Source organism: Camellia sinensis, chromosome 3 (assembly GCF_055761805.1).
Source record: "Camellia sinensis isolate YWXY chromosome 3, ASM5576180v1, whole genome shotgun sequence".
In the NCBI taxonomy this organism is placed as follows: Eukaryota; Viridiplantae; Streptophyta; class Magnoliopsida; order Ericales; family Theaceae; genus Camellia; species Camellia sinensis.
In genome coordinates this window covers 95,186,430-95,295,450 of record NC_138963.1, presented here as the reverse complement: position 1 = coordinate 95,295,450, position 109,021 = coordinate 95,186,430, and the positions used below count along the sequence as shown (strand labels likewise).

Below are 109,021 nucleotides of genomic sequence, written 5' to 3'. Positions count from 1 at the left end.
GTTATATACTTCTTTTGAGTGTCTCATTTATAGTTGAACAAAGGTACCAGATAGGGTATATTTTTTTTTTTACTTTTCTATTATTATTTTTTTATTTTATAATTTAAATACTTGATCTTAACTTAAGTGCCCTTTTCTTTTCTTTCCTTCTTTTTTTTTTTCTTCCGTTGCTGCTGGCTTTTGCAGAAGATTATGTTATTTTGTTCATCCATTTTTTCTTTTCTTAACTTTGCAAAATCTATAACCTTTTAATGGCTTCTGTTTTATGTAATAGCACTTCGGAATTACTTTTCACGTTTAAACATGCAGTTTAATGTCTGTCTTTGTCTAGATTTTGACATTTAAAATTGAAGCTCTTGGTAGTTGGCTTCGTATCTCTTCTTTGCAGGTTGCACATGATGCCTTTGGTGTCACAGACAACAAACTATTTTCTACTGCCAGGTTTTGTGAACAAGTTTTTGGAGTTTGTCTCAAACAGAAATTACAATTTTTCATGATCGGTTTGTTTCGGCAGAAAATGTTTTTTGGAAAATATTTTCCACATTTTCTAGCATTTGATACAGCATGAAAAATGAGTTGATTTAAAAAAAATAAAAAAATAAAATCCATTTTTGACTTCTTAAAGGCATAAAATGTTTTCTAAACTAGAGTGGAAATGCCATTTGGCCTATCACCACACAACCACTGCCTCCATCACTGGTGCCACCACCACCACCACCCGGTTACCACTACTGCCACCCCACCACCACAACCACACCAACACTACCACTAAGGCATAAAATGTTTTCTAAACTAGAGTGGAAATGCCATTTGGCCTATCACCACACAACCACTGCCTCCATCACTGATGCCACCACCACCACCACCACCACCACCCGGTTACCACTACTGCCACCCCACCACCACAACCACACCAACACTACCACTACCACAAACCACTAGCACATCATTTTTGAGTTCGCAACCAACACAAGAAATTATTTTCCATGGAAACAAAAAGAGCGAAAAACATTAATACCATCAAGTTTGCTCCAATTTTTTTCCACGATGAATATAATGAACCTTCCGTGTAACATAGTCAACAGATACCTAAGGATGTGTACGTAATTTGTCTACTTGGATGTTCAATTCTATCGTTTTGTCTGAACAATTCACAAGGTGAAATCAATTAATGCTTGCAAGAAGTTTATAGCTTTAAAAGCGATATGCACATAGGGCATTACACCGTACATTATAGATTGAATATGCAAATATAAGTAAAGTGCTATTCAAATTCTTTACATAAATACTCGTAAGCTGCTGTGATCTACCTAACTTGTTCCTTTTTAAGATGTTGCTTAGCAGTTGTATAGAGCGGAAGAGAGTCGTGGGGTGAGGAGGACCTCCACTGGAGTTGCTTTTGGAGCACTCAGCCCGGACTTTCAGTCATATTAACCTCCAAATCTGAGACCGTTCCCAATTCGAAGCCATGAAGTAGCCTAGCCAATGTTAAGTGCAAGACCTGAAGTGCGAATGTGATCCCAGGGCATATCCTCCTGCCAGATCCAAATGGTATAAATTCAAAATGGTGACCCTTAACATCCAAATCTATCTGATCCACAAGAAACCTCTCGGGTTGAAAATCTAAGGGGTTGGACCAAATGTTTGGGTCACGGTGCAGCTTCCAGAGGTTAACTAACAGGCGTGTGCCAGCGGGGATGTGGAAGCCAGCCACGGTGCAGTCTTCCATGGCTTCACGTGGCGCTGACAATGGCAGGGCAGGGTATAGCCGCAATGTTTCCTTAACAATGGCTTGTAAGTATGCAAGATTTTTTATATCAGATTCATCCACTTGGCGGTTCTTGCCCACGTGGATGTCCAACTCATCTTGGGCTTTCTTTAATACGTGACGGTTGTTCAGTAGTAAGGAGATCGCCCACGTCAAAGAGACTCCTGTCGTTTCATTGCCGCCTAAAATCATACTCTACAAACAAGCATCAAATAAATTCTTGGTGATGATTTTGTTAGTATGCACATAATGTACTAGCAGTGTTCATGTAGTTATAAGAACTAGTACCAGCAGTTGTTATATTGATCATCCTCTTGTCACAACTTTTAATCAATGATGGACCTAGAGGGCGGCGAGATGGGGTGATGCATGTGGATCAAAGTATAGAGTTTAACAATTTGGAAAAAAATATAAGAAAAAAAAGAAGTTTCTCACAACTAGTGTCGATAGAATATTTTACAATTGTTATCTTTTGTAACTCAACATAAATATAAGAAAACATGTTTGTTTATATATGTTTATGTTATTTTTCACATTTTATGTTGGTAGAAATTGATGTTGTAGTCTATACATATAAATATATTTTAAAATTTTTGTTAGTATATATATGTTCGGCCCCATATGCTAGAATCTGGTTCCATCCTTGCTTGTAATCACCTACATATTGTGACTGAAACCAACACAATTTATAGAATTTTGCTGATAAACTTCATTCACTGATAACTTTTCGGTTACTTTTTCAGGCCTTCAACTTTTTTCAAAACTGTTGGTGAGTTCATGTTATTCAATCAACAGGGAATTCTAGGGACATACCAAGCAAGTGGCCTTGATGACAGTATCGGTGTCATGGCCATGGGAAAGCTGACTCTCCTCCATGGCAGACATCAGGACATCGATGAAGTCTTGCTCCCCCTCATCGATGCTTCCAGCAACTCTCTTTCGCTGGTGTTCCTCCACCCAGCTTCCAAGCACATCATCCACCTCTCTTGCAGATCTCTTCATTTTGCCCCTATATCCATTCAGCACATCAAACCAACCAAGAAATGGAATTGCATCAGAAATCAGAAGCAAGCCCACTAGATGCATAAAATCTCCCAAAGCCTTCTAGCATCTCCTCGACTCCTCCTTGCTGCTTCTACTGTTGCCAACATGCCGGTAATTCTTATTAACAATTCTTAGCATTATTTTCATTACCACGTCCCCAAACTTCTCCTTCATTTCCACCAACACCGGTTTCCTACTCCCTTTCCCTACCCACTGCTCATATACCTCTTTCATGAAAAAATTGACCTCTGAGTCCCGGACATGCTTAAGAATCTCAAGTCTACGGCTTGATAGGAGCTCAATAATGGCTAGCTTGCGTAAATCGCGCCAGTATGGTCCATAAGGAGCGAAGCCAAGCATGGCGTGGTCATAGGCCATGAGCTTTAGAGCTAAAGATTTTGGTCGGGTTGAGAAGATTTTATCATTTGTGGTGAAACACTCTTTTGCAACTTCCCAGCTACTAACCACAAGAGCTTGCTTAATGCCTAGACGGATAGAGATGGCCGGTCCATAGTTATCGGCCATGGCGCCCAACGTTCGATGCAGTAGCTTGTTTGCCCCGAGAAGATGGAGGTGACCGATGAGAGGCCACGCTCCGGCTGGCTCTGGAGGTGTTCTGTCTCTCTTCTTGTGGAGCTTGGATTTGGCCATGATCATATTGAGACAAACAACAATGAAAACAAGCCCAAGAACCGTGAGAGCTTGAAGCTGAAGGTTAGACTCCATGCTTCACAGTTCAACAAGAGATCATTCAAAACCTTATTCTTGCACTAGTGTTTTATATGATTTATTGATTGTACCACATCTGTTGTCAGTGTCTTGATGTTTATTTACCCGTTTGTGGACAAGTCCAAGAACCGGTTTGTGAGTCCAGATCCCCTCCTTGAGCCCCCTCCTTAATTCCCTCCTTGCAGGGGCCTTCGGGTCCACTTTGAGGCCCAGTTTTGATAATCCGAACCGTTCATATTTTTAGATTTATTCAGTATATTATACCTGTAAAAAATCAAGTTGATCGGATATCAGAAAGTATGCGTTCAGAAAATTGGGACTACAAACTATTTTTTAATAAACAATTTTCCGAACACATACTTTATGATATTCGATCAATTTGATTTTTTACAGGTATGATATACTGAATAAATCTAAAAATATTAACGGTTCGGATTATCAAAACTGGGCCTCAAAGTGGACCCGAAGGCCCCTGCAAGGAGGGAATTAAGGAGGGGGCTCAAGGGGAGGATCCCAATTCCCGGTTTGTGGCCACACAATAATAAGGGTAAAATTTTTCCAAACAATATGATAATATGAACCGTACACAAAGTTAATGGATTAGGATTCGCATAGCCTGGTACCACAGATATTAAGTTAATGTCGAACCTGTGCAATATGCAGTTCATATGAATAGTCCGTTTAACAAAGAATTTGTTACCTATTTTAATGTTATTTCTACTAAGGATTGTCATAATAATTTTGAATCTCTTATATAACTACATTTAACTATTTAAAAAAATGTGTGAAATAAGATTTTAAGGTTAATATTGATTTTTCTTTTGTTTTAAATTTAAGATAATGTATTTTTTGTCTACTATTTTATAGGCAATCTAGTCAATAATAATAATAATAATAGGATATAATTTTGGTTAATTAGGAAAATAGAATTAAGTTAAAATTAAATATTTTATGAATTTTTTCATTTGTTTGAGATTAGTTGCATGCAACTTAACTTGTAGAAAAGAGAAAAAAAATTCATACAGTTGGTATTTTTTAACCAATGGTGAAACTTTTTGATATGATACGTGAAAACAACACGAATTGGATGCAGACCAAAAATATTATGACACAATAACTTAGAAATGTAAATAGGGTGGGTTAGTGTTGAATTAAATCTGTGACGGATCCAAAATGATATGAAATGAACACAACTCCATATGACTTGATCTGCACCCTTATCCAATAAGTATGACCTTGTATTTTTATTTGGGTCTATTTTGATATGGTTTGCTGCTTTTAAATCTTGTTTATATTGGGTTATATCAAGAATTCAGGATTAAGGTTGACGTTATGAGTTTCAAAAACAGAGTTGAGAGAAAGAGTCGTCTCGTTTTGATTTAAATTCTTTTTTCATTTGATGTTCACAGATGTAAGTTATTATCAAATAATGTAAATCTTTACATATTTATATTTAGAATTATGTTTCTCTTATATTCACATCTTAATACACATGATAGAACTTGTGCTCATGGAGCCCATCACATGATCCGTTTCGGTAATCTAAACTGTTCACTTTTTAAGATTTATTGAGTAGAATATTCATTTAAAAAATAAAAATTATCAGATATTGATAGTTATACGTATAAATCAATTTAGTATTACAAAAAATGAATAGTTATTTTTAAAATTATATTTGTCGTCCATTTTAAAAAATAAATAAATATGATTTAAACATATAGTTATCGATATTCAATCATCTTGATTTTTGTACGAATGTTCTATTAAACGAGTTTAAAAATATAAACGATTCGTTCTCGAATTAAGTACATTTTGTATTACTCTCTCTCTAAAAACCTCTACCCCCGAGCCTCACTTTTGGCCGGCCGACCGCCGCCTTTGGCTATGGCGGTCGGCTGGCCCAGCTCTCTTGTGTGTTTGTGTGCTGATTTTTGTTTCTAATAAACTTGATTCCCACAATTTCTTTCCACTTTGGTGTCCTTTCTTTTGTTTCATCAGGGGGTGCCTCGGTTTGTTTGTTGTGTATCAACAGGGGTGTTTATATTGTATCAACAGGGGGTTGTTTTGTATCAACAGGGTGCTTGGTTTAAGGGTCAAAACAGAGTAGAAGGAGGTCGGTTTTGGACCGGAATAGAGGTTGGTCAGATCTGGTTGGATCTTCATTCGGGTGCTCTTTTGCGAGTAGGAGTTTGAGGGATGAGCTCGGGTTCGGATCTATGGAGTCTGCTTCGGTGCTTTGTTTGGGGGGAACTAGGGTGTTGAAGTTGATCTAGATCTGTCTAAGATTTCATTCAAGCGCTCCATTTTGAGTGGGAGTTTGAGGGGTGAACTTCATTCAAATGTATGGTGGTGTCTCGACAGTTGTTCGTTGTTTTAGAGTGGAGCTAAGTATGGAGTTTTATCCAGCCATAGAGCCGTTGGCTATGGAGTTTTTCCGGCCAAGGAACTGTCTCGGTAGCGTGTTGTCAGGAGTGGGTGAGCTTGCGGATAAAGTGGCAGAGGTGGGTTTGGAAATCCAATGGTTGGAGGTGTTTCCGGCCATAGTTTCAGTCAAGGGAGATTGACAGTCTGCTTCTGTTGGGGTTGGGGCTTTGTGTGGGCATGGAGGCTATGGAGTTTTTCTGGTCAAGGGAGCCTTTCTAGCCATGGAGATGTCCTCGGCAGGAACAGAGGAGCGTGCACAGAAGCATGCAGGAGCAGAGGAGCGTGTAGCAGGTGGGCGTTGTAGCAGGTGGGCGTTGGAAGTTGGAGCAGCATAGGTGATAAGTTTTAGTTTCAAAAATAGCAGGTAGGTGGTTGACTTTGGGAATGCAGTACCATAGGCGTGGCTGTGTGCGGCATAGGCGTGGGCAGCAAAGGCGTGGAGTGCAACAGCATTGTTAGTGCAGTAGGTGATTAAAATTATTGGGTTACCACCTTGGGTGTTAGAATAGGTTTTTAGCAGTTTAGGTGTTTTGGTGGGTTGATTTTGTGGGAATCTTGTATTTTATTTTCTGTTAAGTCCTTCTTTACGTTTTTTTTGTTAAAAAAAAAAAAAAAAAAAATCGTGAGGCCAAGGGGTTAGTTGTATGGTTGCGAGTAGCAGTAGTAGGAGTATTTTATACTTCCGAATTTCTCTCAGTGCATTTCATCTTCCTGTACTTTTAATTTCATGTTGATTAAATTTTCTTTACTGATAAAAAAAAATAATAATAAAATAAAATAAACGATTCAAATCATTAAAATTGATTTTAAAATGACCTTACTAATCTCAAATATTTTTTTTTAAATTGAGATGATTCGTTCAAAAGAAGCTCAACTCTTATATTTATTCTATTTTATTTTATTTTATTTGTTTTTAGCAATCTTTGCCTTTTGGCATGACAATGTCTAGCAGCCAGACAACAGAAAGAAAGAAAAAATAATTCACCTCTGGCAGGACAAGTTACAATGTATGGTCCTAATGCCCAAAAATATCTAAGTAAAAAACAAGGCTAAGAAGGTGATAGTTTCAAACTCCACACGTAATTGTGAAGAAAAAGAGGAAAGTGCCAAACATATTGAAAACATTCTCTCCGCGCTCTGTTGAATTCTAGTGTTGATTGATTGTTTCTTTCGAGTCCAGATATTCTCCAGCTCTCCCTCCGATCAACGGTCAGGATTTGACCACGTCATCCCTAACAAAAGCTACGGCTCAGATTAGCTAACAAAAAAAAAATAAATAAATAAATAAAATTGAATTCAGCACAGCAAATCAGTGACAAAACAAAAATTTCCAGTTGAAAGAGACAACAAACAAAAAAAGAGAGATAAACAAAAAAGGAGAGAGGGGGAGGGAGGGTTGTCCAGCGACTACCGTCCGACGATCGCCGGTAATTTCAGCAGCAACTAATAGCAGTAACTTCAGCACAAAAAATGACAAAAAAAAAAAAAGCAGCAAAACAGCACCAACACAGCAGCACTTTCAGCACAAAATAACAGCAAATCAGCAACATTTTCAGCAGCAACAAATAAGATTAATTTCAGCACAAAAAATGACCAAAAACCAGCAGCAAAACAGGGCTTGATTCGCTGTCTCCGGAGCTCTGGTTCGCGGCAGAAATCTTCGGAGTAACGATGATGTGCTAAGGGAGAAGGAGACAAACAGTGGAAGAGAGGGACAGATCCTCTGGACTAGTTTCTTTCTCCCACTTAGATTATTTGCTTTTATCATCACTAACTTGATTGTTTCTTTCTCCCAGTTCGATTCAGTTGCTTTTTTCATCACTAAAACAAAGATAACGATGGACTTCTTATAATTTATTTTTATTTTTTTTGGTTTGACAATTTATTTATTTATTTTAAGAGTTTTTATCAGATTATTTAGTATGATTTTTATTTAATTTATTAACTAAAAATAATTTAAATAAATTTAAAAAAATTAAAAGAAGGGGTGTTTGTGCTTTTGTTTTACTTTTAAATATTAAATTTTAAATTTATAATAAATTACACTAAATAAGAAGGATGAAGAGATGAGATTACAATAATTCTTCGTCCACCGCAAGACGAAATTGCTTGAAAACCATACACGTCACGCCACGTCATCAAGCTCAATCATCATCAAGTTTTAAATATTATAAATCTATCCCTATAAATTGAAAAAATTACAAAAAAATAAAAATATTAGAAAAAATTATATTTGTGTAGAATCTTATAAACTATGGGGAGATTTATTTATAAATCCTTTTTCAGACACTTATGGTAGGTTAAGTCCTGTGTAATTTCTTATAGAGTCTCAAATCCTATTTAGATAGGAATGTATTCCACAATATCATACATAAACACAACGTAACGTGACACTTACATAAACGTAACGTGACACCTATATAGACGTAACGTAACGTGACACCTACATAAACGTAACGTGACACTTACATAAATGTAACGTAATGTGCCACGTTACGTTTCGCAAACTTAATGAGTTTTTATTTTTTTAAATTGAATGTGAAAATGTTGCTGGTTTATATTGGTGTCACGTTACGTTTCATATAAATATGATCTATGCAACATTCAATTTCCTATATAGAAAATTGAATGTTGTCATAGATCATAGGTGTCACGTTACATTACGTTTATGTAGATATGATTTATGGCAACATTCAATTTCCTATACCATAGATCATAGGTGTCACGTTACGTTTATGTAGGTGTCACATTACGTTACGTTTATGTAGATATGATCTATGGTAGGAAATTGCATGTTACCATAGATCATAGGTGTCACGTTACGTTACATTTATATAGATATGATCTATGATAACATTCAATTTCCTATATATAGTTTTACTATTATTTATGATATTAACAACTGATATTGAGGGTAAATGTGTCAACAAATTTCCCATAGGACTTATGGGAACATAAGTTTTTTAGTAGGACCATATGTAGTATAAGTCTCCTTAATAAGACTTATAAATAATTTTTCCTAAACTATAATTATATATATATATATATATATATATTTAATTACAGCTCTTAAAGCTAGAATAAAAAATAATTTAAATTATATTTATGAATTAAAAAATTTCTTTTGACTATTACTTTTGAATAATCTATAATAAATTATAGTCGAAAAATTGGTAGCATTAAAGAAAAAGTATCCTTAGAATAAGCAAGTATAGATTACCAACGAAAGTTTTTATAAGACTTAATATTAAATTAAATCCGCATTTGAAAATGATATAAGAGTCTGGTTTCTCGGCTTGGCAATAACATTTGCATGAATACTGAATATAGTGAAGAAGCAGAATCTGATAACTTAAATAATAATACTTCTTTACGAATAATAATAAAACAAAATAATACTTTACTTAAGTTATTAAAACAAATTAGCGAAAGTCTCCTGGACCGTGCGTGTTTAAGGTCTCGCCAAACCGTCGCAATGTGCCGAAGGTTTTGCACCTTCCAAGGAATTAAGGTCTCCTAGACCGTGCGTGTTTAAGGTCTCGCCAGACCGTAAAATACCTGTCCGGTTCGTCTGGTCGCTCCAACCTCAAATGAACCGTACATACAATATCGTGCCTGAAAAGAAAACAAACTTAACAGGTACAATTTTGTTAGCAACATGCATGACAATGCAAGAATGAGGCATGCATGCCGTATGAAATGTAAGTTGATGTAAATGGACTTATATGCCATGGAAAAAAAAACGTGCACATCAATGCACCGGAGGTTTCGCACCTCCCAAGGATTTAAGGTCTCCTAGACCGTACGTGTTTAAGGTCTCGCCAGACCGTGCGCAAAATGTAAGTGTGGTGCACAAAACAGTGCGGTGCGCCAAACAGCGCGATTGAAATACAATGCACAAAACAGTGCGACGATTTGAAATGCACAACACAGTGCGACGGTTTGAAATGCACAAAACAGTGCGATGGTAAGAAATGCACAAAACAGTGCGATGGTAAGTGTGACACGCATGCCACACGGAATGTAAATGGGCTTAAATGCGCAACAACGCCCGTATTCCGGAATGCATGACAATGCATGGAATGGAAATGCAATGATGATGCATGAGAAAAGTGCACGACAATGCAAAGGGGTGCGTGTTGCAACGCATGTAACACGTGCATAACAATGCAAATGTGTGGCGCATGACAGTGCGATGTAATGCACCGAAGTAGTGTGATGAACTCGTGCAACACACATGGGGCAACTTTTGAATTTAAAAGGATACAAAAAGGATACACCTTGCACGAATTCGAGTGCCACGCACTGGAGACACGGCCTGCGGTCAGAACGGAGGCCGGTTGAGCGTAGGAGATGCACTTTCTTGCACTCTCTTGAGCTATGAAGACCCAAAACAACTCAAATGGCCTAAACAAGGCTGTGGGAACCCCACCGGCCGAGAGGGGAGGCCACCGGCTGGCCGTCGGCATCAAAATAAGTTCATCGGCACAAAAAAGTTCCGGCCGGCACAAAACATTGCCGACCGGCAAACAGTTGCTGGTGCGGGGCAGTTTTGACAATTCACCACGGGTGTTATAAAATAGGGTTCCAAACCCTAGTGCCTCACTTCCCTACCGTCGAAATCCTTCACACTCTCTCTCTAGAGCGCTTCCCTCTCATTTTTCGCCCGTTTCTTCGCGTTCTACGCCCGTTTCGTCGTCGGATTCGCGATTTTCTTCGCGTTTCGGACATTTTCCACCGATCACATTTTTGTTTCGGTGCCTCGTTTGGCTTTCCCGCCTTTTCGGGGTTTGTTCCCCTCGTTCTCCTCTTCATTCCTGTGCCTTTTCACATTCCGGCCTTCCCGGCCATTTCCGACCCTCTCGGGAGTTGACTTTTCGTATTCCGACCCGATTTTCCTTTTTCCGGCCATTTTCACACCATTTTCTACATGGCGGACGACATCCCACGTGGCGGGACTCCCCCGGACCACGAGATGGATCCCGGGGCCGAGCTCCTACCACTGAGCGAGCGCCCGTTCGACCTGGCAACCTACCGGCCGACGATCCATGTTCTGCCCCCCGACGGCCTGCGTCAGTTCCGGAGCTTCGAGAGGCATGTGGCGCCTGAGCTACTGCTGCGTGAGCCTACCTCCCACCTTTTATTCGGCACTTCCGAGGTAACTCTCTGTCTTCTGTTTTACATTCCGCAATGTAGGATACAAAAACTGTCATAGTTAGTTGTATTCTTTAACTGCTGAAAACTGATATGCTGTAGACTGTAGTTGACTGTAAACATACATACAACTGATATTTGTTTGAGACTGACACATGCACACACACTGCACTAGCCCTGAATCACTCAAACACACTGCACTCACTGTATTTCACTGCATACACACTGGCACCCAGTATTTGTCTGAATCTGTCAAACCTGCACGCACGCTATATCTGTTCTGAAACACCTAAACACGCTGACACATCACACGTATTATTTCACTGTAAGCACACCGGCACCCGGTATTTGCCTGAACCTGACAAACTTGCATACATGCTATATCTGTTCTTTCAAAACTGCATTTTGAATGTTGTCTTGCCACCGTTATTTTTCTGTTTACAGGAGGGTTCCCATACCATTCGCGGGTATGGGAATACTGGCGCACGGGAGTGGTATGATGAGCTCCCCGACGCAGTCCGACGCATCGTGGATCGAGCGGGTTTCGGCGCCTTCTGCCGAGGACTCTCCAGGCTCTCCACTTGCAGGCCTCTCCTTGCCGCTCTGGCGGAGAGATGGTGGGACACCACCGATTCTTTTCATTTCTCTGCTGCAGGGGATATGACGATGACCCCTCATGATTTCTCGATGCTCACAGGCATCGGGGTAGGGGGTGATCCGATCCCTTTTGACATAGACATGGATGAGTGGACCGCCGCTCAGGTCCATCTACTAGGAGAGGCGCCACCCCTAGCTCGCCCAGGTTTCGTTCGATATTCCTGGTTTGAGGTCCAGTTTCGGGTCCAGCCCGCGTTGGAGGAGGAGGCGGAGATGACCTCGGAGGATGTGGAGAGGTATGCTCGCGGCTTCCTCATGTTCCTGTTTGGGACTACCATCTTCGCCGACCGGGCGAACACCGTGCCTCTCTGTCTTCTCAGCGCACTGGTGGACGTCCGGGACATTCTGCACTATGACTGGGGCGGCGCTGCACTGGCCACCCTTTACGGGTACATGAGCTCGGCTTCGCGCGGCAGCGGCCAGCTACTTGGAGGCTACTGGCGGGCTTGGGAGGTACATTTCTTCTCCGCTTTTTTCATTTCTGTCTCGTACTTTCTGTACTCTGTACACTGCACACACTGTAGTCTGCTTTATACTTGCTGTATACTGTACACACGGCACACACATACATTCTGCTTTACACTGACTGTACACTGCTCACACTGTACACTGCACACAATACACTGCACAACACACGGCTCTGCCATTTCTGCTTTATTCTGCATATTCTATTTTTTCTGATGGTCATACCGATATCTGTTTTGCAGTTGTGGGTTTACGCCTACTTTCCTAGGCTTGCCCCCGTGCCAGTTGCGGAGACTCCCCTGGCCGTCCCGTTTTCGAGTCGTTTCGACGGGAGATGCACCCGGCGACCACGGGAGACATTCGGCTTCTTCCGCCGATATTTCGACACCATCACCCCCGCGGAGGTATGCTTTACTTTCAGTTCATTTAAGCTTCGCTTCTCAACTGTATATTTCAATAACAGTAGATAACAAACTGTCTGTCATTTTCAAATCACATGGCGGCCGTGGGCTCCTATGCCGGCGGCGATACGGGGTCGGTTCCGTGGTGCGGAGGAGACCTCGCGTTTCCGGATTTTGCTTGAGGGCCCGGTCTGTCGGGCTTGGTACCTGGGGGAGCGTTTTCTACGCCAGACCCTAGGGTTACCTGAGCAGATAGTCCCGGTTCCCCCTCCTACAGACATGAGGGAGACCGAGGGGCTCACCACTGAGCAGCTGGATGATTACTCCATCGGCTGGGAGGAGGCAGGCTTCCGAGGCACTGGAGACTATCAGGAGTACGTGCGGACGTACCTGATGCGCCCCCTGAGCGGTCGTCGAGCAGAGGGGGCCAGGCCTGTGGCATCGGCGGCTGGGGCCGGAGCGGGAGCAGGGGCTGGATCTTCGAGGAGGGCCCGGGTCCGTGGTAGGGGTGGAGTGCAGGGAGGACGGGGAGCTGGCTGGCCTGCCCTGCCTGCTGTACTGACTTTCCAGGGGCAGGGTGGGTCGACCTATCAGATCCCCTTCGCCCCTCCACCGTCTGGTCACGAGTTCATTGACGTCCCCGATTTACCTTCGGTACGTACTACTGCATTTTGTACAGTCGTTTCATTTCGGTTTGCTTGATATTCCACAGAATACTAATGCATCTGATATTGTGCAGGCCTCTTCTGAGGACACCCGTCAGTCATTGGCGATGAATGCCTCGATGATGGGCATGCTTCAGCGGACATTTGATCTCCTAGCCCTCTACAGCATACCGGTATGTCCTTCTGACACTGGCCTCAAACCATTTATATACTGCTTTACATAATCTGATGCACGACGCAACACCTGATACACTGGTCTCACAGTATCTGACACACTGCATGCACTGCATTCTGCACTGTACTCTGTACTGATAAACTGCTCACGGCATTCTCATACTGCACTCATGTACTACATTCTGCACTGTTAAACTGCTCACGGCATTCATACACTATACTCGGCATTGCATTCTGCACTAATAAACTGTCTACAGTATACTGATGCATTTCCCTTTTGTGTACTTTTTCAGCCTCATTTCCAGATTCCCATGGCAGGAGGTGCTCCAGCTGGGCCTTCTGTCCCTGCCCGGGGGAGAGATGAGGGGGGCAGGATATTTCCCCGTACCAGGGGAGGGCGTACTCACGTCGGGAGTAGCTCGCGAGCTCCAGTCCCGGATGATGACGACGACGAGGAGTCAGAGGCGGAGGCAGAGGCGGAGTCCGAGTCATCGGAGGAGGAGACCGGAGACGGTTCTAGCTCGGGCTCTGACGACGTTGCTGATGATGCTCCTGGACCCTCGTCTAGGAAGAGGACTAGGACGGACTGACGGCCCTTGGAGTTGCTTGACATGGATGCAGATTTTTGCTATCTTCTTCTTTTTGTACTTTTCCTTTTGTTGGTAGTTAGATTACCTTGTACTGCCGCAGACAGATTTTTGTTTCTAAAACTTGTACATTTGAAAAAATAATGAAATGAAACGGACTTTTTATCTGAAAAAGTGTTTACATTTACACATCTCATGCATTGCATCTCATCATGTTACACCTCAATGTAAATGAAATTGATTGGCTGTCTGAAAATTGAACACTTGCACATGTAATAATCAGATAATTAAACAGCCAACAGCAAAATAACCCAAGCAGCCCACTGCCTGATTCTGGACACACAGCCCTTGCTCTGCTGGGGATTAATCTATATACAGCCCTTAGCACAGCATTCGGTTCATCCTACACACAGCAATTCTCAAACAAACAGCCCAATCTGACAGGACGGACCTCAAAGATGGAACCGGTTGGAGTCGGAACACGTTCAAATGTAGAGAATGGCACAGCATTCCGAGTGTAAGTGATTTTTGAAATCGAATGAGGGTTTTTCAAACCGGGGTATCGAGCCTACAACTGAACACAGTGGGGAGGACTCAAATATAGGTGCACGACCTAAACACAACGAGACACGCTCGGGAAAGACTAAAAACAAAAGACGAGACCGTCAAATCAAAGAGACACGACACACAGACGCGTGAACGAAGATGAGGGACCTCAGATCTCGAGGGGCCAGTTTCTCTAGGCGTTGTTTCCCACCCTTTCTGATTTGTGATTCTCACATCACTCAACTCTCAAGCTCGGATTTTTCTCTCAAAAACCCTTTTTCTCACTTTTCTCTCAACTTACACCTCTCTATTTTTCATTCTCTCATTTTTCATCCCTCCCCGGGGTGATTGATGGATGAACAGGGAGTTGCGGGTTCACGCCCGATGCCGTTAGCTCACAGCTATTTCTTCTGACGGGTAGAGCGCTCTTCTGGCAAGTACGTCGATGACGGGGGAAGGACAGAACGCCTGGCTCAACTGTGCCCCTAGTTCATCATTTTAACCATTCTTTTCGTTTTTGCTTTTCACTAAAACAATTTTGATCAAAATGAGAATCAGATTAACGTACTTGTTCGATTTTTGATTTGAAAAGTATGCAAGTCAGGCTGCAAGCACTGAAAATTTTCCTTTTGGGTCCAAGACAATGGTCCAGTTTTGGAAAATGAAATAGTTTTCGAGAAAATAGTCAACCTCAGTAAAAATTTTCAAAAACTATTTTTCAAACAGCTGATGCTCAACAAGCATGGAACTTACTCTTCGAGACGCGCAACCTCGGATCGGAGGCAATGGAAAATTGCCCCTGGTTTGAAGGGGGGTGGGAGGCAACGGAAAGTTGCCCCTAGTTTGAATGGCGTCTCACGACGGCTTGTGGCAACGGAAAGTTGCCCCTTGTTTGGGATGGTGCCGCAGCAATCTGTAAACAGTCTTCATTGGCGATGGTCGAACTCTCAGACACAGAGATGACGAAGACGGTCATAATACATATATGGACACAATCACCTTGAAGGGTGTCGGCCACTGGACTTTGGGGATGAAATTGAAACCATTGCATGGACTGAAACGCTATGAAAGCGTTGGGGGCTGGACTTCATGATGAAGTTGCCTACGTATCCCAAACATGGAAATCAAGCCTTACGTAGTTCCGGTTAAGGTACACTCGGGTATTTTAACCTTCACTTTTTTAGGCTCTCACTTTTACCAAGGCGCCCAATGCGGGTTTTCGACCTTGCGAGCTTCCTTTCTTTTTCTTTTCTTTTTCTCTTTCTTTTTTTTTCTCTTCTTTTTTTGTCTTTTTCTTTTCTTTTCTTCTTTTTGTATTTTTTTGCTTTTCTGTATTTTTCTCTTGCTCTAACTTTTGCCTGGGTCGCCCTTCCGGGTTTTCGGCCCAGCGAGCCTCTCAAAGGGTAAAAGTGTAGCAAGTCCATGCCAAATGGTTTTTTTGAATTGAAGCCCCCTCTGTATCTAAGAGAACGGCTGTTGCCCTGGTTTGCGGAGAATCCATCCCGGTTACTCCACAAGCTTTTTCCGGCGAGATCCGCTCCTTCTGATTCGGCTTTGGTGCCTCTTGCTCGAGGGCTGCTTCAAAACTGGCCACACGGGCCTCCATGGCGTTTGTCCGTTGAACTTTCTGAACGTTCTGAACGGGTTCAAAGTCGAAAAACAAATAGGTTGAATCTTGAGGCTGAGAGCGATCCTAGGCTGCGCAATCTCAAGAGCGATTCCACACAGGTCTTCGCAGGGCCGCGCAAAACATCTGTTTTTGAAAGTTTTTAAGAAAGCGACAAATCGCTCGCGCCGAAGATAGTGTGGAACCAATCTGGATCAGGCCAGGATCCTTCCCAGTACTCACGCCGACAAGCATGATTTCATTCATAAAAAGGCTTAGCACGCCTTTCTTTCTCTCAGAGTGATCAAAATTTTGGAAAACCCGAGGAATTCCTTCCTCTTCGTTTTTATCACCGCAGTGTTCAAAAAAAGTTTGTTTTTGGAAAACTTAGGTTAATGCAATGAGTTTGGCACGCAGGGGAGCAGGCGAGATGTACTGTTGACCCAATCGAATTCTCTTGGCACTTATGCTGAAAGCGAGCATGAAGTTGAGATAGCAACAGCCGTTCCGTTCGGGTTTGTTGGTGCAACTGGCCCCTCGGCAGAAACAGACTCAAAACAAAAACAAATAATAACAAAATGGCGTTCGGGACAACAACCCCAGAATCACCTAGTATTATATACAACGGGGACTGACTCGATACAACCAGACAGACCCTTAAGCAAAAAAGACTGACTCAAGACAAAGAGACAGACTCAAAACAAAAGACTGACTCGACATCCAAGCCAGGATTTACAAAACTCGGTTTCACCGATGCTCAAAAATGCGTGCCAGACGCTTCAAAAATACACCAAATGTTGCCCGCAGGCGGTCCACTTCACATACTCGCAGTATCTGAGCCCTCGAAATCCAACAACTGAGTGGCGACGGGCTTGCCTGAGGTGGGTGGTAGGATAACCTTGTTATCAATCAAATCCTGCACTTCATGACGAAGGCGGGAACATCCATCGGTACTGTGACCGGACTGTTGATGGTACGCGCAGTACAAGGTAGCATCATGAGCGGCGGGGAGATTCTTCGGGAGTGGCCGGGGCTCGAAAGGCTTAAGATGCCCATTCTACGCCAATATTAGCAATGCCCTAGACAAAGGCATGTGGAGGTCGTGAAAGACCCTGCGCCCTCGGGGCAGGTACTTTGAAGTTTGAGGATTCTTGCCAGATGCGCTGGCGAAAGGGTCGGCTGGCGCTGCCTTGGCATTTTGAACCTTTCCCGGTGCAGGGTTGGGAACTACAGGAATTGTCTGGGCATGACGGGGCCCATCCTGATTTTCTGCCTAGCTTGAACTGCCTTTGATTGGAGTGGGGAAAGCATCATCCATAGCTTTGATCACAATTGCAGATGTTTGTTGCTTGTTCATCCCTCTGATTTTCAGAGCCTCGACTGCCCACAGCAGTTGTTCAATAGGGTCGGCGTCTACCTTTGCCTTGTCCTTTCCTCTGGCCTCAGCCTGATCAAGGGTCTGGGTCGATGCTGGCATGTCGCGGCTGTAGCTGGAAGCCACCTCTGGCTGGCTGCGCTCTATCACAATCCGCCCTAGTAGCGGGGGCTCCTGTGGCACGAAATTCCCGGCATACGGCGCCGCTGGTGGTGAAGCCGACATTCCATAGGTGAGGTCTGCCACAGACCTTTGGAGGTCACCTATCATTCCCATCAATTCGAAGGTGGTGGGCTCACGAGCCTGGTATAACTGAGGAGCCCAGACCGGGTGCACAACGGGCAACCTGGGCGGGTGTGACATACTGATGTTGGCCTCACTCTGCGGAGCGGTCCCCTGCTCCAATGCAGCCGTCATAACCACAACTTCTTCTGTATTTTGTGCCGCCATAAATCCTGCCTCAGCAAGGGGGAGACACTGGCTATTCTGTATCAACTCTGCGACTCTCTAAACTGAAAGGAGAAATAAACAGCATTTCAGCCTCAAACTGATCGAATACGGGTGTAGCCAAACAACTGTACCCTACTGCTGATCACTGTTCCCAGATTTCTGTTCCGAAAACACTGAATCTGATACCCGTGGATAATTGATTCCTGATAACTGATTCTCAACAATACTGATTCTGGTGCCCTCGGGCCCGATACTCAAACTTGCAAACTGGTATATGCGTCCCTGTAGAGATACACTCTAAAAGCACATAGCAAGTAAAGAAAGCTCAATCACCCCTATGTTGGGGTAGGGTTTCCCTGTCCTATTTCGTCAGGAGCTAGGGTTTCGCTACGCACACAGCGGTTTTCAAACAACCTAATATTGGGTAAGCAACCTGTCCTAACTTGGAATGGTCACTATGGATCCGAACATGCACTAGGTCGAATGGTCAAAAGGGGTGCCCCGGTAAAACCGGGGTTTGTGTTCCCATACTGTCAGAGCCCATAGCCGGTCAGCCTTATGGACATGCCATGACAAGACAAGCCTCCGGCAAACCGTTCAGGAATGGCAGATGGCAAACACTGTGTTCCTAGGCGCACCAATGCACATGCAATGCAAAGAAACACATAAATGAAATCAAAACAGGATATCACGAGTTCGAGTCAAGCTCTCTAAACGTCCCCAGCGGAGTCGCCAGAAACTGTAACAAGTCCGCGGGGGGACCTCGCTACAGTTCGGACTCGATTTGTGTCACGGTTCTTAATCTGAACCAAAGAGTCCAAATCTGGCAAATCGTTTTGAGAAACAGATTTTTGAAAAAGTAGTGCCAAACATGGACTGCTTTGCCAGATACAGAGTCGCCACCTAAATATTTTAAAATTGGGGAATTTAGGAAACCCTGACTCGGCGCCGAAGGCCACATGTCCGTCATCACCGGAGTTGTCTCGGCTCGGGAGCTTGGGTACGATCGGGGAAGGTCAGCTATGAGCACCCCCTTTCGCCCGGTCCGAAGACCGGCCTCTACTAACCGTGATATCCGTTTTTGAAAACTTTATGTGTTCTTATTCCTTTTATTAGCCTAGAATTACTATGTTATGCGCGCAGCAAACAAGTATAGACTAGGTTGCCTAATTTGGGAACAAACATTGCATATCCGTTTGTTTTGAAAATGCTTTGAAATTCGCTACTCGCAAGTAGGCTAAAACACGGATTTCAATGAGTTTTTCCAACTCAAACAATCCAACCTCCACCCACAGGCATTCAAGCAGTTTATAACACATAAGCATCTAGCCACATGTTAAGCATGCTGTCATGGCAACATTCACACTCATGCGATATGCTAAAGCGGAAATACTTACATCGTACTCCGTGCCAAAACAAAGAACTCGTTAGCAAACATGCATGATCCAAGTCCATGTTGAGTGTCTAATGCATCGCATACAAAATGTTGCTAGAATAGGCTCGGCTATCCTAAACATGTCATGTGAAAATGCACAATTATCACATATTCAATTTTTGATTTGAAGTACGAATGCAGTTAGCGTGATGTACCGAGCCTAATGCATGTAATACAAAATGCATGAATGCACGCATGCATAGCATAAGGTATGCTGAATTTAAACATGCCCTAATCTACCATCATAAGCAGGTAAATAAAAGGGAAGAAAGACGTGAGGTTGGAAGACATACACACACTCACGCACACTTATTACAAATTTTCCCTCACTCGGAGAGACCGAATAAGTATTACAAATTAATTAACTACGCAAGCTAATTAATATTACAAATTAACTAATTTAATTAACAAATTAAATTAAGCTAAGAAAAACAGATAAACCGCCTCGGGAAATGTGCCGCCATGCATAGGCTGCCTCTGTTTTCCTTCCTTCACTCCTCTGGAGGCTGTCAAAACCTCAGGGTTGCATCCCTGGACACTGGGGAATACCACCGGCTGAATGGAATCACCACCGGCACTGTTGTGTATCCATCGGCACAAAATGAAGCTATCGGCAGAGTAAATATTGCCGGCCGGCACCTTACACTGCCGGTCGGCAAAGAAGGCCTGCAGAACCTGCAACTCACAGCAACAGAGGGCAAGGCAAAGCATGGCAGCACAATTCAAGGCATGTATGCACCAACCATGTCCCTTATCATTGTAATGGCTCAAAGGGGCATGTGCCTCGATTCTCGAACCACCAATCACGCATTCCCATACATGATGGCCCAAAGAACCAAGTATGCAGCTTTGGTTTCAAATGCAATGCAAACCAATCAAACAAACAAGGCCCTATTCCTATCACCAATTCAAGGAACAAGGCATGCATGCAAGATGCAATGCAACCTAGGCATACAAGCTAGGAATGCAACATGGCATGGCAATGAACTTATGCAATCATGCAAGCATACATATGGCAATGCAAATGGATGGCAAGATGGGCTTATACATGAATTAGGCAGCTCTAATAAGGCCCAAAACAGTGGCCATAATGACCAAAACAAGAAGCCAAAACACATGCACACGTACACACGATTAAGGCCCAACACTTAGGCGCAAATTAGACAACCCTCAAGCACACTTGAAAGGGACAATCATGAACAATTAGCATGCAACATGAGCTCTAAAATCATGCTAAAACAAACCTCAAGAATCACTTAAATGGCATTCAAATGACTCAAAACAAAAGCATGAATAAGCACCAAGACATGGAGCATTGCTACACAAGCTTATGAGGCATTAAAGAGACATGCAAGGCAATCCAACAAGCATGGAAATGGGACTGAAATGGCATGTAGGATGATCCCAAATCACCAATTCGATGCAAAGATGTCATGCTACACATGCACATACTCAAGGCCAACAAGCCCAAATACAAAGGAGCTATATCAAGCATGCCAAAATCAACCAAACACTTAGGGACAGACCTAAAACATGTCAAGATAAGCACAAAATCTTCACAAATGCAAGCCTAAAACATGCTCCAACAAAGGCTAACAACCTAAAACATGTTAAGGCATAAATAAGGCATTACATGGCAACTATGCTAAGCATGCATGAAGTTCCAAAACCAACTTAAAATCATGTTATATTATGGATATATAAGCATGAAAAACAAACCAAACATGCTCAACACACACTCAAGCATAGGCTTCCTTAAGAGGTCAAAATATGTCCTTTTCAAGGACAACAAGGAGAGGGGGTGGCCCTCTCCTTCTTGGGACTTCAAAGCATCATCTTCACCACTGAAATCCCTCAAGATTTCAGTGGTGAAGAGACCTCAATACCAAAATCCCGGAGCTAGCACAAAATGGCTCGAAATGAGGCCTTTCAAGGCCTAAGGGTGATCAACAACCCTCAAACCAAGAAACACTCTTAATAAACAATAAAGAGGGCCTAAAAAAAGAACTTTTTTATGTTATACAATAAGCACAAAAATAGCTCTAAGATAGGTATAAAATCAATGCAAAAAAGAGGAAAAATGGGACTAGATTCTCACCCTTGAAGCCTTCTTCACAAATGATGCTCCAATGGCCTCCTTTGGCTCCAAACCAGTCAAGAAACTCAAGAACAAGCCCTTAGAACCCTAACTCCAAGAGGAAGGTGAAACACTAGGTGTTTGTGTGCGATAGTAAGACACAAAGCACCTAGTGAACAAATGAGAGGGAAAGAGAGATAGAAAATGTATCTCACCCAAACCCTAGAACAAGAGCTCAACAATGGCTATTTTTTGCTCCCAAAATATCTCTCTCTCTAACCTAGGTCCCTCTTTTTTTGCTGCCCCTTTAACCAAACTTGCAAAACTTACAAGTTAAGCAAAACTAGAGGGCCATCCCTCCACACACGTGTATGGAGGGAAAGTCACTGCAATACAGCTGCCTAAAAATATCTCAAAAAGCAACTGCACAGTAACCGGCCGGCCAAAAATGCCATCTTGGCCAAAAAGAGTGCCGACCGGCACAAAATAGTGCTGACCGGCAACAAATAGTGCCGGCCGGCAAACTACATTGCCGGTGGCAGCAAACACCAGCCGGTGGCCTCTAGCCACTGCCGGTGGTGGGCAGGGATGGTCTACAAGCCCTACCTTGCCTCTCAAAGGCAAGACACAAGTGTTTGGTGCAAAACCAGACACTAAACGGTCGAGTTCGGAGATCTTGAGGCAAGGCGCGCGAGCCGAGACCTCCGGGAACTCCAAACAAACACAAACATGGATAATCACCGAGTGTTCAAACGGTGACGCCCAAGTCTTGAGGACAGTGAAAAATGGGGTGTCTACACCTTTGCTTCAATATCCTTAAACAAATGAATTGGAATGAAGATTTTAATTTTGAAACAAATAATTAATTTTCTTCAGCTATCAAACCTCATATCAGATAAGTTTTCTGACCCAGTTTTTGAACAAATAAAAAGAATTTGTCTTTTTGAAAAAGCAAGAACTTTGCTTCCAAAAGAAATTTTTCTGTTAATAAAAAATTGAGTTAAGAATCATCGTGATAAGATTAGACAGATAACCATCATGGCATAACATGTGGTATTTTGAAGATATAGATTGGGGAATAACTAATTAAGTTATTTTCTAAATTTTAGATCCAATCCAGTGGATAGAATATTTAATGATCATAAAAGCAATGCTCTCATGGGTAGTAAGACGTTTTCGATGGAGTAAATATTATACTTTTTAGATCTCTAGCATAATTGGTTGGCGAGAACGAGAACATTTTTTTTCCAAACATACCAAATTTGGTATTTCAAAGAAACTGAAGATTTTGAATTTGAAGATGATTATTTGGATGAAGATTGCAGGAGGGAGCGATTGAAAACTATTCAAAAACTTCCTGTGACAGAATATTTGATAGACAGTCTAATAACTGTTTCACAGGCAACTTCTAATATCCATGGCTCAGCAAAATTGCCATTCATGGTCATAGATGGTAGAATACTATTTGTCACTCATTTTCCCATAACATATCAAAGGTCTCCTACATAAATTAATGAGACTCTTGACATGTTATTAAATCTGAAAAAGAGAAATAATTTGGATATTCTATTGGAACTAGCCATGACCACGGATGATGTAGAATAATTTCAGAATGAGCGATATAGCCAGGATCTTGATTCCCATCCATCAGAGACTGATGAAGAATATCACAATCTCATAAACAAGATGGAAGCATAGTGGACCCCACTATCACATGCAGTTGTTTCATGATCGACTCCAACCATATCCAGGACATGTGGAGTAACCTGCATTATTGGGCGGAAAGTGGTTAGAAAAATCCTTTCAGCTCACACTACATGACAAATAAGATCAACCAAATCTTATTTGTTTCAGTCTATCCCTTTGAAAATTGAGAGTAGACAATTTACCTGCATCATGTATATTTGTATATAATTGTTGCTAAGTTGGAGTTTGTCAGAACCTCCATAACTATATGTCTAGAAGTCATGTATAATTGTCAAAGCCTAAGACTAGGCTAGTACACTTTTGTAGTATAAACTTTTGGAAAGCTTTGCAAATTTGGATGTATGTATTTGATAGTTCAACCAATTAAGTAGGTATTAAATTTGGACTATACTTTTTGATTTTGTTTTTTCATGGAGTTGTATTCTATAAATTGGCTTTCATACCAACATAATAAACAATGTAAATTCTCTCTATCTTCATTGCCAAAACATCTCCTTTCCTTGTTCTGTTTTTGTTGCTTAACTTAATAAACATAGTAGAATAGAAATAGTAGAACGCTCCGTTCCTTTACCCCACCCATAACCCCACACTCCTTGCAAGAATCTATCTTGTCTTCTCAGTGGCATTTCATCAAACACGTTTCACTCATTCTCACCCCCACCTTAGTCTCAACAGTCCTTTATAATCTACGTGCAAACACAGACCTCATTCTCAAATTCATAGGCCAAATCGAACCTCACCGCCTCAACATTCAATACCATTGCATCGCCATTGCCATAATCTACTGCCTTCCATCGCCCAAACAAGCTCTGCAACTCGTAAAGAACGTAATTAACTTCCGGGTTTTGATGAATAGGGAGATTTTCGATGAGTTAGTGGGTGCCCAAGAGTGATTAGATATCAAGCTCAATTGTGTTTGATTTGTTAATTAGGGCGTTTTTTGAATTGAAAAGAGCTGATGAGGCGTTTAAGTGCTTTTACCTAATGAAAGATAAGGGTATATTGCCCAAGATTGAAACTGGTAATGATATGTTGAGTTTGTTTCTGAAATTGAACCGGACAGACACGGTGTAGGTTTTGTATGCCGAGATGTTTAGGTTGAAGATTAATCCAATTGTGTACACTTCTAATATAATGATCAATGTATTGTGTAAAGAAGGGAAATTCAAGAAGGCTAAGGAATTTATTGGGTACATGGCGGGTTTAGGGTTTAAAGCAAATGTTGTTACTTACAATACCATCATTCATGGGTATTGTTGGAGGGGGAACCTTGAAGGGGCTCGTCGGCTTTTTGAGGTAATGAAAGCTGAAGGGATCATGCCAGATTCGTATACATATGGTTCGCTTATTAGTGGTATGTGTAAGGAGGGAAGGGTTGAGGAGGCATCTGTGTTTCTTGAGAAAATGGAGGAAAATGGATTGTTTCCAACTGTTGTGACATATAACGCTTTGATTGATGGATACTGCAACAAAGGGAACTTGGAAAAGGGCTTTTAGTTATAGGGATGAGATGGTAAAGAAAGCCATAATGCCAACTGTGTCCACGTATAATTTGTTTATTCATGCACTATTTATGGAAGGTAGGGTCGTTGAAGCCAATGATATGATAAACGAGATGGAAGGAAAAGGAATGGCTCCGGATGCCATCACGTATAACATATTGATCAATGGGTATTGTAGGTCTGGCAATGCAAAGAAAGCTTTCAACCTGCATGATGAGATGCTTAGTAGAGGGATTCAGCCTACACGGGTTACTTACACATCTCTTATATACGTTTTGAGCAAGCGGAATAGAATGAAGGAAGCAGATAACTTATTTGTGAAGATAATGGTCAAAGGTGTTTTGTCAGATGTTATAATGTTCAACGCACTGATTGATGGGCACTGTGCCAATGAGAATGTGGACGGTGCACTTTGCCTTTTGAAGGAGATGGATAGGATGAAGGTTCCTCCAGATGAAGTGACATACAACACTTTAATGCAGGGTCATTGCAGAAAGGGTAAAGTTGAAGAAGCTCGTGAGCTTCTTGATGAGATGAAGAGAAGGGGGATTAAACTAGATCACATTAGTTACAACACCCTCATTAGTGGGTACAGTAGGAGAGGTGATATAAAGGATGCCTTTAGAGTTCGAGATGAGATGTTAAGTATAGGATTCAATCCAACCCTTCTCACTTACAATGCACTAATACAAGGCTTATGCAAAAACCAGGAGGGAGATCATGCAGAAGAGCTCCTCAAAGAAATGGTTAGCAAAGGCATTACCCCTGATGACAGCACATACAGAAAGTAATGGTCTGTGATCACGTTTGTTTGCCAATAATTCTACCTAAACACCATTGGAAATCTTCTGCCCAGATCTCACACCATTGGAAAATTCTAAAAGTAGACATGGAAAACTTGAAAGAGTTTCATAAAAGCCTTACATCGGCTATGCACATGCTTCATTGTATGGTTCTACAAGCTTCTTTTATTTTTATGCGTTGTAGGAGTGTATGTGTCTACTCTGTACTTTAAAGATGTTTAAATTTTGAACATTTTATAGAGCATACTTACGCCTGAGGGCTAAGAGTGAATATCTGGAGAAAAAACAATGCTGAAAGGTTTTTACAAATTTTGCCTGTGGTAATTCTTGTCTGTTCATGCAACAGCTGCTGTGAGGCGATGCTATATATGTTTTGCAAGATAAGTACTAGTTCTTTGATAGATGATGCTTAAAGATCAAGTTTCCTTAAAAGAATTTCTATGTTGTTGGTAGCATATTTTGGGCTAACCAGAGAAAATTAATTTTTTGTTATGGCGGAATGATTAGTTCTACTGACGAGGAGACAGTTAACTAAGTTGCTGTAAAGATTTATTTGATGTGAAAATATTCTTAGCTTGCTAATGTGCTGGATGTTGTGTGAGTCAGATAAATTTTCTATGCTGCGTTGTCTTTCATGCAAGTTCCATTCCATTTTTCATACTATTTTATTTTGAAAAAATGATTTAGACTTCTAAAAAAAGAGCTCTAATGGAGCTCTAATTTGTCTTTTTCCTTCTCTTTTTTTGTCTTTTACTTCACTATTTTTTTTTTTTTTTCATGGACAGCTCATTAGAGCTGTACTGCAGCAGCTCTAATTAGAGCTCTACAGCAGCTCCGTTTATTTTGTATACTTTTTGAAGAATAGGAAAACAACCTCTCCCAGCGCAGGAGTAAAACTGTGTGCATATGATCCTCCCCACACCCCATAGTGGTTGGAGCCTCGTGGACTGGGCTGCTCTTTAGAGGTTGTGGCTTGACTCGAAAGCAAGTCATATCCACACCACAATACAGCTTTGAGTCACATCCACAAAAAATAGGGTTAGCTTGTTTACATACTACCTCTCCTAGTTCCAGCCCTCAACATGAGCTTTGTGCACCGGGAACAATTTTTCTTAGCTGAAGAAGAGAGTTGGCAGATTAATTTGCAGAATGTGGGTTGTCAAAGGTGACAGATACCTTTATTGTTATATACTTCTTTTGAGTGTCTCATTTATAGTTGAACAAAGGTACCAGATAGGGTATATTTTTTTTTTTACTTTTCTATTATTATTTTTTTATTTTATAATTTAAATACTTGATCTTAACTTAAGTGCCCTTTTCTTTTCTTTCCTTCTTTTTTTTTCCTTCCGTTGCTGCTGGCTTTTGCAGAAGATTGTGTTATTTTGTTCATCCATTTTTTCTTTTCTTAACTTTGCAAAATCTATAACCTTTTAATGGCTTCTGTTTTATGTAATAGCACTTCGGAATTACTTTTCACGTTTAAACATGCAGTTTAATGTCTGTCTTTGTCCAGATTTTGACATTTAAAATTGAAGCTCTTGGTAGTTGGCTTCGTATCTCTTCTTTGCAGGTTGCACATGATGCCTTTGGTGTCACAGACAACAAACTATTTTCTACTGCCAGGTTTTGTGAACAAGTTTTTGGAGTTTGTCTCAAACAGAAATTACAATTTTTCATGATCGGTTTGTTTCGGCAGAAAATGTTTTTTGGAAAATATTTTCCACATTTTCTAGCATTTGATACAGCATGAAAAATGAGTTGATTTAAAAAAAATAAAAAAATAAAATCCATTTTTGACTTCTTAAAGGCATAAAATGTTTTCTAAACTAGAGTGGAAATGCCATTTGGCCTATCACCACACAACCACTGCCTCCATCACTGGTGCCACCACCACCACCCGGTTACCACTACTGCCACCCCACCACCACAACCACACCAACACTACCACTAAGGCAGAAAATGTTTTCTAAACTAGAGTGGAAATGCCATTTGGCCTATCACCACACAACCACTGCCTCCATCACTGATGCCACCACCACCACCACCATCACCACCACCCGGTTACCACTACTGCCACCCCACCACCACAACCACACCAACACTACCACTACCACAAACCACTAGCACATCATTTTTGAGTTCGCAACCAACACAAGAAATTATTTTCCGTGGAAACAAAAAGAGCGAAAAACATTAATACCATCAACTTTGCTCCAGTTTTTTTCCACGATGAATATAATGAACCTTCCGTGTAACATAGTCAACAGATACCGAAGGATGTGTACGTAACTTGTCTACTTGGATGTTCAATTCTATCGTTTTGTCTAAACAATTCACAAGGTGAAATCAATTAATGCTTGCAAGAAGTTTATAGCTTTAAAAGCGATATGCACATAGGGCATTACACCGTGCATTATAGATTGAATATGCAAATATAAGTAAAGTGCTATTCAAATTCTTTACATAAATACTCGTAAGCTGCTGTGATCTACCTAACTTGTTCCTTTTTAAGATGTTGCTTAGCAGTTGTATAGCGCGGAAGAGAGTCGTGGGGTGAGGAGAACCTCCACTGGAGTTGCTTTTGGAGCACTCAGCCCCGGACTTTCAGTCATATTAACCTCCAAGCAGTTGTTATATTGATCATCCTCTACAAACAAGCATCAAATAAATTCTTGGTCTAAAATCATATTGATCATCCACTCCTGTCGTTTCATTGCCGCCTAAAATCATACTCTACAAACAAGCATCAAATAAATTCTTGGTGATGATTTGGTTAGTATGCACATAATGTACTAGCAGTGTTCATGTAGTTATAAGAACTAGTACCAGCAGTTGTTATATTGATCATCCTCTTGTCACAACTTTTAATCAATGATGGACCTAGAGGGCGGCGAGATGGGGTGACGCATGTGGATCAAAGTATAGAGTTTAACAATTTGGAAAAAAATATAAGAAAAAAAAGAAGTTTCTCACAATAGTGTCGATAGAATATTTTACAATTGTTATCTTTTGTAACTCAACATAAATATAAGAAAACATGTTTGTTTATATATGTTTATGTTATTTTTCACATTTTATGTTGGTAGAAATTGATGTTGTAGTCTATACATATAAATATATTTTAAAATTTTTGTTAGTATATATATGTTCGGCCCCATATGCTAGAATCTGGTTCCATCCTTGCTTGTAATCACCTACATATTGTGACTGAAACCAACACAATTTATAGAATTTTGCTGATAAACTTCATTCTCTGATAACTTTTCGGTTACTTTTTCAGGCCTTTAACTTTTTTCAAAACTGTTGGTGAGTTCATGTTATTCAATCAACAGGGAATTCTAGGGACATACCAGGCAAGTGGCCTTGATGACAGTATCGGTGTCATGGCCATGGGAAAGCTGACTCTCCTCCATGGCAGACATCAGGACATCGATGAAGTCTTGCTCCCCCCCATCGATGCTTCCAGCAACTCTCTTTCGCTGGTGTTCCTCCACCCAGCTTCCAAGCACATCATCCACCTCTCTTGCAGATCTCTTCATTTTGCCCCTATATCCATTCAGCACATCAAACCAACCAAGAAATGGAATTGCATCAGAAATCAGAAGCAAGCCCACTAGATGCATAAAATCTCCCAAAGCCTTCTGGCATCTCCTCGACTCCTCCTTGCTGCTTCTACTGTTGCCAACATGCCGGTAATTCTTATTAACAATTCTTAGCATTATTTTCATTACCACGTCCCCAAACTTCTCCTTCATTTCCACCAACACCGGTTTCCTACTCCCTTTCCCTACCCACTGCTCATATACCTCTTTCATGAAAAAATTGACCTCTGAGTCCCGGACATGCTTAAGAATCTCAAGTCTACGGCTTGATAGGAGCTCAATAATGGCTAGCTTGCGTAAATCGCGCCAGTATGGTCCATAAGGAGCGAAGCCAAGCATGGCGTGGTCATAGGCCATGAGCTTTAGAGCTAAAGATTTTGGTCGGGTTGAGAAGATTTTATCATTTGTGGTGAAACACTCTTTTGCAACTTCCCAGCTACTAACCACAAGAGCTTGCTTAATGCCTAGACGGATAGAGATGGCTGGTCCATAGTTATCGGCCATGGCGCCCAACGTTCGATGCAGTAGCTTGTTTGCCCCGAGAAGATGGAGGTGACCGATGAGAGGCCACGCTCCGGCTGGCTCTGGAGGTGTTCTGTCTCTCTTCTTGTGGAGCTTGGATTTGGCCATGATCATATTGAGACAAACAACAATGAAAACAAGCCCAAGAACCGTGAGAGCTTGAAGCTGAAGGTTAGACTCCATGCTTCACAGTTCAACAAGAGATCATTCAAAACCTTATTCTTGCACTAGTGTTTTATATGATTTATTGATTGTACCACATCTGTTGTCAGTGTCTTGATGTTTGTTTACCCGTTTGTGGACAAGTCCAAGAACCGGTTTGTGGCCACACAATAATAAGGGTAAAATTTTTCCAAACAATATGATAATATGAACCGTACACAAAGTTAATGGATTAGGATTCGCATAGCCTGGTACCACAGATATTAAGTTAATGTCGAACCTGTGCAATATGCAGTTCATATGAATAGTCCGTTTAACAAAGAATTTGTTACCTATTTTAATGTTATTTCTACTAAGGATTGTCATAATAATTTTGAATCTCTTATATAACTACATTTAACTATTTAAAAAAATGTGTGAAATAAGATTTTAAGGTTAATATTGATTTTTCTTTTGTTTTAAATTTAAGATAATGTATTTTTTGTCTACTATTTTATAGGCAATCTAGTCAATAATAATATTAATAATAGGATATAATTTTGGTTAATTAGGAAAATAGAATTAAGTTAAAATTAAATATTTTATGAATTTTTTGATTTGTTTGAGATTAGTTGTATGCAACTTAACTTGTAGAAAAGAAAAAAAAAATTCATACAGTTGGTATTTTTTAACCAATGGGGAAACTTTTTGATATAATACGTGAAAACAACACGAATTGGATGCAGACCAAAAATATTATGACACAATAACTTAGAATAGTAAATAGGGTGGGTTAGTGTTGAATTAAATCTGTGACGGATCCAAAATGATATGAAATGAACACAACTCCATATGACTTGATCTGCACCCTTAACCAATAAGTATGACCTTGTATTTTTATTTGGGTCTATTTTGATATGGTTTGCTGCTTTTAAATCTTGTTTATATTGGGTTATATCGAGAATTCAGGATTAAGGTTGATGTTATGAGTTTCAAAAACAGAGTTGCGAGAAAGATTCGTCTCCTTTTGATTTAAATTCTTTTTTCATTTGATGTTCATAGATGTAGGTTATTATCAAATAACGTAAATCTTTACATATTTATATTTAGGATTATGTTTCTCTTATATTCACATCGTAATACACATGATAGAACTTGTGCTCATGGAGCCCATCACATGATCCGTTTCGGTAATCTAAATTGTTCACTTTTTAAGATTTATTGAGTAAAATATTCATTCAAAAAATAAAAATTATCAGATATTGATAGTTATACGTATAAATCAATTTAGATTACAAAAAATGAATAGTTATTTTTAAAATTATATTTGTCGTCCATTTTAAAAAATAAATAAATATGATTTAAATATATAGTTATCGATATTCAATCATCTTGATTTTTGTACGAATGTTCTATTAAACGAGTTTAAAAATATAAACGATTCGTTCTCGAATTAAGTACATTTTGTATTACTCTCTCTCTAAAAACCTCTACCCCCGAGCCTCACTTTTGGCCGGCCGACCGCCGCCTTTGGCTATGGTGGTCGGCTGGCCCAGCTCTCTTGTGTGTTTGTGTGCTGGTTTTTGTTTCTAATAAACTTGATTCCCACAATTTCTTTCCACTTTGGTGTCCTTTCTTTTGTTTCATCAGGGGGTGTCTCGGTTTGTTTGTTATGTATCAACAGGGGTGTTTATATTGTATCAACAGGGGGTTGTTTTGTATCAACAGGGTGCTTGGTTTAAGGGTCAAAACAGAGTAGAAGGAGGTCGGTTTTGGACCGGAATAGAGGTTGGTCAGATCTGGTTGGATCTTCATTCGGGTGCTCTTTTGCGAGTGGGAGTTTGAAGGATGAGCTCGGGTTCGGATCTAGGGAGTCTGCTTCGGTGCTTTGTTTGGGGGGAACTAGGGTGTTGAAGTTGATCTAGATCTGTCTAAGATTTCATTCGAGCGCTCCTTTTCGAGTGGGAGTTTGAGGGGTGAACTTCATCCAGATGTATGGTGGTGTCTCGACAGTTGTTTGTTGTTTTAGAGTGGAGCTGAGTGTGGAGTTTTATCCAGCCATAGAGCCGTTGGCTATGGAGTTTTTCCGGCCAAGGAACTGTCTCGGTAGCATGTTGTCAGGAGTGGGTGAGCTTGCGGATAAAGTGGTAGAGGTGGGTTTGGAAATCCAATGGTTGGAGGTGTTTCCGGCCATAGTTTCAGTCAAGGGAGATTGACAGTCTGCTTCTGTTGGGGTTGGGGCTTTGTGTGGGTATGGAGGCTATGGAGTTTTTCTGGTCAAGGGAGTTTTTCTGGTCAAGGGAGATGTCCTCGGCAGGAACAGAGGAGCGTGCACAGAAGCGTGCAGGAGTAGAGGAGCGTGTAGCAGGTGGGTGTTGTAGCAGGTGAGCGTTGGAAGTTGGAGTAGCATAGGTGATAAGTTTTAGTTTCAAAAATAGCAGGTGGGTGGTTGGCTTTGGGAATGCAGTACCATAGGCGTGGCTGTGTGCAGCATAGGCGTGGGAAGCAAAGGCGTGGAGTGCAGCAGCATTGGTAGTGCAGTAGGTGATTAAAATTATTGGGTTACCACCTTGGGTGTTTGAATAAGTTTTTAGCAGTTTAGGTGTTTTGGTGGGTTGATTTTGTGGGAATCTTGTATTTTATTTTCTGTTAAGTCCTTCTTTACGTTTTTTTTTGTTTTAACAAAAAAAAAAAAAAAAATCGTGAGGCCAAGGGGTTGGTTGTATGGTTGCGAGTAGCAGTAGTAGGAGTATTTTATACTTCCGAATTTCTCTCAGTGCATTTCATCTTCCTGTACTTTTAATTTCATGTTGATTAAATTTTCTTTGCTGATAAAAAAAAATAATAATAATAAAATAAAATAAACGATTCAAATCATTAAAATTGATTTTAAAATGACCTTACTAATCTCAAATGTTTTTTTTTTTTCAAATTGAGATGATTCCTTCAAAAGAAGCTCAACTCTTATATTTATTCTGCTTTACTTTATTTTATTTGTTTTTAGCAATCTTTGCCTTTTGGCATGACAATGTCTAGCAGCCAGACAACAGAAAGAAAGAAAAAAAAAATTCACCTCTGGCAGGACAAGTTACAATGTATGGTCCTAATGACCAAAACTATCTAACTAAAAAACAAGGCTAAGAAGGTGATAGTTTCAAACTCCACACGTAATTGTGAAGAAAAAGAGGAAAGTGCCAAACATATTGAAAACATTCTCTCTGCGCTCTGTTGAATTCTAGTGTTGATTGATTGTTTCTTTCGAGTCCAGATATTCTCCAGCTCTCCCTCCGATCAACGGTCAGGATTTGACCACGTCATCCCTAACAAAAGCTACGGCTCAGATTAGCTAACAAAAAAAAAATAAATAAATAAATAAAATTGAATTCAGCACAGCAAATCAGTGACAAAACAAAAATTTCCAGTTGAAAGAGACAACAAACAAAAAAAGATAGATAAACAAAAAAGGAGAGAGGGGGAGGGAGGGTTGTCCAGCGACTACCGTCCGGCGATCGCCGGTAATTTCAGCAGCAACTAATAGCAGTAACTTCAGCACAAAAAATGACAAAAAAAAAAAAACAAAAAAGCAGCAAAACAGCACCAACACAGCAGCACTTTCAGCACAAAATAACAGCAAATCAACAACATTTTCAGCAGCAACAAATAAGATTAATTTCAGCACAAAAAATGACCAAAAACCAGCAGCAAAACAGGGCTTGATTCGCGGTCTCCGGAGCTCTGGTTCGCGGCAGAAATCTTCGGAGTAACGATGATGTGCTAAGGGAGAAGGAAACAAACAGTGGAAGAGAGGGACAGATCCTCTGGACTAGTTTCTTTCTCCCACTTAGATTATTTGCTTTTATCATCACTAACTTGATTGTTTCTTTCTCCCAGTTCGATTCAGTTGCTTTTTTCATCACTAAAACAAAGATAACGATGGACTTCTTATAATTTATTTTTATTTTTTTTGGTTTGACAATTTATTTATTTATTTTAAGAGTTTTTATCAGATTATTTAGTATGATTTTTATTTAATTTATTAACTAAAAATAATTTAAATAAATTTAAAAAAATTAAAAGAAGGGGTGTTTGTGCTTTTGTTTTACTTTTAAATATTAAATTTTAAATTTATAATAAATTACACTAAATAAGAAGGATGAAGAGATGAGATTACAATAATTCTTCGTCCACCGCAAGACGAAATTGCTTGAAAACCATACACGTCACGCCACGTCATCAAGCTCAATCATCATCAAGTTTTAAATATTATAAATCTACCCCTATAAATTGAAAAAATTACAAAAAAATAAAAATATTAGAAAAAATTATATTTGTGTAGAATCTTATAAACTATGGGGAGATTTATTTATAAATCCTTTTTCAGACACTTATGGTAGGTTAAGTCCTGTGTAATTTCTTATAGAGTCTCAAATCCTATTTAGATAGGAATGTATTCCACAATATCATACATAAACACAACGTAACGTGACACTTACATAAACGTAACGTGACACCTATATAGACGTAACGTAACGTGACACCTACATAAACGTAACGTGACACTTACATAAATGTAACGTAATGTGCCACGTTACGTTTCGCAAACTTAATGAGTTTTTATTTTTTTAAATTGAATGTGAAAATGTTGCTGGTTTATATTGGTGTCACGTTACGTTTCATATAAATATGATCTATGCAACATTCAATTTCCTATATAGAAAATTGAATGTTGTCATAGATCATAGGTGTCACGTTACATTACGTTTATGTAGATATGATTTATGGCAACATTCAATTTCCTATACCATAGATCATAGGTGTCACGTTACGTTTATGTAGGTGTCACATTACGTTACGTTTATGTAGATATGATCTATGGTAGGAAATTGCATGTTACCATAGATCATAGGTGTCACGTTACGTTACATTTATATAGATATGATCTATGATAACATTCAATTTCCTATATATAGTTTTACTATTATTTATGATATTAACAACTGATATTGAGGGTAAATGTGTCAACAAATTTCCCATAGGACTTATGGGAACATAAGTTTTTTAGTAGGACCATATGTAGTATAAGTCTCCTTAATAAGACTTATAAATAATTTTTCCTAAACTATAATTATATATATATATATATATATTTAATTACAGCTCTTAAAGCTAGAATAAAAAATAATTTAAATTATATTTATGAATTAAAAAATTTCTTTTGACTATTACTTTTGAATAATCTATAATAAATTATAGTCGAAAAATTGGTAGCATTAAAGAAAAAATATCCTTAGAATAAGCAAGTATAGATTACCAACGAAAGTTTTTATAAGACTTAATATTAAATTAAATCCGCATTTGAAAATGATATAAGAGTCTGGTTTCTCGGCTTGGCAATAACATTTGCATGAATACTGAATATAGTGAAGAAGTAGAATCTGATAACTTAAATAATAATACTTCTTTACGAATAATAATAGAACAAAATAATACTTTACTTAAGTTATTAAAACAAATTAGCGAAAGTCTCCTGGACCGTGCGTGTTTAAGGTCTCGCCAGACCGTTGCAATGTGCCGAAGGTTTTGCACCTTCCAAGGATTTAAGGTCTCCTAGACCGTGCGTGTTTAAGGTCTCGCCAGACCGTAAAATACCTGTCCGGTTCGTCTGGTCGCTCCAGCCTCAAATGAACCGTACATACAATATCGTGCCTGAAAAGAAAACAAACTTAACAGGTACAATATTGTTAGCAACATGCATGACAATGCAAGAATGAGGCATGCATGCCGTATGGAATGTAAGTTGATGTAAATGGACTTATATGCCATGAAAAAAAAAACGTGCACATCAATGCACCGGAGGTTTCGCACCTCCCAAGGATTTAAGGTCTCCTAGACCGTACGTGTTTAAGGTCTCGCCAGACCGTGCGCAAAATGTAAGTGTGGTGCACAAAACAGTGCGGTGCGCAAAACAGCGCGATTGAAATACAATGCACAAAACAGTGCGACGATTTGAAATGCACAAAACAGTGTGACGGTTTGAAATGCACAAAACAGTGCGATGGTAAGAAATGCACAAAACAGTGCGATGGTAAGTGTGACACGCATGCCACACGTGTAACGCCCTCAAAAAAAAACCCATTATATATCAGTGACATGCATTATTTAAAGAAGACAATTTATTAATTCATTCATCAGAGTATTACCAAATAAAGTATTACATGTAATATCGGATAAAACGCCCTGCAGGCTTACATCTTTCCAAGCCAACACTTGGATACAAAAATATGAGTTCTAACTCAACATAAGAAAAGCCCTAGGCTTGAATGTTTACATGTACTAATAATTAAAGACAATTAACTAAAGGTAGTCTTCTCCAATCTAGAAGCCAAACCCTCCCAAGCTAAGTCCTTGGAGGTAGTTTATCACCTGAACCTGAAAATGATGTTCCCATAAAGGGTGAGCCACAGCCCAGTAGAAATATACTAAACCACTTATAAGCAATGAATAAAGCAATAGTATTCAACAGATGGTTAACCAAGATAATCAATTACTTCATTTTACAATCTCATGACACTATTGTCTAAGATACGTTTTACTTTCCAATTTTATCAACATGGCTCAGAACCTGGCCAAACTTACAACAGTGAATCACATATATAATATTCACATCCTTCCAATATCAACAAACAAATGAGACTCAAGCTCAAATCAAACACTTCATACTTCCAGATTGATACACATTTTAGTGCTGTATCAATAAAACACTTCTATATAAATAAGCACACATAAAAGTGATGCTAATGGAGTCCATCCCCTATCTCCTCCCAAACAAAATCCGGTTTAGAGGTCCATCCCCTATCTTCCCCTAAACCGTGGAGTACATCCCCTATCTCCTCCCACACACAAAACAATGTATGCAAATGCAATGCTCAATCAATACACGTATTTTCTGTATCAATGCCATAGTCAACATTAATGACTTAACCAATGTGATTAGTTTCAGTTATTCCTAATCCACATGCAATGTCTACAACAATCACGACTATCCTCCACCGATAGCCCAAAACAGTTATTTCTAAACTGAAAACAACTATGTCAACAATTCAATAGACAAATGATACCAATTATCCAATTACGCCATTTTATCAATGAATTCCATGAATTTAACCCTCTTTTCCCAATTCCATGAATTACTTATACAAATTAATTCAATAATACAACTAGGGTTTTTCCCAAAATTTACCAAAGTATCCCCAACATGTTAAAATACCAAAACTTAGAACAAAACCTATAAAATGGAGTAGGAAATCCCTACCTCAAAGAAAACAACACAAATGGTGAAGACAAAGATGAGTGTCCAATTACCAAAGTGCTCCAATTCGCCAAATGTTCAGATTAAATGAAAGCCCTTGACTCCCTCAATCTTTTTAATGAAGAATCTAGGGTAGAAACACACCCTAAGTGGATCAAATCTAAGAAAGAAGGTGAGTAGGGAGAAGGAGAAGTCGGACCTAGGGTTTGGAATCAAAAAGAAGATGAAAAGGACTGATCAAAACCCGCTGCTGTAAATATATACTGGACAGGCTCGCTCGAGCGAAGACTTGGTCGCTCGAGCGACCAGACACAGAGAAACTACGCTCGAGCCAAGGAAGCCTTGCTCGAGCCAACAACCCAAAAGCTCGCTCGAGCGAAAGAAAGCTCGATCGAGCGAAGAACTCAAACCCTCAGGTCTGTAACCAGACACACGCTCGAGCGAAGGAACTATTGCTCGAGCGAAGAACGAACTAACTCGCTCGAGCGAAGAAAAGCTCGCTCGAGCCAAGAATGCAAAGCTACAGGTCCAAACCAGACGCAATCTCTCGCTCGAGCTACCAAACCCCGGCTCGAGTGAAGAACCAAAAACAACAGCTCGCTCGAGCGACAAACTACTCGCTCGAGCGAAGATCCAAAATACTGGACAGCAACACTTGATTTCTAAACCCAACCAACCTGAAACAAACCTGCCCAACACATCCTATAATTCCAAAAGAGAAAATAAGGGACAACAACAACCATTATGCAATGACCGAATCTACGGAACCTATGTCCGGACACAATAGTCAAATGGGAAAAGACCGGGGTCGCTATAACCTCCCCCCCTTCAAAGAATTTCGTCCCCGAAATTAAGCTTAAGTTTTTGAAAACAGATTTTTCTAAATTCCCAATGATATTATAAAACAATAATAGACAGCTTGACCCAATGCTGGTCACTTCATCTCTTTATCAAGAGGCATCTCACAACATATACAAAATAACATATATTTCAACCTGTATCAATATTATGCTTTATTCCTTTCAATGTTAACAATTCTCATATCATATTCAATCACATGATATATACAACCCATTCACAATGTACTCAACAAATGCAATGTTACACTAAACTTCTATAATGAAGCAAGTTTCAAGATACATTCTTTTACCAAAACAAACTCAATGTTTTACAACTTAAGACATATATAAAGCTCTTAAGTTCAACAATATAACAGAATCTAATTATAAGATTACAAATCAATAAACATGTCCAGATATTTCTCGCGGACTTCTAACTCACGTTCCCAAGTGGCTTCTTCCACTCCGTGGTGTTTCCACAAAACTTTGACCAAAGGGATGGTTTTGCCTCGCAAAACTTGATCCCGCCTATCCAAGACCCGAACCGGTCTCTCCTCATACGAAATATCCTCATCAACCACTAAATCGGTCCAATCCAACATATGTGATGGATCTGGCTCATACTTCCGAAGCATACTCACATGAAACACGTCATGCACTCCGGACAACTGCGGCGGCAAAGCTAAACGATAAGCAGCCTCGCCAATCCTCTCAAGGATCTCAAACGGACCAATGAACCGAGGGGACAACTTCCCACTCTTCCCAAACCTCATCAAACCCCGTCTAGGTGATATCTTCAGAAAGACATGATCACCCACCTCAAACACCAAAGGTCTCCTCCTACGGTCGGCATACGATTTCTGACGACTCTGTGCTGTAACAAGCCTCTTACGGATAAGCTCAACTTTCTTCGTCGTTTCCCTCACCAACTCCGGACCCAACAGAGGTGCATCACCCACCTCAGCCCAACAAACAGGAGATCTACACGGTCGGCCATACAAGGCCTCAAATGGTGCCATACCGATACTAGACTGGAAACTGTTGTTGTAGGCAAACTCCACCAACAGCAAATGCCTCTCCCACGACCCACCAAAGTCTAGAATACAACCCCGCAACATGTCCTCAAGGATCTGCATAGTACGCTCGGACTGCCCATCAGTCTGAGGATGGTAAGCCGTGCTAAAGGTCAACTTAGTGCCTAAGGCACTCTGCAAACTCTGCCACAACCTGGCAGTAAAACGAGGATCTCTATCTGAGACGATCGTCACTGGAACCCCGTGTAACCTCACTATGTCCCGAATATATAAGTCGGCAAGATGATCTACCGAATCTCTCAAGCGCATAGGAATAAAGTGCGCCGACTTAGTCAACCGGTCTACAACCACCCAAATAGCATCACTACCCCGCTGAGTCCTCGGAAGACCCACAACGAAGTCCATAGTGACGTATTCCCACTTCCACTCAGCAATAGGCAAGGGTTGCAACAAACCCGCTGGCCTCTGATGTTCAGCCTTCACTTGCTGACAAGTAAGGCACTTAGATACGAAAGCTGCCACATCTCTCTTCATACACCGCCACCAGAACTGACGACCCAAATCCCGGTACATCTTAGTGCCTCCCGGATGCACCGCAAGGCGTGAATGATGAAACTCTCGGAGTACCTCCTCTCGGCATGACTCCGACACAAACGGACGGTCTCGGTATCTCACACTCAGGTCGGTATACACCGTCAAACCCTTCTCAACTTTCCCACCGGAAATCTTCTCATGGAGAGATTCTACCTCAAGGTCACCTCTCTGAGCCTCTAACACTCGAGTCACAAGTGTAGGCCGTGCAACAACAGAAAACAAGGCCGCAGCCTCAACGGATTCGCCCGGAAGTAAATCAAACTCCCCAAGTGCACCCAACATCTCCCATTCTCGGATGGCTATACTAGCTATGTCACCAACAGGTTTCCTGCTAAGGGCATCGGCCACCACATTGGCTTTTCCTGGATGATAATGCAATTCAAAATCATAATCCTCTATGAACTCCATCCACCTCCTCTGCCTCAAGTTCAAGTCTTTCTGTGTAAACAAATATTTCAGACTCTTATGATCCGAGAATACCTCGAATTTTTCACCATAAAGATAATGCCTCCAAATCTTCAAGGCAAATATCACAGCTGCTAACTCTAGATCATGCGTAGGGTAATTCTGCTCATGAATTTTCAACTGACGTGAACCACAGGCAACTACTTTCCCTTCTTGCATTAATACACAACCCAGACCCTCCCGTGAGGCGTCACAATAGACTGCATAACCCAACCCTCTCTCTGGAATAATCAATACTGGAGCGGTAGTCAGTCTAACTTTCAACTCCTGAAACGACTTTTCACAAGTCTCACTCCATACAAATTTGACTCCCTTCCGAGTCAGTCTAGTCAACGGTGATGCTAACCTGGAGAAATCCTTTACAAACCGACAGTAATACCCAGCTAATCCCAGAAAACTGCGGATCTCAAATACACTCTTAGGTTGTGCCCAATCCTGCACTGCCTCTACCTTGGATGTATCAACAGATACTCCTTCACCGGATACCACATGGCCTAAGAATTTGACTTCTCTCAGCCAGAACTCACACTTCCCAAACTTGGCATACAGCCTATGGGCTCTAAGTAACTCAAGCACCACCCTCAAGTGTGCCTCGTGCTCCTCCTCAGAAGGCGAATAGATAAGGATGTCGTCCACAAAAACGACTACAAACCGATCCAAGAATTCCCAGAAGATCCGGTTCATCAAGTCCATAAAGACTGCCGGTGCATTGGTGAGCCCGAATGGCATCACCAAAAACTCATAATGGCCATACCGCGTACGGAATGCCGTCTTCGGAATATCCTCTTCCCTGACCCTCAACTGGTGGTAACCCGACCTCAAGTCTATCTTAGAGAAACAACGGGAACCCTTCAACTGGTCAAACAGGTCATCGATACAAGGCATAGGGTACTTATTCTTAACCGTAGCCCGATTCAATTTTCGATAATCTATACAAAGTCTCAAAGCACCACCTTTCTTTTTAACAAAGAGGGCCGGTGCTCCCCACGGCGAAACACTAGGGCGTATAAAACCCTTGTCTAGCAACTCCTGGAGTTGGATCTTCAACTCAACTAACTCGGCTGGGGCAAAACGATAAGGTGCCATGGAAATCGGCGTTGTGCCGGGCACTAGGTCAATAGAGAACTCAATCTCCCGATACGGTGGCAAACCTACAAGATCCTCGGGAAAGACATCCGAGTACTCACAAACCACCCTTGGCAACACAATCTGAGTCTCATTATCCTCACTAATCAAAAGGTTAGCTAGTAGCCCACTAAGCTCACTCCTTCCTCGCCGAACATACCCCGGTGGCAACACATCACCAACCCGGTCCCCCAGAAAATGAAAATACTCTCCGCTCACGGTACAACAAGTGACCCTCTGGCGGTAGCAATCAATAACTGCCCGGTATGACGATAACCAGTCCATACCCAAAATAACATCGAAACCCCTCATAGGCATAACTACAAAGGAAAATGGGATTCTATGATAATCAACCTCTATATCACAACCCCTAACACCTTGTTTCAAAATCAATTCACCCCCAAGAGGTGATACTACACATATAGGAGATGCTAACTGTGCTAACTCCAACTCCAAAACAGATGCAAATGCAGCAGACACAAAGGAATGAGATGCACCCGTATCAATCAAAACATTAGCAACCGAGTTGCAAAACAAGAAGGTACCTCTCACAACTGATGGAGCCGGTACAAGATCCTGCGCGGTAACAGCGTACACACGCCCAGACGACCTCTGATCAACCTGCTCACCCCTAGGAGCATAAGATTTCTGCACTGTCTGGGACGATGAAGCCCCCTGATTAGCCCTCGAGGCCTGACCCGACTGAGCTGGCTGCTGACCCTGAATCGGCCTCAAACCAGATACACCAGGTGTGCCACCCAACTGTGGGCAATACCTCTTCATGTGCCCTGGCTGACCACACTGATAACACGAGAGTGGCTGACCTCTACCCTGACTCTGGCTCTGAGATCGAGCCGAAGATGATGCTGCTCTCTGCACTCCTCCCCTCTGAGGACAAACTGGAGACTTGTGGCCCAGCTGACCACACTTGAAACAGGTAATGTCTCCCTGACTGCCTTTCCCCGAACTAGCACTCGGTACAGGAAAAGTCGATCTCAAAAAGCTACCCTGAGACTGCTGGGGATTAAAACCCTTCTGTCTCCTACCATCACTCTGACTATCCTGACTCCTCTTGGAGCCCTTCTGCCCTTCCTCCTCCTCCTGCATCATGATCTCCATATGGGCTGCAGCATCAACCATACGCCCATAATCCCGAATCATAGTTCCCCCAACTCTCAGCTTGAGGCCACGCCTCAACTTCTTTTCAAACTCAATACAGCGGCGTTTCTCAGACGCCACCAACTCAGGTGCAAACCTGGACAAGCTAGTAAATGCAGCCTCAAACTCGGCCACAGAAGAACTCGACTGCTTAAGCTGACAGAACTGGTCTCGCAGCTTCTCCCTGACTGCCGGAGATAAAAACTTCTCCTGGAAAGCATTCACAAAAGCCTCCCACGTACCTCCTATACGCCCCTTAGTAAACTTCCACCACTGACCCGCATCCCCCTTCAACTGGAAAGATGCCAAGGTCACTTTCAACCCCTCGTCTTCGATGCCAAGCATCTCAAACGTCTTCGTTGTTTGTTCGAGCCATTCATCTGCCTTAAGCGGCTCTTTAGGATCACCCACAAATTCATCCGGATTAGACCGGAAGAATTCCCTCTTCAGAAAGGAAGGTCCTGCATCCGCAATAACAACCTGAGCTTGATTCTCAGCTCTGAGAATGCCTACTGACTCCCTGAATGCCCCTGCTATCTCTCGGGCTAGAGCGCCCATAGCCTGCTGGCCTACTGGCTCGGCCACATTGGCCTGACCAATTCCCTCTTCAACTGCCGGAATCTCCTCTGGCACAGGCACCTCCTGCCTACCCGGCCTACCACGCCTACCGCGTCCTCGTCCTCGTCCTGACATCCTAATAAAGGAAACAAAGACATTAGCACATTAATAAATGTGCCGAAGCTAAACACTCGCGTCCTAATGCAATGGACAACAATAATTCATTCCACGTAAGCACATAATCACATAAGCACCTACGAATTTCATTCCCGGATAATGATAGTCCCAATGCGTTACTATAGTTCCGGTTGGAAGCAGCAGTGATCAAGTGCCTTTCCAACAAGACTACTAGAAACTCAAGGGTCCAATCAACATCCTAGAAACTACATTCCATACCCACATAATCACATAAACATGTTATCACATAAGCATATAACATTACACTAAGTCTCTATCAAACGAGACGAACCCAATGTGATACTAATCACTTCCCACGTACCCCAAAGTATTCAAACCCGGTACGCTCTGATACCAAGTTGTAACGCCCTCAAAAAAAAAACCCATTATATATCAGTGACATGCATTATTTAAAGAAGACAATTTATTAATTCATTCATCAGAGTATTACCAAATAAAGTATTACATGTAATATCGGATAAAACGCCCTGCAGGCTTACATCTTTCCAAGCCAACACTTGGATACAAAAATATGAGTTCTAACTCAACATAAGAAAAGCCCTAGGCTTGAATGTTTACATGTACTAATAATTAAAGACAATTAACTAAAGGTAGTCTTCTCCAATCCAGAAGCCAAACCCTCCCAAGCTAAGTCCTTGGAGGTAGTTTATCACCTGAACCTGAAAATGATGTTCCCATAAAGGGTGAGCCACAGCCCAGTAGAAATATACTAAACCACTTATAAGCAATGAATAAAGCAATAGTATTCAACAGATGGTTAACCAAGATAATCAATTACTTCATTTTACAATCTCATGACACTATTGTCTAAGATACGTTTTACTTTCCAATTTTATCAACATGGCTCAGAACCTGGCCAAACTTACAACAGTGAATCACATATATAATATTCACATCCTTCCAATATCAACAAACAAATGAGACTCAAGCTCAAATCAAACACTTCATACTTCCAGATTGATACACATTTTAGTGCTGTATCAATAAAACACTTCTATATAAATAAGCACACATAAAAGTGATGCTAATGGAGTCCATCCCCTATCTCCTCCCAAACAAAATCCGGTTTAGAGGTCCATCCCCTATCTTCCCCTAAACCGTGGAGTACATCCCCTATCTCCTCCCACACACAAAACAATGTATGCAAATGCAATGCTCAATCAATACACGTATTTTCTGTATCAATGCCATAGTCAACATTAATGACTTAACCAATGTGATTAGTTTCAGTTATTCCTAATCCACATGCAATGTCTACAACAATCACGACTATCCTCCACCGATAGCCCAAAACAGTTATTTCTAAACTGAAAACAACTATGTCAACAATTCAATAGACAAATGATACCAATTATCCAATTACGCCATTTTATCAATGAATTCCATGAATTTAACCCTCTTTTCCCAATTCCATGAATTACTTATACAAATTAATTCAATAATACAACTAGGGTTTTTCCCAAAATTTACCAAAGTATCCCCAACATGTTAAAATACCAAAACTTAGAACAAAACCTATAAAATGGAGTAGGAAATCCCTACCTCGAAGAAAACAACACAAATGGTGAAGACAAAGATGAGTGTCCAATTACCAAAGTGCTCCAATTCGCCAAATGTTCAGATTAAATGAAAGCCCTTGACTCCCTCAATCTTTTTAATGAAGAATCTAGGGTAGAAACACACCCTAAGTGGATCAAATCTAAGAAAGAAGGTGAGTAGGGAGAAGGAGAAGTCGGACCTAGGGTTTGGAATCAAAAAGAAGATGAAAAGGACTGATCAAAACCCGCTGCTGTAAATATATACTGGACAGGCTCGCTCGAGCGAAGACTTGGTCGCTCGAGCGACCAGACACAGAGAAACTACGCTCGAGCCAAGGAAGCCTTGCTCGAGCCAACAACCCAAAAGCTCGCTCGAGCGAAAGAAAGCTCGATCGAGCGAAGAACTCAAACCCTCAGGTCTGTAACCAGACACACGCTCGAGCGAAGGAACTATTGCTCGAGCGAAGAACGAACTAACTCGCTCGAGCGAAGAAAAGCTCGCTCGAGCCAAGAATGCAAAGCTACAGGTCCAAACCAGACGCAATCTCTCGCTCGAGCTACCAAACCCCGGCTCGAGCGAAGAACCAAAAACAACAGCTCGCTCGAGCGACAAACTACTCGCTCGAGCGAAGATCCAAAATACTGGACAGCAACACTTGATTTCTAAACCCAACCAACCTGAAACAAACCTGCCCAACACATCCTATAATTCCAAAAGAGAAAATAAGGGACAACAACAACCATTATACAATGACCGAATCTACGGAACCTATGTCCGGACACAATAGTCAAATGGGAAAAGACCGGGGTCGCTATAACACGGAATGTAAATGGGCTTAAATGCGCAACAACGCCCGTATTCTGGAATGCATGACAATGCATGGAATGGAAATGCAATGATAATGCATGAGAAATGTGCACGACAATGCAAAGGGGTGCGTGTTGCAACGCATGTAACACGTGCATAACAATGCAAATGTGTGGCGCATGACAGTGCGATGTAATGCACCGAAGTAGTGTGATGAACTCGTGCAACACACATGGTGCAACTTTTGAATTTAAAAGGATACAAAAAGGATACACCTTGCACGAATTCGAGTGCCACGCACTGGAGACACGGCCTGCGGTCAGAACGGAGGCCGGTTGAGCGTAGGAGATGCACTTTCTTGCACTCTCTTGAGCTATGAAGACCCAAAACAACTCAAATGGCCTAAACAAGGCTGTGGGAACCCCACCGGCCGAAAGGGGAGGCCACCGGCTGGCCGTCGGCATCAAAATAAGTTCATCGGCACAAAAAAGTTCCGGCCGGCACAAAACATTGCCGACCGGCAAACAGTTGCTGGTGCGGGGCAGTTTTGACAATTCACCACGGGTGTTATAAAATAGGGTTCCAAACCCTAGTGCCTCACTTCCCTACCGTCGAAATCCTTCACACTCTCTCTCTATAGCGCTTCCCTCTCATTTTCGCCCATTTCTTCGCGTTCTACGCCCGTTTCGTCGTCGGATTCGCGATTTTCTTCGCGTTTCGGACATTTTCCACCGATCACATTTTTGTATCGGTGCCTCGTTTGGCTTTCCCGCCTTTTCGGGGTTTGTTCCCCTCGTTTTCCTCTTCATTCCTGTGCCTTTTCACATTCCGACCTTCCCGGCCATTTCCGACCCTCTCGGGAGTTGACTTTTCGTATTCCGACCCGATTTTCCTTTTTCCGGCCATTTTCACACCATTTTCTACATGGCGGACGACATCCCACGTGGCGGGACTCCCCCGGACCACGAGATGGATCCCGTGGCCGAGCTCCTACCACTGAGCGAGCGCCCGTTCGACCCGGCGACCTACCGGCCGGCGATCCATGTTCTGCCCCCCGACGGCCTGCGTCAGTTCCGGAGCTTCGAGAGGCACGTGGCGCCTGAGCTACTGTTGCGTGAGCCTACCTCCCACCTTTCATTCGGCACTTCCGAGGTAACTCTCTGTCTTCTGGTTTACTTTCCGCAATGTAGGATACAAAAACTGTCATAGTTAGTTGTATTCTTTAACTGCTGAAAACTGATGTGCTGTAGACTGTAGTTGACTGTAAACATACATACAACTGATATCTGTTTGAGACTGACACATGCACACACACTGCACTAGCCCTGAATCACTCAAACACACTGCACTCACTGTATTTCACTGCATACACACTGGCACCCAGTATTTGTCTGAATCTGTCAAACCTGCACGCACGCTATATCTGTTCTGAAACACCTAAACATGCTGACACATCACACGTATTATTTCACTGTAAGCACACTGGCACCCGGTATTTGCCTGAACTTGACAAACTTGCATACATGCTATATCTGTTCTTTCAAAACTGCATTTTGAATGTTGTCTTGCCACCATTATTTTTCTGTTTACAGGAGGGTTCCCATACCATTCGCGGGTATGGGAATACTGGCGCACGGGAGTGGTATGATGAGCTCCCCGACGCAGTCCGACGCATCGTGGATCGAGCGGGTTTCGGCGCCTTCTGCCGAGGACTCTCCAGGCTCTCCACTTGCAGGCCTCTCCTTGCCGCTCTGGCGGAGAGATGGTGGGACACCACCGATTCTTTTCATTTCTCTGCTGCAGGGGATATGACGATGACCCCTCATGATTTCTCGATGCTCACAAGCATCGGGGTAGGGGGTGATCCGATCCCTTTTGACATAGACATGGATGAGTGGACCGCCGCTCAGGTCCATCTACTGGGGGAGGCGCCACCCCTAGCTCGCCCAGGTTTCGTTCAATATTCCTGGTTTGAGGTCCAGTTTCGGGTCCAGCCCGCGTTGGAGGAGGAGGCGGAGATGACCTCGGAGGACGTGGAGAGGTATGCTCGCGGCTTCCTCATGTTCCTGTTTGGGACTACCATCTTCGCCGACCGGGCGAACACCGTGCCTCTCTGTCTTCTCAGCGCACTGGTGGACCTCCGGGACATTCTGCACTATGACTGGGGCGGCGCTGCTCTGGCCACCCTTTACGGGTACATGAGCTCGGCTTCGCGCGGCAGCGGCCAGCTACTCGGAGGCTACTGGCGGGCTTGGGAGGTACATTTCTTCTCCGCTTTTTTCATTTCTGTCTCGTACTTTCTGTACTCTGTACACTGCACACACTGTAGTCTGCTTTATACTTGCTGTATACTGTACACATGGCACACACATACATTTTGCTTTACACTGACTGTACACTGCTCACACTGTACACTGCACACAATACACTGCACAACACACGGCTCTGCCATTTCTGCTTTATTCTGCATATTCTGTTTTTTCTGATGGTCATACTGACATCTGTTTTGCAGTTGTGGGTTTACGCCTACTTTCCTAGGCTTGCCCCCGTGCCAGTTGCGGAGACTCCCCTGGCCGTCCCGTTTTCGAGTCGTTTCGACGGGAGATGCACCCAGCGACCACGGGAGACATTCGGCTTCTTCCGCCGATATTTCGACACCATCACCCCCGCGGAGGTATGCTTTACTTTCAGTTCATTTAAGCTTCGCTTTTCAACTGTATATTTCAATAACAGTAGATAACAAACTGTCTGTCATTTTCAGATCACATGGCGGTCGTGGGCTCCTATGCCGGCGGCGATGCGGGGTCGGTTCCCTGGTGCGGAGGAGACCTCGCGTTTCCGAATTTTGCTTGAGGGCCCGGTCTGTTGGGCTTGGTACCTGGGGGAGCGTTTTCTACGCCAGTCCCTAGGGTTACCTGAGCAGATAGTCCCGGTTCCCCCTCCTGCAGACATGAGGGAGACCGAGGGGCTCACCACTGAGCAGCTGGATGATTACTCCATCGGCTGGGAGGAGGCCGGCTTCCGAGGCACTAGAGACTATCAGGAGTACGTGCGGACGTACCTGATGCGCCCCCTGAGCGGTCATCGAGCAGAGGGGGCCAGGCCTGTGGCATCGGCGGCTGGGGCCGGAGCGGGAGCAGGGGCTGGATCTTCGAGGAGGGCCCGGGTCCGTGGTAGGGGTGGAGTGCAGGGAGGACGGGGAGCTGGCTGGCCTGCCCTGCCTGCTGTACTGACTTTCCAGGGGCAGGGTGGGTCGACCTATCAGATCCCCTTCGCCCCTCCACCGGCTGGTCACGAGTTCACTGACGTCCCCGATTTACCTCCGGTACGTACTACTGCATTTTGTACAGTCGTTTCATTTTGGTTTGCTTGATATTCCACAGAATACTAATGCATCTGATATTGTGCAGGCCTCTTCTGAGGACACCCGTCAGTCGTTGGCGATGAATGCCTCGATGATGGGCATGCTTCAGCGGACATTTGATCTCCTAGCCCTCTACAGCATACCGGTATGTCTTTCTGACACTGGCCTCAAACCATTTATATACTGCTTTACATAATCTGATGCACGGCGCAACACCTGATACACTGGTCTCACAGTATCTGACACACTGCATGCACTGCATTCTGCACTGTACTCTGTACTGATAAACTGCTCACGGCGTTCTCATACTGCACTCATGTACTGCATTCTGCACTGTTAAACTGCTCACGGCATTCATACACTATACTCGGCATTGCATTCTGCACTGATAAACTGTCTACAGTATACTGATGCATTTCCCTTTTGTGTACTTTTTCAGCCTCCTTTCCAGATTCCCATGGCAGGAGGTGCTCCAGCTGGGCCTTCTGTCCCTGCCCGGGGGAGAGATGAGGGGGGCAGGATATTTCCCCGTACCAGGGGAGGGCGTACTCACGTCGGGAGTAGCTCGAGAGCTCCAGTCCCGGATGATGACGACGACGAGGAGTCAGAGGCGGAGGCAGAGGCGGAGTCCGAGTCATCGGAGGAGGAGACCGGAGACGGTTCTAGCTCGGGCTCTGACGACGACGCTGATGATGCTCCTGGACCCTCGTCCAGGAAGAGGACTAGGATGGACTGACGGCCCTTGAAGTTGCTTGACATGGATGCAGATTTTTGCTATCTTCTTCTTTTTGTACTTTTCCTTTTGTTGGTAGTTAGATTACCTTGTACTGTCGCAGACAGATTTTTGTTTCTAAAACTTGTACATTTGAAAAGATAATGAAATGAAACGGACTTTTTATCTGAAAAAGTGTTTACATTTACACATCTCATGCATTGCATCTCATCATGTTACACCTCAATGTAAATGAAATTGATTGGCTGTCTGAAAATTGAACACTTGCACTTGTAATAATCAGATAATTAAACAGCCAACAGCAAAATAACCCAAGCAGCCCACTGCCTGATTCTGGACACACAGCCCTTGCTCTGCTGGGGATTAATCTATATACAGCCCTTAGCACAGCATTCGGTTCATCCTGCACACAGCAATTCTCAAACAAACAGCCCAATCTGACAGGACGGACCTCAAAGATGGAACCGGTTGGAGTCGGAACACGTTCAAATGTAGAGAATGGCACAGCATTCCGAGTGTAAGTGATTTTTGAAATCGAATGAGGGTTTTTCAAACCGGGGTATCGAGCCTACAACTGAACACAGCGGGGAGGACTCAAATATAGGTGCACGACCTAAACACAACGAGACACGCTCGGGAAAGACTAAAAACAAAAGACGAGACCGTCAAATCAAAGAGACACGACACACAGACGCGTGAACGAAGATGAGGGACCTCAGATCTCGAGGGGCCAGTTTCTCTAGGCGTTGTTTCCCACCCTTTCTGATTTGTGATTCTCACATCACTCAACTCTCAAGCTCGGATTTTTCTCTCAAAAACCCTTTTTCTCACTTTTCTCTCAACTTACACCTCTCTATTTTTCATTCTCTCATTTTTCATCCCTCCCCGGGGTGATTGATGGATGAACAGGGAGTTGCGGGTTCACGCCCGATGCCGTTAGCTCACAGCTATTTCTTCTGACGGGTAGAGCGCTCTTCTGGCAAGTACGTCGATGACGGGGAAAGGACAGAACGCCTGGCTCAACTGTGCCCCTAGTTCATCATTTTAACCATTCTTTTCGTTTTTGCTTTTCACTAAAACAATTTTGATCAAAATGAGAATCGGATTAACGTACTTGTTCGATTTTTGATTTGAAAAGTATGCAAGTCAGGCTGCAAGCACTGAAAATTTTCCTTTTGGGTCCAAGACAATGGTCCAGTTTTGGAAAATGAAATAGTTTTCGAGAAAATAGTCAACCTCAGTAAAAATTTTCAAAAACTATTTTTCAAACAGCTGATGCTCAACAAGCATGGAACTTACTCTTCGAGACGCGCAACCTCGGATCGGAGGCAATGGAAAATTGCCCCTGGTTTGAAGGGGGGTGGGAGGCAACGAAAAGTTGCCCCTAGTTTGAATGGCGTCTCACGACGGCTTGTGGCAACGGAAAGTTGCCCCTTGTTTGGGATGGTGCCGCAGCAATTTGTAAACAGTCTTCATTGGCGATGGTCGAACTCTCAGACACAGAGATGAAGAAGACGGTCATAATACATATATGGACACAATCACCTTGAAGGGTGTCGGCCACTGGACTTTGGGGATGAAATCGAAACCATTGCATGGACTGAAATGCTATGAAAGCGTTGGGGGCTGGACTTCATGATGAAGTTGCCTACGTATCCCAAACATGGGAATCAAGCCTCACGTAGTTCCGGTTAAGGTACACTCGGGTATTTTAACCTTCACTTTTTTAGGCTCTCACTTTTGCCAAGGCGCCCAATGCGGGTTTTCGACCTTGCGAGCTTCCTTTCTTTTTCTTTTTCTTTTTCTCTTTCTTTTTTTTTCTCTTCTTTTTTTGTCTTTTTCTTTTCTTTTCTTCTTTTTTGTATTTTTTTGTTTTTCTGTATTTTTCTCTTGCTCTAACTTTTGCCTGGGTCGCCCTTCCGGGTTTTCGGCCCAGCGAGCCTCTCAAAGGGTAAAAGTGTAGCAAGTCCATGCCAAATGGTTTTTTTGAATTGAAGCCCCCTCTGTATCTAAGAGAACGGCTGTTGCCCTGGTTTGCGGAGAATCCATCCCGGTTACTCCACAAGCTTTTTCCGGCGAGATCCGCTCCTTCTGATTTGGCTTTGGTGCCTCTTGCTCGAGGGCTGCTTCAAAACTGGCCACACGGGCCTCCATGGCGTTTGTCCGTTGAACTTTCTGAACGTTCTGAACGGGTTCAAAGTCGGAAAACAAATAGGTTGAATCTTGAGGCTGAGAGCGATCCTAGGCTGCGCAATCTCAAGAGCGATTCCACACAGGTCTTCGCAGGGCCGCGCAAAACATCTGTTTTTGAAAGTTTTTAAGAAAGCGACAAATCGCTCGCGCCGAAGATAGTGTGGAACCAATCTGGATCAGGCCAGGATCCTTCCCAGTACTCACGCCGACAAGCATAATTTCATTCATAAAAAGGCTTAGCACGCCTTTCTTTCTCTCAGAGTGATCAAAATTTTGGAAAACCCGAGGAATTCCTTCATCTTCGTTTTTATCACCGCAGTGTTCAAAAAAAGTTTATTTTTGGAAAACTTAGGTTAATGCAATGAGTTTGGCACGCAGGAGAGCAGGCGAGATGTACTGTTGACCCAATCGAATTCTCTTGGCACTTATGCTGAAAGCGAGCATGAAGTTGAGATAGCAACAGCCGTTCCGTTCGGGTTTGTTGGTGCAACTGGCCCCTCGGCAGAAACAGACTCAAAACAAAAACAAATAATAACAAAATGGCGTTCGGGACAACAACCCCAGAATCACCTAGTATTATATACAACGGGGACTGACTCGATACAACCAGACAGACCCTTAAGCAAAAAAGACTGACTCAAGACAAAGAGACAGACTCAAAACAAAAGACTGACTCGACATCCAAGCCAGGATTTACAAAACTCGGTTTCACCGATGCTCAAAAATGCGTGCCAGACGCTTCAAAAATACATCAAATGTTGCCCGCAGGCGGTCCACTTCACATACTCGCAGTATCTGAGCCCTCGAAATCCAACAACTGAGTGGCGACGGGCTTGCCTGAGGTGGGTGGTAGGATAACCTTGTTATCAATCAAATCCTGCACTTCATGACGAAGGCGGGAACATCCATCGGTATTGTGACCGGACTGTTGATGGTACGCGCAGTACAAGGTAGCATCATGAGCGGCGGGGAGATTCTTCGGGAGTGGCCGGGGCTCCAAAGGCTTAAGATGCCCATTCTTCGCCAATATTAGCAATGCCCTAGACAAAGGCATGTGGAGGTCGTGAAAGACCCTGCGCCCTCGGGGCAGGTACTTTGAAGTTTGAGGATTCTTGCCAGATGCGCTGGCGAAAGGGTCGGCTGGCGCTGCCTTGGCTTTTTGAACCTTTCCAGGTGCAGGGTTGGGAACTACAGGAATTGTTTGGGCATGACGGGGCCCATCCTGATTTTCTGCCTGGCTTGAACTGCCTTTGATTGGAGTGGGGAAAGCATCATCCACAGCTTTGATCACGATTGCAGATGTTTGTTACTTGTTCATCCCTCTGATTTTTAGAGCCTCGACTGCCCACAGCAGTTGTTCAATAGGGTCGGCGTCTACCTTTGCCTTGTCCTTTCCTCTGGCCTCAGCCTGATCAAGGGTCTGGGTCGATGCTGGCATGTCGCGGCTGTAGCTGGAAGCCACCTCTGGCTGGCTGAGCTCTATCACAATCCGCCCCAGTAACGGGGGCTCCTGTGGCACGAAATTCCCGGCATACGGCGCCGCTGGTGGTGAAGCCGACATTCCATAGGTGAGGTCTGCCACAGACCTTTGGAGGTCACCTATCATTCCCATCAATTCGAAGGTGGTGGGCTCACGAGCCTGGTATAACTGAGGAGCCCAGACCGGGTGCACAACGGGCAACCTGGGCGAGTGTGACATACTGATGTTGGCCTCACTCTGCGGAGCGGTCCCCTGCTCCAATGCAGCCGTCATAACCACAACTTCTTCTGTATTTTGTGCCGCCATAAATCCTGCCTCAGCAAGGGGGAGACACTGGCTATTCTGTATCAACTCTGCGACTCTCTGAACTGAAAGGAGAAATAAACAGCATTTCAGCCTCAAACTGATCGAATACGGGTGTAGCCAAACAACTGTACCCTACTGCTGATCACTGTTCCCAGATTTCTGTTCCCAAAACACTGAATCTGATACCCGCGGATAACTGATTCCTGATAACTGATTCTCAACGATACTGATTCTGGTGCCCTCGGGCTCGATACTCAAACTTGCAAACTGGTATATGCGTCCCTGTAGAGATACACTCTAAAAGCACATAACAAGTAAAGAAAGCTCAATCACCCCTATGTTGGGGTAGGGTTTCCCTATCCTATTTCGTCAGGAGCTAGGGTTTCGCTACGCACACAGCGGTTTTCAAACAACCTAATATTGGGTAAGCAACCTGTCCTAACTTGGAATGGTCACTATGGATCCGAACATGCACTAGGTCGAATGGTCAAAAGGGGTGCCCCGGTAAAATCGGGGTTTGTGTTCCCATACTGTCAGAGCCCATAGCCGGTCAGCCTTATGGACATGCCTTGACAAGACAAGCCTCCGGCAAACCGTTCAGGAATGGCAGATGGCAAACACTGTGTTCCTAGGCGCACCAATGCACATGCAGTGCAAAGAAACACATAAATGAAATCAAAACAGGATATCACGAGTTCGAGTCAAGCTCTCTAAATGTCCCCAGCGGAGTCGCCAGAAACTGTAACAAGTCCACGGGGGGACCTCGCTACAGTTCGGACTCGATTTGTGTCACGGTTCTTAATCTGAACCAAAGAGTCCAAATCTGGCAAATCGTTTTGAGAAACAGATTTTTGAAAAAGTAGTGCCAAACATGGACTGCTTTGCCAGATACAAAGTCGCCACCTAAATATTTTAAAATGGGGGAATTTAGGAAACCCTGACTCGGTGCCGAAGGCCACATGTCCGTCATCACCGGAGTTGTCTCGGCTCGAGAGCTTGGGTACGATCGGGGAAGGTCAGCTATGAGCACCCCCTTTCGCCCGGTCCGAAGACCGGCCTCTACTAACCGTGATATCCGTTTTTGAAAACTTTATGTGTTCTTATTCCTTTTATTAGCCTAGAATTACTATGTTATGCGCGCAGCAAACAAGTATAGACTAGGTTGCCTAATTTGGGAACAAACATTGCATATCCGTTTGTTTTGAAAATGCTTTGAAATTCGCTACTCGCAAGTAGGCTAAAACGCGGATTTCAATGAGTTTTTCCAACTCAAACAATCCAACCTCCACCCACAGGCATTCTAGCAGTTTATAACACATAAGCATCTAGCCACATGTTAAGCATGCTGTCATGGCAACATTCACACTCATGCGATATGCTAAAGCGGAAATACTTACATCGTACTTCGTGTCAAAACAAAGAACTCGTTAGCAAACATGCATGATCCAAGTCCATGTTGAGTGTCTAATGCATCGCATACAAAATGTTGCTAGAATAGGCTCGGCTATCCTAAACATGTCATGTGAAAATGCACAATTATCACATATTCAATTTTTTATTTGAAGTACGAATGCAGTTAGCGTGATGTACCGAGCCTAATGCATGTAATACAAAATGCATGAATGCACGCATGCATAGCATAAGGTATGCTGAATTTAAACATGCCCTAATCTACCATCATAAGCAGGTAAATAAAAGGGAAGAAAGACGTGAGGTTGGAAGACATACACACACTCACGCACACTTATTATAGATTTTCCCTCACTCGGAGGGACCGAATAAGTATTACAAATTAATTAACTACGCAAGCTAATTAATATTACAAATTAACTAATTTAATTAACAAATTAAATTAAGCTAAGAAAAACAGATAAACCGCCTCGGGAAATGCGCCGCCATGCTTAGGCTGCCTCTGTTTTCCTTTCTTCACTCCTCTGGAGGCTGTCAAAACCTCAGGGTTGCATCCCTGGACACTGGGGAGTACCACCGGCTGAATGGAATCACCACCGGCACTGTTGTGTATCCATCGGCACAAAATGAAGCTATCGGCAGAGTAAATATTGCCGGCCGGCACCTTACACTGCCGGTCGGCAAAGAAGGCCTGCAGAACCTGCAACTCACAGCAACAGAGGGCAAGGCAAAGCATGGCAGCACAATTCAAGGCATGTATGCACCAACCATGTCCCTTATCATTGTAATGGCTCAAAGGGGCATGTGCCTCGATTCTCGAACCACCAATCACGCATTCCCATACATGATGGCCCAAAGAACCAAGTATGCAACTTTGGTTTCAAATGCAATGCAAACCAATCAAACAAACAAGGCCCTATTCCTATCACCAATTCAAGGAACAAGGCATGCATGCAAGATGCAATGTAACCTAGGCATACAAGCTAGGAATGCAACATGGCATGGCAATGAACTTATGCAATCATGCAAGCATACATATGGAAATGCAAATGGATGGCAAGATGGGCTTATGCATGAATTAGGCAGCTCTAATAAGGCCCAAAACAGTGGCCATAATGACCAAAACAAGAAGCCAAAACACATGCACACGTACACACAATTAAGGCCCAACACTTAGGCGCAAATTAGACAACCCTCAAGCACACTTGAAAGGGACAATCATGAACAATTAGCATGCAACATGAGCTCTAAAATCATGCTAAAACAAACCTCAAGAATCACTTAAATGGCATTCAAATGACTCAAAACAAAAGCATGAATAAGCACCAAGACATGGAGCATTGCTACACAAGCTTATGAGGCATTAAAGAGACATGCAAGGCAATCCAACAAGCATGGAAATGGAACTGAAATGGCATGTAGGATGATCCCAAATCACCAATTCGATGCAAAGATGTCATGCTACACATGCACATACTCAAGGCCAACAAGCCCAAATACAAAGGAGCTATATCAAGCATGCCAAAATCAACCCAAACACTTAGGGACAGACCTAAAACATGTCAAGATAAGCACAAAATCTTCACAAATGCAAGCCTAAAACATGCTCCAACAAAGGCTAACAACCTAAAACATGTTAAGGCATAAATAAGGCATTACATGGCAACTATGCTAAGCATGCATGGAGTTCCAAAATCAACTTAAGATCATGTTATATTATGGATATATAAGCATGAAAAACAAACCAAACATGCTCAACAAACACTCAAGCATAGGCTTCCTTAAGAGGCCAAAATATGTCCTTTTCAAGGACAACAAGGAGAGGGGGTGGCCCTCTCCTTCTTGGGACTTCAAAGCATCATCTTCACCACTGAAATCCCTCAAGATTTCAGTGGTGAAGAGACCTCAACACCAAAATCCCGGAGCTAGCACAAAATGGCTCGAAATGAGGCCTTTCAAGGCCTAAGGGTGATCAACAACCCTCAAACCAAGAAACACTCTTAATAAACAATAAAGAGGGCCTAAAAAAAGAACTTTTTTATGTTATACAATAAGCACAAAAACAGCTCTAAGATAGGTATAAAATCAATGCAAAAAAGGGGAAAAATGGGACTAGATTCTCACCCTTGAAGCCTTCTTCACAAATGATGCTCCAATGGCCTCCTTTGGCTCCAAACCAGTCAAGAAACTCAAGAACAAGCCCTTAGAACCCTAACTCCAAGAGGAAGGTGAAACACTAGGTGTTTGTGTGCAATAGTAAGACACAAAGCACCTAGTGAACAAATGAGAGGGAAAGAGAGATAGAAAATGTATCTCACCCAAACCCTAGAACAAGAGCTCAACAATGGCTGTTTTTTGCTCCCAAAATATCTCTCTCTCTAACCTAGGTCCCTCTTTTTTTGCTGCCCCTTTAACCAAACTTGCAAAACTTACAAGTTAAGCAAAACTAGAGGGCCATCCCTCCATACACGTATATGGAGGGAAAGTCACTGCAATACAGCTGCCTAAAAATATCTCAAAAAGCAACTGCACAGTAACCGGCCGGCCAAAAATGTCATCTTGGCCAAAAAGAGTGCCGACCGGCACAAAATAGTGCTGACCGGCAACAAATAGTGTCGGCCGCCAAACTACATTGCCGGTGGCAGCAAACACCAGCCAGTGGCCTCTAGCCACTGCCGGCGGTGGGTAGGGATGGTCTACAAGCCCTACCCTGCCTCTCAAAGGCAAGACACAAGTGTTTGGTGCAAAACCAGACACTAAACGGTCGAGTTCGGAGATCCTGAGGCAAGGCGCGCGAGCCGAGACCTCCGGGAACTCCAAACAAACGCAAACATGGATAATCACCGAGTGTTCAAACGGTGACGCCCAAGTCTTGAGGACGTTCAAAAATGGGGTGTCTACACCTTTGCTTCAATATCCTTAAACAAATGAATTGGAATGAAGATTTTAATTTTGAAACAAATAATTAATTTTCTTCAGCTATCAAACCTCATATCAGATAAGTTTTCTGACCCAGTTTTTGAACAAATAAAAAGAATTTGTCTTTTTGAAAAAGCAAGAACTTTGCTTCCAAAAGAAATTTTTCTGTTAATAAAAAATTGAGTTAAGAATCATCGTGATAAGATTAGACAGATAACCATCATGGCATAACATGTGGTATTTTGAAGATATAGATTGGGGAATAACTAATTAAGTTATTTTCTAAATTTTAGATCCAATCCAGTGGATAGAATATTTAATGATCATAAAAGCAATGCTCTCATGGGTAGTAAGACGTTTTCGATGGAGTAAATATTATACTTTTTAGATCTCTAGCATAATTGGTTGGCGAGAACGAGAACATTAACATTTTTTTTCCAAACATACCAAATTTGGTATTTCAAAGAAACTGAAGATTTTGAATTTGAAGATGATTATTTGGATGAAGATTGCAGGAGGGAGCGATTGAAAACTATTCAAAAACTTCCTGTGACAGAATATTTGATAGACAGTCTAATAACTGTTTCACAGGCAACTTCTAATATCCATGGCTCAGCAAAATTGCCATTCATGGTCATAGATGGTAGAATACTATTTGTCACTCATTTTCCCATAACATATCAAAGGTCTCCTACATAAATTAATGAGACTCTTGACATGTTATTAAATCTGAAAAAGAGAAATAATTTGGATATTCTATTGGAACTAGCCATGACCACGGATGATGTAGAATAATTTCAGAATGAGCGATATAGCCAGGATCTTGATTCCCATCCATCAGAGACTGATGAAGAATATCACAATCTCATAAACAAGATGGAAGCATAGTGGACCCCACTATCACATGCAGTTGTTTCATGATCGACTCCAACCATATCCAGGACATGTGGAGTAACCTGCATTATTGGGCGAGAAGTGGTTAGAAAAATCTTTTCAGCTCACACTACATGACAAATAAGATCAACCAAATCTTATTTGTTTCAGTCTATCCCTTTGAAAATTGAGAGTAGACAATTTACCTGCATCATGTATATTTGTATATAATTGTTGCTAAGTTGGAGTTTGTCAGAACCTCCATAACTATATGTCTAGAAGTCATGCATAATTGTCAAAGCCTAAGACTAGGCTAGTACACTTTTGTAGTATAAACTTTTGGAAAGCTTTGCAAATTTGGATGTATGTATTTGATAGTTCAACCAATTAAGTAGGTATTAAATTTGGACTATACTTTTTGATTTTGTTTTTTCATGGAGTTGTATTCTATAAATTGGCTTTCATACCAACATAATAAACAATGTAAATTCTCTCCATCTTCATTGCCGAAACATCTCCTTTCCTTGTTCTGTTTTTGTTGCTTAACTTAATAAACATAGTAGAATAGAAATAGTAGAACGTTCCGTTCCTTTACCCCACCCATAACCCCACACTTCTTGCAAGAATCTATCTTGTCTTCTCAGTGGCATTTCATCAAACACGTTTCACTCATTCTCACCCCCACCTTAGTCTCAACAGTCCTTTATAATCTACGTGCAAACACAGACCTCATTCTCAAATTCATAGGCCAAATCGAACCTCACAGCCTCAACATTCAATACCATTGCATCGCCATTGCCATAATCTACTGCCTTCCATCGCCCAAACAAGCTCTACAACTCGTAAAGAACGTAATTAACTTCCGGGTTTTGATGAATAGGGAGATTTTCGATGAGTTAGTGGGTGCCCAAGAGTGATTAGATATCAAGCTCAATTGTGTTTGATTTGTTAATTAGGGCGTTTTTTGAATTGAAAAGAGCTGATGAGGCGTTTAAGTGCTTTTACCTAATGAAAGATAAGGGTATGTTGCCCAAGATTGAAACTGGTAATGATATGTTGAGTTTGTTTCTGAAATTGAACCGGACAGACACGGTGTAGGTTTTGTATGCCGAGATGTTTAGGTTGAAGATTAATCCAATTGTGTACACTTCTAATATAATGATCAATGTATTGTGTAAAGAAGGGAAATTCAAGAAGGCTAAGGAATTTATTGGGTACATGGCGGGTTTAGGGTTTAAAGCAAATGTTGTTACTTACAATACCATCATTCATGGGTATTGTTGGAGGGGGAACCTTGAAGGGGCTCGTCGGCTTTTTGAGGTAATGAAAGCTGAAGGGATCATGCCAGATTCGTATACATATGGTTCGCTTATTAGTGGTATGTGTAAGGAGGGAAGGGTTGAGGAGGCATCTGTGTTTCTTGAGAAAATGGAGGAAAATGGATTGTTTCCAACTGTTGTGACATATAACGCTTTGATTGATGGATACTGCAACAAAGGGAACTTGGAAAAGGGCTTTTAGTTATAGGGATGAGATGGTAAAGAAAGCCATAATGCCAACTGTGTCCACGTATAATTTGTTTATTCATGCACTATTTATGGAAGGTAGGGTCGTTGAAGCCAATGATATGATAAACGAGATGGAAGGAAAAGGAATGGCTCCGGATGCCATCACGTATAACATATTGATCAATGGGTATTGTAGGTCTGGCAATGCAAAGAAAGCTTTCAACCTGCATGATGAGATGCTTAGTAGAGGGATTCAGCCTACACGGGTTACTTACACATCTCTTATATACGTTTTGAGCAAGCGGAATAGAATGAAGGAAGCAGATAACTTATTTGTGAAGATAATGGACAAAGGTGTTTTGTCAGATGTTATAATGTTCAACGCACTGATTGATGGGCACTGTGCCAATGAGAATGTGGACGGTGCACTTTGCCTTTTGAAGGAGATGGATAGGATGAAGGTTCCTCCAGATGAAGTGACATACAACACTTTAATGCAGGGTCATTGCAGAAAGGGTAAAGTTGAAGAAGCTCGTGAGCTTCTTGATGAGATGAAGAGAAGGGGGATTAAACTAGATCACATTAGTTACAACACCCTCATTAGTGGGTACAGTAGGAGAGGTGATATAAAGGATGCCTTTAGAGTTCGAGATGAGATGTTAAGTATAGGATTCAATCCAACCCTTCTCACTTACAATGCACTAATACAAGGCTTATGCAAAAACCAGGAGGGAGATCATGCAGAAGAGCTCCTCAAAGAAATGGTTAGCAAAGGCATTACCCCTGATGACAGCACATACAGAAAGTAATGGTCTGTGATCACGTTTGTTTGCCAATAATTCTACCTAAACACCATTGGAAATCTTCTGCCCAGATCTCACACCATTGGAAAATTCTAAAAGTAGACATGGAAAACTTGAAAGAGTTTCATAAAAGCCTTACATCGGCTATGCACATGCTTCATTGTATGGTTCTACAAGCTTCTTTTATTTTTATGCGTTGTAGGAGTGTATGTGTCTACTCTGTACTTTAAAGATGTTTAAATTTTGAACATTTTATAGAGCATACTTACGCCTGAGGGCTAAGAGTGAATATCTGGAGAAAAAACAATGCTGAAAGGTTTTTACAAATTTTGCCTGTGGTAATTCTTGTCTGTTCATGCAATAGCTGCTGTGAGGCGATGCTATATATGTTTTGCAAGATAAGTACTAGTTCTTTGATAGATGATGCTTAAAGATCAAGTTTCCTTAAAAGAATTTCTATGTTGTTGGTAGCATATTTTGGGCTAACCAGAGAAAATGAATTTTTTGTTATGGTGGAATGATTAGTTCTACTGACGAGGAGACAGTTAACTAAGTTGCTGTAAAGATTTATTTGATGTGAAAATATTCTTAGCTTGCTAATGTGCTGGATGTTGTGTGAGTCAGATAAATTTTCTATGCTGCGTTGTCTTTCATGCAAGTTCCATTCCATTTTTCATACTATTTTATTTTGAAAAAATGATTTAGACCTCTAAAAAAAGAGCTCTAATGGAGCTCTAATTTGTCTTTTTCCTTCTCTTTTTTTGTCTTTTACTTCACTATTTTTTTTTTTTTTCATGGACAGCTCATTAGAGCTGTACTGCAGCAGCTCTAATTAGAGCTCTGCAGCAGCTCCGTTTATTTTGTATACTTTTTGAAGAATAGGAAAACAACCTCTCCCAGCGCAGGAGTAAAACTGTGTGCATATGATCCTCCCCACACCCCATGGTGGTTGGAGCCTCGTGGACTGGGCTGCTCTTTAGAGGTTGTGGCTTGACTCGAAAGCAAGTCATATCCACACCACAATACAGCTTTGAGTCACATCCACAAAAAATAGGGTTAGCTTGTTTACATACTACCTCTCCTAGTTCCAGCCCTCAACATGAGCTTTGTGCACCGGGAACAATTTTTCTTAGCTGAAGAAGAGAGTTGGCAGATTAATTTGCAGAATGTGGGTTGTCAAAGGTGACAGATACCTTTATTGTTATATACTTCTTTTGAGTGTCTCATTTATAGTTGAACAAAGGTACCAGATAGGGTATATTTTTTTTTTTACTTTTCTATTATTATTTTTTTATTTTATAATTTAAATACTTGATCTTAACTTAAGTGCCCTTTTCTTTTCTTTCCTTCTTTTTTTTTTTTCTTCCGTTGCTGCTGGCTTTTGCAGAAGATTGTGTTATTTTGTTCATCCATTTTTTCTTTTCTTAACTTTGCAAAATCTATAACCTTTTAATGGCTTCTGTTTTATGTAATAGCACTTCGGAATTACTTTTCACGTTTAAACATGCAGTTTAATGTCTGTCTTTGTCCAGATTTTGACATTTAAAATTGAAGCTCTTGGTAGTTGGCTTCGTATCTCTTCTTTGCAGGTTGCACATGATGCCTTTGGTGTCACAGACAACAAACTATTTTCTACTGCCAGGTTTTGTGAACAAGTTTTTGGAGTTTGTCTCAAACAGAAATTACAATTTTTCATGATCGGTTTGTTTCGGCAGAAAATGTTTTTTGGAAAATATTTTCCACATTTTCTAGAATTTGATACAGCATGAAAAATGAGTTGATTTAAAAAAAATAAAAAAATAAAATCCATTTTTGACTTCTTAAAGGCATAAAATGTTTTCTAAACTAGAGTGGAAATGCCATTTGGCCTATCACCACACAACCACTGCCTCCATCACTGGTGCCACCACCACCACCCGGTTACCACTACTGCCACCCCACCACCACAACCACACCAACACTACCACTAAGGCAGAAAATGTTTTCTAAACTAGAGTGGAAATGCCATTTGGCCTATCACCACACAACCACTGCCTCCATCACTGATGCCACCACCACCACCACCACCACCACCACCACCCGGTTACCACTACTGCCACCCCACCACCACAACCACACCAACACTACCACTACCACAAACCACTAGCACATCATTTTTGAGTTCGCAACCAACACAAGAAATTATTTTCCGTGGAAACAAAAAGAGCGAAAAACATTAATACCATCAACTTTGCTCCAATTTTTTTCCACGATGAATATAATGAACCTTCCGTGTAACATAGTCAACAGATACCTAAGGATGTGTACGTAACTTGTCTACTTGGATGTTCAATTCTATCGTTTTGTCTAAACAATTCACAAGGTGAAATCAATTAATGCTTGCAAGAAGTTTATAGCTTTAAAAGCGATATGCACATAGGGCATTACACCGTGCATTATAGATTGAATATGCAAATATAAGTAAAGTGCTATTCAAATTCTTTACATAAATACTCGTAAGCTGCTGTGATCTACCTAACTTGTTCCTTTTTAAGATGTTGCTTAGCAGTTGTATAGCGCGGAAGAGAGTCGTGGGGTGAGGAGAACCTCCATTGGAGTTGCTTTTGGAGCACTCAGCCCCGGACTTTCAGTCATATTAACCTCCAAGTCTGAGACCGTTCCCAATTCGAAGCCATGAAGTAGCCTAGCCAATGTCAAGTGCAAGACCTGAAGTGCGAATGTGATCCCAGGGCATATCCTCCTGCCAGATCCAAATGGTATAAATTCAAAATGGTGACCCTTGACATCCAAATCTATCTGATCCACAAGAAACCTCTCGGGTTGAAAATCTAAGGGGTTGGACCAAATGTTTGGGTCACGGTGCAGCTTCCAGAGGTTAACTAACAGGCGTGTGCCAGCGGGGATGTGGAAGCCAGCCACGGTGCAGTCTTCCATGGCTTCACGTGGCGCTGACAATGGCAGGGCAGGGTATAGCCGCAATGTTTCCTTAACAATGGCTTGTAAGTATGCAAGATTTTTTATATCAGATTCATCCACTTGGCGGTTCTTGCCCACGTGGATGTCCAACTCGTCTTGGGCTTTCTTCAATACGTGACGGTTGTTCAGTAGTAAGGAGATCGCCCACGTCAAAGAGACTCCTGTCGTTTCATTGCCGCCTAAAATCATACTCTACAAACAAGCATCAAATAAATTATTGGTGATGATTTGGTTAGTATGCACATAATGTACTAGCAGTGTTCATGTAGTTATAAGAACTAGTACCAGCAGTTGTTATATTGATCATCCTCTTGTCACAACTTTTAATCAATGATGGACCTAGAGGGCGGCGAGATGGGGTGACGCATGTGGATCAAAGTATAGAGTTTAACAATTTGGAAAAAAATATAAGAAAAAAAAGAAGTTTCTCACAATAGTGTCGATAGAATATTTTACAATTGTTATCTTTTGTAACTCAACATAAATATAAGAAAACATGTTTGTTTATATATGTTTATGTTATTTTTCACATTTTATGTTGGTAGAAATTGATGTTGTAGTCTATACATATAAATATATTTTAAAATTTTTGTTAGTATATATATGTTCGGCCCCATATGCTAGAATCTGGTTCCATCCTTGCTTGTAATCACCTACATATTGTGACTGAAACCAACACAATTTATAGAATTTTGCTGATAAACTTCATTCTCTGATAACTTTTCGGTTACTTTTTCAGGCCTTCAACTTTTTTCAAAACTGTTGGTGAGTTCATGTTATTCAATCATCTTGATTTTTGTACGAATGTTCTATTAAACGAGTTTAAAAATATAAACGATTCGTTCTCGAATTAAGTACATTTTGTATTACTCTCTCTCTAAAAACCTCTACCCCCGAGCCTCACTTTTGGCCGGCCGACCGCCGCCTTTGGCTATGGCGGTCGGCTGGCCCAGCTCTCTTGTGTGTTTGTGTGCTGGTTTTTGTTTCTAATAAACTTGATTCCCACAATTTCTTTCCACTTTGGTGTCCTTTCTTTTGTTTCATCAGGGGGTGTCTCGGTTTGCTTGTTATGTATCAACAGGGGTGTTTATATTGTATCAACAGGGGGTTGTTTTGTATCAACAGGGTGCTTGGTTTAAGGGTCAAAACAGAGTAGAAGGAGGTCGGTTTTGGACCGGAATAGAGGTTGGTCAGATCTGGTTGGATCTTCATTCGGGTGCTCTTTTGCGAGTGGGAGTTTGAGGGATGAGCTCGGGTTCGGATCTATGGAGTCTGCTTCGGTGCTTTGTTTGGGGGGAACTAGGGTGTTGAAGTTGATCTAGATCTGTCTAAGATTTCATTCAAGCGCTCCTTTTTGAGTGGGAGTTTGAGGGGTGAGCTTCATTCAAATGTATGGTGGTGTCTCGACAGTTGTTCGTTGTTTTAGAGTGGAGCTGAGTATGGAGTTTTATCCAGCCATAGAGCCGTTGGCTATGGAGTTTTTCCGGCCAAGGAACTGTCTCGGTAGCGTGTTGTCAGGAGTGGGTGAGCTTGCGGATAAAGTGGCAGAGGTGGGTTTGGAAATCCAATGGTTGGAGGTGTTTCCGGCCATAGTTTCAGTCAAGGGAGATTGACAGTCTGCTTCTGTTAGGGTTGGGGCTTTGTGTGGGCATGGAGGCTATGGAGTTTTTCTGGTCAAGGGAGCCTTTCTAGCCATGGAGATGTCCTCGGCAGGAGCAGAGGAGCGTGCACAGAAGCATGCAGGAGCAGAGGAGCGTGTAGCAGGTGGGCGTTGTAGCAGGTGGGCGTTGGAAGTTGGAGCAGCATAGGTGATAAGTTTTAGTTTCAAAAATAGCAGGTGGGTGGTTGACTTTGGGAATGCAGTACCATAGGCGTGGCTGTGTGCAGCATAGGCGTGGGCAGCAAAGGCGTGGAGTGCAACAGCATTGGTAGTGCAGTAGGTGATTAAAATTATTGGGTTACCACCTTGGGTGTTAGAATAGGTTTTTAGCAGTTTAGGTGTTTTGGTGGGTTGATTTTGTGGGAATCTTGTATTTTATTTTCTGTTAAGTCCTTCTTTACGTTTTTCTTGTTAAAAAAAAAAAAAAAAAAATCGTGAGGCCAAGGGGTTAGTTGTATGGTTGCGAGTAGCAGTAGTAGGAGTATTTTATACTTCCGAATTTTTCTCAGTGCATTTCATCTTCCTGTACTTTTAATTTCACGTTGATTAAATTTTCTTTGCTGATAAAAAAAAATAATAATAATAAAATAAAATAAACGATTCAAATCATTAAAATTGATTTTAAAATGACCTTACTAATCTCAAATGTTTTTTTTTTTCAAATTGAGATGATTCCTTCAAAAGAAGCTCAACTCTTATATTTATTCTGCTTTACTTTATTTTATTTGTTTTTAGCAATCTTTGCCTTTTGGCATGACAATGTCTAGCAGCCAGACAACAGAAAGAAAGAAAAAAAAAATTCACCTCTGGCAGGACAAGTTACAATGTATGGTCCTAATGACCAAAAATATCTAACTAAAAAACAAGGCTAAGAAGGTGATAGTTTCAAACTCCACACGTAATTGTGAAGAAAAAGAGGAAAGTGCCAAACATATTGAAAACATTCTCTCTGCGCTCTGTTGAATTCTAGTGTTGATTGATTGTTTCTTTCGAGTCCAGATATTCTCCAGCTCTCCCTCCGATCAACGGTCAGGATTTGACCACGTCATCCCTAACAAAAGCTACGGCTCAGATTAGCTAACAAAAAAATAAATAAATAAATAAAATTGAATTCAGCACAGCAAATCAGTGACAAAACAAAAATTTCCAGTTGAAAGAGACAACAAACAAAAAAAGATAGATAAACAAAAAAGGAGAGAGGGGGAGGGAGGGTTGTCCAGCGACTACCGTCCGGCGATCGCCGGTAATTTCAGCAGCAACTAATAGCAGTAACTTCAGCACAAAAAATGACAAAAAAAAAAAAAAAAAAAAAACAGCAAAACAGCACCAACACAGCAGCACTTTCAGCACAAAATAACAGCAAATCAGCAACATTTTCAGCAGCAACAAATAAGATTAATTTCAGCACAAAAAATGACCAAAAACCAGCAGCAAAACAGGGCTTGATTCGCGGTCTCCGGAGCTCTGGTTCGCGGCAGAAATCTTCGGAGTAACGATGATGTGCTAAGGGAGAAGGAGACAAACAGTGGAAGAGAGGGACAGATCCTCTGGACTAGTTTCTTTCTCCCACTTAGATTATTTGCTTTTATCATCACTAACTTGATTGTTTCTTTCTCCCAGTTCGATTCAGTTGCTTTTTTCATCACTAAAACAAAGATAACGATGGACTTCTTATAATTTATTTTTATTTTTTTTGGTTTGACAATTTATTTATTTATTTTAAGAGTTTTTATCAGATTATTTAGTATGATTTTTATTTAATTTATTAACTAAAAATAATTTAAATAAATTTAAAAAAATTAAAAGAAGGGGTGTTTGTGCTTTTGTTTTACTTTTAAATATTAAATTTTAAATTTATAATAAATTACACTAAATAAGAAGGATGAAGAGATGAGATTACAATAATTCTTCGTCCACCACAAAACGAAATTGCTTGAAAACCATACACGTCACGCCACGTCATCAAGCTCAATCATCATCAAGTTTTAAATATTATAAATCTACCCCTATAAATTGAAAAAATTACAAAAAAATAAAAATATTAGAAAAAATTATATTTGTGTAGAATCTTATAAACTATGGGGAGATTTATTTATAAATCCTTTTTCAGACACTTATGGTAGGCTAAGTCCTGTGTAATTTCTTATAGAGTCTCAAATCCTATTTAGATAGGAATGTATTCCACAATATCATACATAAACACAACGTAACGTGACACTTATATAAACGTAACGTGACACCTATATAGACGTAACGTAACGTGACACCTACATAAACGTAACGTGACACTTACATAAATGTAACGTAACGTGCCACGTTACGTTTCGCAAACTTAATGAGCTTTTATTTTTTTAAATTGAATGTGAAAATGTTGCTGGTTTATATTGGTGTCACGTTACGTTTCATATAAATATGATCTATGCAACATTCAATTTCCTATATAGAAAATTGAATGTTGTCATAGATCATAGGTGTCACGTTACATTACGTTTATGTAGATATGATTTATGGCAACATTCAATTTCCTATACCATAGATCATAGGTGTCACGTTACGTTTATGTAGGTGTCACATTACGTTACGTTTATGTAGATATGATCTATGGTAGGAAATTGCATGTTACCATAGATCATAGGTGTCACGTTACGTTACATTTATATAGATATGATCTATGATAACATTCAATTTCCTATATATAGTTTTACTATTATTTATGATATTAACAACTGATATTGAGGGTAAATGTGTCAACAAATTTCCCATAGGACTTATGGGAACATAAGTTTTTTAGTAGGACCATATGTAGTATAAGTCTCCTTAATAAGACTTATAAATAATTTTTCCTAAACTATAATTATATATATATATATATATTTAATTACAGCTCTTAAAGCTAGAATAAAAAATAATTTAAATTATATTTATGAATTAAAAAATTTCTTTTGACTATTACTTTTGAATAATCTATAATAAATTATAGTCGAAAAATTGGTAGCATTAAAGAAAAAATATCCTTAGAATAAGCAAGTATAGATTACCAACGAAAGTTTTTATAAGACTTAATATTAAATTAAATCCGCATTTGAAAATGATATAAGAGTCTGGTTTCTCGGCTTGGCAATAACATTTGCATGAATACTGAATATAGTGAAGAAGTAGAATCTGATAACTTAAATAATAATACTTCTTTACGAATAATAATAGAACAAAATAATACTTTACTTAAGTTATTAAAACAAATTAGCGAAAGTCTTAGAAATAATCAAATTATAAATAATATGCGAAATTAGACATTTAATACAATACCCAGAAAAACAAGTAGTTATTTTAGGCGAAAAATAAAAATATTTAGATTCGTATCTTTACCAGTATAAAGTAAATAATCCAGAAAAATCGTTCGAATTAGTTTCATCTGAAAATCAAAAAAATAATGGAGTTAAGTAAATATAATCTAGAATAGTTAGAAGAAATTGCTGAAACAGAAAATGATAATGAAATGAAATATAAAATCATATTAGAAATAGCTGAAGAACTAGATAAAATAGATGAAGAGATAATAGAAGAGATAAATAATAATATAATAGAACTAGAAGAAAATATATAAACCATTAGGAATAATCAGTTTGGAGAAATGAAACGCATTCCCCCTGAAGACTTAGAACAAGTAAAGATGCAGAAAAAGAAAAAGAAAATAATATTCTAGAATACTCCGAAGAAACTAATAATTTTAATGTTGCTGAAATGGCTGTGATAAAACAAGAATGAAGTAGTTCATCTGCTTCAACTAATCCAAATCATCTAGATTTTAGGAACTTCACCAAACAACAACTAAAAGATGGTGCTATAAATTATGATTACAGAAGAAGAAAGGGATATTATAGTTATCTAAATAGAGGATCATATGCTAGAGGAACACCTAATTTTGCAAACTTTACCCCTAGAAAAGAAGTATTTTTATGAGAAGTATTACTAAAACCAATAAGTAATACAAGATGTTTATTTAATTATTTTCTGTGAAATGGAACTGCATTAAAAGTTAAGTGGGGGTAATGGAAGGTTCTGGTATGGAAAATCCCTCTAGCATCATTAAACAGATGCGTTACAATGCATTGAGGACAAGTAGTGTAAATTTGTAATCCATCTGCAGATTGAGAACCAAAATTTGCTAGAGCATCTGCACATCCATTAGCTTCACGATATATATGATCAATTGCTACTATCCTCAGTTGACTCAGCAAGAACCTGCAATCATTAATGAGGTTACTTAGGTGATGATTGTTGTTTCCTCTGCCCATAATCAGTTGCTGAGCTAACAGAGATCTGTTTCAACAATAACATTTGAAAGACCCATATCAAAAGCAATTTTCAGTCCATCTCTAATGCCCCATAGCTCAGCTATGATGCTCGAGTTGATGCCAATATTTCTAGAAAAACCAGAAACGCATCTGGCGGAGCTGTCTCTAATCATTCCACCACCGCTAGCCTGGTTGCCTTTTGCAGCCCCATCGGTTTTGAGTTTGAGGAAGCCAGGATCTGAGGGTTTCCAAACAATGTTTTGGGTAGTTTTGGTCTTGGTGTGCCAATTAAGGTTTGAGAGGTGTTGTCAATCAATGGCAAGGGCAGTGGTGTGGTCAGGTTTGAAATGGATTGGGTTGGCAGGGGTGAAAATGAAGGAATTTCTGGATTTCCAAATTTCCCAACAGACCAAAGGGAATAACACAGACCAATAGGTGGCATTGTGAGTTTCTTTTGATTGACAATTGAGTTTAAGCCAGTTCTTAAGATTGAGATCAAAAGAAGAGGTTAGAGAGGAGGGAATGCCAATGGAGTTCTAATGAATTCGAGCTGAAGGGCAGTTCCTTAGCACATAGACAGTTGTTTCAGGGGCTGAACCACACAAAGGTTGCAAGTGGGATCAGGAATTATTTGTCTAGTGAAAAGAAGAGTTCTTGTTCTAAGCTTCTGGTGAAGAGATTGCCAAATGCAGTGGCGACTGCGAGGGGACGAATTAATTTTCCAAACCCACAGCCAATTGGGAAAGGGAGGGCTAGCCATGAAGTTTTTCGCAAGGAGGTAGGCTGACTTGGTGCTGAACTCACCAGTTGGTGAGGGGTTCCAGATGTTGAGGTCACATCCAGTTTCATAACAAGGCAATTGGACATGCTTCTTATGGACTTAATCAGATCTGGGGGCAAGGTGAAGGAGATTGTCGAAAAGTCCAAAGAATTATTCACTCAACAATCTCTGACTTTGAGAGAATCCTCATTTCTCTGCAATGGACCTTCAATTTCTTTTCTGATGGGACCAGAATCAGACCAATTATGGAACCAAAAGGACGTACTTGTACCACTTTTCAGGAGGATTTTGGTGCCTTTTTGGAGTGTGTCATTGCCTATTTGAATACCCCTCCAGGTTGAAGATGGTCTAGGGGTTATTCTATTTGGGTCGTGATATTTGGCATTGAGAAGTTTGACCCAAAGAGCATCCTTTTCTTTTTGATATCTCCAATTAAACTTAGCCATTGAAACTCTCTTAACCAAGTTGGTTTGTCTCATGCCTAGACCTCCTACAAACATAGGCTTGGTGACTGTGTCCCAACCTATAGCATGAATTTTCCTAGTTTCAGAGGTGGTGCCCCAAAGGAAGTCTCTACTAAGCTTATCAAGGGTGTTGCAAATGGATTTGGGCAGAGCATTGCATTGCATGACATAACAGGGAATAGCAGCATTGACTGCTTTGATGAGGGTTTCATGGCCTGGTTTGGACAGAAGCTTAATCTTCCAATCTGCGAGTTTGGATTGGATTTTATCTATGAGGAATTGGAAAGAAGCTCTATTGGGTCTAGACTAATGGATAGGGAAGCCAAGATATTTCCCAATAGTATAGGATATTGATTAGATGTTGATTATGCTACAAATACAAGTGAGGTAATAAAATAGTAAAAAAGAAGTAAGCACCGTATCTTAAATATCCATAGCAGCATATCGAGTGTACAAAGTTTTTAAAATTATATTGAACATAGTTTCATGGGTATAGTTGCAAGCTGGTATTACAACTTGAGAGAAAGTGACAAAGAAAAATTAACAGCAGAAACTACCCCAGAAGGTATGTTAAACTTATTTATAAAATATATTGAAGATGAATTCGTAAGAAAAGAGTGAGATGAAGATAAAAGAAAATGAGAATGGGTTAGAAAACTATGTAATATAGAAACATGAATATGTAGAAAATTATATATGCGAATATTCATAATTATTATGAAATAGGTAGAAATAAAATTCATTTAAATACATTTTTTCATAAATTACCATATCCTATAAATATTAATACAGAAGAAAAATATGAAAAATGGTTAAAAGAATTAGGAGATGCCACAAGTGACATCCTGGGTCATAGAATTAGATATCTAAGAAAATAGGCAGGACAAGAATTATAGCGATCCCGGGTTTACCCTTGTTATACCGTGATCCGGACATGTGTCCGTGGATGTTGGTAGTTGTTTATTATCTTGTTTACATCCTTTCTTACTTTGTATTGAGTTATAGGATGTGTTGGGCGGGTTTGTTACAGGTTGGTTGAGTTTAGAAACCAAAACTAGTTGCCCAGATTTTTGGCCTGTCCGCTCGAGCGGAGGTGTTGGCGCTCGAGCGTAGATTACGTCCATCCAGTATCTTGTTGTGCAGTGTTGGGAGCTCGAGCGTAGGGTTGGGAGCTCGAGCGGAGTCCTGGTTCTGCAAAAGTGCTGGGCGAGTGCATTCTGCGCTCGAGCGGGAGGTTGGCCGCTCGATCGGAAGTCTGTGAGTGGCCGCTCGAGCGGGGTGTTTTACGCTCGAGCGGAAGACTGGGTTTAAATCCCGAAATTGTGACTTTTCAAATCACTTTTTCACTTTCTCTTCTCTCTCTTACTTTTCCAAAATCACCATTGTTGAGCCTCTCACTCTAGACTCTACCTTCTCTCTAGGTTTTGATCTAGTAGGAGTGATTTACTCACCTTTGGCCTTTACAAAAAAGTTGTTGATCGTCGAGGGCTACATTTTAATCTGAAAATCACGGGTTTTGAAGCACGTTGGGTTTTGTCGTCTTCTCCTTTGGGACTCCGAATTTGAGGTAGGGATAACCTACTCCTCTCTATGGGTTTTGTCTTTAAATTTTGGTATTTTGAGATGTTAGGCTTGGTTGGGTAATTTTGTGAAAGTTTGGGGCTTTTGTGTAATTTTACAAAGGTTGGGGTTTTATTCATAATAAACCTAGATGCATGTTTGGCATGAAGAAAATGGAATGATTGGTGAATCATTGATGAAAATGCGACCTAAGGGTTGAAATAGTAATTATGGAAAATGGCCTAATTACATTGTTTAATTAATTGGGATAATTAATTGGTAAGAAATGAGGAAATGAAATGTTGATTGAACATCCATTTGTGCATTTATTTTCTATTTTAGAAATAACTGCTTTGGGCTATCGGTGGAGGATAGTCGAGATTGTTGTAGACAATGCATGATGATTAGGTAAACGGAAACTAATCAATGGAATGTGTCATGGAACTTGACGGTTGATAGAATACATTAATTGTGTGTATTGTGTGATTGTATATAGAACCAATGTGTTTATATACGTTATGTGTAGAGGAGGAGATAGGGGATGTACTCCGCGGTTTAGGGGAAGATAGGGGATGTACCTCTAAACCGGATAGGTATTGGGAGGAGATAGGGGATGAACTCCGTAGACAGAGCTCATATGCTTGTCTAGAGAAGTGAAGATAGAGCTCATATGCTTATCTTTGTGAAGTGTGGATACAGCTTGTATGCTTATCTGTGGATATTGTTGATATACATATCTGTTGTGAAGTGTGGATACAGCTTGTATGCTTATCTGTGGATATTGTTGATATACATATCTGTTGTGAAGTGTGGATACAGCTTGTATGCTTATCTGTGGATATTGTTGATATACATATCTGTTGAGAATGTGGATATAGCTTTTATGCTTATCTGAATGTGAGATATAGTTTTTATACATATCTGTGGAAATGATGGTAGAGCTAGCAAGCTTATCTGTTGAAAAAGGGAAAATGAAAAGTAATTGGGACTTGTAAGTCGTTGACATAAATATGTAATTTATGTGATTGTATCAGTGTTGACCAACTATCAATTGCTAATGTTTTAGTCATTATCCATGGTTGGTTTAGTGTATTTCTACTGGGCTGTGGCTCACCCTATATGGGAATATCATTTTCAGGTACAGGAAGCATGCCACCTCCAAGGACATAGCTGGGAGGCTTGTGGCGGGCATAGTTTTGTCGTTTTACTTTGATGTATTATATGTAATTTCAAGCCAAGGGCTTAATGTGTAAACGAGTTAGAACTCTTTGTTGTAACCAAGTGTTAACTTGGAAAGCTGTAAGCCCGTAGGGCATTTTGTTATGAGGTTAAACATGTAATACTTATGTCTTGGAATTCTAATGAATGAAAGGAATGCGGTTAGTTTAAATGTAAATTCATGTCTTATCTGATGGGTTTATTGTTATTATTTTGAGGGCGTTACAACTTGGTATCAGAGCGTACCGGGTTCGAATACTTTGGGTACGTGGGAAGTGATTAGTATCACAATGGGTTTGTCTCGCTTGGTAGAGACTTAGATGTAGTATCATATGCTATGTGCTTAATTGATAACATGTTTATGTGACTATGTGGGTATGGAATTTAATTTCTGGGATATTGATTGGATCCTTGAGTTTCTGGGAGTCTTGTTGGAAAAGCACTTGATCAACGCTGTTTCTAACCGGAACTCTAGTAACGCCTCGGGACTATTATTATCCGGAAATGAAATTCGTAAGTGCTTATGTGTTTATGTGCTTATGTGGAGTGAATTACACTTGTCCATGCATTAGGACGTGAGTGTTTAGTTTCGGCACACCTATGAATGTGCTAACGTTCTGTGTTACCTTTATTAGGATGTCAGGACGAGGAAGAGGCGCTAGGCGTGGTAGACCTGCGAGGCAGGAAGTACCGTTACAGGGTGAGATTCCGGCAGTGCAGGAGAGAGTTGGGCAGGCCAATGTGGCCGAGCCAGTGGGTCAGCAGGCTATGGGTGCCTTGGCCAGAGAGATAGCAGGAGCTTTGGGTATTCTTAGAGCTGGGAATCAGGCAGCTGAGGCAGGGCCTTCCTTCTTGAAGAGGGAGTTCTTCCGGTGTAATCCGGACGAGTTTATCGGGGATCCTAAAGAGCCGCTTAAGGCAGATGAATGGCTCGAACAGACAACGAAGACGTTTGAGATGCTTGGCATCGAGGACGGAGCACTGAAAGTGACCTTGGCATCCTTCCAACTGAAGGGAGATGCGGGTCAATGGTGGAAGTACGAGAAAGCTCGTGTTGGTGGTACTTGGGAGGCGTTTGTGAATGCTTTTCAGGAGAGGTTTTTATCAGCAGCAGCTAGGGAGAAGCTGAGGGATCAGTTTAGCCGGCTTAATCAGCAGGGCTTGTCAGTGGCCGAGTTTGAGGCTACTTTTACCAGTCTGTCTAGGTTTGCACCTGAACTGGTGGCGTCTGAGGAACGCCGTTGCTATGAGTTTGAGCGGAAGTTGAGGCGGGGCCTCAAGTTGAGAATTGGTGGGTCTTATATTCGAGAGTATAGACACCTGGTAGATGCTGCAGCTCATATGGAGCTTATGATGCAGGAGGAGGATGAGGGTCAGAGAGGCTCCAAGAGGAGCCAGGATAGTCAGAGTGATGGTAGGAGGCAGAGGGGTTATAACCCTCAGCAGTCTCAGGGTGCAGTCTCTAGATCGACCTTTCCAGTGCCTAGTGTAGGCTCGGGGAGAGGCAGTCAGGGAGAATTCACATGTTACAAGTGTGGCCAGCTGGGTCACAAGGTATCTGTTTGCCCGCAGAAGGGTGGGGGTCAGAAAGCTGCTTCTTCTTCAGCTAGACCACAGAGTCAGAGTTTGGGCAAGGGGCAGCTCCTGACTTGTTATCAGTGTGGACAACCTGGGCACATGAAGAGGTTTTGCCCACAGTTGAGTGCCACTTCGGGAGCGTCTGGTTCTAGGCAGACGCAGGGTTTTCAGCCAGCTCAGTCTGTGCAGGCCTCGAGGGCCAATCCGGGAGCTTCGTCATCCCAGTCTGTGCAGCAGTCTTTTGCTCCGAGAGGTGAGCAGGTAGACCAGGGGCCTACGGGGCGCGTGTATGCTGTTACCGCGCAGGATTTAGTACCGGCTCCATCAGTAGTGAGAGGTACTTTTCTGTTTTGCAACTCAGTTGCTAATGTGTTGATAGACACGGGTGCATCTCATTCTTTTGTATCTGCTGCATTTGCATCTGTTTTGGAATTGGAGTTAGCACAGTTAGCATCTCCTATTTGTGTGGTATCACCTTTGGGTGGTGAGTTGATTCTGAAACAGGGTGTTAGAAGATGTGATATAGAGGTCGCCGATTATAGGCTTCCTTTTCCGTTTGTTGTCATGCCCATGAAGGGTTTTGATGTTATTTTGGGTATGGACTGGCTATCGTCATACCGGGCTGTTATTGATTGCTACCGCCAGAGGGTTACATTGTGTACCTTGAGCGGGGAGTGGTTCCATTTCTTGGGAGACCGGGTTGGTAGTGTTTTGCCACCGGGGTATGATTCGCGAGGGCGAAGTGAGCTTAGTGGTCTACTTGCTAGCTTTGAGAGTAGTAAGTGTGATGAGACACTGATTGTGTTGCCGAGGGTGGTTTGTGAGTATTCGGATGTTTTTCCCGAAGATCTTGTTAGTTTGCCACCTCACCGAGAGATAGAGTTCTCTATTGATTTAGTGCCTGGTACGGCGCCGATTTCTATGGCACCTTACTGTTTTGCTCCAGCAGAGTTGGTTGAGTTGAAAGTTCAGCTCCAGGAATTGCTAGATAAGGGCTTTGTTCGCCCTAGTGTTTCACCGTGGGGAGCACCGGCCCTCTTTGTTAAAAAGAAAGATGGTGCCTTGAGAATGTGTATAGACTACCGGAAGTTGAATCGGGCTACGGTTAAGAATAAGTATCCTATGCCCCGTATAGATGATTTGTTTGACCAGTTGAAGGGTTCCCGTTGTTTCTCTAAGATAGACTTGAGATCGGGTTACCATCAGTTGAGGGTCAGGGAGGAAGATATTCCTAAGACGGCATTCCGTACGCGGTATGGCCATTACGAGTTTCTGGTGATGCCATTCGGACTTACCAATGCACCGGCAGTCTTTATGGACTTGATGAACCGGATTTTCCGGGAGTTCTTAGATCGATTTGTGGTTGTCTTTGTGGACGACATCCTTATCTATTCGTCTTCTGAGGAGGAGCACGAGGCACACTTGAGAGTGGTGCTTGAGTTACTTAGAGTTCATAGGCTGTATGCCAAGTTTGGGAAGTGTGAGTTCTGGCTGAGGGAAGTCAAATTCTTAGGCCACGTGGTATCCGGGGAAGGGGTGTCTGTTGATACATCCAAGGTTGAGGCAGTGCAAGATTGGGCACAGCCTAAGAGTGTGTTTGAGATCCGCAGTTTTCTGGGATTAGCTGGGTATTACCGTCGGTTTGTGAAAGATTTCTCCAGGTTAGCGTCACCGTTGACTAGACTGACTCGGAAGGGAGTCAAGTTTGTGTGGAGTGAGGCTTGTGAAAAGTCGTTCCAAGAGCTGAAAGTTAGGTTGACCACCGCTCCGGTGTTGATTATTCCGGAGAGAGGGTTGGGTTATGCGGTTTATTGTGATGCTTCACGAGAGGGTTTGGGTTGTGTGTTGATGCAAGAGGGGAAAGTGGTAGCTTATGGCTCACGTCAGTTGAAAATACACGAGAAGAATTACCCCACACACGACCTAGAGTTAGCAGCTGTGATCTTTGCCTTGAAAATCTGGAGGCACTACCTTTATGGTGAGAGGTTCGAGGTATTCTCGGATCACAAGAGTTTGAAGTATCTGTTTACACAGAGAGACTTGAATCTGAGGCAGAGGAGATGGATGGAGTTCATCGAGGACTATGATTTTGAGTTACATTATCATCCGGGAAAGGCCAATGTTGTGGCCGATGCCCTTAGTAGGAAATCCATTAGTGATGTAGCTTGTATAGCCATCCGGGAATGGGAGATGTTGGGAGCACTTGGCGAGTTTGATTTGCTACTGGGCGAATCTGTCGAGGCTGCGGCCTTGTTTTCTGTTGTTGCGCAGCCTACACTTGTGATTAGAGTGTTAGAGGCACAGAGAGGTGACCTTGAGGTAGAATCCCTCCGAGAGAAGATCTCCAGTGGGAAAGTTGAGGAGGGTTTGACGGTGTATCCCGACCTGAGTGTGAGATACCGAGACCGTTTGTTTGTACCGGAGGCTTGCCGAGAGGAGGTACTCCGAGAGTTTCACCATTCGCGCCTTGCGGTGCATCCGGGAGGTACTAAGATGTATCAGGATTTGGGTCGCCAATTTTGGTGGCGGGGTATGAAGAGAGATGTGGCTGTTTTTGTATCGAAGTGCCTTACTTGCCAGCAAGTGAAGGCCGAGCATCAGAGGCCAGCGGGTTTGTTGCAACCCTTGCCTATTGCCGAGTGGAAGTGGGAGCATGTCACTATGGACTTCGTTGTGGGTCTTCCGAGGACTCAGCGGGGTAGTGATGCTATTTGGGTGGTTGTAGACCGGTTGACTAAGTCGGCGCACTTTATTCCTATGCGCGTGAGAGATTCGGTAGATCATCTTGCCGACCTGTATATTCGGGACGTAGTGAGATTGCACGGGGTCCCAGTGATGATCGTCTCAGATAGAGATCCTCGTTTTACTGCTAGGTTGTGGCAGAGTTTGCAGAGTGCCTTGGGCACTAAGTTGACCTTTAGTACGGCCTATCATCCTCAGACTGATGGGCAGTCCGAGCGTACTATTCAGATCCTCGAGGATATGCTTCGGGGTTGTGTCCTGGACTTCAGTGGGACGTGGGAGAGGCACTTGCCATTGGTAGAGTTTGCCTACAACAACAGTTTTCAGTCTAGCATTGGTATGGCACCGTTTGAGGCCTTGTATGGCCGACCGTGTAGGTCTCCAGTGTGTTGGGCCGAGGTGGGTGATGCACCTTTGTTGGGTCCGGAGTTGGTTAGGGAGACGACGGAAAAAGTTGAGCTTATCCGTAAGAGGCTTGTTACAGCCCAGAGTCGACAAAAGAGTTATGCCGACCGTAGGAGGAGGCCTTTGGCGTTTGAGGTAGGTGATCATGTCTTTCTGAAGATATCACCTAGGCGAGGTCTGATGAGGTTTGGGAAGAGTGGGAAATTATCCCCTCGGTTTATAGGTCCTTTTGAGATCCTTGAGAAGATAGGCGAGGTTGCTTATCGGTTAGCCTTACCGCCGCAGTTGTCCGGAGTGCATGACGTGTTTCATGTGAGTATGCTTCGGAAGTATGAGCCAGATCCATCACATGTGTTGGATTGGACTGATTTAGAGGTAGATGAGGATGCCTCGTATGAGGAGAGACCGGTTCGGGTCTTGGATAGGCGGGATCAGGTCCTACGTGGTAAGACCATTCCTTTGGTGAAAGTCTTGTGGAAACATCACGGAGTGGAGGAAGCCACTTGGGAACGTGAGTTGGAAGTCCGTGAGAAATATCCGGACTTGTTTGTTGATGTGTGATCTTGTATTTAAATTTTCCGTTTTGTTGAACTTAAGAGCTTTTATATATGTCTTAAGTTGTGAAACATTGAAAATGTTTGGTTTATTGAAAGTATGTTTTGGAACTTGCCTCATATGGAAGTTGAATGTAACATTATATCTGTTGAATATATTGTTGAAATTGGAAGGATAGTGCATAATGTTAATGCATGTTGAAAGTACATATGTTGTTTACATATTGTGGAATGTCTCTTGTTAAAAGGGATGGGATGACCGGTAATGGGTCGAATTGTTGCCTGTTCAAGTGTAACACTGTTTAAAATGGGGGAAAGCTTGTTTTGCAACTTGTGCTTAATTTCGGGGGCGAAATTCTTTAAGGGGGGGAGGTTATAGCGATCCCGGGTTTACCCTTGTTATACCGTGATCCGGACATGTGTCCGTGGATGTTGGTAGTTGTTTATTATCTTGTTTACATCCTTTCTTACTTTGTATTGAGTTATAGGATGTGTTGGGCGGGTTTGTTACAGGTTGGTTGAGTTTAGAAACCAAAACTAGTTGCCCAGATTTTTGGCCTGTCCGCTCGAGCGGAGGTGTTGGCGCTCGAGCGTAGATTACGTCCATCCAGTATCTTGTTGTGCAATGTTGTGAGCTCGAGCGTAGGGTTGGGAGCTCGAGCGGAGTCCTGGTTCTGCAAAAGTGCTGGGCGAGTGCATTCTGCGCTCGAGCGGGAGGTTGGCCGCTCGAGCGGAAGTCTGTGAGTGGCCGCTCGAGCGGGGTGTTTTACGCTCGAGCGGAAGACTGGGTTTAAATCCTGAAATTGTGACTTTTCAAATCACTTTTTCACTTTCTCTTCTCTCTCTTACTTTTCCAAAATCACCATTGTTGAGCCTCTCACTCTAGACTCTACCTTCTCTCTAGGTTTTGATCTAGTAGGAGTGATTTACTCACCTTTGGCCTTTACAAAAAAGTTGTTGATCGTCGAGGGCTACATTTTAATCTGAAAATCACGGGTTTTGGAGCACGTTGGGTTTTGTCGTCTTCTCCTTTGGGACTCCGAATTTGAGGTAGGGATAACCTACTCCTCTCTATGGGTTTTGTCTTTAAATTTTGGTATTTTGAGATGTTGGGCTTGGTTGGGTAATTTTGTGAAAGTTTGGGGCTTTTGTGTAATTTTACAAAGGTTGGGGTTTTATTCATAATAAACCTAGATGCATGTTTGGCATGAAGAAAATGGAATGATTGGTGAATCATTGATGAAAATGGGACCTAAGGGTTGAAATAGTAATTATGGAAAATGGCCTAATTACATTGTTTAATTAATTGGGATAATTAATTGGTAAGAAATGAGGAAATGAAATGTTGATTGAACATCCATTTGTGCATTTATTTTCTGTTTTAGAAATAACTGCTTTGGGCTATCGGTGGAGGATAGTCGAGATTGTTGTAGACAATGCATGATGATTAGGTAAACGGAAACTAATCAATGGAATGTGTCATGGAACTTGACGGTTGATAGAATACATTAATTGTGTGTATTGTGTGATTGTATACAGAACCAATGTGTTTATATACGTTATGTGTAGAGGAGGAGATAGGGGATGTACTCCGCGGTTTAGGGGAAGATAGGGGATGTACCTCTAAACCGGATAGGTATTGGGAGGAGATAGGGGATGAACTCCGTAGACAGAGCTCATATGCTTGTCTAGAGAAGTGAAGATAGAGCTCATATGCTTATCTTTGTGAAGTGTGGATACAGCTTGTATGCTTATCTGTGGATATTGTTGATATACATATCTGTTGTGAAGTGTGGATACAGCTTGTATGCTTATCTGTGGATATTGTTGATATACATATCTGTTGTGAAGTGTGGATACAGCTTGTATGCTTATCTGTGGATATTGTTGATATACATATCTGTTGAGAATGTGGATATAGCTTTTATGCTTATCTGAATGTGAGATATAGTTTTTATACATATCTGTGGAAATGATGGTAGAGCTAGCAAGCTTATCTGTTGAAAAAGGGAAAATGAAAAGTAATTGGGACTTGTAAGTCGTTGACATAAATATGTAATTTATGTGATTGTATCAGTGTTGACCAACTATCAATTGCTAATGTTTTAGTCATTATCCATGGTTGGTTTAGTGTATTTCTACTGGGCTGTGGCTCACCCTATATGGGAATATCATTTTCAGGTACAGGAAGCATGCCACCTCCAAGGACATAGCTGGGAGGCTTGTGGCGGGCATAGTTTTGTCGTTTTACTTTGATGTATTACATGTAATTTCAAGCCAAGGGCTTAATGTGTAAACAAGTTAGAACTCTTTGTTGTAACCAAGTGTTAACTTGGAAAGCTGTAAGCCCGTAGGGCATTTTGTTATGAGGTTAAACATGTAATACTTATGTCTTGGAATTCTAATGAATGAAAGGAATGCGGTTAGTTTAAATGTAAATTCATGTCTTATCTGATGGGTTTATTGTTATTATTTTGAGGGCGTTACAAGAATGCATGAAAATAAAACAAAGAAGAAAAATAAAAAAATAATATTTACATTGCTGGCAAACATCAAATGTATGGGGATGTGAACCTTCAAGAAAGAAAAAAATACAATAAGAAAAAGAAAACGTTTTATAAAAGGAAATTTTTAATTAAAAAAAGAGGAGAAAAATATAAAAGAAAGTAGAGAAAATTGTTGAAAAGTGCACTGTAAATAGGGTATAAGACATTAGGTCTTATGGATATTTTTTTCTTAGTGAGAAGTTCACTCTTTGTAAAATATTATAATGAGAAGTCCATTTTATTATTTTGAAGGATATTTTGTTTTTAATTTTACCCCTTAATCTATTTGTTTAATTTTTTTTGACTATCTATTTAAATATTTTATTTGTTTATTTTTTTGATTATCTGTTTAAATATTTTTTTTTATCTATTTAATTTATTTTAACCAGTGTTATTAAAGGCGCGCCTAGGCCCAAGTCCTATCCAGGACCAAGGTTTGCGCCTTGTAGTATTCCAGGCCAGGCGACTTTGATAAGACGTGCCTAGGTCCAAGTCCCATCCAAGTCCGAGGTTTGTGCCTTATAGTGTTACCGGCTAGACAACTATGATAAGGCGCCTAATTGGTCCATGGGTTGCATCTTGAGGGCTATTTTTTTATTGTTGCTTTAATTGATATTGTTTAAAACCTGACCATCGATTTAATATGGTATAGTTATAGAAGATCCCTATTCTTATTACAGATGTCAATACATTGGGCATTCAACCCCAAATCAATGATAGAAGAAAAATTAACCCTAATTTCTAATATATAAAAAACACTAAATGTTTAACATTTCATTTTGTTTATGTTGAATTATAAATTATTTACTTATATTAAAATTTTTTTTTTTCGTACAAGATGCGCTTCACTTTGGTGAAGCTTGCGCCTTGCCTTGCGACTTAAGCCTAAGCACCAGGAGACCTTGGCGCCTTGGTGCACTTATCGCATTTAATAACACTGATTTTGACTATTTGTTCAAATTTCTCTTTTCTGTTGAAACTATCCATTAAATTTTTTTATCGGTTAAACTTAGATTTGAAGGCCATTTTTCCTATTTGTTGAAAGTTCACAAACTTGAAATATTTTATCTTTTGAGTTTTTATAATCTATTTTTTTTATTTGTTCAAATTCGCAAGCTTATTTCCACGAACTGTTGAAATTTTTTTCATCAATTCAAATCATTTTATGAAATAGAGTTAAACTCTGAATTTTGAACAGATCTAACAACAACACAATCAATGGTTTGGGAAACGGTTGAAAAAACGTGCGCCAAAACGGTGGAACAAAAAAAGCTTGTAGATCAGGTCAGATCTTGTTGAACAAACATGCAGATCTAACAACACAATCACAAAATTCTAAAAACACCGAGACATTCACTAAAACCGAAGAAAATAAAATAAAATAAATAAGATGGGTGGTGAGATCCGATCACTGATGGTTCACGATCTGTTTAGATTGGCGGTGACGGAGGTGGTGGTCAGTCAGCAGATTAGAAGAAGATGAAGAGGATAGTGAAGCGAGACAGACAGACAGATAGACACTGATGGTGTGTAAATGGGCTATACAATATATTTATTAGATGGGTAGTTTGGAAATTTTACGTCAATATGTCCTTATGGATAAAATAATTTAGGATGTGAACTTTTGAACAAATAAAATCTAAATTTAGATTTATGGACCAAGTGCTCAAGAAAGTATTATAAAAAAGCTCTATAATTTCAATAAAAGAAGAAGATTTTTCAAAAAAAAATAATTATTGTTCTAAGAAAAAAAGATTTGTAAATGTTGGGCATGTGGAGAAATAGGACTCTTTGCAAATCAATTTAGAAATAAAAATAATAATAAAATAATAAAAGCCTCAAGAAACTTGAATTATGTTGTGTTTCAAGAAGAAGAAGCATTAGAACTGGCTCGATAAAAATAATAAATGAACAAGTATAAATATATACATATTGGGAGTATACAAACACAAATTACTCCATTGTTTGATAAAGGACATGATATATATATGCATTTTTGTGTGATATTAGGCAACAAAATTTCTGAAGGTCCATAATTAGTGGAATAAAAAGCAATCTATGTGGGGGGCCATTAGATTTTAATTGCAGACCAAGATATTATATTAGCTTAAAAGATGGATTCATAAATAGATTTTAAACATGAAAAATCTAAAATGTAAGAATTGATATACATGAAATCACATATCTATAGCGATCCCGGGTTTACCCTTGTTGTACAGTGATCCGGACATGTGTCCGTGGATGTTGGTAGTTGTTTATTATCTTGTTTACATCCTTTCTTACTTTGTATTTGAGTTATAGGATGTGTTGGGCGGGTTGGTTACAGGTTGGTTGAGTTTAGAAACCAAAACTAGTTGCCCAGATTTTTGGCCTGTCCGCTCGAGCGGAGGTGTTGGCGCTCGAGCGGGGAATACATCCATCCAGTATCTTGTTGTGCAGTGTTGTGAGCTCGAGCGTAGGGTTGGGAGCTCGAGCGGAGGCCTGGTTCTGCAAATGTGCTGAGCGAGTGCATTCTGCGCTCGAGCGGGAGGTTGGCCGCTCGAGCGGAAGTCTGTGAGTGGCCGCTCGAGCGGGGTGTTTTACGCTCGAGCGGAGACCTGGGTTAAAGTCCCGAATTTGTGACTCTTTAAATCACTTTTTCACTTTCTCTTCTCTCTCTTACTTTTCCAAAATCACCATTGTTGAGCCTCTCACTCTAGATACTACCTTCTCTCTAGGTTTTGATCTAGTAAGAGTGATTTACTCACCTTTGGCCTTTACAAAAAAGTTGTTGATCGTCGAGGGCTTCATTTTAATCTGAAAATCACGGGTTTTGGAGCACGTTGGGTTTTGTAGTCTTCTCCTTTGGGACTCCGAATTTGAGGTAGGGATAACCTACTCCTCTCTATGGGTTTTGTCTTTAAATTTTGGTATTTTGAGATGTTGGGCTTGGTTTGGTAATTTTGTGAAAGTTTGGGGCTTTTGTGTAATTTTACAAAGGTTGGGGTTTTATTCATAATAAACCTAGATGCATGTTTGGCATGAAGAAAATAGAATGATTGTTGAATCATTGATGAAAATGGGACCTAAGGGTTGAAATGGTAATTATGGAAAATGGCCTAATTACATTGTTTAATTAATTGAGATAATTAATTGGTGAGAAATGAGGAAATGAAATGTTGATTGAATATCCATTTGCGCATTTATTTTCTGTTTTAGAAATAACTGCTTGGGGCTATCGGTGGAGGATAGTCGAGATTGTTGTAGACAATGTATGTTGATTAGGCAAACTGAAACTAATCAATGGAATGTGTTATGGAACTTGACAGTTGTTAGAATACATTAATTGTTTGTATTGTGTGATTGTATATAGAACCAATGTGTTTATATACGTTATGTGTAGAGGAGGAGATAGGGGATGTACTCCGCGGTTTAGGGGAAGATAGGGGATGGACCTCTAAACCGGATAGGTATTTGGAGGAGATAGGGGATGTACTCCGTAGACAGAGCTCATATGCTTGTCTAGAGAAGTGAAGATAGAGCTCATATGCTTATCTTTGTGAAGTGAAGTGTGGATACAGCTTGTATGCTTATCTGTGGATATTGTTGATATACATATCTGTTGTAGAGTGTGGATACAGCTTGTATGCTTATCTGTGGATATTGCTGATATACATATCTGTTGAGAATGTGGATATAGCTTTTATGCTTATCTGAATGTGAGATATAGTTTTTTTTATACATATCTGTGGAAATGATGATAGAGCTAGCATGCTTATCTGTTGAAAAAGGGAAAATGAAAAGAAATTGGGACTTGTAAGTCGTTGACATAAATATGAAATTTATGTGATTGTATCAGTGTTGACCAACTATCAATTGCTAATGTTTTAGTCATTATCCATGGTTGGTTTAGTGTATTTCTACTGGGCTGTGGCTCACCCTATATGGGAATATCATTTTCAGGTACAGGAAGCATGCCACCTCCAAGGACATAGCTGGGAGGCTTGTGGCGGGCATAGTTTTGTCGTTTTACTTTGATGTATTACATGTAATTTCAAGCCAAGGGCTTAATGTGTAAACGAGTTAGAACTATTTGTTGTAACCAAGTGTTAACTTGGAAAGCTGTAAGCCCGTAGGGCATTTTGTTATGAGGTTAAACATGTAATACTTATGTCTTGGAATTCTAATGAATCAAAGGAATGCGGTTAGTTTAAATGTAAATTCATGTCTTATCTGATGGGTTTATTGTTATTATTTTGAGGGCGTTACAATATCCATTTAGGATATTTTCAAAGATAATATATAAGCTAGATAACACCATAAATCCTAAAATGCAACTTAAAATTATAGAAGCAAATAAATTTGAACATATTAATAAAATACCAATAGATTAAATTACACCTAAAAGAATAAATTCTAATGAAATTAAACTAGATAATAGATGGATAGCAGGTTTTAATAACCTTAAAAATATTATAAAAAGAAAAAAAGGAAAACTTACGTATAGGTCCTAACAGGCGAACTTATTAACTAATAGGTCCTGTGAGAATTAAAGACATTTTTCATCAAATACTATTAAAAAACGTCTCTAATTGTTAATTTTCAGTGACAATTTGAAAATTTTATCACAAAAAATGCCACTAATTATAACTTTTAGTGACAGTTTAAAAAAATTGTCATAAAAAAGTCGCTAATTTTAAACTTTCAGTGACAGCTTGAAAAATTCATTATAGAAAAATGTCATTAATTGTAAGTTTTAGCGACAATTTATAAAAACTGTGACAAAAAAAAGTCATTAATTGTCAATTTTTAGTGACATGTAAAAAATTATTTTTAGCGACGATTTTTGTCACGCCCTCGAAAATAACCCATTATATATATCATTGACATGCACTATTTAAAGAAAACACTTTATTAATTCATTCATCAGAGTATTACCAAATAAAAACATTACATGAAACATCAAATTAAATGCCCTACAGGCTTACATCTTTCCAAGCCAACACTTGGACACAAAAGTATGAGTTCTAACTCAAATACAAATAAAGCCCTAGGCTTGAAAGTTTATCAAATAAAAACAAATAACTAAAGATAGTCTTCAAAGTCCAAATCCTTCCAAGCTAAGTCCTTGGAGGTAGCTTATCACCTGGACCTGAAAATGATGTTCCCATAAAGGGTGAGCCACAGTCCAGCAGAAATATACTAAACCAAATATAAGCATTGAATAAAGCAATAGCATTCAATAGATGGTTAACCAGGATAATCAATTACCTCATTATACAGTCTCATGACACTAATGTCTAAAACACGTTTTACTTTCCAACATTATCAATATGGCTCAGAACCTGGCCAAACTTACAACAGTGAACTATATATATATCATATTCACATTCTTCCAATGTCAACAAACAAATGAGACTCAGGCTCAAATCACAAAACTTCATACTTCCCGTTTGATACACATTTTAGTGCTGTATCAATAAAAACACTTCAATATAAATAAGCACACATAAAAGTGATGCTAATGGAGTCCATCCCCTATCTCCTCCCAAACAAAATCCGGTTTAGAGGTCCATCCCCTATCTTCCCCTAAACCGTGGAGTACATCCCCTATCTCCTCCCACACAAAACAATGTATGTAAACACATAACATATACAACACACAATCAATACACATAATGTCTGTATTAATTCAACAGTCAAAATTGATGACTTAATCAATGATTAGTTTCAGTTATCCCTAATCCACATGCTGTGTCTACAACAATCACGACTATCCTCCACCGATAGCCCAAAACAGTTATTTCTAGACTTGGAAATAAATATAATAATTCAATAGACGAGTGATTTAAATTATCCAACTACGCCATTTAATCAATGAATTCCTCAATTTCATGAATTAAACCAAATTCCCCAATTCCCTTAAATTAATTATACAAATTAATTAATTAATACAACTAGGGTTTTTCCCAAAATTATCAAAGTAACCCCAACATATCAATATACCAAAACTTAGAACAAAATTTATAAAAATGGAGTAGGAAATCCCTACCTCGAAGAAGATAACCCGAATGGAGAAGACAGAGATAAATACCCAAATTCCAATGTGCTCCAAATCACTAAATGTTCAGATTAAATGGAAACCTTCGACTCACTCTATCTTTTTAATAAAGGATCTAAGGTAGAAACTCACTCTAAGTAGATCAATCCTAAGAGAGAAGGTGTGTAGAGGAAGAGAGAACTCGTAACTAGGGTTTTGGAATCTGAAAGTGTATGAAAAACTGATCTGAAACACGCTGCTGCCTATTTAAACCTGACAGGCTCGCTCGAGCGAAGACTTGGTCGCTCGAGCGACCAGACACACGAAAACCTCGCTCGAGCGAAGAAAAGCTCGCTCGAGCCAAGAATGCAATGCTTCAGGTCTGCAACCCTGGAGCACGCTCGAGCGACAGAATGCTCGCTCGAGCAAGGAACTCGAAAACATACACCTCGCTCGCTCGAGCGAAGAAAATCTCGCTCGAGCGAATAAGCACTACCCTCAGGTCTATACCAGACGCAGTCGCTCGCTCGAGTGAAGCAAATCTGGATCGAGCCAGAAGACACAAAAAACAAACCTTGCTCGAGCGACCAAATCCTGGCTCGAGCGACCAACCCAAAAACTGGACAGCAACACTTGGTTTACGAACCCAACCAACCTAAAGCAAACCTGCCCAACACATCCTATAACTCCAAATGAGAAAATAAAGGACGACAACAACAAATATACAATGACAGAATAAACGGAACCCAAGTCCGGATACAATAATCAAATGGGAAAAGACCGGGGTCGCTATAATTTTATTAAGACTTATTTTCAATAGGACTTGATGGGATTTAAGTCTAACTATTAGGACCTACTGATAGTTTACCCAAGAAAAAATTTAATAAAAATTGATATACATGAAATATTAAAATAGAAAGTCCTAGCACTTCGGAAAATAATGAAAAAATAGATAATATAATCATATCATCAAGAAGACACTATATATAATTCTAGTATACAATCCAGTTGAAATTCAGTTAGTAAAAAAATAATAGGATATAGAACCACGAGTGTGCTAGTATATGAAGATGAAGAAAATCTAATGGTTTGGGCAAAAGAAGATGAAGAAGAGGCACAAAAGGAATATGACACATTCGTAAAAAGATACAACAAAAAGAATGAAAAAAATAAAATGTCATTAGCATGTACTAATGTTAATAGTATATATACATTTATTGTTACACCCTAAACCCGGGCATGACCGGTTGTGGCCCATAGGAACTTAGCCCAAGGCACACGTAATATGAAGCCAAAATCACAAAGAATAAATATGACGATAGCTCAAAAATAAATAAATCAAAATCTAAATCAGTGACAAGTCACAAGTATAAATGGTAAAACTATCCATAACTAACTTCTAAAAATATATACTAAATGGAACTGTAGCGATCCCAATTTTTCCACTTCGCTGAATATGTCGGGGATCGAGCTACCCGGTTAGTTCGCGGGGGTCCAAGGGCAGTGCCCTGGTGGGGTTGAGGGGCAGCACCCTCGAAGCAAAAATGCAAAATGCATTAGAAGTTGCTTGTCCACTCGAGCGGCTGTTTATGCGCTCGAGCAGAGAATGTTTGGTTTCAGACCTGTCTGCAAAAGTACTGGAAAAGTGTATTTGATGATCGAGCGGGGCTTTCCACGCTCGAGCGGACTATGTTATATCAGTTCATGAATCTGATATTTTAGATCACTTTTGTATATCTTTCTCTCTAAAAACCATTTCTTGTCCCTTCTCTTTACATTTTCCTACGCCAAATAGGATCAAAACCCTGATTTCTCAGGATCCATTAGAGTTCTGCCATAAGTTCTTCATCAAAGTTGGTTAACTTCTCGAGGGCTTCGTTGTGTGCGGTGAAGATTGAGTTCCGACACCGTTCATTTTGGGGGTTTCATCTCATTTCTTCTTCAAAACTTGAGGTAAGGATTTTCTTAGAGTTATATATATGTTTTTGTAAGATCTAGATGATTTTCGAAATCATCCTTTGATTAGCTTTGAGAAATTGATTGTTGATTTCAAGAAGATGAGTGATTTTGAAAGAGGGTTTAATTTCTTTTCCTTTTAAAATAGAAATTGAATGTTTTGAACCATATTGATTGAAGAAGGATGATTTTGGGGAGATTCTTCTAAATATTTAGAGATGAATGGTTTTGGTGACAAAACCTAGAAATTGGGTCTTTTCTTTGAAAGATGTTGAAAATCCTTGGAAGATGTTGTCATATTTATTTTGTGTACCAAAATAAATGGATGTTTTGAAAATTGTTTATTTATATATAAATAACGATTTTTGTGAAAAAAAAAATGAAAAATGTTGTTTATTTTGGAAATTGTTGTCAAAATGTTGATTTAGTCTTGAATTGACTAAATTGTTGAGATTGCTCGAAATGTGGGAATTACATTATTCTCTTGAATGAATTGGATATAAAAGTATATATATATATATATATATTCATCTTGTGGAATTGTGTTGAAAAGAGGATTGGGAATTTTGATCACAATGGTATATTGTGTGGAACAATTGAATATGGAAGTAATGTTGTATTGCATTATTAAGCATACATTGGCATTTCAATTCATTGGACTATGTTAAGCTTTGGAAATTTACATTGAGAAAAGAATGTTGGGAAATGGGTTTTCATGACATGGTTTTGGGGTAAATATGATGGTAAGTCTTGATAGGTGGTGTAGATGAAATTGTTTAAGTTGGCCTGAGTGTCCTTGGTGAAAGACTAGAAAGTCGCGTGGATATTTGTCGAGTCTTCTGGTTAATACCGGTAAAAGTGACAATTGGTAGTACTCGTATAGTCCATTTACAGACACCGACCTAGGGATTACTAGAGTTGTATTTACCGCCCCCTGTAATTAAATTGATAAATTTTGAACAGTTGAAGTTACATAACATCATTGAGCATGATGGTTTTCAAAAGATGAAGATGTGTTTTATTTTCAAAAAGGCATGGCATGGCAAGTGCATTTATCTTTTAAGACTTGTATAAAATGTATATACTTTGTTAAGGATTTCCTACTGGGCTTTATGCTCACTCTACCGGATTTTTGTGTAGGAAAAGACGTGGTGAATCCGCCTAATTGAGGGCGTGAAAATGTGTGTGTTGAGAGCACTAAAGTTCTCATTTTCTATGATCCTATTTGTAAGCCAAGGGCTATGTATGTGTGGGTTTGAATAACCATTTTGTGTACCGGGCTTAAGCCTTGGAAGATTGTAAACCCTTGGGGGTGCTTATTTGGTTATGTACTTGTTGTTGAATCAATATAATATCGCATGAGGAACTATTATTATTATGTAATGCAAGTATGGGAAGTTATATTTGGTTTTCCTTTAAAAGAGTCATGATTGTTGTATTATCATTTGGGCTAGAAATTTGGGGCATTACAACTTGATATCAGAGCTACCGGGTTTGAATACCTGGAGCTCGGGGGGAAGTGGTTGTTTAACCACAATGGGCTCATCTAGCATGCTTAGGAAGTGTTATGCATTTTGCGACTATGTGATAACACGCTTATGTGACTAAATGGGTATGGGATTGGACTTTTGGGATGTTGTTTGTGCCTGTTAAATTCCTTGATGTCTCATTAGAAGGGTACTTGATCAATACTCGTTCTACTAAGAATTCTTGGTTTTTCATGGGACAAATTTCATCATGAAAGAATGATCCGTATGTGTTTACATGACTAAGTGCTTATGTGTAGTGAAATTGAATTGTGCATATGGTAGAGAAATATATAGAATTATTATAGTCGAACATGTGAGTCAAGTTATGAGCACATATGAGTTAATGTGCTAAATTATTTCTCTTGTGTCATTTATTAGGATGTCAGGAAAGGGTCAAGTCCGTGGTGGTAGAGGCGGGAGGCCTGGTAGGGCTCGCCGAGGTGTGCATGAGGCACCGGTCCATAGGGTTCCGGTGCAAGAAAAAGGGTTTGGCCAAGCTAATATGGCCGAGCAAGCAGGCCAAGCTAATGTGGCCGAGCAGGTGGGACAAGCGGGTCAAACCGCAATGGAGGCGCTAGCCCGAGAAATGGCGGGGGCTTTGAGGGAGTCTATGAACTTGTTGAGGGCGAAGAATCAAGCCCGAGAGAACACCGTGGAGTCAAGGACGAGTTTCCTTACTAGAGAGTTTTTACGGGCCAAATCAGATGAATTCCATGGTGGCCCCGAGCCCAAGAAAGCGGATGAGTGGCTCGAACAAACTGTGAAGACGTTCGAGATGCTTCATATAGATGATAGCGAGTTGAGGGTGACTCTAGCGAGTTATTACCTTAAAGAGGATGCGGGTCAGTGGTGGAAGTATGCCAAGGGTAGGATGGAACCATCATGGGAAGCCTTTGTGGTTGCTTTCCAAGATAAGTATTTACCTCCCGCTACTAGGGAGAGATTGAGGCAAGAGTTCAAAGACCTCAAATAACTCAACATGACCGTGGCCGAGTTCAAGGCAGTCTTCTCTAGTTTATCTAGGTTTACACCAGAGTTGGTGGCAACGGAAGAGTGCCGTTGCATTGAATTCGAGAAAAAGTTGAAAACCAAAATTTTCTTTAAGATTGTTCGAAACATGATTCGAAACTATGACCGTCTTGTAGAGTCGGCGGCATACGTTGAGATTTTTGTACAAGCCGAGGAGGAGAGGCTTCGGAGTTCGAGGCCTAGGGGCCAAGAGTCTCAAGGAGACTATAGGCAGAATAAGAAGAGCAAGGGTACTTTTTCATTCCAGCCACAATCACAGCAGTCAAAATCCACTTTTTCTTTGCCTAGTGTGGTTCTGGGAAAAAGTACATCTAGTGGCTTCACGTGTTTCAAGTGTGGCCATCCGGGCCACAAAGCCTTTTCGTCCCACAGAAGGGTGGAGGACAGTTGATGTTGCCACCACCACCACCTAACCGATCTCAGAGTCAGTCTTAGTCTCAGAATGGAGGCCAGGGATTTAATTGTTATCAGTGTGGTCAACCGGGGCATATGAAGAGAACTTGCCCTCAGTTGGAAGGCGCATCTGGCAAATCAGGGTCGAAGTAGACTCAGAGCCACCAGCAGGCTCATTCAGCTCAAGCCTCATGAGCTAATCAGGGAGCCACTTCAGCTCAGTCGGTACGATAGGCCTACGTTCCGAGAGGGGGGCAAGTTAATCAGGGGCCACAGGGGCGCATGTATGCTGTTACCGAGCCAGAGCAGTTGCCAGAATCCTCAGTTGTGAGAGGTATTTTTGTTGTGTGTAATTCTTTAGCTAATGTATTAATAGACACGGGTGCGTCTCATTCATTTATATCTACTGCATTTGCTTCTGCATTGGGGTTAGAGGTAGTACAGTTAGTACCTCCACTCAGAGTAGAGTCACTTGTTGGGGGTGCAATTGATTTAGACCGGGGTTGTCCTTATTGTGAAATAGAAGTTGCTAGGTGTCGACTTTCGTTTACTTTTGTATTGCTAGATATGTCGAGCTTTGATGTCATTTTAGGCATGGGCTAGTTGTGTTCTTATCAAGCTGTGATTGATTGTTACTGTCAAAGAGTTACAATGTGCACTTCAGGTGGTGATCGCTTCCATTTTCGGGGGAACCGAGTTGATAGAGCCTTGTCACTAGTTGTTGACCCTCGTAGTAGGAGCAAGCTTAGTGGCCTTCTTGCCACTCTCTTGGATAGTGAGAATGACAGGGCTCGTGTTGAGTTACCAAGGGTAGTTTGTGAATACCCGGATGTCTTTCCAAAAGATCTTACTAGTTTACCACCTCACTGGGAGATCGAGTTCTCCATTGAATTAGTGCTAGGCACGGCACCGATTTCCATGTCAACATATAGATTTGCACCCGCCGAATTGCATAAGTTGAAGATTCAACTCCAAGAACTTTTAGACAAGGGCTTCATTTTCCCTAGTACATCGCCATGGGGAGCGCCGGCTCTCTTTGTGAAGAAGAAGGATGGGTCATTGCGGTTATGTATTGATTACCGCAAGTTGAATAGAGTTACAGTTAAGAACAAGTATCCTCTACCCAGAATAGATGATTTGTTTGACCTACTTAGAGGGTCTCGTTGCTTCTCAAAAACAGATTTGAGGTTGGGGTACAATCAGTTGAGAGTCCGAGAGGACATTCAGAAAATGCCCTTTCGTACGTGTTATGGCCACTATGAATTCCTTGTAATGCCTTTTGGGTTAACCAATGCGCTTGCTTTCCTTATGGATTTGATGAACAAAATTTTTCAGGAATACTTGGACCGTTTTGTGGTCGTCTTTGTGGACGACATCTTAATTTATTCAACCTCTGAGGAGGAACATGAGGCTCACTTATGGGTTGTGCTTGAATTGCTTGAGAAACACCGTTTGTATGCCAAGTTTGAGAAATGCGAGTTTTGGTTAACTGAGGTAAAATTTTTGGGGCACGCAGTGTCAAGAGAGGGAGTAACAGTAGACTCCTCAAAGATAGATGTCGTACAAGATTGGGAACAACCCAATAATGTTTTTGAGATCCGGAGTTTCTTGGGGTTAGCGGGGTATTATCGACGTTTTGTTAGGGACTTCTCTAGACTAGCTGCACTTTTGACTAGGTTGACCAAAAAGGGTATCAAATTTGTGTGGAGTGAGGCTTGTGAAAAGTCATTCCAAGAACTTAAGACTAGATTGACCACTGCACCGGTCTTCATAATTCCGGAAAAGGGTTTGAATTACACTATCTATTGTGATGCGTCCAGGGATAGACTTGGTTATGTCTTGATGCAAGAGGGAAAAATTATGGCCTACGGTTCACAACAATTGAAGACTCATGAGAAAAATTACCCCACCCATGATCTAGAATTAGCAGCGGTGATTTTTGCTTTGAAAATTTGAAGGCATTACTTGTATGGTGAGAAGTTTGAAGAGTTCTCCGATCATAAGAGTCTAAAGTATTTGTTTTCTCAGAAAGACTTGAATTTACGACAACGGATGTGGATGGAATTTATGGAGGATTATGACTTTGAGTTACACTATCATCCAGGGAAGGACAATGTGGTGGCCGATGCTTTGAGTCGAAAATAGTGAGTAGTTTGCCAAGTGTGGCAATTCGGGAATGTAATATGCTAGATATTATTGGCAAGTTTGATTTGCACTTGGGTGAGTCTGGAGAGAGTTACTACCTTGTTTACTTTGAATGCTCAACCTACCTTGGTTAGTAAGGTCATAGAGGCACAACGAGGAGACTGTGATGTGGAATCAATCCGTGTTAAGATTTCCAATGGGAAGGAAGAGAAAGATTTGAACGTTCACTCGGGTCTGAGTGTACGTTACCTAGACCATTTGTTTGTACCAGAATCTTGTAGAGAGGAAGTACTTCGGGAGTTCCATCACTCACCCCTTGCGGAACACCTGGGAGGTACTAAAATGTATCATGATCTTAGTCGTCAGTTTTGGTGGAGGGGTATAAAATGGGATGTCGCTTTATTTGTATCGAAGTGCCTTATTGGTCAACAAGTGAAGGCCGAGCACCAAAGACCAGTGGGTTTGTTACAACCCTTACCCATAGCCGAGTGGAAATGGGAGCGTGTTACCATGGATTTTGTAGTTAGGCTTCCTAGAACACAACGAGGCAATGACGCCGTTTGGGTGATTGTTGATAGGTTGACTAAGTTTACCCATTTCATTCCGATATGCACCAGCGACTTAGTTGAACGCTTGGCAATGTTATACATTAGAGAGATAGTTCGACTTCATGGAGTCCCTGTGACTATTGTGTCGGATAGGGATCCTCGTTTTACTACCCGGTTATGGCAAAGCCTTCAAGAGGCGTTGGGAACTAAGTTGACTCTTAGCACCGCTTATCATCCTCAAACCGATGGACAGTCGGAACGTACCATTCAAATTTTGGAGGACATGCTTAGAGCTTGTGTCATTGATTTTAGGGCGCCTTGGGAAAGGCATTTACCATTGATTGAGTTTGCTTACAACAATAGTTACCAAGCTAGTATTGGGATGGCACCATTTGAGGCCTTATATGGCAAACCTTGTAGATCACTGGTTTATTGGGCCGAAGTGGGTGATGCACCATTACTGGGTCCGAAAATTGTTAGAGAGACAACCGAGAAAGTTGTTCTCATTCGGAAAAGGTTAGCTATGGCCCAAAGCCGACAAAAGAGTTATGCCGATAAGAGGAGACGACCTTTACCTTTTGAAGATGGTGACCATGTGTTTCTAAAAATCTCACCAAGGTGGGGTTTGATGAGATTTGATAAGAGTGGTAAATTATCTCCAAGGTTCATTGGGCCTTTTGAGATCTTAGAGCGAATTGGGAAAGTGGCATACCGATTAGCTTTACCGCCACAACTTTCAAGAGTTCACAACGTATTTCATGTATCTATGCTTAGGAAGTATGAACCCGACCCTTCTCATGCTCTTGATTGGGTTGACTTTGAGGTAGATGAGGATGCCTCTTACGAAGAATAACCGATTCAAATATTAGATACCCGAAAGCAAGTGCTACGGGGCAAAACTATACCGTTGGTAAAGGTGTCATGGAGACACCATGGGGTTGAAGAAGCGACGTGGGAACGGGAGGCGGAAGTCCGCTCCAAATATCCAGATTTATTTGAAAATGCTTGAGTTGCTTTTCTTTGTAATATTCGCTAGTGTTGAGGGAAAACGTATTTAAAGTTGTTAACCACATGTTGATATATGTTCTGTTGTTTTAAGCATAAGGTTGTTTAGAGTTGCCATTACTTTTTGGAAAATTTCATGTTTATGCGTATTTGGGAGGTTGTTGTTAATGAGATAATCATGGTGGAATTTGGTTGAGAGTTAATATTATGATTTGAAAATGAAATAGCGTGGTTTTGATCGCTAGAAACCCTTTTTTGGGTAGTTTGATTTGAAATTTCGGGGACAAAATTCTTTAAGGGTGGAAAGTTGTAGCGATCCCAGTTTTGCCATTTCGCTAAGTATGTTAGGGATCGAGCTGCCCGATCAACTTGTGGGGGTCCAGGAGCAACGCCCCTTGCTAGGTCCAAGGGCAGCGCCCTGGTGGGGTTGAGGGGCAGTGCCCCCGAAGCAAAAATGCAAAATGCATTAGAAGTTACTTGTCCGCTCAAGTGGCCGTTTATGCGCTCGAGCAGAGAATGTTTGGTTTCAGAAGTTCGACCTGTTTGCAAAAGTACTGGGAAAGTGTATTTGACGCTCGAGCGGGCTTTCCACGCTCGAGCGGACCATGTTATATCAGTTCGTGAATATGATATTTCAGATCACTTTTGTATATCTCTCTCTCTAAAAACCCTTTCCTCTCCATTCTCTCTACATTTCCCTACGCCAAATAGGATCAAAATCTTGATTTCTCAAGATCCATTAGAGTTCTGCCCTAAGTTCTTCATCAAATTTGGTCAACTTGTCGAGGGGTTCTGTGGACGTGCCCCGAATGTCCCGGGAAGATCCCGTTTCGTTCATTTGGGCTTACTACAGTTTGGACTCAAATGTCACGGTTCTGAATCTAATCTCACAATGTGCGATGTGAGACCGATAAATCACCAAAGAGTCCAAATTCGGCAAATCGTTTTGGAAAACTGATTTTTAATAAAGAAATGTCAAACATGGACTGCTTTGCCAAATATAGAGTTGCCACCTAAATATTTTATTTTGGGAGAATTTAGGAAACCCTGACTCATGCCTAAGGCCACATGTCCGTCATCACCAAAGTTGCCTTAGCTCGGGAACTTGGGTACGATTGGAGAAGGTCATTTAATGAGCACCCCCGCTTGCCCGATCAAAGATTGGTCTGTACTAAACATGATATCTTGTTTTTGAAAACACATGTGTTCTTATTCCGATTAATTAGCTAGTCTTACTACGTGATGCGCACAGCAAACAAGTATACACTAGATCGCCTAATTTGGAACGATGCATCGCATATCTGTTTGTTTGGAAAATGGTATGAAGTTTGCTACTCGCAAGTAAGCTAAAATGCGGATTTCAATGAATTGTTCCAATTCAAGTAATCCGACATTCACCCACAGGCATTCAGGCAGTTAATCACATAACCAGTTAGCCTCATGGCAAGCATGCTAACATGGAAACATTAACACACATGCAGTATGCTAAAGCGTAAACACTCACAGTGTACTCCGAGTCAAAACAAAGAACTAGTTAGAAATCACGCATGATCCTAGTTCATGTTAAGATGACTAATGCAACACATGCGAGAATGCAGCTAAGATAGGCACAGCTATTCTAGTCATGTCATGTGAAATGCAACTTGATACATATATTCAAATAAATTTACTGAAATACAATGCAGTTAGTATGATGCGCCGAGCCCGGTGCATGCAATACAGATGAATTGATGCACGCATGCGAGCATAAGGTATGCTAAATGAAATATGCCCTAAAACTAACCATCGTAAGCGGTTAAGTAAAAGGGAGAAAGAAATGGAGGGGTTGGAAGACATGCATCACACGCACGCACGCTTATTATAACACTTGGCTCTCTCAAGGGAGAGACCGAATAAGAAACTAACTAGCTAATCTAAGCTAATTAAACTAATTATTACAACACAAATTAATTAACTAATCCTAGTTAACTAATTATTACAAAACGAATTGAATAGCTAACGCGTTAACTATTAAGAGTACAAACCAAAGCATAAACTAGCTATCTAAGCATGGCAGCTAAGGAAAGCAGTAAAACAGGAGGTTCTCGGAGGGAGAAGACTGGATGCATGCTCGGTCGCCTCGTTCGAAAATCCAATGCGATGCCCCGATTTGCCTCTGTTTTCATTTGTCCTCAGAAAGTTGCATCAAGCTCCAGAAAGCTGAAACTTCACCTTGGGAGTCTTGTGGGAGGGTGGCCGACCACTTTTGGTGTCTCCAGACACCTGCCGACCACTTTTGGTTGTTGAAAAACCAGAAAAGTGGTCGGCCAACTAGTTTTTCTGGTTGGCCGGCCAGTTGTTGCTGCTGAACTGCAATTTACTGCAACAGAGAGCAAGAAAGGGCATGACAATGTATTTGCAAGATATGTGTGCACAACCACCCCTCCCTATCATGTCAACTCAAGGGAGTGTAGGTTCTCGACCCTCGGGCTACCAATCGTGCATTTCAATGCATGATGGTCGAGAGGCGAAGTTGCATAATTTATTGTAAAATGAATGCACAAGTAAAGACATAAAGCCTAGAACTCTATCATGTATGATCAAGAGCGTCAGTTGACGACTGGGAATTAAGGCACGATTCATCACTCTAAGTATAAAACGTCCCTCTTTTCCCGTGTTTGGACAAACACCTATTCCAAACACGAAGCAAGCAAAAAACATGGCATGCACAATGCTATGTAATGCAACCTTAGCATGCGAACATGCAACTACATGGCATACTCAATGCAACTAGCAACCTAGCACACACAATGCAAGGCATAACATGGGATACGCAATGCTAAATGCAAAGAACTAGATGGCATACTCAATGCAAGGCAATCATGAGGGTTCTTAACACAATGTAATGCATGCATGTATAATGCAATACAACAAGGGTAACAATGTACAATGCACCAAATATGCAACAACATACAAACCATATACTCAATGGACTTAAACCGAAATGGACAGACCTCGGTCATGCCAAAACAGTGGCCATAATGTTAAAATGAAGGCACCAAAAACACATACAAGCATGCATGCAATTGGCTCACCAACTAAGGCACTAAGGTGCAACTCTCAAGAACACTTAAAGAGTGAAAAACATGGAAGTGTAGCAACACTAAGTGCACTGAAATTAGACAAGAAATGATGCCAAATCATTTAAACAACACGAGTATGGCATGCAATGGTCCTTAAAGCTTAAGACATGCAAAGAAGATTACACATGAGGAATGCAATACATGGCATAAATGCATGAACTAAGGATGGACAGAGCTCAAGTAGGTCAAAACAGGGACCTAAACAAGCTGAGATGAGGGCTCAAATACCTAGGCATGCAAGCATACGAGCTAAGGCATAAGCTAGGCAACAATGCATAACATGCAAAGGCACTTAAAGCATGATTGATGTAGGAACATGGCAATGCTAAATGCTCTGAAATGTCATGTTAAGTGATGCCAAATCATGTACACAACACAAGTGAAGCATGCAATGGTGCTCAAAGCTTGAGGCAAGCAAGAGCATTTGTACTACAAGTATACAAAACATGAAGCATGTGACCAAGGCAACCCAAAACCGTCCTAGAACATGTTAAAATAAGTCTAAAACATGCATGGAAGGAAGCCAAAATAAGCTAGCATGGAGGGCATAAGGCATGATGCATACAAGGCAAATAAGGTGGGTTACACTACACCTATTAAGACCAAGCATGGGATGACTTAACCAATAAAAATTAGAGTTATATTAGGGCAAAAGAACCCCAAAAACACATTGAAATGATGGCTCGCAAGCTATGGCATGAAGGCATACGCAATGGTTCATTTTAAGGCATAAAGGGGCCAACCCTCCAATGCATTGAATAAGTGACAAATATGAATGCATGGCCACAAAACATGAACTGAAATCACATAATAAATGATGCTAAATCATTCAAATATGCCAATTAATGCATGCTAGAGGACTCAACACACAAAGCTAACAAGCTAGGTTGAACCATAGCTATACAAGGCAAGTCCTGAATGACCAAGACAACTAAAATTAGACCTTAAACATGCTAAAACATGAACAAAGTCTTCTCAGAGCTAAGCCAAAAGCATGCTAAAATGACATGTTACAACATGATGGATGTTAGGCTATTTCATGGAACTACACTACAAGTGTATAGAGCATGCAAGGCCTAACCAAACCAAACCAAAACAGAGGTATGACATGGTATAACATCACCTAAAACATGCTGAAATGGACTCAAATCAAGCTAGAATGACATGCTATTTCATGAAGCACATAAAGCTAGTTTGTGTGATTTACACTACCAGTGTATCAACCATGCATGGAGTGACCAAACTAAGCAAAAACAGTGGTATGTCTCAGCAAAATAACCACAAATAAATGCTAAGAAGAAGCCAACACAAGCTTAACAAAGGTGTTCAAACATGAAGAATATGAAGCTAGTAAACAAAAATACAAGGAGAGGGGATGACCCTCTCCTATTTAGGACCTCAAAACACCATCCCCACCATTGAAATCCCTCTGAATTTCAGTGGTGAGAAGGCCAAAACAAGGTGGTCCCAAAGCTCACAAAAAGGGTACAAAAACAAGGCCAAACAAGGCCTAAGAGGGGGTAAACAATCCCAAATACAAAAGTGACCTCAAAAAAAGATCAAAAGCATGCTAAAACAGAACTTTTATCAGTTAAGAGTTAATCTTAAAACAGCATGCAAGATAGGCTAGAAGCTTAAGCAAGAAAGGGGGATTTAAGGGTTAGAAACTCACCCTTGAAGACTTTTTTTATAACTGCAACTCCAGCAGGTTTTTCAAGCTCAAAGCCACCAAAGAACACCAAAACCAGGCCCTAAGCACCTCAGTAGCAAAAGGAAGGTGTTTGGGTGTGTGTTTGTGTGTTATAGCAAGACAAAACTACACTTTTGAACACAAAACAAGAGCAAAATGAAGAAGTATAGATATAGGCTATATGTATAACTCAAGGGAGTTTTTTCTGAACCTAGAGGAGGGAAGAGGAGCCTCCCTCTTATAAAAGAGGAAAGGCAAAGCTTCTAGGAGAAGCTAAGCACCAAGGCAATTCCTCCATACACGTGTATGAAGGATGGCCCTAATGTCCTCTAGCTGGAGGAAAATATCTCCAAAAAGGTGTCAAAAAGCAGCCGACCACTTAAAGTGGTTGGCCTGCTACTTAAAGTGGTCTCTGAGAGCAAAAACTGGTCGGCCATGGCGGAAGAAAGTCCAGGGCATGAAAACAATGCAGTGGTGTGGTGGCCGACTAGAAAAGATGCCCCAAAGACCAAGAAAGCCAGTTGTCCGACCAGAAAACTGGCTGGCAAAGGAAGAAGTGGTCGGCCAGGAGAAATACTGGTCTCCCACCCTTGTACCACCTTCCAAACAAGGAAAACAAGGTTTGTACCAAAAACAAACCAAAATGGATGCAAGACGAGAGATTGGGTGGCAAAGCAAGCGACCGAAAGCCTCGAAAACTATCTGACGAGCACCAAAAGTGGTATGCAACCACAAAAGTGGTCTCCCAGACCACAGTGTTCCTCTAGGAAGAGGCAACAAGGTGTGGTTCAAAAACCACACCAAACGGAGAACGTTAAGCGGTCCCGAGACAAGGCGTGCGGCCAAAGGCTCCAAAAATCGGAAACTAGTCTCCAAACGGAAAAAGTGGTCTACGACCACAAAGAGATGGTCTACAAGACCTCTCCCTTCCTCCGAGAAGAGAAAACAAGATTCAATCCACAAACCGAGCCAAAGCACAAAAGAGTTTAGAGGCCCAGAGGCAAGGCTCTCAGCCAAAACTCCGGAGACTCAAAACGATCACAACATGCACCATTACCGAGCGCTCAATCGATGATATCTTAGTCTTAAGGTCGGTCAAAAATGGGGTGTCTACAGTTGCCCCTCTTTGACAAAACTTGAAAGTCACAAGTGACAGGAGTGAATGTCAAAGCCCAGAGACGACCCATTTTTGACAAGACCGAAGACTTAGACAGACATGCAAGATAATAAAGAGATATGCCCGCATGTAGGGGCAAGATGCAAATGACATGCACAAAGCCAAACATAACTTATGATCATGCAAAGAAAGCTGTAACGACGCAAATATACACAATAAATGCAACAGTTTAAGCAAGCGAATACGAACCAAACTACATTACATGCAGAAAGGATGTAAGAGAATTATACAATTCTCGCTACGTCTCACACAGAGTATACAATACCGTTGGGTTCGTCTGGTCATGTCAGCTTCGAATGAACCGTACATACAATATCATGCCTGCAAAAGGAAGAAACTCAACAGGTACAATATCGTTACAAACATGCATAGCAATGCAAGTGAAAAGCGCGTGACAACGCAAGTGGGGGGGTGCATGACAATGCAACCTAAGTGTGACGCATAACAATGCGGGAGGGATGCAAAACAATGCAACCTAAGTGTGACGCATAACAATGCGGAAGGGATGCAAAACAATGCAACCTAGGTGTGACGCATAACAATGCGGAAGGGATGCAAAACAATGCAACCTAGGTGTGATGCATAACAATGCGGATAAAAGAAGCATAACTATGCGAGTGAAGTGTGGGACAATGCAAGCGAAGTGTATAGCAATTCAAAAAAAGTGCGCGTAATAAAGCGCCTAGTAACGTGCATAACAATGCAACAAGTGGTGGGCATAACAATGCAGGATAGGGAGGTGTGACGAAATAGCACGTTTGAATCAAAAATAAGTACAAGCCTTAAAGAGAGTAATTCAACCGCAACCTCCGATTTACCTCTTGGAGGGGTCACATGTACTTAAAAAAAGGATACGCCTTGCTCTTGACGAGCAACGATGAGCTATGCACCCAAGATTTGAATTGAAGCTCCCGTAGGGACATTCTTGAGCCGAAAAGTGTACTTTTCTTGTACTTTCCCGAGGGCCGAGGACTCCAATCATCACCAAAATGCATAGGGAGAACAATGGAGCCTTGAGGATCATCCAGGAGGGTGGCCGACTAGTTATATCAGTGGTCGACCAGTTATTGCCCATAAAAGTGGTCCGCTGACTAGAAAAACTGGCTGGCCGACCAGTTTGTAGAATTTTGGGGCAGTTTGGTCTTTTAGCTTCGGTTCTTTAAGTACACAACTCCAAATCAGTTTGTATCACACCTCCAAGGCTGAAATACATTCTCCTTTGCTCCCAAATCCTTTTCTCTCTCAGATCTGCACTTTATACGCGTTTTCCAACGCCCCATGCGAAGTTGTTTCGCTAAAACTTTCGATTCTCTTCATTTTGAACCAATTAGAATTTGTTTTCGGAGCTTCTTTCTCCATTTTCACCACTTGAGGTATGTTTGTTTCAAAGTTTAGCACCTTTTCTTGGGCGTTGACTTTTGTTGACTTCTTCTCTTCCCAAGAGTTGACTTTTGTTGACCTTTTGCAATTTTGGCTCATTTCGCTCGTTTTTGCCTCTTTTGCAGATTTCTTCAGATGGCTGACGATATCCTGTATGGTGGAGGTCCTCCATATGCAGAGGACGAGCCCGATATTATACCGCTGCCTCCGAGGGTACGGCCATTCGTCCTAGAGGAGTACGACCCGGAGGAGCACATCCTTCCTCCTAGCACCTTCTACCACTTCATGGACTTCGCGCGGCGGGCACCTGCAGACCTGCTGCTACGAGAGCCGGAGTCCCATTTATCTCATCACGTGCATGAGGTAAGTACTTCACTTTTGCATTTCCTGCGATGTACATTGCACTTTTTTACACATTTACATACACAACACTTCACTCGTTCCGAACGCACAGCTCATAGAAAGCACTCTGCTAACTTGGCACGCGGCTCATTTTGGGCACACAGCACACCTCGGGCACACAGCTCATAACACTGCTCAATCTGAACACGCAGTCCATAACACATTATTCGATTAGTTGGCACACGGCTCATAACGCTGCTCAATCTGAACACGCAGTCCATAACACAGCATTGGATTAGTTGGCACACGGCTCATAACCCTGCTCAATCTGAACACATAGTCCATAACACAGTATTCGATTAGTTAGCAAACGACTCATAATACTACTCAATCTGAACACGCAGTCCATAACACAGTATTCGATTAGTTGGCACACGGCTCATAACGCTGCTCAATCTGAACACGCAGTCCATAACACAGTGTTCGATTAGTTGGCACACGGCTCATAACGCTGCTCAATCTGAACACGTAGTCCATAACAGCATTGGATTAGTTGGCACACGGCTCATAACACTACTCAATCTGAGCACGCAGTCCATAACACAGCATTTGATTAGTTGGAACATGACTCATAACACTGCTCAATCTGGACACGCAGTCCATAACACAGTATTCGATTTTTTTTAGCACACGGCTCATAACACTGCTCAATTTGAACACGCAGTCTATAACACAGTATTCGATTTTTTTAGCACACTGCTCAATCTGAACACACAGTCCATAACATTGTACACTTTTTCATAACATAGTACAATGCTCAATCTGAACACGCAGTTCATAACAAGGTATTCGGTTATTTTAGCACACTGCTCAATCTGAACAAACAGTCCATAATGCAGCTCACTTTTTCATAACATAGCACACCGCTCAATCTGAACACGTAGTCCAAAACACGGTATTCGGTTTTTTTAGCACACTGCTCAATCTGAACACACAGTCCATAACGCAGTACACTTTTTCATAACATAGCACACCGCTCAATCTGAACACGCAATCCATAACACGGTATTCGATTTCTTTTAGCACATTGCTCAATTTGAACACGCAGTCCATAACGCAGTACACTTCTTCATAACATAGCACACTGTTCAATCTAAACATGTAGTCCATAACATGGTATTCGATTTTTTTTAGCACATTGCTCAATCTGAACACACAGTCCATAACGCAATACACAATTTATAACATAGCACACCGCTCAATCTGAACACGCAGTCCATAACATAGTATTCATTTTTTTAGCACACTGCTCAATCTGAACACGCAGTCCATAACGCAGTACACAATTTATAACATAGCACACCGCTCAATCTGAACACGCAGTCCATAACACGGTATTCGTTTTTTTAGCACACTGCTCAATTTGAACACACAGTCCATAACGCAGTACACTTTTTCATTTTGAACACGCAGCTCATACTTTTCGCTTTGAACACGCAGCTCACACATTTGAATTTTGAATACGCAGTTCATACATTTTACTTTGAACACGCAGCTCATACTTTTCACTTTGAACACGCAGCTCATACTTTTGAATTCTGAACATGCAACTCATACATTTGAATTTGAACACGCAGCTCACACATTTGAATTTGAACACGCAGCTCACACATTTCATTCTGAACACGGAGCTCGTACTTTTCATTCTGAAACTGAATATATCTGTTCATTTTGAATGCAGGTATCTTCCCATTTCACACGGGGTTATCGGTCCATCCTCGCCAGGGAGTGGTACATGGAGCTCCCAAATGCTGTCCGAAAAATAGTGGACGAGGCAGGGTTTGGCCTATTCTGTGCAGGATTGTTACGTCATCCAGCAAGTAGGACCCTCTTAGGCGCACTTGTAGAGAGGTGGTGGGACACCACCAACTCCTTCCATTTCTCGGCCACTAGGGATATGACGATGACCTCATACGACTTCTCCATGCTAACGGGCCTTGAGGTGGGAGGCCGGCCGATCCTATACGATGAATATATGGGTGAGTGAGAGGCCGTTTGGGTTTATTTGCTCGGAGCTCATCCGCCGATCGATAGATCATCAGGCAGGGTCAGGTACACCTGGTTGTCCGAGCGGTACAGGGGGACTTCATCCCAGACCATTGAGACCGTACAGCAGTACGCCCGGGGATTCTTGATGTTCCTCCTCAGGACCACACTGTTCTCTGACAGGGGGAACACAGTTGGTCTTTATCTGCTCAGTGCTCTGGTGGACCTATCACGGGTCCAGCTCTTTGATTGGGGTGGTGCTGCCCTGGCTACCCTTTACTACTACATGAGCGCGACCTCCAATGAGCGGGGGACCATAGTTGGAGGCTACTGGCGAGCCTGGGAGGTACATTTTGCCCTCTTGATTTACAGTTCTGCTTTTCATTATCTATACACTGCACACTACACACATTACCTTTTGTATTCTATATTCTGCATTTCTTGTATTTTCTGTATATTGTACACTACACACTGCATTCTGCACTCAACATTCTGTATTTGCTATACTGTACACAGTATTCTGCACTCAGCATTTGGTATTTGCTATACATTCTGTATATTGACAGCCGTTGTCTTGCCTTGCACAGCTATGGGTTTATGTGTACTTCCCCACGCTGGCCCCTGAGCTAGAGGTCAAGGCACCCCTTGAGATCTCTTACTCGTGCAGATTTGGGGGCCGGTGTCGGCCCAGGCCCCGAGAGACTTTGCCCTCTCTCTGACAGTTCTTCGATACTGTACGGGCGACGGAGGTAATCCAGAACTCTTAGTTCTTTATGCTTTTTGCTTTGATTTATTTTTCATATTTGTGACATTTAATCAATTTATGCAGTTGCTACCCGCAGGTGTCCTGGCAGCCTTGGATAGCCATGCCAGGGAATCCTCGATTTCTATTCGCTGGGGCATGGGGCATTTCGCGATACAGGGTTCTGCTTGAGGGACCGATCGGCAGAGCCTGGTTCCTTGGAGAGCGCTTCATGCGCCAGACGATGGGCAACTCCGATCAGGATGTTTCCTCATTGCCTTCACCAGAGATGCGGTCTGCAGGGGATCTTACGCCCGAAAGACGGAGGACCTTATGCTAGGTATTGATGCAGTCCTTTTCTAAAGGAGGGGGATTACGCGACATATCGCCATACGTACCTGATACCTCCGCTGTCAGGTGTCCGTATCCCCAGGAGGAGAGCTGCTGACATGCCTTCCTCGAGTCGCGCTCGATCTGGAGGCGTTCCTTCAACCAGCAGGGCAGGCTCATCGAGGGGCTGGATCGGATGGATGCCCTCGACTCGCCAGTATGTTGGATGGCCAGATCTTTCGACCGAGCTGACGGGCTGGCAGTATGGGACTTCTTACCTGATTCCACTAGAGCCTCCGATGCCTGACCATCGATACGTCAGTGACCCGAACTCACTACCAGTATGTTTTACAGTTTTCATTTATCACTCAGATATTTAGACATTCATTCATTCACTGATGACTTGAACTTGTGTGTGTAGCCTCCCAGGGAGTATACTGAGGGGTTACTCGGAGTGGTGGCTTCACTCGAGGGCATGGTTCTGCGGAGGGAGACGATGCTTTATGCCTCCGACATTCAGGTACTTTTCAATTTCCTCGCATTTATCATGCTTCTGATGACATATGGAAACTGAACATTTCACTGTATTGATTCATTACATGTGTAGAGCACATCTGACACATCGCATTCACACACTATATCTGCATGCACCCACTCTACGTAATTCTTGCATCTGCATTTGATTCACATACTGGTTGATGCATTCAAACTGTCCTTTTTAGGTCCTGCCTCTGCGGACTAGGCCATCCAGGCCTTCTCGAGCAGCTAGGAGAGGAGTCTCAGCACGCGGCCGAGGTGGACTCAGAACACCTGTCAAACAGGATGACGAGTCTAGCGAGGAGGAGGAGTCGGCACATCCATAGTCAGACACATCTGCAGGCAGGGATGACGACTCTAGTTCTAGTGCTGAAGATGGAGGTGACGCCAAGGAGTATTCCGATGACGGTGACTCCGATTCAGATGATGGTGCCGGTGCCGCAGAGGCTGCTCAGCCGAAGAGGGTGAAGAGGGCCTCTCAGTCTTAAGCTTGATAGCATTGATGCAGATGTTCCTGCTTTATTTTTCTTTTTACTTGTAGTTGTAGCACATTGTATGGCTTAGGCAGTTTTATTTTTCTTCCAAAACTTGTACCCTTTTGTAAAACGTTGTAAAAAAGAAGCTATGATGGAATGAAAACGGCTTTTCGTTCAAAGAGTGTTGTATTTGTATTCTGAGCATTACATCGTACCCTTTTGCACAAAAATGAAATTTGAATGAAAACAGAACAACGTGTATTGCCAAGTCAGGTAGTGAACCGACGCAACAAACTAAACGACTCAACTCAAAAATAATTCGTTAAACGAATTAACAACTCGATAAACAAATAAGCAACAACTCGATAAACAAATGAGCAACAACTCGATAAATAAATGAGCAACAACTCCATAAACAAAGCAATTTTAGACGATCAAAGTGATGGAACGCATCCGAAATAGAGGTGAACTCGAACCTTCAGCACTCCCAGCACACGGGGAAGTTAGAGACTCACTCCTGGAGGCAAGAAACAGTTGCAAACCACCTTCGTGCTCATGGTCGACCACCATAAGAGCCTGCCGACCAATTTTTCTGTCTGCAGCCCGAAAAAAGTAGCTGGCCGACCAGAAAACCTGGTCGGCCGACCACTTGACTTGGGAACCTCTAGTTTTCTGACACTTGTCCTCCAAACAGTGTCTTATCCTTTATAAAGGTTCCATCTTCGTG

At 41.4% G+C, this 109,021-nt stretch overlaps 2 protein-coding genes, 1 long non-coding RNA gene and 3 pseudogenes across 4 annotated transcripts; 2 read left to right on the top strand and 4 right to left on the bottom strand.

Moving 5' to 3' along the window:
• Positions 1-1,136: 1,136 nt before the first annotated feature.
• LOC114277132 (cytochrome P450 CYP82D47-like) lies at positions 1,137-3,552 on the bottom strand (annotated as a pseudogene). Its single transcript, XR_014364327.1, has 2 exons — positions 2,582-3,552; positions 1,137-1,963 (listed from the first exon to the last, which is right to left on the bottom strand). The product of XR_014364327.1 is annotated as a cytochrome P450 CYP82D47-like (transcript).
• Positions 3,553-6,186: 2,634 nt separating this feature from the next.
• Positions 6,187-25,557, top strand: LOC145821702 (uncharacterized; annotated as a pseudogene).
• Positions 25,558-28,209: 2,652 nt separating this feature from the next.
• Positions 28,210-30,116, bottom strand: LOC145821701 (cytochrome P450 CYP82H23-like). Its single transcript, XM_082918252.1, has 2 exons — positions 28,920-30,116; positions 28,210-28,302 (listed from the first exon to the last, which is right to left on the bottom strand). Exons 1-2 carry the CDS (start codon positions 29,874-29,876, stop codon positions 28,210-28,212), a joined length of 1,050 nt encoding a protein of 349 aa, XP_082774378.1. The 5' UTR covers positions 29,877-30,116.
• Positions 30,117-32,087: 1,971 nt separating this feature from the next.
• Positions 32,088-61,055, top strand: LOC114313034 (uncharacterized; annotated as a pseudogene).
• A 2,357-nt stretch (positions 61,056-63,412) lies between these two features.
• On the bottom strand, positions 63,413-64,806 carry LOC145822680 (xanthotoxin 5-hydroxylase CYP82C4-like). Its single transcript, XM_082920411.1, has one exon. The coding sequence runs from the start codon at positions 64,212-64,214 to the stop codon at positions 63,591-63,593; it is 624 nt and encodes a 207-aa protein (XP_082776537.1). The 5' UTR covers positions 64,215-64,806; the 3' UTR covers positions 63,413-63,590.
• A 1,574-nt stretch (positions 64,807-66,380) lies between these two features.
• On the bottom strand, positions 66,381-67,400 carry LOC145822679 (uncharacterized). Its single transcript, XR_014364326.1, has 2 exons — positions 67,104-67,400; positions 66,381-66,736 (listed from the first exon to the last, which is right to left on the bottom strand). It is a non-coding gene; the product is annotated as an uncharacterized LOC145822679 (long non-coding RNA).
• Between the last annotated feature and the right edge of the window lie 41,621 nt (positions 67,401-109,021).

Bases quoted from the DNA above. Each gene is read 5' to 3' on its own strand.
- LOC145822680 (XM_082920411.1), bottom strand. From the start codon at position 64,214: ATGATTTTAGGCGGCAATGAAACGACAGGAGTCTCTTTGACGTGGGCG.
- LOC145821701 (XM_082918252.1), bottom strand. From the start codon at position 29,876: ATGGAGTCTAACCTTCAGCTTCAAGCTCTCACGGTTCTTGGGCTTGTT. The intron at 28,303-28,919 runs GTATGTCCCTAG...GCTTGTTTGTAG, and splicing joins TCATCAAGGCCACTTGCCTG to AGTATGATTTTAGGCGGCAA.